General features: G+C 53.1%; 11 protein-coding genes across 18 annotated transcripts; 7 read left to right on the top strand and 4 right to left on the bottom strand.

Moving 5' to 3' along the window:
- The first annotated feature begins 977 nt into the window (after nt 1-977).
- On the top strand, nt 978-3,939 carry LOC135993686 (transforming growth factor beta activator LRRC32-like). The gene is made up of 2 exons (XM_065643692.1): nt 978-1,097; nt 1,948-3,939. Exons 1-2 carry the CDS (start codon nt 978-980, stop codon nt 3,937-3,939), a joined length of 2,112 nt encoding a protein of 703 aa, XP_065499764.1.
- A 9,787-nt stretch (nt 3,940-13,726) lies between these two features.
- On the top strand, nt 13,727-16,729 carry LOC135993569 (protein Wnt-11b-like). Its single transcript, XM_065643515.1, has 5 exons — nt 13,727-13,794; nt 13,921-14,156; nt 14,676-14,953; nt 15,568-15,860; nt 16,555-16,729. The coding sequence occupies exons 1-5, from the start codon at nt 13,727-13,729 to the stop codon at nt 16,727-16,729; spliced, it is 1,050 nt and encodes a 349-aa protein (XP_065499587.1).
- Nucleotides 16,730-23,842: 7,113 nt separating this feature from the next.
- IGBP1 (immunoglobulin binding protein 1) lies at nt 23,843-29,729 on the top strand. Its single transcript, XM_065643299.1, has 6 exons — nt 23,843-24,048; nt 24,578-24,883; nt 26,589-26,784; nt 27,726-27,811; nt 28,851-28,963; nt 29,220-29,729. Exons 1-6 carry the CDS (start codon nt 23,861-23,863, stop codon nt 29,363-29,365), a joined length of 1,035 nt encoding a protein of 344 aa, XP_065499371.1. The 5' UTR covers nt 23,843-23,860; the 3' UTR covers nt 29,366-29,729.
- Nucleotides 29,730-30,706: 977 nt separating this feature from the next.
- LOC135993691 (diacylglycerol O-acyltransferase 2-like) lies at nt 30,707-38,269 on the top strand. Of its 2 annotated transcripts, XM_065643700.1 has the most exons (9): nt 30,707-30,746; nt 32,464-32,592; nt 32,660-32,767; nt 32,989-33,059; nt 33,149-33,353; nt 34,731-34,905; nt 34,983-35,185; nt 35,338-35,452; nt 38,251-38,269. In XM_065643700.1, exons 1-9 carry the CDS (start codon nt 30,707-30,709, stop codon nt 38,267-38,269), a joined length of 1,065 nt encoding a protein of 354 aa, XP_065499772.1. The 2 variants fall into 2 exon arrangements, with proteins under 2 accessions (XP_065499772.1, XP_065499771.1); XM_065643699.1 differs by lacking the exon at nt 38,251-38,269 and having other exon boundaries at nt 35,338-35,492.
- Nucleotides 37,344-38,468, bottom strand: P2RY4 (pyrimidinergic receptor P2Y4). The gene has a single exon (XM_065643701.1). It carries the CDS (start codon nt 38,451-38,453, stop codon nt 37,344-37,346), a length of 1,110 nt encoding a protein of 369 aa, XP_065499773.1. The 5' UTR covers nt 38,454-38,468.
- A 4,625-nt stretch (nt 38,469-43,093) lies between these two features.
- On the bottom strand, nt 43,094-54,476 carry LOC135993346 (phosphatidylinositol 3,4,5-trisphosphate 5-phosphatase 2-like). Its single transcript, XM_065643141.1, has 28 exons — nt 54,327-54,476; nt 53,709-54,138; nt 52,640-52,703; nt 51,163-51,301; nt 50,937-51,087; nt 50,712-50,852; nt 50,485-50,572; nt 50,035-50,121; nt 49,671-49,778; nt 49,454-49,568; nt 49,175-49,281; nt 48,553-48,655; nt 47,991-48,187; nt 47,590-47,707; nt 47,402-47,498; nt 47,092-47,230; nt 46,899-46,998; nt 46,504-46,592; nt 46,237-46,318; nt 46,070-46,159; nt 45,849-45,965; nt 45,661-45,749; nt 45,333-45,420; nt 45,102-45,257; nt 44,887-44,974; nt 44,286-44,811; nt 43,893-44,011; nt 43,094-43,662 (listed from the first exon to the last, which is right to left on the bottom strand). The coding sequence occupies exons 2-28, from the start codon at nt 53,843-53,845 to the stop codon at nt 43,530-43,532; spliced, it is 3,468 nt and encodes a 1,155-aa protein (XP_065499213.1). The 5' UTR covers nt 53,846-54,138; nt 54,327-54,476; the 3' UTR covers nt 43,094-43,529.
- A 5,064-nt stretch (nt 54,477-59,540) lies between these two features.
- ARR3 (arrestin 3) lies at nt 59,541-65,052 on the top strand. The gene is made up of 15 exons (XM_065643277.1): nt 59,541-59,557; nt 60,069-60,099; nt 60,279-60,339; nt 60,722-60,766; nt 61,309-61,508; nt 61,604-61,663; nt 61,920-61,987; nt 62,277-62,412; nt 62,509-62,593; nt 62,712-62,784; nt 63,273-63,410; nt 63,905-63,988; nt 64,281-64,304; nt 64,769-64,821; nt 65,039-65,052. Exons 1-15 carry the CDS (start codon nt 59,541-59,543, stop codon nt 65,050-65,052), a joined length of 1,089 nt encoding a protein of 362 aa, XP_065499349.1.
- Nucleotides 65,053-67,298: 2,246 nt separating this feature from the next.
- Nucleotides 67,299-83,534, top strand: RAB41 (RAB41, member RAS oncogene family). 4 transcript variants are annotated; one of them, XM_065643104.1, is made up of 9 exons: nt 67,370-67,452; nt 68,849-68,907; nt 70,626-70,679; nt 72,792-72,897; nt 75,731-75,836; nt 76,088-76,199; nt 79,322-79,415; nt 81,121-81,187; nt 81,298-83,534. In XM_065643104.1, the coding sequence occupies exons 2-9, from the start codon at nt 68,882-68,884 to the stop codon at nt 81,360-81,362; spliced, it is 630 nt and encodes a 209-aa protein (XP_065499176.1). In that variant the 5' UTR covers nt 67,370-67,452; nt 68,849-68,881; the 3' UTR covers nt 81,363-83,534. The 4 variants fall into 4 exon arrangements, with proteins under 4 accessions (XP_065499174.1, XP_065499178.1, XP_065499176.1 ...); XM_065643103.1 differs by having other exon boundaries at nt 75,728-75,836; XM_065643102.1 differs by lacking the exon at nt 72,792-72,897 and having other exon boundaries at nt 67,299-67,452.
- A 1,844-nt stretch (nt 83,535-85,378) lies between these two features.
- Nucleotides 85,379-88,319, bottom strand: PDZD11 (PDZ domain containing 11). Of its 2 annotated transcripts, XM_065643130.1 has the most exons (6): nt 88,208-88,319; nt 88,002-88,085; nt 87,389-87,445; nt 86,973-87,071; nt 86,729-86,789; nt 85,379-85,939 (listed from the first exon to the last, which is right to left on the bottom strand). In XM_065643130.1, exons 1-6 carry the CDS (start codon nt 88,292-88,294, stop codon nt 85,905-85,907), a joined length of 423 nt encoding a protein of 140 aa, XP_065499202.1. In that variant the 5' UTR covers nt 88,295-88,319; the 3' UTR covers nt 85,379-85,904. The 2 variants fall into 2 exon arrangements, with proteins under 2 accessions (XP_065499202.1, XP_065499203.1); XM_065643131.1 differs by lacking the exon at nt 88,002-88,085.
- On the top strand, nt 87,979-108,002 carry KIF4A (kinesin family member 4A). Of its 3 annotated transcripts, none has more exons than XM_065643129.1 (31): nt 87,979-88,050; nt 88,757-88,890; nt 88,995-89,109; nt 89,652-89,842; nt 90,119-90,211; nt 93,713-93,879; nt 94,098-94,192; nt 94,361-94,480; nt 95,701-95,876; nt 96,224-96,285; nt 96,930-97,065; nt 97,568-97,626; nt 97,835-97,940; nt 98,490-98,555; nt 98,855-99,040; nt 99,309-99,412; nt 99,697-99,841; nt 100,329-100,439; nt 101,181-101,264; nt 101,581-101,694; nt 101,916-102,071; nt 102,457-102,551; nt 102,980-103,109; nt 103,335-103,505; nt 103,877-103,984; nt 104,219-104,296; nt 104,386-104,493; nt 105,160-105,318; nt 106,298-106,417; nt 107,094-107,216; nt 107,781-108,002. In XM_065643129.1, the coding sequence occupies exons 2-31, from the start codon at nt 88,768-88,770 to the stop codon at nt 107,961-107,963; spliced, it is 3,684 nt and encodes a 1,227-aa protein (XP_065499201.1). In that variant the 5' UTR covers nt 87,979-88,050; nt 88,757-88,767; the 3' UTR covers nt 107,964-108,002. The 3 variants fall into 3 exon arrangements, with proteins under 3 accessions (XP_065499201.1, XP_065499200.1, XP_065499199.1); XM_065643128.1 differs by lacking the exon at nt 87,979-88,050 and adding an exon at nt 88,455-88,490 and having other exon boundaries at nt 96,933-97,065; XM_065643127.1 differs by lacking the exon at nt 87,979-88,050 and adding an exon at nt 88,455-88,490.
- Nucleotides 108,003-112,455: 4,453 nt separating this feature from the next.
- TAF9B (TATA-box binding protein associated factor 9b) lies at nt 112,456-115,969 on the bottom strand. The gene is made up of 7 exons (XM_065643386.1): nt 115,883-115,969; nt 115,728-115,809; nt 115,224-115,360; nt 115,018-115,152; nt 114,170-114,251; nt 113,487-113,600; nt 112,456-113,179 (listed from the first exon to the last, which is right to left on the bottom strand). The coding sequence occupies exons 1-7, from the start codon at nt 115,967-115,969 to the stop codon at nt 113,013-113,015; spliced, it is 804 nt and encodes a 267-aa protein (XP_065499458.1). The 3' UTR covers nt 112,456-113,012.
- Between the last annotated feature and the right edge of the window lie 2,763 nt (nt 115,970-118,732).

Genomic DNA, 118,732 nt, shown 5'->3' with positions numbered 1-118,732 from the left:
CTGGAGCAACAGCTCTACAGCTAAAACTACAGCAAAACGCATCCCTGGGCAGCTGTGCAGCAGCCTGGAGCTGCTCATTGGATGGGAAGGGAATTGGCCACAACAAGCCAAAATCCCCAAAAGCGTGTGTTTTGCAGAACACCCCATGAAGCATGTGAGGAGCATGTCCCTGGGCGGTGTGTCCCTTCTAGGTGGCATGGGGACATGGAGATGTCACCACAAAAATATGCCTGTGGATGGGGTGCAGCTCTGGGTGCCCCGAAACCACCTGGAGCTGCTGCAGGGAAAGTCCCTGCAGGTCCCTGCCCTGGGCGAGGAGGTGACCTGGCAGCTGTTCCCCAGGCCTGGCCTGGCCCCCTGGGACACCGGGATGCGGCAGCGAGGAGCCCAGCACGGGCAGCACTGGGGAGGAGGAGGAGGAAGGTGATGCCAGCTCTGCACTTCCCGCTGGGAACGGGTGGCGAAGCCTGGGGATCCGGCGTTTCCCAGGGGAGGGCACGGTCCGGCTGCCACCAGGAGCTCGGTCCCTGGCTGAGGAGCCATCACTGGCTGCTCCTGGTGTCCTTGTCACCAGCTGCTGGCACCAGGCACAGCCTGGCCCTGGCACAGGCAGAGGAAGCTGGAGGAAGAGCCAGTCCAGGCAGGGGAACTCCTCCCAAAACCTCCTGGCGTTCCCAAGTGCCACCTCTGCCTTGGATGTCGGTGCTGGCAGTGGGTCCAGCCCGTCACCTGAGCGCCGGTGCAGCCCTCCCTCCTGCCCATCCCACCCGTTTCTCTTTCCCTTCCTTGTGGCTTTCTGTGCTGTTTTTCCCCCTCTGCAATCTTTATGTCTTTCTTTTCCCACTTCCGTAGCTACAAACACCCACATGCCTTATCTCCTTCCCCCATCCCATCCTGAAACCTATTTATACACAGCCCGGCTCCTGCCCGAGAGCACTGGAGGAGCAGGACGGGGCTGGCAGCACCCGCAGCCCAACATGCTCTTGTTTGAACACCGGCTGGCTGAGAGGGGATGTTTGCTGCTCTGGCTGCTCCCGTCTGTGCTCAGAGCCCAGCCTAACTGGGAGGCAAAGCCCAGGTCCACGCCGTGCCAGCAGGTAAGGCTGGGATGGCCCCAGCATCGCTGGGTCCGAGCATCCCTCTGCGCATCTCCTCCCCGCGGCTCTCGCCTCCTTCCACCCGCCGTCTCTCTAACGTTCCCAGCTTTGATCTGCTCTCCTGTCTCCCGCTAGCCGGTCCCCAGCGCCCAGCTGCTCCCGTGTCCCCGCCGTGCTGGTGGCACCTTCCAGCAGTCCCTGCCATGGGGATGTCGCCTCGAGATGCTTGCTGGGAGGCAGGATGGAGTGCAGGGTCTCACGGGGATTCAGAGAGCGGCCATGCGTGTTAGCAAGGTTGTTGGGAGCCTGGACGTGGGGCGGATGTTTTTTGTGCCCCCCCACCGCCACATTCGTGGCGGTGGGGGGGCACAAAAAACATCCGCCCCACGTCCAGGCTCCTGATTCCAAACAGCTGCAGGAAAACAATTGGAAGTTGGATCCCGCCAGGATGGTGCCCTTCCTCTGCTTAGACAGGACAGGGATGCTCTGGACCAGTCCCTGGGCTGTCCCAGTGCCCTCCCGAAGCTGGGTTTGCCCCACCAGCCTGTCGCATCTCCAGTGCTTACACCACTTTTTTGCCCATTTTGCTTGCTGGGATGTGTGGGAGGACAGGGTGGGGTGGCAGAGGCTGAGCCTTCTCCTTGCTCCACCAGAAACAACTCAGCGGTGTCTTCGAAATCCCACCTTAACCCTGGCGACAAACTCCTTGTCTCTAAGCAGTGGCTTTAGGTGGACTGTTCCCTTCCCAGGCATGTCCACATTGCTCGTGCCCACTGTGGACAGAGCTGGTGCGGGTGGAGCTGTGGTTTGGAGCCCCCTCACGCTGACGGCTTCTCCTCTCTCTCTGCAGAGCCCCACCAAGGTGTCTTGCAAAGGAGTTGGCCTGCGCAACCTTCCAAAGGAGCTTGGCCAAGGAGTTAAGTACCTCGAGCTCTCCGACAACTTCATCCGAAACCTGTCGAGCAGCCACATGCCAGGATTTGGGCAGCTGGAGTACCTGGACCTGCGCTCCAACCAGCTGGAAGCCGTGTCGGACACGACTCTGGCTCAGCTGCCCCAGCTCCGCTCTCTCCTGCTGGGATCGAACCGCCTGGATCGCAATTACCTGGCTAACGGGCGAGCCTTCCGTCTGCTCAGGAACATGGAGGTCCTGGACCTGTCGGCAAATAATCTGGAGAGCCACATGGCAGGCTGGTACGTCAGGAACCTCACCAGGCTGAGGATGCTGGATCTCTCCGGGAATAAGATGACCAAGCTGCCAGCCAGCATCTTCTGGAGCGTGCCAGGGCTGCGCGAGCTCGACCTCAGCAACAACTACGTCATGGAAATCGAGGAGGGAGTTTTCGAGGCTCTGGAAGAGCTGGAGGTGGTGAATTTGGCTTTGAATTCTCTCCACTGCATCTCTGGCTTCAGCCTCAGGCAGCTGCGGGTTTTAAATCTCAGCCACAACGCCCTGGAGCTCTTCGTCTGGGAGGAGGGAGCGGAGCCCTACCTGCTTCGAGTGCTCGACTTGAGCCATAACAGACTCCTCTCTTTCCCAGGGCTCCCCAAAGCCCATTATCTCACCCACTTAAACCTCTCCAACAACCTTATTGCTTCCCTGCTCCCAGGCTCACACCAGCCAGAGGAGTTTGCGCTTCCCTACGAGGAGGTGACGAGGTTTAACAGGACCTTGCCCGGCACGGCGGGTCTGACACGTGTCGCTGACTTGGATCTCAGCAATAACCAGCTGCAGGTGTTCCCGTTGACCTTCTTCCACGGCCTGGGCTCCCTGCACACCCTCAGCCTGGCCAGGAACTGTCTCCAGGAGGTGGCCGGGGAGGCACTGGCCAGTGGCACAGAGCCTGGCCACCACTCGCCCGCACCCCCGGCGCGCGTTGTCCTCTCCGTGCGGTCGCTGGACCTCCACGGCAATGCCATCCGCGTGCTGCCGCCGTGGTTTTTCCACTCTCTGCCTCAGCTGGAAGCGATCGATCTGGGCTCCAACAGCCTCCAGCCTTGCGAGAGCCACGGGAACGATCGGGGGGGGAATTTGGGAGCTGGGGGGTCGCACGTACCAGCCCCAGGAGGCACCTGCACCCCCTTCTACAACGTGCCTCGCTTGAAGCATCTGAGCCTTTGCAAGAACAACATCAGCAGGCTGCAGCCCTACGCCTTCCACCGGACCCCACTGCTCTCCCTGGACCTGTCGGGAAACAGGGACTTGTTGGTGCCAAAGGAAGCCCTGGGGGGGCTGGAGTTGTCCCTGCAGAAACTCTCGCTGAGGGGCAACCAGATGGACGACAGCAAGGCAGAGCTGCCCTGCATGGCCACGCTCAAGGTCTTGGACCTCTCTGGCAACAACCTGAGCCTCTTGCCCGCGGGGCTTTTCTGCTCCCCGCTGGAGAGCCTGGACGTTCGCAATAACAACCTGCTGACGCTGGACAAGCCGGTGGGCGCCAGCTGGTCCCGCAGCCTGCGGGACGTGTCCATCGCTGGAAACCCCTTCGGCTGCTGCTCGCTGGGCTGGCTGGACGCGCTGCGGGCGGCCGGCGTGGGCGTGCGGGACCTGGACCAAGCCCGCTGCTCCTACCGGGACGGGAGCAGGAACTTCTCAGCCAAAATAGCCAGCAGCCCTTGGTGGCTTTGTCCACGTCCCAAGGACACCAGCTCCCTGGCTCTGTTCGTGGTCATGATGAGCCTTTTGATTCTCAGCTCCGCGGTTTGCTGCCTTCTCAAGAAAGGGCAGAAGGTGCCGGGGCGTGGGGGACTCTGCAGCAACAGGGCGAGGGTCTTCCCCCTCCCTCCCAAAACTGAGGAGCCAGCCGAGGTGAAACCAGCAGAGAACATCACCAAAGTGTAGCCCAGCTCTGGGGAGCAGGAACTGTAGCGATGGGTCGGAACTCTAATTGTTTTTTAATAATACTAATAATATTATTGTATTTCAGACCTCCTTCCCTCAGCGCTGTCCTTCGTGTGTTTTGCAAAACCAATAAAGGGAGTGTGGTTGGTGCTGAGCTCTGGGCCGGGCAGAGATGGTCCCTCTCGAGAGGGAAGATGTCCCCAACTCCTTTGTTCCCTGCATGAAATCAAACACGCTGTAAGCAATTTTGGGCAGGTTTTCTGCCCTGCCATCACGCATTCATATCACCCAGGACAAGAAACCAAGGCCTGGGCTGCTGAGATTGACCTGGCCACTCCCTGAACCCATCAAGTGCTGTTTGTGGAAAGAGAATTGTCTCCATTGAGACCACCTGAGGGTTTTACAGCTTTCCCAGCTGTCACTATTTGCCTTTTAAGTAGGTTTAATAGCTGGGTTAAATACCTGCTGCTGCTCCCAGGTCTGAAATGGTGCCTGTTGCTAGCCGGTCAGGGTGGGAGGAGGTTTCTGCAGGATCCTACGTGCTTCTCTCCTGCCAAGATGTCATCTGAGTGATGCTGTGAGGTTGGCAGGGCTTAAAATGGCCTCAAGATAATGAGAATAAGAGAGAAAAACCCAGTCTCCTGCTGTCCCTGGCTCTGTGAGGTGGGTGCAGGACGTTCCAGCCTGGACTCCCGAGTTGGTGGCAGCAGGGACAGCTTGGTCCCCATCACAGGGGTAAGGGCTGCGGTCCTCAGGCTGTTGTCACGGTGGGATCGGTGTGATGCAGGATGGCTGTTGTTGTGGTGTGATGCTCCCTGTCTGTACGCAAACAGCTGTCCTTCTGTCCCAGGTGTGGCATGTCCAGCTCACCAGGACAGCAGCCAGGTGCCCAACAAGCATCTGAAGAGCTTTTCCTTCTTCTTGGTGCCACTTCTCCTTGGTGCCACCTTAGAAGTCCCCAGCTTGCCCAGGCCACGTACTTGGCCACACACCTGTGGGGTTAGAGGCTGTGAGAGCAAAAGGGCTTGGAAGTCACTTAAAATCCCAATTACTTAACTTCTTTTTTTCTTTCTCCTTTCAAGCTTATTGTGGTTTTACTGTGAAGCAAAGGGTATTTTTGCTGTGAAACATACACCTTCCCCACACTGCCCGTGTTGCCGCTGGGGCTGCAGATTTGCCCGGTATCCACCTCCCTGGGGACTCCTCTGATGGCCCCGTGTTTCCATCCCTGCCTCAGTTTCCCTTTGATCTGACACCCTGCTCCAGTGCAGGTCCCCACTAATGTCACCAGCTGGCGTAGCGTGCCAGGAGCTGCTGTGTCCCCGTCACTTCTGCACTTCTCCTCAGCAGGGTCCCCTGTCCCCAGGTGGCACCTGAGCTCCCTGTGGCAGGGATGTGCTGTCCTGTGCGCCCAAGAAGCAGCAGGTGGGTGAGCTCAGCCCGTCCCCGAAGCCGTGGCAGCCTCACCCCCAGCCTGGGCGCTTGGTGACATTACAGGGACACTCCTCGGGGCTGCCTGGCCAGAGCCCGAACTGCTGCCGTTGCCTTCGGTGGGTGTTTCTGGTGCATTTCGTCTGTTCCTCATTTAAACCCCCTCCCAGGCTGTACTTTCCGTGCCCGTCGCCATCAGATCTCCTGCCCTTTGTGCTGCTTCTTCACCGGTTCCCACCAGCATCTTCCTCCCCTTAAGGCTTGCGGAGAGCTGGAGCCTCATAGCCACCGGGGCTGGGGGACTGATGGGGACAGCAGTACCACCGGGTGCTTAGTCTGGGCTTACTGGGTGCTCCGGAGCTGTGTTTATCCAGCGCTGCTGACACAGGTTGCGTCATGTCCCCATGGGCCAGCAGCAGTTGGTGGTTGACCCATGTGGGGACAGCGAGCTGTTGATGCCCCCAAGTTTTCTCCAGGGATTAGAGCATCTGCTAAAGCGTGGACTAAGAAGAAGAGATCCTGGGACTGGTTTTACCCTGCAGGGAAGACCAAAAATGTTGCATTTTCATGTCAAGCTGTAAGGCAGGAGGAGTATAAATTTTGGTCTGAAAAAAAAAAAAAAAGGCAGTCGTGGTTAAAATATTGTGACCGTTTACAAATTTTTCTAGAGAACTAGTTGAGAAATCCAACAAAACTCATTCTTTCCAGTGGAAAGCTTTCACATTTCACTGGATTTGCATTTTCAAAGAAAAATAGATCTTATCAAAAATTTCCAACTAGCCATTCCGCTCACTCATGCAGAAATTACCTTGTCTGCAACTAACTTGAATTAGAGGACTTTTTCTCCTTTTTTGCTTTTTCTCCATGGAGATGAGAGCCAGAGCTGCAGGGTTTCCAGGTCGCTGGCTGGCAGGTATCGCTGCTTGAGCTGCCCCTGCCCAGCAGAGCCGGGAGAGAGCTCCTCATCCTCTGAGCTCGTCGTCCTCTGGGTTTAGCTGGAGCACAGGTCAGCCTAAATCTGCCTAAATCTCCCCAAATCTCCGTTGTAAGCTAGTGCAAGATAATGAGCTTTAGGCTGTTGCAAGGTGCAAAGCAGCCAGAGCAGAACTCAGGTAAGTCCACATCAGTGCACAGACAGCAGCAGAACGGCTGTTTATTTTAGTTTTGTTTATTTTTTTATTTTTATTTTTTGCTGATATTGCTGCAATATGTGTTCCCAAATGCTGTTGATCTCATAAACCACTGTCCTCTTACCCGGCTCCCCGCAGTCAGGTGGTTTTTACGTGCTCCTGGCTAATGCGACACTTGCTCTGCAGCTCCGGGATGGGGCAGGAGGCTGGTGGCAGTGGCTTGTCCCCATGTGTCACCTCTGGGCCACCAGGCCGCCTGTCCCTCCCGTTCTGCCGCTGCTTTCCATTATCTCGCTGCCGCAGCTGCTGTGCGTGACTCAAGAGAACTTGCCGGCAGCTGTTTCCAGCCCGGTGGGTGAGGTCGGGTATGTGATTCGTGACACTTTCTTTGTCTCTGGTGGGGCTCTGGCCAGGCTGGGACCTGCCACCAGCCCCTCCATCACATGGACCTTCACCCAGAGGAGACTCTGGTAGGAGCAGATGAGGAACGCGGCTACCAAGATCTCCCCAGCCTTGCAAAATCCTCTGTTGTCTCCTGCAGCATCGCTTGCCCGGGCTGCTGGGGGGAATGCAGATGCTGACAGATGTTCTGCAGCTGGATGCCCCAGCCCAGCTGTCCCTGGGGACAGGGTGTGCTGCAGAGCCCGCTCTGCTGCCGTGGGACAGTGTCACGGCCGCGGGCAGCCCGGGTCACAGCAGCTCCAGGGGTGTCACCAGCAAGGGGCGTCTCTATGGACGCATGTGGGAGCAGCATCACGGTGCGGGGGTGAAGCCACGGGACCAGGAGAACCCATCCTGCGGCAAGGTCACCAACTCCACCGTGATGTCGGAAAGAGGAAAGAGGACGGTTTCGCTAAAGGAAAGCAGCCGTCTGCAGCAGGACGGTCACCCGGCACCCCGGGTGGCCCTCACCGGTGTCCCCAGCCTGCGGAGGGGACAGGATGCTCGGAGGTGCCAGTCCACAGCAGGGACCCCGTCCACAACCTCTGGGACACGGCTGGAGCACACGACCTGCAACCTCAATGGGACGTCAGCGCCACATGACATCGTGCCACCATCGCCTGTGTCACCGCAACCAGCAGCTGTCACAGCCTCCCAGGCAAAGGGATGTGGCTCCTCAGGTGGTGGGGAAGCACTGAGGTCACCGAGGACTTGCGGGGACAATGAGCACATTGGTGGCAGGGGAACCCCTGGAATGTCCTCGTAGGAAGCTGCCTCGAAGCCACAAGCTGTTGCAAGCTGGGATGGTACGTGGGGTTGTAGCACAGAGGGCGTTGGTCTCTTCTTCCAAATAACAAGTGGCAGGATGAGAGGAAACGGCCTCAAGTTGCGCCAGGGGAGGGTGAGGTTGGATCTGGGGAACAATTTCTTCCCAAAGGGCTGTGGGGCATTGGAACAGGCTGCCCAGGGCAGTGCTGGAGTCACCATCCCTGGAGGGTTGGACAGACGGAGATGAGGTTCTCAGGACAGGGGGCAGTGCCAGGGTTGAGTTAATGGTTGGACTCAATGATCTTGAGAGTCTCTTCCAACCAAAGTGATTTTGGAATTCCATGCAGAGGGGTCCCGTGTGATTACGCAGGCCACAAAACACCCATGGGCATTTGCTTTGGCCCCTGTCTGAGCCCCAGTAGCAGAGGACACAAAACTTTGGCCATCCAGGACAACAATTTGATGTCCCTCCACTAATTACCTTAATCCCAGGAGCAAGTTCTGCGTGCAGGAAAGCCCCGACCCAGCGGCAGGTCTTCTCCTGTGCGCTCCTCCTGGACCATTCCCCTCCTGGCTGTGTCCCCAGGGCAGCCAGCCCCCAGCCGGGGGTCGACATTTCCCAGTGTCCCTCCCGGCTCCTCTCCTGCTCCCCCCGGCCTTTCCCTCCGCTCAGCACCCACAGATGAGTCCCTGGCTGCCCTTTGTCCAGCGGTGGCTCTTGGGGAAGGGGGAAGCCTTTCTCCCGGCTGGGGATCCCCTCCTGCCCTCCTCCTTCCCCAAGAGAGACCCAACGCAGAAGGGGAAGGGGTATTTTTAGCACTTACCCTATGGTTGTTTCAAGGGTTGAGCTAAGAGGAATTGACATTAAATGAAGGATTGCTTTTGCTTTTAAAAGAAACTGGTTTGGTTTGTTTTGTTTTCTCCTAGCACTAAGTCATGGCAAGATTTTCTCTGAAGAAGGATTGGTAAAAATCACCTTTTGTAGGATGCAGCAAGTTGGAACAGGAGGCTGGCATCAGAAATCATAGAAAGAAAGAATCACAGAATGGTTTGGGTTGGAAGGGACCTCAAAGATCGTCTCATTCCAACCCTCTGGCCATGGGCAGGGACACCTTCCACTACACCAGGTTGCTCAATGCCCAACCTGGCCTTGAACCCTTCCAGGGATGGGGACACAGGACACTGTTCCCAGTGCTGGTTTCTGGGGACCTTGCCCAGTGCCCATGGTGACCTCGCATCCCAGATCTCAAGCCCATTTGAGATGCTCCAGCTCCCAGACGAAGGGAAGATGGTGGCCTTTAAAAGCAAAAGCACTGGCCAGAAGGTGGCAATATCCCCCCTCCTTTCTGGGCCTGGCAGAGAAGAGGTAGAATGATGGTAACTGGGAGGTACTGGGGGCCACTGGAGTCCCTGCATCGCTGGAGGCTGGAGGAGGCGGTGACTGGTGGGACATGCCCAGCACACGGGATTGCATTTGCTTGGCAACTCCTGCCTTGCACCTGCTTCATCGAATCGCTGCCCTCCCTCTGCCCACAGAACACATGATGCCCCAAAAAAAGCACCCAGGCACCTCCCCATGCTGACAAAAAGCAGCTTTTCCTGCTCAGAAAATTCCTGATCCCTCCAGAAGCTGCTCAGATTTCCCCGCAATTTCGCCCCTCAGGGGCCAAGGCATTTCCCCGTTCCCCAAGGCTGAAACGGGAACTTACAAAGAATATGGTTTCATAATATTAAAATCCTCTGGGTTAGAGGGAAAGGAGCACTTGGAGAGCACGAGGGAGAAGTGTGTACACAGTATCTGATTGCGGGTCAAGGTGAGAGAAAGATCTGTAGCAGCCATGAATGGCAAGGTGAGATGTCAAATAAATATCAGGGACTTCCAGAGCACAGTGAGGACCGAGAGGACTGAACTGAGTTGGGAAAGGTGAAAGCTGAACTGTGTCACTGTGGTGAGACCAGTCTGATTTCAGTCTCGCCAGGCACAATGAATAATTTCATGGCAAAGGACCCCAGGTCCTGTGACATGTATGAGCAAAATCCATCACGCCAGGGGTTTAACAGGGTCTGTTTCTCACTGCAGAACCCTCACTAGAAGCTGACCGGGTTCGGAGGTGAGGTTCATCCCTGCCATGTGCCACCTGGATCTCACACGGGATGGCGGCTCCAAGCCCCAGGTACCACAACAAAGCAACAGCAGCTTTCTTAAATATCGGGGATGCTGGAGGAGACTTCGGGCTGATGAGGGAGTGGCTGAGTTGGGCTGACAACCCAGGGGCTTGCAGAAAACAATGAAAATTGCCTCCTGTCCTACAGCACTGGTGAGCTCTGGCCCTTGGAAGGTGTGCTGAGGTCATCAAAGCACAGGATCGCTGTGGGCAGAGGGTCTTTGCAGCAGATCGTGTGGGATTCACCATCCCTGGAGGGGTTTGAAAGACGTATAGATGAGGTTCTTGTGGGCATTGTTTAGTGCTAGAGTTAGGTTATGGTTGGACTCAATGATCTTAAGGGTCTCTTCCAACCAAAATGATTCTGTATGTAAGCTGGGTAGTGGTGAGACCCTTCCCCTGGCTCTTTCCATGTGGCGTGATGCAGCTCCAGCCCCTTGCACACACTTGTGTCTCAAGGCTGTCTGTGCATTTTGTCACAGGTACTTCGAGGCCAAGCGCAGTTCTGTGGCAGAGAGCTGTTTCATGAGCATCACCTAATGGCGACATTAAAAAAAAAAAAAAAAAAAAGTAAATTGCATGTGGGAAACAGTCAGTGTTTGAATTATGCCTGGGACCATCAGGAAGCCTAGAGAAGCTCCAGGGGCTCTCGAGGATGGATGAATTCTGCCAAGATGCCTGTGCCCGGCCTCCCCTCAGGCTGTGTCACCCGTTCCACAGCTGGGGATCACAAACGGCTCCAGCAGTGTCCGACGTGCCCTTACGTCTTCCTCCGTGGGGCAATAACCGTGGCTGGAGAGGGCAGCGGCTGGGCAGGACCTGCCCTGGTGTCCCACAGGTGCTGGAGGTCTCTTGCACCTGATGCTTGGTCTGAAGGGATTTGGAGCAGCATGTGCTGCAGGATAGAGGGTGCACATTGCTACCTTAGCCCATTAAAACAGACGGGGTGGTGTTATTTTGATCAGCTTAGTCCTCATTTTAGAGACAAAACCCAGAACATGGGGTTTGGTGTCTACAGAATATAGGCTTGGGTTATCCTTTGTCCTCTCCAACAAGGACTCTGAGGACCTGTTTCTTTGCTACTCCAGCCAAAAAAAAAAGTCATTTATCAGCTGACAAGAGCTTGCTGTAATTTTGGAGCGCTTTGGTGTCAGCCCATGGGCATCAGGGAGAGGAAGGTTAATGGGATCAGAGCCAGCTGGTTCCAGGGACACTGAATACAGCATCTCTTTCTTTTCTCTCTGTGCTTTAATTAGGCCTCGTGTAACTCTGCTCAGGATTTGGATGGACCTCGGCGTGTTCCTACCAGGACCCTTCCTCATGGGCCGTTGCTCCAGCACAAAGCACCTTGTGGCCTTTTCATGCCCAGGGAGCAGTTTGGGAAGGTCAACAATTCAAGCTGCGTGTCCCAGTTTTAGTGCAAGTCAAAGGGAGGTCATGGGGGGCTGCAAACCAACCACCCACTCACGTCCTGCAAAGGGAAAGCCCCTTCCAGTGAAGAGGGAAGCTGCACGGCGAGGGAGAAAGCAGAAGCCAGGTCTGCAACCTGTGACTGTTTCCAAAAGAAGCTGGTGTCAGCTGGGCTTGTCTCTCAAATGTCACCTCCCACTGTGGAAAACATCAGCCCACCTGGTTCCTGAAGGTCCTCACAGCAGCAAGGTTGCACTTTTGGTTTTCTACTTACGGAAGGGAACGATTCAGAAAAAAAGACACCTCGTGACAAGCATGTGCAAGCCACGGAAATGTCACCCCCCACCCGCCCCTGTCCAAGCAGGCACCGTTTCCCCGGCTGTGTCATTTCTGCCGGCTGTAATCTGGTCCCTGCAATGAAACGGGCACTTCTGCAGCTGGAACCCGTGCCCGGTGCTGGCTCAGGGATGTGCACACACCAGTTTGCCCCAGGCATGATCCCCTTGGGGCTGTCCGTGGGACAGCCGGTGGACTTTAGGCTCATTTTCTTGTCCTGGAGAGGCAAATTGCTGTGAAAGCTGGTTGTGCTGTTCTCAGGAGCCTGTACACATCAAGGCACTAGTCCTGGTCCAGAAAGCCCAGCGACAGTCAAGGCAAAGTCCTCCAGCTGTCCCCCGTGTACTTCGGGGTGCTGAAGGCATCAGAAAACCCAATGCCAACTCCAGACTGGGGTTTGCAGTGCTGACGAGCTGAAGACAGCCCCAACAAGCTAAAGACAGCCCCATGCTGAGTCAGATCCTGCTCCCACCACATGTTTTCTAATGGTCCCACTCAGTTTTAGGGCTGTTTCTCAAGTTTGCGTGGGCAGGGCAGCCATTGCATTGCAGCCCAGCACCTTCCCGTGGCGGGGAGAGGTGGCTTTAACCCCATTACTTTGAAATGTTTTCACGGGCTCTATGGTGGGAGTGTTTCCACACGTCCCCTTCTGCTCGCCCTCTTTCTCTGCGGTTACAAAACCCATTAAGCAGCTGCCGATGCCCTGACTGAGGCGACGGGTCAGTAGAAGGGTTTGTCTGTAGGAAAATGGGCTGAAGCTGTGAAGTCGGTGTCTCCGGGCAGGACTTCCCCAAATTCAATCAGCTTCAGCCCCAGCGCAGCCTTTGGCTGGGTCATCTCCAGGCTGGTGAGACCAGTGTCCACACCTTGATTGATTCATATACATGTACATGTGTATATACATCTGGAGTCTTGGTTATTGCAGAGTCCTGGCTGTCCTACAGAGAAAGAGGAGGCCGACGCTGAGCTGAGACTTTTCACTCCTCCTGGGTCAAAATATGGGTTTTTTTCTTAAGCAAAGAAAATAAGAAAAAAGCCAGAAATTAATGTCGACTCCTTCTCTCCCTTACTGATGTCCTCCCTTTCTGATTCCTGCCAGCCAGGCACAGGATGAGCTGTGGATCCGTGTTCGGATCTGACGCCTCTCCTGAAGTTGTTGAAGGTGGAGACCACCCCAGCCCCGCTGTGTGCAGCATCTCTAGGCCTTGTGGGGACGCAGAGGGGTCTGGGGCACCGGAACGCTCAGTGGGGTGACGTGCCAGCCCCCATATCCCCCACCTCCCCATGGCGCAGAGCCACCCTGTCCTGCAGCGGGTCATCTCCCCAGCATTTCCCAGGGGCTGGTTTGGGGATGGGGGCAGCTAATAACAGCTGGACCCCCCCTCTCTACCTCCCTATCCCACCCTCCCCCTCGGCTCTAACCCGCTGTGAATGGCACCGAAACCGCCTTTGTTCCCCTCCCCGGGGGGCAGGACCGCGCTGCCCGCGGCTACAAAAGGGGGAGGCGGCGCCGAGCGGATCCGGTCCGGCCCCGGCCCCATCCCCGGTGTCAGCCCCGGTCCTGACCCGGTCCCAGCCGCGGTGCTGGCTCCCGGTCCCTGCCCCGGCCGCATCCCAGTCCCGTCCCCGGCCCCATCCCCGGTGTCAGCCCCGGTCCCAGCCCCGGTGTCAGCCCCGGCCCCAGCCCCGGTGTCAGCCCCGGCCCCAGCCCCGGTGCTGGCTCCCGGTCCTGGCTCCCGGTCCCTGCCCCGGCGCCATCCCAGTCCCGTCCCCGGTCCCAGCCCCGGCCCCATCCGCGGTCCCAGCCCCAGTCCCGGTCCCATCCCAGGTCCTGACTCCCGGTCCCTGCTCCAGTCCCATCCCCGGTGTCAGCCCCGGTCCCCATTCCATCCCCGGTCCTGGCTTCCAGTCCCTGCCCCGGTCCCACCCCCGGTGTCAGCTGCAGCCCCGGCCTCAGCACCAGCTCCAGCCCGGTCCCAATCCCGATCCCGGTATCGTCCCTGCTCCAGGTCCCAGGCCCGTCCCTGGTCCAGGTCCCATCCCCGATCCTGGTCCCAAGCGGTCCCAGCCCCAATGTCAGTCCCCGTGCTGGTGCCATCCCCGGCCATGGGCCACCCTGCTGCCGCTGCCGTGCTGCTCTGCCAGCTGGGGCTCTCCGCAGCCATCCAGTGGCTGTGAGTACTGCCCCGTGGGGGCTGCACCCCCTCCCTGTGCCCCTCTTTGGGGCTCCCCCTCTCGGACTGGGTCCCCAGAGTGGTGACCGTGGTCCCCTCTCGCTGACACCCATCCTGTCCCCACAGCGGGCTGACGGAGAGCGGCAGCGGGGTGGCCTGGAATGAAAGCCACCACTGCCGGCTGCTCACCGGGCTGGTACCCGACCAGTTCCAGATGTGCCGGAGGAACCTGGAGGTGATGCCCAGCATCGTCCGGGCCGCCCGCCAGACCAAGAGCGTCTGCCAGAAGAGCTTCGCAGACATGAGGTGGAACTGCTCCTCCATCCAACGTGCCCCCGGCTTTGGCCCTGACCTGCTGAAAGGTAAAGGATATTCTCCCCCTTGATGTGTTTGTGCTCCTGTGTCTGACCCAAGGAGCTTAACAGGTAGGCACCGCTTTAACAAAAAAAAAAAGAAGAGAGGAGATAAGAAAGGGTTGCTGGACTAGATGACCTTTGAAGGTCCCTTCCAACCCAAACTATTCTATGACTCTAACATACAGCGCTGCTGTTCAGCTGATGGGTGTCAATTCTGGAGAAACTTGTTGCCATTACACTGCTGTTAATCCTGTGCAACTTGGACCTCCATTTCAAACAAAACCAGCTGCTAGAGGCCCCAAAAAAAAGGGGGAAGAGGTGGGGGCAGAGGCTGTTTACTGAGACCATGATACAGTAGATGGCACGGGTTAAAAATACAGCACAAGAAAAAGGCTGGGCCTTGGTGTTATCCTGTTGCAAGAAAACAAAAACAAAACCAAAAAAACCCTCATTTGCATTGTGAGATCTCTGAGAGGAGGGCTTGGCTGGGCAGGGAGGAAGGACATATCCCCCTCTTCTTCCCAGGAACCCGGGAATCCGCCTTCGCCTACGCCCTGGCCGCCGCCGCCGTGACGCACTCCATCGCCCGAGCCTGCGCCTCGGGAGAGCTCCCGCTCTGCTCCTGCGGCCCCGGCCCCTCCGAGCTCCCCGGCCCGGGCTTCAGGTGGGGCGGCTGCGGGGACAACCTGCGCTACGGCCTCCAGCTTGGTGCCGCTTTTGCTGACAGTCCTTCGAAATCCAGCAAGCAGGGGACGCAAGCGCTCAGGGCCATGAACCTGCACAACAACGCGGTGGGTCGGCAGGTGGGTACGGGGGCGGGGGGGATGTGGGACAGGTGGGGACGCTGCCCACCACGGGTGCTGCAGCCCAGCACAGCTTCCAGCAGCCCGAGGGGCAGAGGTTCCCAGTGTAAGACACCAGGCAGGTTGTGGGGATGCTGTCCTTCAAGTCAGGAGGCAACTACATGGTTAAAACAGAGCTCCATGTGTTTGCAGAGCCATCCCCCACTGCTACCCTCCCCAAACATCCTTGCACCCTTTCCACAACAAAATGTTTTCCACTTCACTTCCAGTACCTCTTCCCACCCCTCCGATGGGAGCAGAGGCCCATCAGCTCCAGCTGGGCTCCCCAGAACGGGAGGTTCCCCAGGTGGGGATGTGGCCATCCCATACCCATCTTGGCCAGAAAAGCCAGCAGCCCCTGGCCAGGGATGTCCCCAAGGGTCAGGTTCTTATCAGCAAAGGATTGAAGCAGGGCTGTGTCCTTGATTGCCCATTATATTCATTTAAAGTTGGCAGTAAGCAGCTGAGCTCTTTCATCTCTTGAAGCTTCCCATAGGTACTTTCGCAAATTAACCGCTAGGGTGGGTACAAGGAGAAAGCAGAAGGAAATTCATCTGTTTTCCTGTCCTCTGCAGGTGCTGAGCGACTCCTTGGACACCAAGTGTAAATGTCACGGCGTTTCGGGCTCCTGCTCAGTGAAGACCTGTTGGAAGGGTCTGCCCAACCTGGAGGAAATCGCCTCTGACCTCAAGTCCAAGTACCTGGCAGCCATCAGGGTGACCCACCGGCTCGTGGGGCCCAGGAAACAGCTGGTGCCCAAAGAGACGGACGTCAGGCCAGTGACGGACACAGATCTGGTTTATCTCATCAGCTCTCCCGACTACTGCACACCGAATATTCGCCTGGGATCTCTGGGGACACAGGACAGGTAAGAAACTGCTGCAAAGACTCAGCCTCCCATTTTATGATTAAGTAAATTTTAGTTTAAACATGTCACTGCACAGGAGCAATTCTGGTTCTTGTGTTTCTTGACATACTAAAGTACTGCTTTGCTTTATTTGTCTAAGTATTTCACATAGTACAATTCTGACAAGATATTACCTTAAAATTGTGGTTATATGCAGTATATGCTCCCTCATTGTTTTCAAACTTGGTTGGTTTTTTTTTTAGTATGGGAGGCAAAGGCAGGCAAAATTGCTATAAGCTATGTATTTAATTTCTATGGAAGGAATAGAAGTAGTTATAAAATGACATAGTCAGTCATTCTTAGTTCAAATATTTTATAGCCTACTACATTTTCAAAGAAGAGTTGTTAATGTGGGGGATTTTTTTCCATACACATTTTAGAATCCTAATCTTAAAACAAACAAACCCCAGAAGTCTTTCCAGACTACTTTAGTATCTCAGCGTCTCGCTGCCTCCTGCCATGGGCATGTCAGCTCTGGGAGGGGGCCGGGGCAGGCGGCTGTGGTTGGCACCACCACCCTGGTGGTGGGTAGAATCATTGAATCGTAGAATCGTTTTGGTCGGAAGAGACCTCCAAGCTGGAATCCAACCATTAGCCTGACTCTGGCATGGACCTGTGTCCATCAGAACCTCGTTGTGCATCCTCCTCTTGACAGGCAATGCAACAAGACCTCCATGGGCAGCGACAGCTGCAACCTGATGTGCTGCGGCCGCGGCTACAACACCTACACGGAGGAGGTGGTGGAGAGATGTCACTGCAAGTACCACTGGTGCTGCTACGTGGTGTGCAAGAAGTGTCGGCGGAAGGTGGAGAGATACGTCTGTAAATAACGCCGAAGGCGCCGGGCGGGCGGGAGGACTCTTGCACTGGGCATGGCTGGAGATCCAACGCCAACTGCAAGAGACGCCGTGAGCTGCGGCAAGACGGGGGCGATGTGGGGAGCCCAGACTCTCGCATTGCCACGGAAAACCTCAAACTGAGAGATGTGGGGAAGCCCAAGGCCCAGACCTCGGCTCCATCGCTCCAGAGCAAGACAAAGGGCCGCCCTCCCACGGCCGCTGGGGAGAGAGCAGCCCTTGGTCTCCAGCTGGGGACAAGCCATTGATCACTCCACACACACAGGCCCTTTTCTCCAGGGGTGAATGGGGACCCTGGGCTGCCATTGTCCCTCTGCAGGAGCTTTCTGACAGTGGCCTGAAAGCCGAGAGTGATGGATGGGATGGGGGGGCAGAGAGTTGCCCGTTGGGAGAAGAAAATTGCTTTGGGTGAGGGGGCCATGGGCGGCTGCTTTAGGAGCAGGTTTCTGCTGTGGGCTCACCCAGCACCACCGAGTGTTCCTCCTCAGGGGCAAATACCGGTCCAGGGCCCTTGGCAGCACCTGAAATAAAGTCCAAGAACTCACCAATCCTCCCCATGATCCGCATGGAGATTGTTGCTGCTCTCACGGTAATGAGCCTTCACCTGTGACGGGTGATGGCAGACAGACAGACAGACGTAGAGACAGCAGCAGTCCCCGCGGCTGCCCAAGATGGGCAGCGCGGCAAAGCTGCACTCATCTTTTAGACCATGAAGGTCTCCAGCCCATTCCTTCCATCCCCCTGACACCAGCCGTGCTGGCACTCTGGCCTGGAGAGCGGACACAGCTCCAGGGCGCTTGGGAAATAAGACCTTTAGCCTCTATACTTAATGTAAGTGGGACTCCAGTGTGCGTTCTTTAAATAAATGTATTATGCTATATCTCTCTGTGATGCGTTTCCTAGGAAAACCTCCCTCCTCCAGCTCCTCAGCCAGCCGCAGAGGAAGAGAAGCTGTAAGGAGAGGCTGAAGCCCAGGTCCATGCCCTCACACGCAGCGAGGGACCAGTTCAGTTTTAATTCTTTCTGTTGCTCCTTGGCCCAGGTTTGCCTTTAATTACAGCCGCTGTAATTACGATCTTCTGCTCAGCTACCGCGCGCGTACGGAGAACCTGCTGGAAGGTTTCCATTGCCCAGTTCTTCAGGTCTCTGAGCAGCAAGCAAGGAATTCCCAGGGTTCAGCAGCGCTGGTGGCTGGAAATGAAGGCAGTCTGGGGTTATTTGCTGATCCTTGTGAATGTGGGCTGGAGCAAGGGGTGGGGAGCCAGGGATTGGGGCTCTCGTGGCCCCCCATGTCACCTCACATGGATTTTGGCCATGGGATAAGAGATTCATGAAGCCTTTGGAGAGAAAGGACAAGTCTAAGCTCCCAGGTGCTGAGGAGAACCCGTAGCACAAGGAGGACAGGTAAAGGGAATGGAAATTAGGGCAATTTCCCGCAGCTCATCCACGACCCAGAGCCCCCGGCAGCTTTGCGTGCGCCTGGGTTTATTTGTGGTTTGCACTAAACGGGCTTGGCGGCGTTCAGCCCTGAGTCTAGCTGTACCGATTACTCATTTCCATATTAATTCAATCATTTTTTAAGAGCCTCTGCTGGGTCACGGAATCAATTCATGAGCTTTTATTGTAAAACGTTCCCTTCACTTAATGTGCTCCAGGTTTCGGTATTAAGAGTGAGTAAGAGCTGAGAGTCCAAGGGGGCTTGAGACAAGCCTGGGAGCTGGAAGTTGGAACGCTCAGGGGTGAAGCGTATTCTCCGTAGTTAACCAAGTGAGTTAACTAGCATTATCAGTCGTTAACGTGCCATTGACTTGATTTGGCTGCTGACATCCAGCCTTCCCAGGGTGACAGTAAAGCCACAGCTGCAAAGCTTCCGTCACAGCTGCCCAAGGCCAAAAAGCTATCTCCAGTTTTGCTTTTAAAATGCAATTCAGGGTTAGTCACCAGCATTCCTCAGAAAAGGGAGTCTTCAGCCGCTAGGTTGCAAAATAGATGCAGTTTCTGTGTCCAGAGCCAGGCTGAGGTGATGCAGGTACTTAATTAGGAAGATTGCTTAAATCCCTTCCCCAGAGCCACCTGGTTGTGCATCCCCAGATCAGAGGGAGGTGAAACCGGGAGGGGCTGTGAACTCCGCAGAGCATTGCAAAACGAGCTGGTGAGAAACAAAAAAACACAAGGGAAGGATCTTGTGGAGTGAGAGATTGAGCCAGGAGGGTGGGAAATGTGATTTGCATTTGGTAACTACAAACACACATCGCCTGGGGTAGAGGAGAGGAGCCACAATGGCTCGGAATGCCCCGGGGAGATGTCGTGATCCCCTCCTAGAGAGGTCCCATTTGAATTTCTGCCTGGGAAAAGGCAGGGTCAAGGGCTGAATATGCAGAGTCTTCTCCTCCTCTGCTCCTTCGATCTTGGCTGCACCAGGAAAGAGCTGGAGAAGGACCGGAGGGGTCGATCGGCAGCGAGGAGCTCGGGCTGTGTCCTGCGGGATATGGGAAAACACCGTAATTAGTGCAAGGGTGCAAAGGGTCAGGCTGGCAGGAAGGAAAACGGTGGGGAGGTGACGGTTAAGTGACAATGCTTTGAGCAGGAGGGGTTGTTAAGCTGGGTTTACCCGGCTTGTGGGATCTGCTGGACTAGAAGAGTCTCCGAAGGAAGCAGAGCCAGAGCAAGGCAGCATCAGACGATGGATCCAGCGGGATTAAAGCCCGCGTGGTGCCCCAGAGGCTGAGGCATCCATCTGCCTGGATGCGTTTTCTCTCTCTGACCCTGCTTGGGCAGGAAAGCCAGCAGGAGGGTCCCAGGGGGAGCCCCCCACCCCACTCCAGGCAGCACAAACACCCTCTGGGGTAAACAATGGCAAAATTTGGACCCTGACATCACCCTGCAGTGGCTCCCAGCACCTCTCAGTGCCACCCTCTGCCAGAGGAATCAGCGCAGGAGGGTTTGTCTCTAACCCTCAGCAGCTCCGCTTCCACCACAAACACCTCCAGCTCTGGTAGGTGGCCCCTCAAGACCTGAATAAACCTAGGCAGCATCCCTGAAACGCAGTGCATCACTAACAACGGTGGCTTTGCAGCCCTTCAGACATCTCTTTGACTTTCCTGTCATTAGCCACTTTTCCCCGATGTCTAGTGGCTTTCAATTTGTCTGTTTCTCTGGAAATGAGACTCCCCCAGAGCTGAGTTCTCCATGGCCATGGTAGAATTCATTCACTTTCTGGTGCTGTGAGCTGACACGGGAGAAGTGGCTCTGAAAATGGCTTGTGCATAGAAAACCACCCTTGTGCATGAAATGTGGGGAGAAGCGGGCAAAGAGTTTGCTCTGAAAAGCCTCCTCATTACTGCTTGAATTTTAGTTTGGGTTTTAAAGGAGTAAGGCTAGTATACATGTGATCATGCCCTGCTGGTTAGACTTGTGTGGACTGTGAATTCTGGAGAAAGGAGAGTGATTTTCATGGATTCTTTTGACTTTGCTGCTAAAGCACTGCGGGGTTTTTTTCTTTTATTTCTTTATTCATTGAGACTGTTTGCTAGGTTGTTTTTTTTTTTTTTTCTTTTGTGTCTTTATTCATTGAGAGATGCTGCATAACTTATTCCAGGAGGATAATCTGAGCAAGGGCAACAAGCTGTCAGTAAGCAAATGGGTGTTTTGGAGGAAGAATATTCAGGAAGATATTTCTGAATATTTCTTCTGGATATTTCTTCCCTACAGCCCTGGACTGCAGCCGTGGGGCAGAACCTCCACTTGCTTTTTGCTTGTGCTTTTCACAAATAAAACTGAGCCAGAATAAGGAGAAAGGAGGGGATGGGGCCGCTGTGCTGGGGCTCAGCTGTTGATCAGCATCCACACTGCTGTGTATATTTGGGGGATGTCTCTTTGACCTTTGGGATGGTTGGTGCCCACACGATCACACCGCAAGACACAAACATGAGTAAACGCTTGTATTTAAGGAAAAACCCTGGCATCTCTGTTCTCCTTTATTTCTAGGGTGTTCAGCAATAGCATGGTGGCCAAAGGATGACAAATGGTAATAGAGATCGTCCTTCTGGGGATCTTCAGCTGAGGGACAAATCAACATAGGTAACAGCCAGAAGACCAGAGGGGGAACTGAGGGAACCTGGGGCATGGCTTGAAGGCCAGTTGTGTAGGAGGTTCTGAGGGGACATAGATGCCCCTTCCGTCCTCCTAGGCTGGCCAGGCTGGCACCCCTTCCACCTCTGAACCCTGGATTTCAGCAAGTTGCTCTGTCAGAGTGGAAAAGCCCCAGATCCTGCAGGTTTGTGGTATCTCCATCACATCTGCGGGGACCGGGAGGAGCAAGGTGGCATTTTTGAGCATCCCGTCCCCCTTCACCAGCCCGTGTTTCTTCCCCTCATCCACATTCAGTGCAAGCAGCATCCCGGAGGCTGCTCACGGTGGACTTTTCAAATCACCTTTCTGCTGGTGCAGAGAAGCTGCCATGGCCACCTTGTTGGGTCACTAAATAGTAACGTCTTCTCTTTGAGCACCCCTGGGGATGCTGCCTCCAGGGCCCCTCAGAAATCGAGTTAAAGCAGGGAAGGAGCTGCAGAACAGTCTGCTCTCCAGAGCAGAAGCTGCTGTGAGCCACCCTGGTGTTGCCATCCACATGGGCTTTTCCAGGAGCATCCTCCCACCAGCCCAGAACTGGGGCCGTACATATTTTTGAGGACTTTCTCAGCTTGCATATGTGTCCATGTGCTTTGTGGTGGAGGAAGGAATTTCCAGACGTGCTGCAGTCTGGCCACTCATGTGCTGCTGGATGACATAGAATCACAGAACAGTTTGGGTTGAAGGGCCCTCCCCAGCTCCCCCCGTGCCCCCGCTGCCATGAGCAGGGACATCTGCACCAGCTCAGGTTGCCCAGAGCCCCGTCCAGCCTGGCCTGGGATGTCTCCAGGGATGGTTCAGCCACCACCTCTCTGGGCAGCCTGTCTCATGCAGAAGCTCTAACACCTTCCAGGAAGACTGGAAGTCTGTGTAACATGCTGGAGCTCCTGGTAAGCACCAGACAGGCCTCTGGAAGTGCACGGCAAGATGTGCTGCACACCTGTGTTAAATGCAACACACCGTGGCGATCTTGGTTTTACTACATGTATAACGGAAAGCGTGTGGACATGTTTCATGTCTGGAAGTGGAAAGGTAAGAAGCCTCCAGAAGCTGAGGCTGATCTCCAGGCATTGACTTTATGCTGAAAACCCACCGCACCGAGACACCTGGGGAGCAGGAGAGACCCATCCCTGGCTTGCCAAAGCTCCGGGAACTCCCCCTTTTCCCGTGTGGTGGGACTAATCACAACTACTATTCCTGCAGTCCCCAGCTTGAAGCTCATTCTGGTGTGGATAGGGGCTCGCTGGGTAATTATGCCTTCCAAAGAATCAGTTATTTTTCCCTCCTAGTGAAAACATTAGCTCTATAATTAGAAGAGGCAGCTCAAAAATCCCATGTCCTGCCAGGAGGACCTCAGGCAGGAGAAGAGCAACATGCCCTTGCCTTTTGTGATGCTGCAGCTGATGAGCAGCCCGTGGGTGACACTGGTCACGACTTCATGCCCCCACACTGTAAATGAAACCCATTCTTGACCAGTTGGGACCACAGATAGAAACAGGGAACTGATTAACTTCTAGCTAGGAGATTCAGGAGCTTCTAACCAGCCAACAGGTTGACCCACTTGGCTCTTGGAGGTAAAGCCTTCTCCATCTCAAAGGAAACCAGGCTTCATACGGTTTCCTACTCTCTTGGATGGGAAAAATTAGCTACTCAAGGCCTGTCGTGTGCTGTCCCTGACGATCTGGGTCAAAACCGTGTCGCCCACCCCTCAGTTCAAAGGGGATGGGCTGAGATCTGCTGTTCCATCATCAGCCTTTTCACATTTACTTGCAGATCAAGCCCAAGAATCTGCCCAGCTCGCTCTGGGAGGTGAAGGCCTCCAAGGAGAACGCCCTAAGGAGATGGTTGTTAAAGATTAAACGGAGATATCTTACGGAAAGGTGAGGAAAGGTGAGCTGTGAACTGCTCAGCGACTCCGGGGAACACAACGGGTCATGCGTCAGAGTTCACTCCAGCAGCTTCTTTTGCTCTGATCCTGAAAAATGCTGCAGAAATGTTGAATCTTAGTGGTTACAGGGGTGACAATGCGACGGGGTAAGATGCTGTGGAATCGCTCTGATGGACGTGAGCAGGTTGTACGTGTTGGTGATGCCAAAGCACCTTCTGCCAGTGGAGATCGCTGGCTCCATTCCACTTCCAGTCGTTTTACTAATTGATTTTCTCACCTCCCGCACCCACAGAACGCCCCTTGATGTACCTCACCCCGCTGTCACCTGCCTTCGCAGCCTGAGCAAAGTGGTGACGCGGAGGGTGAACCCCCCGGGTGTCCTCAGGGCACGGGGAGCTTAAACCCACACTCCTGGTTTTGATGAATAACTTTTAATGGAGCTCTCACCTGAGTATGAAGAAAACAAACAGTAAACTGTAAACTGGCTCATTCTCGGAGGCCGAGTGCTTCTGGGCGGCCCTGAATTATTATCACACCGTATCGGTTTCTCACATCTGGGTCAATTATCTGGGTTTCTAAAAGCCTGGCTTTAATTCCTACTCATTTATGCCCGTTTACATTTCAGAGATATTAGAAGAAGGGACTTGGGAGCTAAATAAAAGAAGAAATTAGAAAGGCTGCTTCTCTTGCTTTTATTATGAAAAGAATAAAGAGAGAGGAAACGGCCCCAAGTTGTGTCAGGGAAGGTTTAGGTTGGATATTGGGAATAATTTCCTCGCAGCGAGCGCTGCTGGGCGTTGGAACAGGCCGCCCAGGGCGGTGCTGGAGTCACCATCCGCGGAGGGGTTGGACGGACATATAGGTGAGGTTCCCAGGGACACGGGGCACTGACAGTGTTGAGTTAACGGTTGGACTTAATGCTCTTAAAGGCCTTTTCCAACCAAACCGACCGCTGCCCCCGCCCGCCCCTACCAAGATGGCGGCCGCCGCGGTCGGCGGCCCCTCCGCCCTCACCAAGATGGCGGGCGGGGCGGGGTCACTCGCGGCCGCCCCGGAAGCGGTTCCTCGGCGGCGCCTTCCGGCCCAGCATGGCGGAGGGGCCCGGGGCGGGCCCGCGGCTGGCGGAGCTGCTGGAGACCGGCCGGCGGCTCTGGGAGGAGCTGGAGAGCGGCACCGAGCCGTCCTCGGGGGCCCCGGCCGTGCAGGAGAAGGTGCGGCAGGGGCTGGAGGCGCTGCGGCAGGCGGAGGCCATGGTGGCGCAGCTGGACCTGTTCAGGTGAGCGGAGGGACGGGCCGGGGCCTGGGCCGGGCAGAGCGGGACCGGGGGGACTCATCTCTCCGCAGGAGAGACCCGGAGGGGCTGGAGCGAGTTGAGAGAAGGGAACGGAGCTGGTGAGGGGCTGGAGCACAAGTGTGATGGAAGCAGCTGAGGGAGCTGGGGGTTCAGCTGGAGAACAGGAGCTGAGAGGAGACCTTCTGATCTCTGACCTGCCTGAAAGGAGCTTGGAGCCAGGGGGGGTCGGGCTCTGCTCCCCAGGAACAAGCGCTAGGACCAGAGGAAACGGCCTCAAGTTGCGCCAGGGGAGGTTGAGGTTGGATGTGGGGAACAATTTCTTCCCCAAAGGGCTGTGGGGCATTAGAACAGGCTGCCCAGGGCAGTGCTGGAGTCACCATCCCTGGAGGGGCTGGACAGACGGAGATGAGGTTCTCAGGGACGGGGGCAGTGCCAGGGGTGGACTTGATGGTCTTGAGGGTCTCTTCCAACCAAAACGATCTATGATTGTGTCTCATCTCTCCCCATGCAGCGAGAACGAGGAGCTGGAGGAAATCTCCTCGGCTGACCTGAAGTTCCTGCCACTGCCTGCCTTGCTGGGGGCCCTGACGCTGAAGCAGGTCGACCTGAGCAAGAGGCTGGAGCACCTGGAGAGCGCTCGGACCCACTTCTGGCGTTTCCTCAAGCTCTGCAGCAGCTATGGGGTGGGCAGCTTCCAGTTGCCCCCCGCCAGCCCCCCGGGAGAGGAGGACATGGGGAGCCCAGCCCCAGGCGGCCCCGCTGCCGCCCAGCCCAGCCTGGTGGCCATGGCGTCCAGCAGACAAGCCAAAATCGAGAGGTAGGATCTCACTTGGCAGTGTTTAAAGGCTTTTTGTAATCAGTGTGAAAGAAGCTGAGAGCCTCAGGCAGCGCGAGATTGTGCAGACGAGGGCTGTCAGGAAAGAACTGCTTCCCTTGGCGATGGAATATTCTGATCGTTAAACATTCACTTTAAGATCTGCATTGCATGTTGCTTTATGGTGTTGGGTTGTGCACCGGCTGGGGAGATGTGTTTGTGTCTTTTAGTGTCTGGTCTTCAAAGAGGAACTGCACAAGAGCTCTTACGATTAGTTCTTTAATCTGCCAACAGTGTAAAGCCGCAGCCACCATTGGACGTTACCTGCCAGTGTGATTATGAGATCGTTAAACGAGAGATGGTGCCTGTTTGTTGTGCAGTTGGAGATTTTGACAATGAAGTTGTTGCCTATTGCAGTAGCACAGAAAGGCCCCAGCTGGGCTGGAGAGCTGTTTAAATTGCACAAATACAAAAGTATGACTTATATTCTAGAGAGTAACCTGAGTTAGATGGGTTTGGGATACAGGAATAGACGGGAGCCATTGTGGTCAGCGCAGCAAAGCCAGTTATGATGTGAGTTTTGGGTTCTTGTGGAGCGGGTGTGGATGGGTTTGGTTTTTAGAACGACTCTTGTGATCTCCTTGTCCTCTTGGCTCCTGCAGGTTTCTAATCCTGGGCTCTCGCTGCTGGTCCTTCAGGTGGCACTGAAGTGAGGGAAGTGGGGGCACAAGGACTTAACCTGTGGGTGTTATATCTGTACTCCCCCGCCCCTCTTAACTAATTGCTAAAAAGGTCAAAAAAAAAAATCCAGGAAGCCCAAATCATATTAAAAGAACAACCTGCACACACAAAACCACCTGAGACACAAATTGGAAAAATGTTTTAATGTGGCTTATAAGCGCCTTCTTGATATCTTTGTGTCATATAGGAACAACTCAAAATAGCTATTGTATTGGTTTTCCTGGTGAAGGAGCCAATGAGTTTAAATCCTGTGTTCTCCAGGAGATTAATGCTGCCAGGCTTGCCTAATTTTACATGAGAGGCTTAATTTTCAAGGATTGCTCAGCTTTTAGGAGAAGAAAAAAATAATTGAAAGGCACCTCTAAATTTAAACTGTTGTCTTGAAGCTGCTTTTAACAGACAAGAGCTACTTAAATTACAACAGTAAACATCAGAACCTCCTTTTTTGTATTCAGTTTTCTTTTTAAACACATGAAATTGTGTTAAACCTCTTACGAAGTGTAGTAAAGATGCTGGTTAACGTCTATGTTTGAGTTGACAGATGATGGGGAAGACGGGAATAAAATATTATGTGTATGCATATATATGTATATAACCGTGCATTTTCAAAGCCTATTTCTAAGCGGATTGGAACTCTTCTGATTGACATAGTTTTTATTGGTCAAATCCTTGTAAGTCTCTGCTTTACTTCTCAGGACTTTTACTCAGTGTTTACCAAGTGGATCCTCCTCGCACAAGGAGATTTGTCCCAGACGTGAGGAGCTTTATGAATATCTGGATTTTCATCCCCTAATGAGCACCACTCAGCAACCGCTCTGTGCAAAGCAATTAAAAGGAGATTGAGGCGGGAGATGGCTCTTTAGCTACATTTGGTTGAATTTCAATAAATAGGAAATGGTTTATTTTAGAAAACGCTGTGTTAGAAAAAGTTCACTTAAATGATCTCGTTTTGTTCTCTTTGAGACAGATACAAGCAGAAGAAGGAGCTGGAGAACAGGTTGGCCTCCATGAGAAGCTTTGTGGAGGGCGGGCAAGCAGACGAGGATCAGATACGGGAATTTTACACCCTACAAATCCGGAAATGGATCAACACCAGCCTTGAGGAAATTGAGAGTATTGACCAAGAAATGGTCATCCTGAGGAGCAGAGGGACCGCGAAGCAGGTACGAGACGTCTCCTGCAACGCTGGTCCTGTGGGTGGTTGGAGCTCAGAGGAACCCAGTACCAGAGTCTCATTAGTTTTAGTCTGTGAGTTGAAACTGGGCTCAGCCACAGTCCAAGCAGGTGGGGTTTGGTTTAATTTGGAACAGGCAGTGGTGTGATTTTTGGGTGAGTCACTGCCTGGTGCTGCTATATGCTCTGGACGGTCATGGCTTGTGAAATGCTGGAGCATTGAGTCTGAGATTGGAACCGCTCTGTGCATAGGGGCTTTTCTCCACCGTGCTGGGTTCTGCCAGACCCTTAACTCTAAGGAACTAAGGACATTTGTAAATTAAAAGATGACCCTTGTCATTTTTTTAAAGCCTGTGCTCTGGTCTACAAAGAGTCCAGATGTTACAGAAATAAATGCCCGTTCTGAACGCGGAAAGCTTCTCATCTCTGGGCAGTTTCTGCGGAGAATAGTGTTTCTGGGCTGTACATTACTCACCTAAAGTGTCTAGAAATAAAAAATCATAATGTGCTGACACAGGCCTTAGCACAGCGTTGTTGGCACAGCTGGTTTGTGCAGTTTGTCGTTGGCACTGCAGAGTTCTGTGGTGCCCTGGGTGATATTTGTGGTCGGGAACGATGGGCTGTACGTGCTGCAGAATGTTCTGCACACTGGGGAAGTAAACTGTATTTCCTGCTTCGATGGGAGCTGGTCTGGTTTCTGCATTGGTCAGAACAGGTATAACAAAGGCACAAAGAGAAGTGATTTGTAGAAGCTCGCAGGTGGAGTTTGATTTAAACTAGATTAAGACCCGAATTGTCGCTCTTGGGATGTCGCTCTGGCAGCAGAGGTGTTTCCCTTCTACAAAACCTTCAATAACTTGCTGGGGGTGGGAAGCAGAGAAGGGGATTCTTACCTCCACCACTCTCTGGTGACTATTGTTTGCATCTTCAGCCTTCAGCACCACCACACGGCACCTCTCGGCAGGCCAGGACTCCGCTGAAACCTTTCATTCTTACCCGGGATGCTGCTCAGGCCAAGTATGTTGTTTTTCTGATTATTTAGACACAGAACGAGGCAGCGCTCTGTTCTCATCTCCTAAAATACTCTTTCAAATGCAGAAGACCAGTCGTTACCTTCAGGCAGGTGTCACATTGAGGTGGCACGTGGTGTGCACCTGGGCAGGGGGTTTGGGGAAAGTCTGATGCATTTTTTTCTGCTTTTTGTAACTTCGTTTGTTCCCAGCCTGCTGCAGTGTCTTGCTTGAGGCTGTTTCTTCTTTTGGGGGGGGCAGAAGAGGAGATGGGATTAAGCAAATCTCGCTGTGTTGGTTTTTAGGCCACGTGCTTGCTGTTTGGTGAGCTGTGGAGAGGCAAGGCTCATCTGCCCCTCTAACCTCCACCTGATAAAACAGAAGTGTTCTTTGCTGTTAAAATAAAGAACCCGGCAGTGAAAAGCACACATGGTCTCTTAATCTGGAACTCTGGAAGATTTCAGTGAATTCAAATAAGTGATCTTAGGGCCTGGGAAGATGTGATACCTGCCAGGGAATCATCAGCCACAATCATACAGGTTTTAACTGTCAGGCTTTTGCTAGGGAATCGAGATTTTAACACCTTGTGGTACTGTGAGATTCTTGCAAGGAATATGGCAGCAAAACCCCCAAAATGAGATAGAAACCGGATCTCATGTCATGCTTTTGCCATTATTTGCCCTGAGCCCTGTGTATATTTATTCAGGCAAGCCGTGCCTGATTCCCGGGGGCCTCCTTGGCAAGCTGTGCCAGCACAGAGCGTTCTGCACGCTGGAGAAGCGATTCAAGGTCTTTGGACTGGAAGAGTCCCCACCTCTCTCAATAACCAGCAGGATGAACTCTTTAAATGCCATTATGGGCAGGTCACACGTCTCTTGCTGATGGCCCAGGCTGTAGAAATGTGTTTGTTCTCAAGCTCTCCTCGATAACGTGCCTTATATTGTACCAGTTGGAGTATGGAGTGGTTCTGTATGTTGACTCTGTTTCTGCTCAGTTGTAGCGATGCAAAGCGCTGCCTTTGTCTGTCTGTCTGTCTGTCCCTGCAGGGTGTTTGGTGCCGGGTACCCTGGCCTGCCCACCATGACCGTGGATGACTGGTATGAGCAGCGCAGACGCCAGGGAGTCGTGTCGGCCCAGAGCGCGCCCCACAGAGCCCCAGGTACCGAGCAGCAGAGCAGAGCTCGGGACCGGGAATTTGGGAAGTCTCTTGAGTGGGAGGGCGAACAGGGATGTGTTCGGGGTGTAAAACACCCGCTGGCTGAGGAAGAGTAAGAGCTGACTTAAGATGTGAGAAGAACTGGATTGCTAGGCTGCTCTTTGGTAATCCCAGCTCTTTGTCTAGGCTGGCTTCTGTTTGAGCCTGTGCCTAGCGATCTTCCTTGGCCTTACTGCCCCTCGCTCCTATTCTCCGGCAGGTATCACTGATGAAGAGCTGCAGAAGCAGCAGCAGGAGAAAAAAGAGGAGGAGGATGACGAGGAAGCTCTTCAAAAAGCTCGGAACTGGGATGACTGGAAGGATACGCACCCCAGAGGCTACGGCAACCGGCAGAACATGGGCTGATGCTCTCGCTGCAGATGGAGCAGGGCCTGGAAATCCTGTCAGAATCGCCTGTGTCCTGGAGATGGAGGAGTAAATCCACTGTACATACACGGAGGCGTCCGGGGCTTTTCTGGGAGGCGCTGGAGACAGAGGAGTAAACAGGCCAGTTTGCTTTGGTTCGCATTAAATGTCAGCCTGGGCGCGCTGGTCACGTACAGCGATAGCACGGCGCTTTCCGAGGGGTCAGGCTGCCTCTGCGCTCCAGTCGGAGGGAGTCCTTGAAAGAAAAGTACACGGATTTGGAAACTGCTCTTTGTATTGTGGGTGAATGTATTTATTTTATTTTTTCCCTCTATATTTTAAGCAAAATAAAATCTCTTGTGCCGCCTCGTTCCTGCTGTGAAAATCCCTTGCTCTTTGTCGTGGGCTCTTCCAGCAACCAGGAGAGCTGAGAATAGGAAATAGGAAAACAGGAAGTAGGAAATCCAGTTAGTCTGCAAGAGATGTTGGACGTTTTAAACACAACAGTCTCCGCTCCTCTTAACTCATGCACACCTGGGGAGCTGTACCCTGCAGTGAACGCTGCCGCACACTTCTTTTCCAGAGTCTGAGTCTCTGCAACCTCCAAAAGCAGATTACGAGGTTTTGTGGGTTCCAGACTTCTCCTGCAAAACATGTTTTTTATGTTAATGACACATGGAGTCCTACATATGTATTTATCCCTTTCCTACGTCTGGCATTAGCCGGCTCTTCTAGCAAGTGCTTCTGGAGAGGTCCATCCTGAGAAATAGCTGTGGATTTTTAATGTTTATTTTGCTGTTCGCCTGAAGCCCCATCTCAGGGCTGTTTCTGCTACTTTTGTGCTGCTCTTGTTTCCTTCTCATTTTTCACCCCCCCCAGTCCTCTCCAGGCAGCAGTGGGTGAGCTGCTGACCCTGGTGTCCCTCCGAGGGGATGGTGCTGGACTGGGACCCGTTCCCGCGCCGCGGGAGCTTCGGGATGACGTTTTCGGGTGGCTCTGGCGGGGAGTCACACCAGCAGAGCATGACAGCGGTTTGTGAAATACCAGACGGTTCCATTCCCGGGGGAAGGCAGCTCCGGCCGAGCCCCCGCGGCGCTGGCAGCGGTAGCATTCCGAGGAGCCGCGGCTGCCCTTCGCACCAGCAGCTCTTCATTGCTCAGCGTCCCTCTTCATCCTCCCCAGCACCACCAGCTCTTCTCGCCCTGCGCGCCGGGGCCGGAGCGGCTCCACTCCCCTCTGCAGCGGCTGGTTTACCTTGGATCAGCTGGTTAAAGCAGCTCCGGGATTTCCAAACTCGCCTTTTAACCTACTGAATCGGGGTCTGGCGTGGAACTCACCACCATGAAAACAATTATTGCAGCCTGTTCCCAAAATCTGAGCGGTAAGATATTTCCCAAGCGTGTTTGAACGGTTTCTGATGCTCTTGCAACGCGTGGAGCTGGTCAGACAATTAGCGTTTTTTGTCATTAGTGCTCAGGGGAAAGGGAGGCATTGGGAGCAATTTGGGGTTAGCAGCACCAGAGGAAAACATACAGTTGCTCAACAGGAACGAAATTTCTGACGATGCGTTCGGTGATGTTACTCCTGCAAGATGCTCCAGACCGCTGCAAATTCCCCTTCGCCTTTCCTCGCTGCCCCAGGCCATGGAGTCAAAATTTCTGTGTTTGAAGCGGCTCCTGTGGCCACGGACGGGGCTGGCAGCGGAGCCCCTGGGGCTTCTCCGTTTTCTGTCTGTGGTCTGGGCATTTGTGGAGTGCTTGTCAGGGAGATAGAAAAAGGAACTGAAAAAAGCAACTGGTAGGCACAGATGTGCCAGGCAGACCTTTGCACCTTCCCCAGAAAAAAAAGGGGCTTTGGAAAGTCGGTAACACCAGGAAAGAGCTGAACCTCCCTCAGCCACCCAAACTGGAGTTTGGTTGTTCTTCTCTGCCCTGGAGTTCTCCAGCCTGGGGACCCATGGGGACAGGTCTGCTCCAGCCTCACCCCCAACATCTCTCTGGCCGACATGCTGATTTGGGGTTGTTCTCCCAGAAAAATAAAGCTCTTGTGGCACAAGAGTTGTCATAGCTGGCTGCGGCGGCCACGCCGGGTGGTCCTGGCTGCACTGGACCTTTGGCCGGGAGTGGTGCAGTGGTGGGACTGGCACCTTGGGCCCATTTCGGGAGGAGGGATGGGGCCGCACGTGGAGTTTGGATCCTGGCGCCCGGCCCGGGGTGGTTAATGGTTCACCAAGGTCGGCTGGAGGGACAGGGGCGGCGAGGGGAGCGGAGCGTCTGCTGCGCTGTCTCTCAGGGGAGATGAGGCTTGGTGGGGACAGCTGTGGGGACGGGCAGCCTTGGCCACCCTGGCTTGGTCTCTGGCCACCGTCCTTGGCACTTGCTGGGGAGCGAATTCTGCCCCCACCTTCCTGCCACGCTGCTGAAAAAGCCCCAATTCTCTGTGAGCCTGACCATGCCACGGAAGGCACAGGGAAGGTGCTGGATGTGCCACCACGTTCGGCTCTGCTGGAGCACCCAGGGTCATGGACATGTTGGGCTGGGGGTGCCCAACCTGCCAGCTGCCCCCACAGAGCAGCCTGGGGTTGGTCATGGCCACCTCCTGGCATGGGCCAGAGCTTTGGGGGACAAGCGTTCCCCATCCCGTACACAGAATCACAGAGTCATTTTGGTTGGAAGAGACCTTCAAGATCATCCAGTCCAACCATAACCCACTCCTGGCACTGCCCCATGTCCCTGAGAACCTCATCTCTGTCTGTCCAGCCCCTCCAGGGATGGTGACTCCAGCACTGCCCTGGGCAGCCTGTTCCAGTGCCCCACAGCCCTTTGGGGAAGAAATTGTTCCCCAGATCCAACCTCAACCTCCCCTGGCGCAACTTGAGGCCGTTTCCTCTGGTCCTAGCGCTTGTTACTTGGGAGAAGAGACCAACAAGACCAACACCCTCCATACTATCACCCCTCCCACCCCATCCCATTCTCTCCCATCCCACCCCTCCTCCCCCAACAGCTTCATCCTTCCCATCCTACTTCCCATCTCAGCCCGGTACCCCAACCGCAGTAGCCGCAGGTACCGCCGGATCAGCCCCCGTGTCCCCCCCGCAGGCAGCCGTGCCAGCGTGCAGAGCGCCCTGCGCACCCTGCTCGCCGCGCCCTGGCCCTCGCAGCGGGACGTGCGCTCCTGGCTCCAGCTCCTCTCCGTGCTGCAGTGGGTGCTCAGCTTCCTGCTGCTGGGTGAGTCTGGGGCTACTGGGGGGTCCCAGCACGGGGGTGCAGACCCGCTCACCCCTGGCTCCCGCAGGACCCGTCAGCCTCCTTCTCCTCATCTACCTGGTGTTCACCAGCTTCTGGCCCATCTCCGCGCTCTACCTGGCCTGGATCATCCTGGACTGGGACACACCGGAGAGAGGTGGGGACGGGCACAGCACCCCCTCCCTCCAGCTCTGCAGCCGGGTGGGGTGCAGGGTCCCCCCATTTTTTCTGGCGTGGCAAACAGGGAGCACCACGTCCCGGCTGCGCCTTCCCTCCTCTCCCCATCATCGTCATCACGGTGGGAAGAGGGACGCGGCGGGTCTGTGGGGGGTGACACTGGGCTGGGTGTCACCTCCTGCCATCCTTCCCGGTTTGCAGGTGGCAGGAGGCTGCCATGCCTGCAGCGCTGGCCCGTCTGGAGGCACTTTCGGGATTATTTCCCGGTGAAGGTACGATGTGGGGAGCCAGGACGGGATGTCCACGCAGGTGGTGGTGGTACCAGTGTTACATCTCCACGATGCCATTTTTGTCCCCGCAGCTGGTGAAGACGCACGACCTGTCCCCCAGCCACAACTACATCATTGGCTCCCACCCCCACGGCATCCTCTGCGTCGGCGCATTCTGCAACTTCATCACTGGCTCCACGGGGTTCAGGGAGATGTTCCCGGGTATCCAGCCCTTCCTCACCACCCTGGCCGGCAATTTCCGCCTGCCCCTCTTCAGGGAGTACCTGATGAGCGGGGGTGAGCAGCCGCGGGCAGCTGCCTGCGCCCTGCCTGCACCCTGCCTGCGCCCTGCCTGTGCCCTGCTGGTGCCCTGCCTGCGCCCTGCCTGTGCCCTGCTGGTGCCCTGCCTGCACCCTGCCTGCGCCCTGCCTGTGCCCTGCTGGTGCCCTGCCTGCACCCTGCCTGCACCCTGCCTGTGCCCTGCCTGCACCCTGCCTACTCCCTGCCAGAACTCCAGCTTCATCCTGCCTGCACCCTGCTGGAACTCCAGCTTCACCCTGCCTGCGCCCTGCCTGCGCCATCCCTGCACCCTGCCTGAACTCCAGCTTCATCTTGCCTGCATCCTGCCTGCACCCTGCCTGAACTCCAGCCTCACTCTGCCTGCACCCTGCCTGTGTCCTGCCTGCACCCTGCATGAACTCCAGCCTCACCTTGCCTGCACCCTGCCTGCACCCTGCCTGCACCCTGCCTGCTCTCTGCCTGCACCCTGCCCGCACCCTGCCTGCACCCTGCCGGAACTCCAGCTTCACCCTGCCTGCACCCTGCCTGCGCCATCCCTGCACCCTGCCGGAACTCCAGCTTCACCCTGCCTGCACCCTGCCTGCGCCATCCCTGCACCCTGCCGGAACTCCAGCTTCATCTTGCCTGCATCCTGCCTGCACCCTGCCTGAACTCCAGCCTCACCCTGCCTGCACCCTGCCTGTGCCCTGCCTGCACCCTGCATGAACTCCAGCCTCACCTTGCCTGCACCCTGCCTGCACCTTGCCTGCACCCTGCCTGAACTCCAGCTTCATCTTGCCTGCACCCTGCCGGCACCCTGAATGAACTCCAGCCTAACCTTGCCTGCACCGTGCCTGCACCCTGCCTGCACCCTGCCTGCTCTCTGCCTGCACCCTGCCTGCACCCTGCCAGAACTCCAGCTTCACCCTGCCTGCACCCTGCCTGCGCCATCCCTGCACCCTGCCTGAACTCCAGCTTCATCTTGCCTGCACCCTGCCTGCACCCTGCCTGCTCTCTGCCTGCACCCTGCCTGCACCCTGCCGGAACTCCAGCTTCACCCTGCCTGCACCCTGCCTGCGCCATCCCTGCACCCTGCCTGAACTCCAGCTTCATCTTGCCTGCACCCTGCCTGCACCCTGCCTGCTCTCTGCCCGCACCCTGCCCGCACCCTGCCTGCACCCTGCCTGCACCCTGCCTGCACCCTGGCAGCCCAGGGCGACCCCACCCTTCCCTGGGAGCTCTTCTGCAGCAGGGGGCGCCCTTGCCCTGTCCCCATCTTGTCCCCTACCCTGTCCCTTGCCCTGTCCCCCGGGACACAGTCCCTTGTGAGGTCTCTCCCAGGGTCCCCGTCCCTGGGCGCTGTCCCACGGCGCCGATGCTCTGTCCCCACCACAGGCCTGTGCCCGGTGACACGTCGCGCCATCGGGTACCTGCTGTCCCAGAACGGCACGGGTAACGCAGTGGCCATCGTCATCGGTGGCGCGGCCGAGTCCCTCTCCTGCCGTCCTGGCGTCACCACGCTCATCCTGAAGAACCGCAAGGGCTTCGTCCGCATGGCCCTGCAGTACGGGTGGGTCTCAGGTGACACCACCGTGGGGGTCCGGGAGTCCCAGCACCCTGTCACTGTCCCCCACCTCCCCTCCACAGGGCCAACCTCGTCCCTTCCTTCTCCTTCGGGGAGAACGACCTGTTCCGCCAGGTCGTCTTCGAGGAGGGCAGCTGGATGAGGAGCATCCAGCTGCGCTTCCAGAAGATGCTGGGCTTCGCTCCCTGCGTGTTCTATGGCCGGGGTGTCACCTCCGTCCACTCCCGGGGCTTCCTCCCCTACGCCAGACCCATCACCACCGTGGGTGAGTGCCGTGGGTGACCCCCAGAAGGCGGAGGGGCGGAGGAGGAGGACACCCAATGATGGGTGGTGTTGGAAGGCAACGCTCGGCCCGTGTCTCCAATGAGCCGGGTGGGTCCCCACACCATCATCCTGACCTTCCTCCCTTCCCGGCAGTGGGGGAGCCAGTGACAGTCCCCAAGATCGAGGACCCCAGCCGGGAGACGGTGGACATGTACCACGAGATGTACGTCCGCTCTCTGCTCAAGCTCTTCAACGAGAACAAGACCAAGTACGGGATGACGGAGACGGACGAGCTGCGCATCCTCTGAGCGCGGCCGGCGCCGCTGGCCAGGGCCTGGCTCACAATGGCGCTGGCTCTTGCGGGTGGGGATTTCAGCCGGCCCAGCACAGAGGACACACGGGGGACGGTCCCCGCTCTGGCCCCTGCTCCTCCGGCCGAAAATCCTGAGTGGGAGGTGGGAGGAGAGGAGGAAGTGAGGGGAGGGGGAGATTGGGAAAGAGTCACCCTCAGAAGGGCTTTGGAGGGGCTGTGGGTGACACAGCTGTCCCCTGAGGACGTGGGGCTGATGTGGGGGGGCTGGTGTGGTGCGAGGCTGGGGGCCAGCAATGGGCATGGTCCCCCCCAAGATAACCAGGACACCGTGAGCTGAGGGAGGGGGTGTCATGGGAGGAGGGAACAAGATGGGCTCTTTGGGGTGACATCCCAATGGCGAGTGGGACCAGGCTGGGGAGACATCCCCCCTGGGGTGGAGGGGGGACACTCCTGGACTTGGGGACCTCAGCTGTGGACCACACGGCCTTGGGCAAGGAGCAGCTGCTGCTCTGGCCCCAGATGAGCCTTTTCCACCACCTCTGTACCCAATACAGATTTCCAACCGCTGCTGCCTGTGTGTGCTGGGGGGCAGGATTTCAGCACCGCCACTGTACCCCCATGCAGGGGGACGTGTCACCCTCCCGTGTCCCCTCCCTTGGCAGTCCCATTTCCGGGGCTGGGACCTTTACACCGTTCAGGTGCAACTGAGCAGCTCCTGGGTCCACCTGGGCCCCATCAGATATGATGGGGTGTGAGGGGCAGCAGCTGCTCTTACTGGGTTAACTGGGTGGAGGAGGCACGTCCCCTTCTCTCTCTGCTTTCAGCTCAGTGGTGAGTGGCTCTCGGGGTCCCGCTGTGGGATGGGGATGTGGGGTGAGATGTGATGTCCCTGGGGACCTCTGTTCATGCAGGTGAGCTGGGTAGCTCCTGGTGGGATGTGGTTGGTGCCACCTGGTTGTGACTGGGGTGACACCTCAATGATGAGGAGTGTGCTGGGAGGACTGGCGGTGGGGCAGCCCTGTCCCATCCCCGGTGTTGGGGAGTCGTCAGCACTGACGGCAATCTCTGGTCTGTTCCTCGCTGTGCAGGAACTTGCTCAAACAAAAGGGCAAGGTAAATATTTGGAAAGCAAACACCCAGAAAGGCAGATTTCCCAGGACACTTCCGTCACCACGAGTGTCACCATACCGGTCCCTTGCTCTGAACCTGCCCCAGCACCGGTGGCTCTTCTCTGCTCTCAAACGTGTTTTGGGGTTTGTGTGGGTGTCATGTCGCTCTTTCTTCTGCTATGGGGAGAAACAGGTCTGGGCACAGAGAAAGGAGAAGGGGCTTTATTGGGGGGTGACGGGCAGCAAGTGCCCTGTGCCATGTCACTCCCTGCCTCTCCCAAGGCCAGCAGTGTGACAGGGACATCTCCGAGAGCCTTCGCCAGGCTTGGTCTGGTCCCGCACATCGTGGTTGAGCAGATGGGAAGGGCTGCACGTGCCAGGGAGGAATCAGTGTCCTTTCTCTTTAGTGACCTGCCAGCCTCCCTGTGTCCCCAGAAATGCCCTAGGATGGGACACCAGCCTGTGTTCCCAAAACAGCTTTCTCAGCATCCTCCCTGTTCCCACAAGGTGCCTGTGGTTGTCCTGCCCCGGTGGCACCAGCGCCCTACTCCCATGGCATCTCAGGGCTGGGACCAACCTCATGGCCACTGGCCCTGTGGCCTCTGCCCCCACAGAGTCTGGGCAGGGGCACATCAGCTTTGGGGACCTGGGGGTGCCAGGGTACCCACACAGAGCCCAGCGGGGCTGTGACTCATGGAGCCCAGGGGCAAGGTTACTGTGACCCCTCCGTTGGCCCCTCAGCACCCGTCTCTGCTCCGTGCTGTCCCTGTCCCTCTGGTGTCACTGGCAGCATGGCTGCCACCCGTGACGTTGTCCGTGGAGGACACCAGGGCCAGGTTGTACGCGGGCACAGGCTGGAGGCGCCTTGCTGGGCCCCGGCGCAGCCGCCCCCGGTATTTGTCCCCAACCATGAAGTACAAGATGGGGTCGAGGCAGCTGTTGATGCTGGCCAGGGGCCGAGTGATCTTGTAGGTGAAGTTGATGACGTTGAGGGTCTGGCAGTTGGCTTGGAAGTAGCGGGAGGTGTAGTACATGGTCCGGGTGATGTGGAAGGGCACGAAGCAGATGGCAAAGACGGTGAGCACGATGATGATCATCTTGATGGAGCGCTTCTTGTAGGAGGGCATGCGGGGACTGGGGCTGGAGAAGCTGGACTTGCCGAGCCTCTTGGCCATCAGGCAGTAGCACAGGACGATCACCAGGAAGGGGACACCGAAGAGGAGGGCCATGACAGAGGAGCTGTAGTGCACGTAATGGTCGAAATCCTCAGGCTTGGTGGTGTCGTGGCACAGGGTGCTGTTGCCCTTGGAGCTGGTGGTGACAAAGATGAGGTTGGGGATGAGGCAGATGGTGACGACGAGCCAGGCAACCACGCAAATGATGCGGGCATGCTTGGTCTTCACCCACTTCAGGGAGCGGATGGGGTGGCAGATGCCCAAGTAGCGGTGAACGCTGATACATGTGAGGAAGAGGATGCTGCTGTAGAGGTTGGCATAGAAGAGGAAGCGCACGACCTTGCAGAGCAATTTCCCAAAGGGCCAGTTGTTGCGGTCGGCGTAATAGTAGACCAGGGTGGGGAGGGAGAGGACGTAGAGCGTGTCGGAGACAGCCAGGTTGAACATGTAGGTGGTGGTGGCGTTCCAGGGCCTCATCCTGGAGATGAACATCCACAGGGCCCAGGAGTTGAGGGGCAGCCCCACCACAAAGACGATGCCATAGGAGACGGGCAGCAGGATGTACTTGAACTCCTCGTTGAAGACGCACTTTGCCTCTGGCACCACCGTGATGTTTCCCCCCGGTGTCGGTGTCCATGGGGCAACCGGGAAGGTCCTCACTGAAGTGGCCATGTTCTCTGAGCCAGATCTAGGGGAGCGGTTAATAAAAGTGCATTAGTTGCTGATCCCGACCATTGTCAGGCACAAAGCGTGGAAAGGAGCCAAAGATGCCGGATTTCCCTGCTCCCTCCAGGAGCTTCGGCCACTTTGATGGTTCCTCTGGTTTTTCTCAGCTCGCGGGGGAGCCGAGGGAGGCTTGACAAATCCTCCCCTTTGCAGCCCCTGCAGTGACACCCATCCATCATCCCTTGGAGCTGCTCGCAGTGACACCAGCGCCGCGGGGAGCCGGGAAGCGTGCCGGGGACAGAGGGACCGCGCCGGCCCCGCCGGCCAGCAGCCCCACGGCGCGGCGAACAATGAGACCCTTATGAGGAACAGGAGCCCCCAGCCGGTGCCAGCTCAGCCTAATTGGCACCATCCTGACAATGCTGCTGGTCCCAGAGGGGCTCCTTGACAGAAGAAAGGCAGGAGGAGAAGAAAGGCTTGTCTGGGGGAGTATTATGGCCGGGAGAAATCCTCAGGGGGTTGTAAAAGGAGCCTTTGGGAGAGAGCATCCCTGGGCGGCGAGGGGCCTCCAGCTGCTGGGTATTCTCCATAGGAGAGGGATGAGCTCAGCCCTGCGGAGAGGAGCTGCGCTGGAGCCAAGTCCCAGCCCAGGACAGTGCAAGGCGGGACGGGTCCCCTCACACAGAATCAGGACAAAGGATCCGTGTCCTCCTGGCAAATCGGTCCCCAGGGCTGAGGCGTACGGAGGAGCTGTCAAAGGGCTGCGTTTGACCCTCGGGATGTCGGCAGTTCAGAGCCTGTGGGGAGAGGGACCTTCTGCCACCATCACGGTGTCCAGCAAAGGACCAGTGGAGCTGCCCAGCCGTGGTCCCTCCACACCCACCACCATTCCTGGCAAAGCAATTTTGGAGCTTTTGCTGGTGGGGACAGATGCTCAGATGAGTAACCTGGGAGCAGGAGTGCCCACCGTGCTGTAGGCAGAGACAAGGGTGTAGCCCAACCCATATCTGATGGAGGGAGCGCTGGTCTGTCTCCAGTTTCTGTTGGTCCAGAGCTCACCCAGGAGGTGATGGCACCAGGAAGACTCGGGGTTTGGGGAGATGATGCTGGTGTTGGTGGTACAAGGCAGAAGGCTGCGTCCTCTCAGGGTCCTTCATCCCTTGGCTCCCTCATCATCCCCCTCGCTTTCACCCCAGAGATGTGTGTCCTGGTGGCATCTCGTGACAAGCTCCCTTGGCAGGAACATCTCGCAGGGTGTATCCTGGTTCAGCCAAGCTGCATCCATCCCTGCAGAGCCTCGAGAGACATCCCTGGGTTTACAGAGATGATCATAAATGACACAGCAGGCAGATGGGCAGGCAGGACCGGTCCCTCGGTGTCACGCACACCCGCGTGCTCTCTGTTTGAGTTGTGGGCTGAGTCGCAGCTTCGGGCTCACATCAAACTCCCGGCAGGTTCCTCCCCGCTGCAGCGGGTGCGGGCAGCTGCCTGGCTTTATTACCGGGAGGAGTTCAGAGAGCAAGAGGCAGGTCCTGATCAAACATTAACAGTGGGAAGAATTTGCTGTTTTCACAGAATCGGGAGGGAAAACCAGCCAGTAGGGAACCCTGAGCCTCAGGGTGCTGGTGCCAGCAGCGGTGCTGTGCTTGTTGTGCTGGTCCCAGCCCAGCGGCTGCGTGTCCCCAAGCCAAGACGCTGCTGAGGACATGAGGCACCAGGAGATTTGTTTTCCTCTCCTAACCTCCAAGTGCAAGTGAGCATGAAGCCTTGAGCCCGACCAGACCGGAGGTGCCACAAGGTTCAGTGACCAAAGCCAATGCCCACGGCACAGGCCAACAAACAACTAAGATATGAAGAAGCCAACACATAAAAAATAATAATCTGGTGTAAGATATGCATAAAGAAAAAAGAGCCTGAGCAGCTGCATGGTGCTGGGCTGCTTGGAGGAGAGCGCAGGTACCCGGGTCTGCCAGCGGATAAAGCCTGAGCAGGGTCATTGCTCAGCAGTGGGATTTAATAATTCCTAAGCAAGCTTCCTTCGAGGATAACCACCGAAAATTAAAAACGCAAAAGAAGATGACATTTGGCAAGCTTTATCTCAGCAGGTTTCCTGCTTCCTTATCTTAATCACGGTCAAAATCAGTGTTTTAAAGCACTGATTCACATCAGTCCACGCCGAGGACACGTCACCACCAGGCTCATTCCTGCTCCTCACTGACGTCGCCACCGAGGCTCTCCCTGGCCATGGGCTTTCCAAGGGGGGACTGACTGCAGCCCTGGTGGGGTCTGAGTTGAGTGCTCGGGCTCGTTGCTGGAGCAGGAGAGGGAAGGACATGGAGCTGAGGAGGTGACGTTCACTCCTGCCCAGCCTGTTTTGGGGATGCACGAGGGCTGCGATGCTGGGGAATCCTTTGCCCGTGGCAAGAACATCCCCCTGCCCTGGGGATTTACCAGAGTGTTGGAAAAGCATCGATGATAGGAATGAGTGGGGCAGCAAAGGCAAACTCTGCCCTGGAGCCAAAGTCCTGCCCGCTGGCAGGACGGGATGGAGGTCGGGGATCGTGGTGTAGCGGGCAGGAGTTTCAGAGAGGGGACTAGAGCGGATTTTGGAGGTGAGTGAGTGGCCACCGAGGGACACAGCACTGGGTGAGCCCAGGACTGGCTGCTGCTGGAGCAGAGGAAAAACAGGGCTTTTCTTCTCGCCTAAGCTCTGGGAAATTGCAAAACAAGGGGAAATTATGCAAAACATCCTGCAGAAGGACCCTTGTCCTTAATCGCCACGTGGTTCGTGCAGCCAAAGCCCCTGCACAAGGGGAGCGTGACCTAATTTCTTTTTCAATCCTTCCCTTTGACTGCGAGAGCAGTCAAAGCATGAGCTGCCCAGGCGCCGGTGCCTCCTCCCCAGGGACACCCTCGCTCCCCACCGTGTACCCCACCTTGAGGTGACCCCCTTTCTCAGTGGGGCGGGAGATGAGGGGTTGGGGGGCTGTCCCTGTCCCCCCAGCTCGCTGGGGAAGGGCAGGACCCTGATATGCAGCACCCAAGGGGCAGCTTCACCCTGCGAGGAGGCAGCAATTTGTGGGCATGGAGAGGAAGGTGAAGGTGAGGAGGTGGCTGCAGCAGGAAGGATGAAGGCTCTCAGTGATGGAGGCAGTAGCGTGTTGGGGAGGAGGATGCACAGAGGGATTTAGGGATGAGGAGAACAAGCTGACCCCCACCCCACACCTATCTAGCCCTGGGGGCCCCATCTCCATCCCTTGGGGGGCCAAAGCTGCTTCCCATAGGGCCCCCCAAATCCCGGCTGGGTTTGCGTAGCCATGGCGAGACCATCTCCCCCAGGCATGGGCTCACCTGTGGTCCTGGGCTGGGGGGGCTCTCAGGAGCGGGGCCCCCCTGGGGTGCACCTGTCCCCCGTGGGGCCGGGGGCCATGCCGGGGGCTGGGGAGGGGACTGTCCTTGGCCGTGCTGCGCTGTCAGTGCCCGTGCCGCGCTCCCGCCGCCGGGAGCAAAGTGCCCCGGAGAGGCAGGGCTGGAGGCGGGCGGAGGCGGGGGCGGGAGCCCGCAGTGCCCCCTGCCCGCGTCCCTGCCCGCGTCCCTGCCCGCTGCACACCCGTCCTCTCCATTGCCCTCGCAGGCTTCGGGCCAGCTACGGCCCCCCCAGACACGAGAAGGTGGCACCTCACCCATGGGATCGCAGCCCTTTGTCCACAGAGGCCAAGGACCCTTGGCCGTGGGGACTGTGACCCTTCATTCGTGGGGACCATAGTCCCTTGTTTATGGGGACCACGGTCCCTCAAGCACAGGGGCCACAGCCCCTCGTCTGTGGGGCCCGCAGCCTCTGCCCACGGGGCTCACGGCCCCTCGCCCCCCTGGGCATCCTCCCTGCCCTGCTGGGGACACAGGGGTCCGGTGGTGTCCCCACCCTGGGGTGCTGCCCTGCTGGCACTCCCGTCTCGCGGGGCGATCCTGGGGACAAAGGTGGCCACTGCCACCTTGAGGCCAGCCTGGGCATAGTGTCCCCAAAACCTGGGCCACGTCGGTGTGGCAGCAGCCAGGACGATGCTCGTCAGGGTGTCCCCGTGGTTTGAGGGGACTGTGTGTCCCCTGCACCTCGTCCATGGGATTTAACTCCTCAGGTGGGCAAAGGATGGGTGCTGTACGAACATGCCAGTGTTGTGACAAATGGGGCAAACGGGTGCACCCCAAGATGTGGAGGACCATGGCCAAAAGCTTGTGGGGAACACAGACAGGAGGTGGGAGGCAGGAGCAGCCCGGGGATGCTCAGGCACAGAGGGGGAGCGTGGGGGTCCCCGGGTGTGCAGGGCTGAGTGGGCAGAGCTCGTGGGTTTGGGGTGACCCATGGCACCGCCAGAACCGGCCGAAAGCAAAGCCAGCCCAGCCCCGTGCGAAAGCCACAGGGGACACCAGGCAAGGGCAGCCAGGAGGGCCGGGGTTTGCAGGCTCCCCGAATAAATGAGGGGAAGGTGGGGGGCGATGCTCCTGGAGCAGCTGAGAAACTGGGAGCTGGTGCTGCCCCTACCCGGCTCACCTGGCGTGGCTTGGGCACCCTCCCTCCTCAGCCCTGTGCAGAACCAGACCTCGCACACCCCCGCTGGTGTCCCTGAGGCTTTATTCTGGATGGGGACAGCAAGGGGATCTCATAAGGCAGCGGCACCGCAGCCTCAGGAGCGGCTGCTGTAGGAGAAAGTCCTGTGGGAACGGTGTCCAGCCAGGGCTGAGCCTGGTGAGGAGGGAGCGGCCACCGAGGCCGAAGGCACGAGGGTGTGCAGGGCTGGGCTGGCCACAGGTGCCGCTGTGCCCTTGTAGGCTGAGCCTTGAGGTCCAAAGCACCCAGTGGTCCCCACTTCCCAACTGGCCTCAACATCTCCTGTGTTCCCCGTCCCTCCTTGCTGGTGAGGCTCAGCATGGTCCGTCGCTTTGGGGAGGGAGGACGGAGACAGAGTGTGTCTGTCCCGATGACTGTAGGAGCGTCCTGAGACTTTCCAACTGAGAAACACCAGTTGCTTACTGGTGAGGCCAGACACGTTGGGAGCAGAGTGCAGGTGGGTGCCGGGGTCCGGGTTAGGTGCTGGGTCTCAGGTTGGGTCTCGGTGGCACGCTCACCGCTGGGCCCTCACCGAGGCTGCTGGGGACGAGCCGGGAATGGGTCGGGCTGAGCGTCGCCGTGTCCAGCACATCCCGCTCTGTGATGTCTGTGTGCGTGGAGTGAGGGGGAGCAAGTTCTGGGGGAACCACCGAGAGGGAGCGGGGAGCCCATGCAGCCCTGGGGCATCCACAGAGATGTGAGGACTTGATGTCCTCCTGCCCTGCCGCATCCCCATCCCACTTCTCCTCGTTGGGGTGCAGGGCTCTGCCAGGGAACCGGGGCCATGGGAGCTGGCCCATGTGGTGCCCTGTTTTCCGAGTTCCGGGGCCTGTGGGTACCTGAACGTCTCCAGGTGGTCCCAGCCGCGCTCCTGCTGCCCTTCCACATCCTGCCGCGAGCCAAGGTGACCCAGGCACCTGCCAACACCGTGGGACCACTCACCCCTGTCGCAGGGCCACTGGAGAAAGAAGAGTAAGGACACACATGACAGCAGTGTCACAGCAGGATCATGATGTCCCCATCTTCACATCCTCACCCCGCATGAGTGGGGCACATTGCTGCTCCTCTACCTTCCACCATGTCCCATGGTGGCTCCATCAGGCAGAGCACTGCCACGGGGATGGGACCTGGCATCTGCTGGTGGCCTCATGGCCAAAAGCAGGTCCCCTCCCCTCCCTGAGCTTCCCAGCCCCTCCCTGAGCTCCAGAGCCCCATGGGGACCACAGCGGTACCTCTCTGGGTTGGCCATGCTGGTGAGCATCCCGCGTGCACCTCGGCACCTCCCGGCGCAGCCGCGGCGGTGGCTCCAGAGCGCTGTGGGTCTGGCGCAGAAGGGTCTTCCGGCTGTCCCCCCCGTGTTTGGGGGCCGCTCGGTCCAGCTGGCTCAGGCAGGTGGCCATGTGCAGTGCCGTCAGCGAGCAGTCGCCCAGTGCTGCCGTGTCCCTCGCCAGGATGGCCGATTTGGGTCTGTTCAGCTGGCCCGTGCTGGGGCGGCTGAGCGGGCACCCACGGGACGGGGACGGGCCCCCCGGCACACAGCGGGGCCGACTACCCCCCTGCTCTCCCTCTGCGGGCGAGGGGACCCGCGCCCCAAGGGGGCTCCGGTGCCGCTGGCCCCCAGCTGGGCTCTCTGGCTGCTGGTCGTGGGCTTCACTGGCAGCAGGGGCCAGGGCCCAGGTGCTGGGGACGCCCTCGAAGATGAAGTAAGCGGGGTTGGTGTAGCCGGCAGCCGGCTCCGGGAGGCTGCGGGGTCGGCTCCTGCGAAGCACAGGTGGAGTGGGCTCAGCATCACCCCCTGGCTGGTTTGGGGGGGGCTGAGCCTGGCTGGGGTACCTGGGGTGCTTCGGGGGGGGCGTGGGGCATGGCGGGGTGTCTGCCGCTGGCTCAGCATCCTCCTCCTCTTCCTCAAAGCTGATCCACTCTGCAATGGCACCAAAGTTTGGTCTCTCCCCGCCGGTCACTGCATACCCCATGCTGTGCCTGGAGGTGTCCCTGAGCCCCCCCCGACCCAGGGCGATGGGAGGGGGCCAGGGCACGGCCGCCGTTACCGTAGAGCCTCTCGCGGGTGCTGCGCCTGTCGGTGGGGACCCGCACCTTCACCCAGCCGCGGATGGAGCCCGTCTCCTCGCCGCGGTGGGACAGGAAGGTCTCGAACTGCTGGGCCATGCTGCTGATCAGGGATCTCATGGCGATGCAGCACTCACCTGCGGGCACGGCACACGCCGGTGTTGGCACCCCCTGAATGCAGCAGCACCCCAGAGCCGCCGTCCCCCACGCACCGTAGGACTCGCAGCTCTCCACACCCTTGACGCTGAGGAGCAGGTGCTGGTCCCCCAGGTACTCCAGGTCAGGCAGGATGGGGTTCAGCTGCATGTGGAAAGAGGGGTTCTTGGGGGGGCTGCTGAAGGGTAGAGTGGCACAGGGGGTGACAGTGACAGCCCCCAACACCCCTTGGGGCTCAGGGTGCAGAGACAGTGGGAGGGATAGGGATAAGAGGGAGGAAGACGCTTGAGGGGTGAGGAGGATGCTTGTGGGATGGGGACAAGGAGGGAGGAGGGTGCTCCAGGGCTGGTGGGGGCAGCATCTGCCCCCCACCCCAGTGCATACCGCAGGGAGATGCTTCGCAGACCAGCCCAGCTTGAGGAATCCAGGGATGTCGCAGCTCTGGGACGTGTTCTCCCCACTCCGCTGGACCTCTGCTGGGGGAGAGCGGGGGTCACAGCTCCAGCCGGGGCTGGCTCGCCCCCGCAGCACCCCCAGCACCCCGAAATCCCGGCGCCGGGGGGACGCCTCACCCTCCAGGCAGTAGGAGTGGAACTCAATGTAGCACTTGCTGCGGCTGGTGGTTTTGACGATCACCTCGATGCTCTCCCACTCAATGCAGGCCAGGGGCTCAGGGCTGGAGCTGGGAGCTGCAGGCAGGTACCGGGGGGTCGGCGTGTGCCAGCCGAGCACCCGCAGTCAGGGCTCCCCCAAAACCAGGCATGGGGGATGACAGACGCCCCCAGCCCCTTACCCTTCTTGGGCACAAACTGTGATGTCACTCCCACCTCGAAGGTGGCGAAAACGGGTGAGTGGTCACTCGTCACGATGTCATCAGTGCAGCCTGGACGGTGGGAGGGGGCAGCTGGGTGACAGTCCCTGAGCCCCAGGGTCCCACCCCTGCCCCGGGGTCTCACTCACCGTAGGAGTTACAGACCACGTACGTCTCCGGGTGCGACTTCCACAGGATGCGGTCGCACCACGAGGGGACATTGATCCTCACCTAAAAATGGGGAAAACAGCTGGCTCCAGTGTCTCCTTGAGTCTGGCTCCCTCCTCAAGCCCAGAGAAGCAACCCAGCACCCCAAAAAGTGAGCTACCTCCCACCAAGCCCCCCTGGCACCATCCGAGCCTGCTGTCCCCGTCCCCCAGCGATGTACTGCAGCTCGGGGGGCTCTGGGAACTCACCCCCGTGGGCTTGAACTTCTGCCACATGTAGGTGTCGCGGGAACCCCGCTCGTACCGGTACGTGGGTGGGAAGGAGATGTCACCCTCACCTGGGAACCAAGACATGGAGGTGGCACAGTGTCCCTGCCTGTCCCCACAGCTGCAGCCAGCCAGGGAGAGACCTCATGGGGTGTCACTGTCCCCATCCAGGGCTCACACTGATGGCTGGCACCCCTGGCCACCTCAGAGCATCTCTCAGGGGGTGCACATCAAGGTCCCCCAGGCTTTGGGCACCCGTGCAGAGCTGTGCTGGGACCGGGCACCTCCCTGAGCTGGCAGTGGCACAGGGAGAGGACTGCGGGACCCTGGTGCCACTAGCTTGGTGGCGGGAGCAGAGTCCTTGTCCCCACACTCACGGAATCGCAGGAACACCTTGTTCTTCTCGCGCTCGAGGTTGAGCTGGTCGACAGCCAGGAGGGCGTCAAACTCCTTCTTGGTTACATGGGCGAGGATGTCCTGTGCCGGGGGAGGACGGCATGGTCACCCTGGCTCCTCGCACCCCTGCAGTGTCACCAGCGTGTCACCATCCCCAGCTCTGTGGGATCCCACCTGCACATCCATGTCCAGGCGGTAATTGAGGTCCCCGAACCAGAAGAGGTGGGTGAAACGCAGGGTGAGGTCAAAGGCGCTGAGCCGCTTGTCACCCAGGACCAGGGAGCGCAGGATGTCACTGTAGTTCTGGTTACGCCTGTGTGGGTGGGACAGCAGCACTGTGTGAACCTCCCCAGGGACACCCCATCCTCATCCTGCCCCAGCCAGGTGGGGACAGGGACAGCCCACAGCTGCCCAGGGCTCCTCCAGCGCCCTGGGACACACAGCTGTGCCCAGGCAGCCCCGTCCCCCCCAGCCCCTCCATCACCTGTGAGTCTTCTCACTGCCCGAGGCCAGGTGGCAGTTGACGAAGCCAAAGGAGGTCCCGTTGAAAAGGAAGGAGACACCCACAGCTCCCTTGTTCCCTGCAGGGATGTGCTGGGCACTGAGCTCTGGGGGGGTCCCTGGGATGTCCCCTCGCTCTGGGACACGCTCCCACCCCATCCTCAGCCCTACCCAGCGTGTTGGCGATGCCGGTTTTCACACTGGAGGTGTGGATGTGGCTGATGCGCCGCTCGTGCTCGGGCTTCACCAGCACCACCATCTTGATGCTCCAGAGACATTGCAGAGCCACCTGTTGGGGGGAACAGGGGGCTGAGCCTGTCTGCTCCCCCCGCGTCGCCCCACGGCCGAGAAGCAGCAAGGTGAGGCAAACCACCCCTGAGAGGGGGCTCCTGGGGGGACAATCCCTGCATGGGGTCCATGGGGCACAGGAGGTTCCCTGGGCTGAATTTGGGGTGGGAAAGGACCCTGGGTTTGGGGGTGAGAGCCCTGGGGTGGTGGCTTCTTGAGACTGCTGTGGGTGGGGTTTAGCTTTAGGCACAGCTAGGGGGGTCCAGGCTTCACCCCGGGGTTACCACACGGTAGTCGATGGCCATCAGGGTCTTGAGCGATGCGCGGAGGAACTCGACCCACTCGCGGTCGCCCAGGGAGTTCTCCTGGGTGCCGATGACATAGATGTCGTGGGGGATGCAGGCGGTGGTCTCGTCCTGCGTGCGCCCCAAGCCCCTCGAGGTCAGCCAGGAGGCTAGGGAGCGGGGCGGCGGGGTGCTGCCTGCGAGCCGGGGACAGCGGGTCACCGCGGGGGACAGATCCTCGAACCCCTCTCCAACCCCAGACTGTACACATCTCCAGGAGAAGCATCATGCCAGCCCCATGCGCATCCCAGACTGGTGCTGGGATTTACTGCCACCACCCAGACCCTCCCAGTACGGCAGCTCCTCCGATTTCTCCCAAGACACTGGGCAAGTAGATCATGATGGGACAGACAAACCAAAAAGCAGCCAGGTTGGGGTCTTCTCCAGCCTCCTCCTCCTCCCACCAGCTTGGACCTCAGGCTTCCTCACCTCCCAAAACCCACCCAGGTTCACAAGTCGTGATGACCTCCCAGGATAATATGATATTCTCCTGGCTCCTTACCCATGTTCCACGTCCCGACATACACGGAGATGAGGTCGGGCTCGTCCAGGTTGGAGTGCTGGATCTTCATCAGCTGCAGCAGCTGGCAGAAGGCCTCTCGCTTCTGTGGGAGGATACGGGTGTCTTGGGGAGCCAGGAGACGCAGCGCCCCAGAAGGTGCCAGTGGTGGGGTCAGGGGGATGTCACCCCAGGCATAGGACATGGTTTGCAGGGGCGGTCTCAACCCTGAGAATACCCTTTTGCTGTGTCCCTATGTAACTATCTGAAAGGAGGTTGTAGCATGGAGGGTGTTGGTCTCTTCTCCCAAGAAACAAGCAATAGGACAAGAGAAAATGGCCTCAAGTTGCGCCAGGGGAGGTTGAGGTTGGATCTGGGGAACAATTTCTTCCCCAAAGGGCTGTGGGGCATTGGAACAGGCTGCCCAGGGCAGTGCTGGAGTCACCATCCCTGGAGGGGCTGGACAGACGGACATGAGGTTCTCAGGGACATGGGGTAGTGCCAGGGGTGGGCTATGGTTAGACTTGATGATCTTGAGGGTCTCTTCCAACCAAAATGATTCTGTGGTTCTATGACAGATCTGTGTCCCCCGGAACCTCCGGTGAGCGCAGCCGGTGCCGCTTACCCGCGCGTTGGGGAAGACGAAGTCTCTGCTCAGGCTCCTCTGTGGCTCCCGGTCGTACACCAGCCTCACCTTGCTCTGCACACTCTGGTACTTGATCAGCTGCAGGACTGAACGCCAGGTGTCAGGGGGACAACGGTGACATCCCCCTCCCACGTGAGGTGGGACTGGGGGTGCGACTGGCTGTGCAGCCCACCACCCTGGCATCAGGCCTGCGCCAGGGAACCCCACAGCCCCACAGCACCCCGGCGGTGGTTGGGGCGGGGGTCAGCAGCCCCGTACTTTTGTTCTGTGGGATGGTCTCCTCCGGGGACCCGCTGCCCTTCTTGGTGACGGTCACTGTGCCCGACTCCACGTCCACTGTCAGGGCTGCCCGCTGTGACTTGCCCGCCTTCACCTGCGGATGGGGACGTGGTTTGTGGGCTGGGGACACGGTTCGCGGGTTGGCCCCGCACCTGCCCTGCCCCAGCAGCGATGCCAGGGCCCCCCATGCCCTCACCTCGAAGGTCTGCACAGCCAGGGGTTTGGTGGCCAGAGCGGGGGCTGTCACCACACTGGGCAGCGCCAGGTTGTGCCTCGACACTGTCTCCTGCAGCGACTTCAGCACCTGCCGGGGAGATGGGCACCAGTCTGGGGCCACTGGGTTAACTGGGAGAACCCTGTGCCAGCCTGTCCTGCCCCAAGGGGCACCCCAGGGCTGTGCCACCCCCAGCAGCTTGGTTTTGGAGGGGTTATTGGGGTGAGGGGTTTGCTGGAGCAGATCAAGGTTCCCCAGCCCGGGGCACCATGAGCAGTGGCCATGTCCCCCCCCTGCACCCCACCCGGTGTCCCCAGCCCAGCATCACAGGGAGACAGGCAGGCACCTTCTTCTCCAGTGAAGAGAGAAGATGGTTGACTGTGGATATCTTGTTAAGGAGCAGCTCAAGGTCTGGATCGCTGGTCAGGAGACCCTGAGGGGAAGAACAGACATTTTTGGAGCAGCACCATGGCACTGGACAAGTAGATTGCTCCCCACTGGTCTGGGTTGCACTCCAAGAGGTGGGGGTCCCTGGAGTCTGGCAAGAGAAACAGCTTCCCCACACCACCGAATCCAGGAGTGGGTGCAGAAATTAGTCCCTGCTTGTCCCCACGTCCCCTCTGCCAGCTGCGGGGACACCAGCACATGCAGCACCCCGGGACAGCCAGCAGCACCGCGGGGCATGCAGCACCTATGGGTGCCGACCCGCACCAAACCCCCCCTGACCGCCTCCCCCGCAGACCAGCTGCACCCAGGCATGTGTGACAGCACCCAGGGCTGGCTGGAGGGGACTCACCTGCTCGCTGGCCAGGCTGCGAGGGGACGCAGGGGGGTCGAACACCCTGGCCAGTGTCTCCAGACCTGCCAGCGTGCAGTCGATCTCGCTGCAGAGGAGAGAAGCCGGTGAGAGCCAGCATGCGGTGTCCTGAGCCTCGAGCGGAACGCTCAGCCACCACCAAGGGGACAGGGACGAGGCAGGTGGCCCCAGGGGCTGTGTCCCCCACACCTCCCCGGGCCACTTGCCTGTGCAGCGCCCGGCAGGCGGTGACGAGCGCGGTGCTGAGGTGGCGGAGCTGTGGGTGGCCGTGGCGCAGAGCCTCCAGGTCCAGCTGCAGGTGGTGGCTCAGGTACTCGGCCATGAAGCCCATGAAGTCGCTGGCTGGGCTGCAAGGTGAGGTGGGCACCACAGTGGCAAGGGAGGGGTGGCTGTGCCCACCCCATTGTCCCTGTCACGCTGGGGTGCATTACCTGCTGTGGATCTGCTCCTGCAGCCTCTGGTGCAGCTGCTGCGAGATGTGGGTCCGGCCAGCGATGGGAGTGCTGAGCCACCCGCCCGTCCCGGCTCCCCCGGCCGGCACCGTGCTCGCCGTGTGCCCCCTGCCTTGGCCATCCTCCCCGTCTGCAGGCAGGGGACAGCCGGCTCAGTGGGACCCCCTTCCCGCTCGCGGTCCCCACTGTCCCCTCCCCAGCTCACCCGAGTCCTCGTTGGCCGCCTGCCTGGTGCGGTGCACGGGGTGGAGCAGGGGTGTCACCAGCCCGTTGTTGGGGTGCTGGTAGGCGCCGATCAGGTCGGGGAGAGTGCGGAAGCACTTGGCTTGGATGCCCTGGATGGTCTGCGGAGGCAAAGATGGGGGAAGCACAGTCAGGTTTGCAGATGACACCAAGGTGGGTGGGAGTGTTAACCTGATGAAAAGCAGGAAGGTTCTACAGAGGGATCTGGACGGGCTGGATCATTGGTCTGAGGCCAGTTGTATGAGGTTTAACAAGGTCAAGTGCCACGTCCTGCACCCATGAACACTACAGGCTCAGTGGCTGGAAAGTGCCCAGCGGAAAAGGACCTGGGGGTGTTGGTGACAGCGGCTGAACATGAGCCAGCGTGTGCCCACGTGGCCAAAAGGCCACCAGCATCCTGGCTTGTATCAGGAACGTTGTGGCCAGCAGGACCAGGGCAGTGACTGTCCCCATGGACTGGGCACCTTGAATCCTGGGGTCAGTTTTGGGCCCCTCACACCAAGAAAGCCCTTGAGGTGCTGGAGAGAGTTGAGAGAAGGGAACGGAGCTGGTGAGGGGCTGGAGCACAAGTGTGATGGGAGCGGCTGAGGGAGCTGGGGGTTCAGCTGGAGAACAGGAGCTGAGGGGAGACCTTCTGATCTCTGACCTGCCTGAAAGGAGCTTGGAGCCAGGTTGGGTCAGGCTCTGCTCCCCAGGAACAAGCGCCAGGACCAGAGGAAACGGCCTCAAGTTGCGCCAGGGGAGGCTGAGGTTGGATCTTGGGAACAATTTCTTCCCCCAAGGGCTGTGGGGCATTGGAACAGGCTGCCCAGGGCAGTGCTGGAGTCACCATCCCTGGAGGGGCTGGACAGACGGAGATGAGGTTCTCAGGGACAGGGGGCAGTGCCAGGGCTGGGGTAACGGTTAGACTTGATGATCTTGAGGGTCTCATCCAACCAAAGTAATTCTGTGATTCTATGACTCTTGGGATGCTCTTTTTAGGGGCCAGAAGGGGCGGCTGCAGAGAGATGGGTACCAGGAGAAACCATGTAGTGACACCAGAGGGTAAGCGAGGCCAGGCCGGCAACCGGGACAGACGTCACGAGGACAGACATTGCAGGTATTGAGGCCATGTGGCCAGGCTGGGTCAGGGGACATGGCAGGGAGGGGACAAGCATTTGGCAGTGCCAGCCAGAGTGGTGGGGAGGCACCGTCCCCGGCCACCCCGTGCCACAGGGGTGGCTGCAAAGTACTCGCATCCTGCCGTGCTGGCAGCTCATGCAAAAAGCAAACCGCACCGCTTGCAGTGCCGGGGAGGGCAGACGCTGCAGGGGACGGTGGGGGGAGGTGAACGCCGCGGTCCCTTTGCACCTGCATCCTGCCCACGTCCCAGCTCGCAGCCAGCAGCACTACCAGGGCAGGGAGTGCACTCCAGCAGCACCCGGCCCCTGAGCACCCACCTGGACAGAGAGCAGCCCCTCATCATCGGGAAGGATGCGGTAGGTGTGGACGTGCCGCTGGAACCTGGGAGAGAGCAGACAAGGGTCCCCCACGGCTCCCCACCACGACAGCATGGGCACGTGGCAGCGTTGGGGGGTGCCTGGCACCCAAACACCCCGTCCCCTCTGCCGAGAGAGGAACTGAGCTCTCAATTCTGGAAATAAATCATCACCCTCAGCTCTGCATCTGCACCCGTTTGCAGGGGAGGATGTAGGGCGTCCCCCTGGCTCCAAACAGCAGGCAGGGCCACCGCAAGGCCAGGCCTCGCCAGCACCATGTGTTTGCAATTTGTCCCCGCACGCCATGCCAGCCGAAGGAACAGGAGTGGCATCCTTCCAAAGCCACCGAGATGCCACCCCCTGCACTCCCTGCTGCAGGAAGGGGTGCAGGCAGCAAGGAAAGGGGTGCAGGCAGCAAAGAAGAGGTGCAGGCAGACAAGAAAGGGGTGCAGGCAGCAAGGAAAGGGGTGCAGGCAGACAAGGAAGAGGTGCAGGCAGCAGGAAGGGGTGCAGGCAGCCCCAGCAGCAGCGCTCTCGGGGGCTGTAAACTGAAGGCGAGGGCCTCCATGGGTGGCAGGGCATGTGACCCCCCATGTCCCGGCAAGGGAGATGTTAACAGCGGGCGTCAGGGTCCGGATGCGGCCGCGCTGGGGTTGGAGGAGTGGGAGGAGACGTTTGTTCTCGCAGAAGGAGGGTGATGCGAATCAGCCTCTCCCACGCGTGGGGCCAGGCCAGTGGGCAGCTCCAAAGGGCTTGGGGTGCCCTGGATTGTGGGTTCTCCCTTCAGTGACCCCAGTGCTGGGCAGAGCTGCTGGACTGGGCTTCTGCCTCCTCCCAAAGACACGGGGTTCTCCCTTGGTCTGACTTGGGTGATTGTATTGAAAACCCCCATGCCAAAGAAAAAAACCCCACGCACCCCACCAGCATCCCTGCAGAAGGCTTTTCCACGAGGTTTTGGAACCTGGAGCAGGGAGAGGGACAGAGGGACAAGAGAGAGGAGTGGCGAGCAGAAGCCAGGCAGGTGACTCACAGGAGGCAGAGGGCATATGCCCCCGACACAGACTCGCTGTCCCGCACCAAGAAGCAGCCATCCTGCCCGGCCTTGGCCAGCAGTTCCTCCGCCACCACCCGGCTGATGTCCCGGTGGTACCAGCTTGCTGCCGCCATCCTCTGAAACCGCGGGACTCCGGCTGTGCTCTGTCCCAGTCCCAGCTCCACGTCGGGGCTCAGTAGGGGATACTGGTCATGGGCTGGCCCCTGGGGTGGGCTGGGGAAGGTGGTGTGGGGAGACCAGCCCCCCAGTACCCAAGCAAGCTGGCGGCTGGAGGTCCCAGTGGATGACAAGCAGCCGCCGAGGTGATGCTCATGGGGACGGGGTGACCCACGGCCAGGAGCAGGATCGAAGGGGCAGCTGGGGGAAGCTGGGGGTCCAGACGCTCCTCATTGTGGGGGGCTCCAGCCTGTGGGGCGCATGGTGGGCAGAGACAGGGAGATCAGCGAAGGGACCTTTCCCGCGGGGGAGTCACCCAGCCCCGGGGCCACCATCCCGCCCCGGGGCCACCATCCCGCCCCGGTGCCCGGCACGGACTGGCCATGCCGGCATCCCGGCGGACACACGGGGCGTCCAGGCCTCGCCCCACGCACTCACCGTCCCTTGCAGACATGATTTGGGGCTCCTGCGGCTCTTGGGGGTGCTGCGGGCGCTGAGCTGAGCTTTCAGCCCTGCCCGCACCCGCTGCCCGTCGGGGCGGCACCCACCGACCTGCCCGGACCCAGCGGGCGGGCTCACCCGCTCGCTCTTCCTCCCGCCGCGCTCTTCCTCCTTCCCCGCGGCCCCGCCGCCCGGACCAGCCTCCTCGCTGCTCCTCCTCCTCCTCCAGCCCCGCTGCCGTGCGAGGCCCGGCACGGCGGGGTGCAGGGGGAGCGCTCCTGGAGCGGGGGCTCTGCCGCCACCCGCGGCTCCTCGTCCCGGGGGCAACGGAGCGGGGGGAGCCCCGTCCCTCGGGCGGGACCCCGGGAGAGGAGCTCGGCAACGAGCCCCTGGAATATGTCGGAGGTGGTGGGCAGCTTGCAGCAAATGAGCTGCCTGCTCCCGGGGAGCTGGCTGCCCGCCACGGGGCTTTGCGGTTTGATGCGCACGGAGAAAAGATGCTGTAGAGCGAGCCGGGTACCCGGCATCACATCCGTGTCACCCCACCGGTGGGTGTCCTGCCTCCGGGCGAGGAGGGAATCAGGGTTCAGGGGCTCCCGGGAAGCGGTCAGGGAAGGAAAAGAAGCTTTTGGATATTAGGGAAAAAATTTTCACAGAAAGGGTTGTGAAGCAGTGGAACAGGCTGCCCAGGGCAGTGGTGGAGTCACCATTCCTGGAGAGGTTTAAAAGCAATATAAATGAGGTTCTTAGGGACATACTTTAGTGTTAGAGTTAGGTCATGATTGGACTTGATGATCCTGAGGGTCTTTTCCAACTGGAACAACTCTATGATTCTGTTTTCCCGGCTGCAAACAGCACCGGGGTTCCTGCAGCTCCTGGGCGCAGCCCCAGAAGTTTTGCTCCTCGTGGCTGCAGCGAGCGGCCCTGCACGTGCCGGCGGGCAAGCGGCTGGCTCGAGCTGCGCCAGGGTGATTAGCACCAATTAATTACAGATGAGCAGCTGCCACCGTCTGCTTCTGGGCTGCTCAGGAGTGCCAGGGCTGCTCTGGGGAGAGACAGAACAGTGGGTTCCTGCCAGAGGAGGATGAGGATGAAGATGAGGATAGTGATGAGGATGGGGATGGGGATGAGGATGAGGACGGAGTGCCATGCAAAGCTGCTCTCCTGGCTGTTTGCCACCCTCGGCATCACGAGCTGTGCCCTGCAGCCATGAGCCCAATGCAAAGGGACCAACCCCACCAGCAGCCCAGACAAGTCAAAAGCCCCTGCCGAGGCTTCCCCTGGGCTCCCAGCCTCGAGAGGAACATGTGGCTGGGGCCACCAAGAAGTCGGGCAGCCCCCTTGGTTTTGGGCTGGTGGCTCCGGGCCACACAGCAGAAGTTGCATCTCTGACCACGGGAACACACAGCAATGTGTGTTCTCTGGAAACCCTCCCATTACTTAACAACACAGCAATAATTCCCCGGAGCCGCGAAGGTGCCTGGCTTCAGATTAATGCTGTCTGCACTGCTTAATGCGGATCAGGGGAGGAAGACCAGGAGCTTTGAGGGGCTTTGAGCAATCAGTGGCGCTGGCTGCAGGTGTTTACGTAATGCGGCTGTGGTGCCGGGACGGTGCCAGATGCACCAGCACTGGGGAGCTCGGCCAGCACCTGGGACGCTCGTAATTTGGAAGGCACTGGGGCTTCACTGGTGCCAGCGTGCTGGGTGGCTCTGGATCCAGCCGGGCTCCCTTCGGAGGGCAGGCCCTGCGGACAAAGCACATGGACCAGGAGGGATGGGTGGGATGAGGCAGCTCAGAGGAGCCTTTGGCCATTTATTAAACAGGAAAAAGGAAGAAGTCCTCTCACATTTCCCTATTATTTTTACCACCAGCTAGCTTCCTCCCCCGGCACTTGGTTCTGAGCACGGTGTGAGTGCAGGAAGGAATGTGGTCTGTCCGTCTTGCCATCGTTTTCGGGGGAGAAATATCTGCTCCCCAACCTGGGCATGGTCTCTCTGGCTGAATCTGCCCAGTCAGGATCAAACTGAGCTCAAGCCTCCCACAGTAAACTCAGCTCCCCATTCTCGTTGCGGTCACAGAGCCTATGAGCACAACCCTTGTGAACAGAACTGGACTCAAGGGCTTTATTAAGTGCCTAACGAAGAACCACAAACAGAAGGTTGGGGATTAGGTGCTCTAGGAACGGCTCTGGGGGCAGCCAGCGGGCAGCCAGGTGGGGCTGCCTCTTCCTCCTCTTCTTCCTCCTCCTCTTCCACCTGCCAGCGGGAAGGTCGCAGTTCACGTGGCCCCTTGACCTTGACAGAAATAGCGCCTGTTAATCTGCAAACTAAGCAGCTCCCCTGTGTGCAATTAAAGAGATCACAAGTCCTGGGCAACGTGTGCGGACAGCGAAAGCCCCGGGCAGTGGGGCTGGCGTGTTGTGGTGGCTCCCAGTGGCCCACGGGGCTGAGGGCACAGGTGGGCTGTGTTTGGGAGGGGTTGATACCCAGGTGATAAAGGTGGTTTTGCTGATCCAGGGTGCTGGAGGAGGCTGCTGGCAGCTTGGGGGTAGAGGCACAGCAGTGAGAGGAATGCTGTGACTTGGTGTGCTGAGCCTGAACCAAGTGTGTGGTGCTCAAAGTGAAGGGTCTGGCCAGGCAAGCGAGGGCTTGGGAGATGCTGGAGGTGAGGAAGATGAGTGGGGCCTTGCTGGAGCAGCGTGCAGGCTGTCCCCAGGCTGACCTGGGCTCTGTCCCCCATCCCTGGGACCAGCATCCATCCCGCAACATCCACAGATGGACGGCAACAGCGAGCGCTTCTCTCCTGACCGTACAGCAAATCCACTCTGCGCTTCCAGCAGTTTTCTGTTTGCAGCAGCAAACCTTGAATTAACGATGCACTAATCGGGTCAGGCAAGGCCAGGCTGTGATGTTATGAAATGATGTGGGGCTGAGCAGATCACCCAGTGGTGCTGAGGGACAGTGGTGGGTCCATATCCCACCACCAAGGGGTGGCCGTCCCTTCACTGCTGCACTGGGGGGAGCAAAGCCCCACACCCCATCATCTTGTACATCAGCATCCTCGTGGCAAGGGTGTCCCATGTGCCCCGGGCCACCACAGGTCACCCCTAGGTGACCAGCCAGACGTTGGCCATGCAAGAAGCTGCCTGCACCTCCTGTCCATCTGTTCCCCATCCAGCAAAGTGCGTAACAGAGGGATAAAACCTGTCCGGTCCCTCCCATCCCTCTGCCACCTCCATCCACCCTCGTTGCACTTGCTGTAGGAGCAGTTGTAGAGAGTCCCCATGGGAATCTGTGCCCCTGCCCGTGTCCCAGCGCACCAGGAGCAGAGCTTCCACCTCAATTACCATCACCTTCCTCCTAAGCCCGCTTTGCCAATCTTCCCTAAGCTGCTTTCTCAGGGCTCCGGCAGCAGCCGTATTTATAGCTCACTCTTACTCATGAAGCGTCTCTCCAATTAATAAACTAATAGGATTCATCCCCAAAGTCCCTCTCCCACGAAGCACACACACACACACCCCAGGATCAGATGCCAGGGGAGGGACTGCCCGGGGGGGATATAAGAAGCAGCAAGACTGGGAGCAGCCCCGTAGTGACTGGGTTGCACTGGAACGTGCTGGAAGAAGAAGAGGAGAGCATCTGTCTGTTCGTCTGTCCATCTGACAGGTGAGTGCTGCCTGGGCCCTGCCAGCACTTTGGGGCACGGGCTCTGCTGGTTTGTAAAATGCTTTGAGGCAGGGATGTTGTTGCCGGATGGTGGCTGAAAGGAGGGTGTTTTGGGGCTGAAGGGGGAAAAATGTGGCCAAAAGTATTTCAGCGTGGCCAAGCCCCAGGGCATGGGTGGAGGCGTCAGCATAGTAGAGCTAAGGCAAGTCAGGAGGGGTCTGAGCTCCCTGCTCTGGGGTTTGGGAGATGGGCAGGAGTTCAGCTCTTCTCTCCTCCACTTTTCATCACCTCGTCCCGAGTGCTCGGGCTCTGCAGAGGGCTCAGCCCACGGCACCGCTCTGCTCCCGCTCCCTTCGCATCTTCTCTTGCTGCTGCCCAAGAAACCCAGCAGGTGAGGATGCCCCAGCTTCATATCCCACAGCACTGGAGGGCATCAAAGATCCTGTGTTCGGGACTAACCCCTTGTTTTCCTCTGGGAAAGAGGATCATCTCCCATGCCCGATATCAACTCCTTTTTCCTTTCCAGCTTCTCTTCTCCCAAGTAACAAGGGATAGGACAAGAGAAAACGGCTTCAAATTGTGCCAGGGGAGGTTGAGGTTGGATCTGGGGAACAATTTCTTCCCCAAAGGGCTGTGGGGCATTGGAACAGACTGCCCAGGGCAGTGCTGGAGTCACCATCCCTGGAGGGGTTGGACAGATGTGGAGATGAGGTTCTCAGGGACATGGGGCAGTGCCAGGGCTGGGGTAATGGTTGGGCTCAATGATCTTCAGGGTCTCTCCCGACTGAAATGATTGTGTGATTCTATGACTTTATGATTCTGTGATTCTATCTCTGTGGTTGCATAAAGAGGCAACTCTGCCCACACAACCCTGGGGCTTAAAATCCTACCTGGGTTTAAGCTTTGCTAATGTCTGAGCTGCCTAACTTTAAGAAGCTGAGCTCATCCCATCTAATCTCCCGACGAGTCAGCTGGTGATCAGTGTGATATTTACATTTTAATTCGGGCCGCCAGGCTCGATCAAGCCAAAGGTGGGCAGCACAGGGCTGGGCACTGGCTCTGGGGCTGCCGGACAGGGATGGGGACGGAGGGACCATCAGTCAGGGCCGCGCACCCCAAAACCACCCTGCCCATGGGGAGGCTGAGCTGCCATTGACCGTTCTGCCTGTGGTTTCCTCGCTCTCCCCTGAGTGACGGAACAAAATGAGCCTGTTCCTTCCCTTAAGCCATGACAGCCAATTTCCTGCAGACAAGAAAAATTCATAAAACTGAAACTCCATAAGCCTTTTTGTTCATTTCCTTGCGTTTCCCAACCTTGAACTCACTCTCTTTGGAATCACCCCTGTGCTTCCTATTTTTTGAAGCCTGCCCTGCCTGGGGCATAGCTCTCCGTTTTTCTCTTCCACTTCCTCTTCTCTGCCTTTTTGGTGATGGATTCTGTCCCGTTGGCTGGCGATGGCCGGCACTGCCCCTTCCCCACCACCTCATCGCTTCCCCTCCGTCTCTCCCCGCAGATCCCCACCTGCGTGGCTGCTGAATTAAAATGGCAGACGGAGCAAAGTAAGTGTGTTTATATATATAAGTATATATATATACATATAAATATTTTTTTTAAAATTGGGATGGAGCAAGGGTACTGCAGAGCAGGAGAAGGCGGAGATAATGAGACCCCTGTTTTCCCCCACTCGCTGTCCCCATGGGCCAGAACGTAAGATGGAATGAGCCATCGTGGAGCCACCAAAGCAGCTTCTCTTTTCTCCTGCGTGTCCGTGCTTTCTCACTTGCCTTTAAGACACCCCTTCCTCGACGGGCACACGCTGAGCTCAGGAGCAGGACATCCCCCGGGGCAGCCAGTTTGGCTCTGAATTTGCAGGACACTCAGCTCCCTAAGGCCAGGACATCCCGTGCACGCTCTGGTGCAGCTCTTGGAGATGCACCACGCTTGCAGGGACGCCCTCCCCTCCTTGCCCCGGGGAGATGAATGTCCCCCCATCCCTCCCTGCCCCACATTGTGCCTCATCCAGCCTCATCCCGGGCATGCCCAACCCGTCTGTCTGTGCTTCCTCCGCAGGGTGTTCAAGAAGACCAGCCCCAACAGCAAGGTGAGTCCACGGACACAGAGATGGGACCTCTATAAACCCTCAGATGCGATGCCTGGAGCTGACGTGCTAATGACAGGGTTAACGAGCCCCACGACACCACCCAGGGCTTGAACGTTTTGGCCAATTCAATGGCAAACTCTAACCCGTTCCCTTCTCTTCTTTGGCTGTGCTGCCTCCAGCTGTCCATCTACCTGGGGAAGAGAGACTTTGTGGATCACGTGGAGACAGTGGATGCCGTAGGTGAGTGGGGCTGTGCCCACTGTGCAGGGGGTCGCAGGGGCAGCGAGCGGTCGGGGCGGACCGGTGCCTGTGCCGGTGGCTGCCGCCTCTGCTTCCCGCTGGAGCAGGAGGAGCAAGGGCAGCTCTGGAGGAGCAAACATCCTGTTTTCCTGCAAATACCCTAAAGGAAAATGGTGGGGAAATGGATAAAGTCCCTTTGCAAAACAAGCCAGCCGTGCTGCTGGTGGAGATGCTGGGGAAGCATTGCTGCTGCCCTGACCAGCAGCTCCCCTCAATCACCTTCCCAGCTGATGAGCAGATTATTTGAGCTTAAAAAGCACTGTATTTTTGCAAAGATCTTCCTGGTGGCTGAGCTCACCGGCCCTTCTCTGTTTAATTGCAGATGGAGTCTGCCTGATCGACCCAGAGTACCTAAAGGACAGAAAAGGTATTGTATTAAGACACAAAACCCCACGTTCTAAGGGGAAGGGATGGAAACCGGTACAAAGCTGCCAAGTAACCTGGGACAGCACTCAAGTTAAAACTCCAATGGGTTGTGTACAGCTTGTCATCCATCAGAGCCATGGCACTGACCTGGAGGGGAAGGTGGCCTCCTTCTCATCTCTTCTGCCTGGGGCACCAGCTCTGAAGCTGCGTGTGCCTTGCAGAAAGACACAACAACACCCTCAGACACACGGTGTGAATTTTGGGGTTGTCCTATGCAGGGACAGGAGTTGGACTCAATGATCCTTGTGAGATCAACTCAGGATATTCTATGATTTTGTTGATCTTGTTAACTATGTTAACTATGATCTTGTTAACTTTATACTTAGCGTTTGAGGTCCAGGTCCTGATAACAGAGTCATACTTCTCCTAAAGAGTTATTAATTTTTCTTTTCTTTCTCTTTATTCAACACCTTTCCTGCCGTGCCTTCCCTTTATGTCACCCTTCCCCTAACCCCGCTCCACTCCGTCTCCATCCGGATTCAGTTTACGTGACGCTGACTTGTGCGTTCCGCTACGGCCGAGATGACCTTGACGTGATCGGGTTGACCTTCAGGAAGGACCTTTATGTCCTGACCACCCAGATCTTCCCACCAGTGCCGGACCAAGTACCCAAAACCCTCACTCCTTTGCAGGAGAAGCTGCTGAAGAAGCTCGGGGAGAATGCCTACCCCTTCACCTTCGAGGTACTGGGGGTTCAGCCCTTCCTGACCACACACCTCCATGGGGTGCACCAGGGCTCATCTCTCTTAATTTGCTTTTTTCTGTCTTTTCTGCCCAGATTGCCCCCAACCTGCCCTGCTCGGTCACCCTCCAGCCAGGACCAGACGATGTTGGGAAGGTGAGCTGCTGTCCCCAACCCGTGTCCCCCAGACCCATTTCACCTGGCAAGCAGTTAAGTTGTGGGGTGACAAAACTGAGAGCTGCTTCTCTTTCATGGGGACGTGGTCCATGGGGTGAGGGTTGGGGAGGAAGGATGGTTGGGTTTGGGACCAGGATCTTCATGGATGTGGTGGAGGAAGGAGGGGAATGAATCTAAACCTTCAGCAGCTCTGAGTCTCTCCTGTCTAGTGACCGTAAGTGTGTGTCCCCCCCAGGCCTGCGGCGTGGACTTCGAGGTCAAAGGATTTTGTGCTGAAAATCTGGAGGAGAAAATTCACAAGAGGTATTTGCAGGGGATCCCTTTCCCACCCCATGGCCCTAAAACCAAACCACCGGATTGTTTTGGGGTGCGCAGCTTAGGGGTCAGGCCGAGGACCTGCCGTCAGCCCGTGCCACTGAAGGAGGGACAGTTGTCCCCGTGGCAGCTTCCACCACATCCTAAGAGCAGGCTGCAGCTTGCATCCTTTGGCTAGAGACACAGTGATGTCCCCAAAGACAGCCAGCATGTCCCCCTTGAAGTGTCGACACGTCCCTGCCGGGGGGGCCGGGGATGACAGCTTCTCGCCCTGCAGGAACTCGGTGCGCCTCGTCATCCGCAAGATCCAGTTTGCCCCCATGAAGACAGGGCCAGCTCCAAAGTCGGAGACCACCCGGCAGTTCATGATGTCCGACAAGCCCCTGCACCTCGAAGCCTCCCTGGATAAGGAGGTTGGTACCGGGGGGGCTGTCCCCTGGCTCATGCCACCACATGCGTCCCCAGGAACAGGGACACCCGGTCATTAACTGAACCTCTTCCTGCCACAGATCTACTACCACGGAGAACCCATCAACGTGAACATCAACATCAACAACACCACCAACAAGATTGTGAAAAAAATTAAGATTTCAGGTGAGAGGGGGCACGAGGGGCACATCTTGGCGCCCATCGCATCCCGGCCTCCCCGTCGGAGATGGGGCCTCGTGTCTCTGCTGCGTCACCAGCGCTGCTCCCTCTTGTCTCTCCTCAGTTGATCAGATCACAGACGTGGTCCTCTATTCCCTGGATAAATACACGAAGACTGTGTGCACCGAGGAGATAAAGTAAGTAAAAAGGGGCTGGGGGTGGCGCAGCATCGCGGCCGGAGAAAGGAGGAGGAGGGGAGATTGGTGGGGAGAGGGGGTGGGGAAGATGGTTGCAGCAAAAAAAGGGTTAGAAGAGCAGATGCAGAGGAAGCAGAGGGAGGGCTGGGGACAACGTGCCCCCCAGCACAAGCCGCTGTCTGCTGGGGATGTCCCTAGGGAAGGTGCACAGCTGCCTCTCGGCTGCTTCTCCTCCTCGCTTTGCATCTCTGGGGCCAGCCACAGCCTCTGCGTCCCTGAGAACCAGGAGGGCAGCAGGGAGAAAAAAAAGAAGTGGTTGTATAAGGGAACGAAAGGAGGAAATGGGCCCAGGCAGCGGCGAGAGAAGGACAGGGCGGGGGGGTCTGGCTCTGTCCAGGTGCCTGAGGCGACGCTGAGCATCCCCGGTGGGTGCTGAGCACCCACCATGCTGGGGCTGGCTCTGAGCTCTCCTCTCCCACCCCTTCCAGCGAGAATGTGGCGGCCAACTCCACCTTCTCCAAAACATACTCCGTCACCCCCACGCTCTCGGCCAACCGTGAGAAGCGAGGCCTCGCTCTGGACGGCAAGCTCAAGCATGAGGACACCAACCTGGCCTCCACCACCATGTGAGAGCCGGGTGGGCTCCCCCCACTCCCCACCACATCCTCCCCCATCTCCAATGGCTTCCTGCTGCTGGGATGCTCTGGGCTCCCACCAAGGGTCCCCCCCAACTCTTACGCCTGAGCCCTCCCCATCTAGCTGGAAAATGCAGGGATTTTATGCCACGGCCACAGACCCACCTCTCCATCTCCTCCCAGACCCAACCATCGCCCAAAGTCCCCATATCCCTCTGCAGAGCTGCACTGGGTCTCGTCTTGGGAGTAAATCTCAGCTCAGGTGGATCAAGCGGCCTCCAGAAAGTGGTCTGCGGTTGTGGCCAAGTGACCTGCCCTCCCCTCACTTCTACTGCCATGTTGTGTTGTCCTCTCCTGCTAAATCCCAGTGCACCCCACAAAAAAATTGGCATGGGAACAGCCCCGGGAGCTGCCGCGGGGGGTGGCTGGGGTCTGTGGTGGCCCATGGCCAGCACCTCACTGCTCTGCTCTGCCTTCCTCCACAGCCTGAGACCCGGCATGGACAAGGAGGTGCTGGGCATCCTGGTGTCCTACAAAGTGAAGGTCAACCTGATGGTGTCCCGAGGAGGGTGAGGCTCTGCGGGCATGGGGCACAGGGACCGTCCCCTTGGGCTGTGCTGTGGGACCTTGTACGATGAAGGGACTGGCGCTGTGTAGCCCCTTGTCCCTGCCCCACTGCCCTGGGCCGTGGGGCAGCCGGGTGCTGGGCAGCTCCCAGACTCCCACAGCTCCATCCCTATCACCACTGCCCTTCACCTCGACTATAAGTCTTCTTCTACCTTATTATAATATAAAGCAAAGTCTAACTCCTCCCCTCCTCTGCCCCGACTGATTTCTGTCCCTCCTCTCCCGCTGCCGCAGCATCCTGGGGGATCTCACTTCCAGGTAAGGGGGAGCTGCCTGTGGGGCTGAGCACTGGGTGGGTTTATTGAAATAAGGCTTATTGAAACAGGGGTTATAGAAACAGGATTTATTGAAAAGGAGGCTGAGGGGAGACCTTCTCACTCTCTACAACTACCCGAAAGGAGGCTGTAGCATGGAGGGTGTGACTCTCTTATCCCAAGTAACAAGCCACAGGACCAGAGGAAACGGCCTCAAGTTGTGCCAGGGGAAGTTGAGGTTGGATCTTGGGAACAATTTCTTCCCCAAAGGGCTGTCGGGCATTGGAACAGGCTGCCCAGGGCAGTGCTGGAGTCACCATCCCTGGAGGGGTTGAACAGACACAGAGATGAGCTTCTCAGGGACATGGGTTAGTGTCAGAGTTGAGCTAATGGTTGGACTCAATGATCTTGAGGGTCTCATCCAACCAAAATGTTCTATGATCCTATTCTAAGTGCTTTTCCTTCCAGCGACGTTGGTGTTGAGCTGCCCGTCATCCTGATGCACCCGAAGCCTGCAGATGGTAAGTAGTGCCCGGGATGCTGCCAGCACGTGGGGGACGAAAAGGCCGCCCCCGTGCAGAAGGACCTGCTAAAAGTGACGCTGATGCAGCCACCACTGTGCCAAGGGCCCTGCTCTGCCCCAGCAGCCCCATTAGCTGAAATGTCATTTCTGTATTAACCTGCATGTGTATCTCTCAATCCTCGCCTCCCTGTGCTGTGCTTGGATACGGACAACAGACAAGCCAAGGTAAAGTGATGTTTCCTTATACATTAAGCCAGTATTTCCCCCAACACTTAAACTATCTGTATCCATCGCAGATGGATGTGATAGATTCATCACAGATGGCTGCGATGCCCCATTCCCATTTGAAATTACATCCTCGGGTTAAATCATCCAAGTCCTGAGCCCCTGCATCCCAGCAGACAGCGTGACACCCTGCGTGGTGGCACAAACCGTGAGGATTCAAATCCTGGGCTTGGCACGTGCTCTGCAGATTCTCAGGGTTTATTTTACACCTCCCCTCGCTGCAAACACAGCAGCCACTCCTGCTGTGCACCCAGACCTCGCCTTGTCCCAGTCACAAGTGCCATCACCCCTGTGGCTTTGGTCCCTCAGCTGCTGGAAGCGCCACCAGTCACAGCCCCGCGCCCCCGCACGCTCCCTGTTGCCAGAACCTCTTCTCCTCCCACCACGTGAGTTAATTCCAGCTGCGGCCCCAGCTGGGGTTGCTGCCCTCCAGCCAGCACTTGCTTGCAAAGCCCCAAAAAAGCTGTTTTTGTGGCTGGTTACACCCTGCAATGGGAGGCGAGTGCTGGGATTTGAAGCCTGGAAACTCAGGCTGCAACTGCGGGGCTTTCACTCCAAAGCCGAGCAGTTTCCTGGCTCAGTGAGGATATTTAAACTTCCCGAGGAGGAAATCTCTTGGCCTGTCCCCACCATCGCTCCCTGGGGATTTTGCCAAGTCGTTTCACATTCGCCAGCTTTTGGAATCGGTTTTGCTGACTCTTTTTTTTCCATTTGCTTCCCCCGCTTTTCATTATGTGGCTCTCCCTTGATGTCATCCGCCGCTTGCCTTTCGCAAGGAGGTAACTAATCTCTTTTTCTCTACTTTAATTTCTTTTCCTTCCCTTTTTTTCCCTTGACAATACAAAATATTGTCTTAAAAAAAAAGCCAAAAGTTGCAGGCGAGAGCTCAGCTCCCCCGATCATGCCCGCAGCCAAGCCAGCAATCTGTCCTGGGTTGTATGTGCTCTGGGCAGGCCGTGGCTCACACTGACCTGTTCCCTGCGGGGTGACAGGCAGGATTTGTGCACTGTCCCCAGCTGATACCAAAAAAATCAGCAAAAAGAGTCTTTAACACTGTTTTGAAAGTGTTAAAAAGCAGGCACTTTTATTACAGCGTGCTGGACGCTCAGAGGATCACTCCTCTAATAGAGCATGCGCGTGATTTGCACTTCTTGGTATTTATTACATACACCTACTGCTTAGTTAATGCATTATTTCCATAACCCCTCCCTTTGCCAGCAGTCCATCTTTGGTATTCCAGAGTCTTTATCAGGGGTCCCTAACGTCCCCGGTGTCTTTGCAGCCTGAGGCCCCCTCAGCGTCCGCTTCTTGACCTGATTTCTTGAGCACACGCATTGTCATTTTGTGCTGCTACTCAGCAAAAGTCACGCAGCTTTTTCTTCATTTGGTGGAACATTCCGCTTTCCCAGCCTGCAAGCCAAGGTCATCCCGCTTGGCCTCATGTCCAGTCTCTACGGGGCTGTTGTTTCTCTGTTAGGTTTCTGTTACGTTAGGCCTAAGGGTTTCTAAAAGATTTTTGTTCTTCTCATCACAGCGAGGAGGACATCGTCATCGAGGAATTCGCTCGCCAAAAACTCAAGGGGGAGAAGGACGACGAAGAGGAGAAGGAGGAGGCTGACAAGGAGTGAAGTCAAGCTGCTGCCTGCCCGCAGGGCCACCCGCCGCTCCCCGCGCCCCGCTCCGGGCCGTAGCTGCCCCGTGTTCCCTCGGTCCCCCCTCCACCCCGGGCTCCCTGCGCCGGCTCCAGGCCCCGGTTGCGGCGGCGGGAGCTGGTTCATCCCCGCCCGGTCCCTCGGCCGGTGCTCCCGGCTCCTCGCACCCACGGGGGGCAGCGTTCGTCGTTCGTTTGCGTTACGCAATACTCTGTGTCATCGTTATCAATAAACCCGCCCCTGAGGCCCGGTGCAGGCTCCGCGTGCTGCTGCCGGGGAGCCCGGCCCTCCCGGGGCCGGGGGAGAGCTCGAAGCGGGCGGCCGGTGCCTCTGGGGACCCCGGCGGGAGGACGAGGCGCTGGGGAGGGCGAGGCGCTGGGGAAGCCGGCGGCGGCCCCTCCCGTTCGGATCCCCGCTCCAGGCCGCGTCCCCCGCTCCAGGCCGCACCGGCACCGCCCCGTCGCCATGGCAACCGCCCGTCCCTCCCGGGGGGCGGGGCGGAGTGACGCGGCCGTGACGTCGGCGGAAGTGACGCGCGGGGCGGCGGTGCCGGTGCGCGCTCGGTGTCTCGTTCTCCTCAGTCACGGCTCCGGCTCGGCCTCCCCGCGCCGCCATGTCCGCCCCCGGCAGCGGCGGCGAGTTCGGGAACCCGCTGCGGAAGTTCAAGCTCGTTTTCCTGGGCGAGCAGAGCGGTGAGCGGGGCGGTGGGGGGGCGCGGACAGGCCGCAGCGGGCGGGGGAGCCGATCGGGGCGGGGCGGGCGATGAGGAGCAGCCACGGGCCTCCCGCGGCGGGGGGGTGAGCAGCCGCTCGGGTCCGGCGGCGGGACCGTGAAGGGCCTTTCACTGCGTGAAGCGGGGACGAGCCGCCCGGGGCCCCCGCCGGGGGCGTCGGCCAGAGGTGCCCGCCCCGGGGAGGGGCGGCCCCGCCGCGCTCCGGCCTGAGGCCTCCGGCGGGCCTGCCCAGCGCACGGGCCCTCGGTTCCGCCGCTCCGGTGGGCCTGGGGCCGGCCCGCAGTGCGCCCGCAGCCGCCCCGGGGCTCTGGGGCCGCCGCTCCGCCCCGTGTCCGCGGCCCCGGCGAGAGAACAAAAAAATAAACGGCAAACGGAGCTGTCGGTGCAGCGCGGCCCTGGCCTCCCTTACATCTGCATTTTGTCATTTTGCCTGGACGGTGCCTCCCTTTTGTACCCCTTTCCTCAGAATCCACGATGACTTGTGTGTTTTTCTCGGAATTCTGGTGTTCTGGGCTGTGTTACTCTCCCGAGGTCTCTCACTGCTGACCTCTTCTTCGGCCCCAGGGCTGTCGGTCTTGGGGGAATTTCCAGAAGTTGTCTGATTCCCCTGCCTTGCCAAGGCACGGTTGGCATCGCTGCTGACAGGCATTTGTCCAACCTGGTTTTAACCCTCCCTCTCCAATGTCCACAATTTCACCACTTTTCTAGGCAGCGTATTCGTTTTCCATCCATGTCCTTGGAATTTTTCTTGGCTTCCTCAGCTTCCTGAGAGAGAATCCGAGATCTGATCTTTGCTTCCTGTTTCTTGTCAGTTCTGTACTTCGTCTCTTGATAATATTTTTCAACATGCATTTAAAGTTTTTAAGGAAGCCACCAAAGTTTACTCTGTATCTAAAATCTTGTCATGAAGAAATGATGTCAGTTTTGGATGCTGCTTTTCTATCCAGCCAGAGGCAGCTAAACAGTGTCCAGCCCATCACCCTGGTCTTGTTTTGACATTTGTACCTAGAAGTCTGCAATGTGGTGATTACCTCAGTAGCAAAATATGAGTAACAAAGCAGATTTATTGCTTGCTTAAAGCAAACAAATAATACTTTGTCATATGCATCACAACATAATTTGAGGACAAAGTTTTCATCACAATTCATTTTCGATCTACTGAGATTGATTTGGCTTAACATACTTCACGCATTTTGTGAATGAATTTCTTAGCTGGTCATTTCGCAGGAGGATGTAGCTGGAAAATATCCTTAGGCTGGCAACTTCATTCTGATGATCAATGGTACCACCCAGAGCAGTGGTTATTTTTTTTTTTTCTACTGCTGCTTGAAAGTGATTTTTCTCTTCTTTTGTAGTTGGGAAGACCTCTCTGATCACCAGGTTTATGTATGACAGTTTTGACAATACTTACCAGGTATGTGGTAGTCTTTTTTTTGTGTGTATATATAGAGAGAGAGAGAGATGGGAAAATCTGTTCCCCGCTATTAAAATGTAAGCCTGTGAGAACTGTTTGGGGCAAGCATATTTCCCCATGAGATGTCAGTTCAGTATCATAGATTATATCATATCAAAATCAAGATTGTAACATGCCTTGAGATGGAGATGAGACTTCACAATGAAGCCCAAGCATCTAGTACAATGTCAGGAACTACAGTGTACAAAAAAGCAAGGTTTAGATCCTCTGTGGATATGTGAGAAGCCTTGAGAAGAACAGGGAGAAACAGGGGTTTCTGGGGTTGGCTGAAGAGCAGATGATGCTCAGGGTGCCTGATGGTGGGTGTGGAAGTCTCAGGAAACAGGAAAACAAGATGTCAACATGCTTATGGTAGTTCGTGGTCTCTGGCACCTGAGTCCAAAGTGCAGAGATAGATCTGCAAGTAGTCCCCGTGGTATCTTCTCTCTGGTTTTTTTATTATTAATTTATTTTTTATATCTTTTTAAACTATAAGGTTATAGATAGAAAAAGCCAGGGAAATCTTGGCAGGGCAAGAGCCGGGTAGGGATGAAGAGGCTGCAGCTGAAAAGCTAGAGATGTGTAAGAGGCCTGAAGATTTCAGGAGAGTTAGTTGCATCAAAAGCACTTAGCAGTATTTCAAGGGAATACCAGATCTCTTTAAGGAAGATAAGACTCTGGTGTTCTCCTTTAATTCAGGCCAGAAAGAGTTACTGGTTTAGAATGGAATAATTTTAAGCTGGAAAAGGAAAAGACGACTTTTTTTTTGAGGACAAGTATTTCACTAGAACTGGATCCTCTTGTGCTTTCTGGTGTGTCTTCTCCGGAGTTTTTTAAGGTGCTCTCCTGGATTTCTCTCCTTATTGTAGTTGTTATAACCTGTGTCCTGGCTGCAGAAAACAGGACTTCCAGAAATAAGTACTTCTGACAGGAGCTGATGGTTGTGGTCTCGTGTTAAATGGTTCACGTTGTGATGAAGACCTTCCAGAACATGTGATGCTGCCTGTGTTTAAGTCTGGAGATAATCTAAAATGTTCAAATCTGTTACATCAGCAGCCTGTCTCCTGCTTCCCAGGTTATGATGGACTAGGACACCTGCTTGATTTAAGTGTCTGGGAGCGCATCTAATTTAGTAAACGAATTTAAATGTCTTTGTACCAGAATTGCTGTACAGCAGTGGAGATATGGATGGAAGGAGAGTTACAGAAAGAACTGCCTGGGCAATGGAGCTTTTGAATGTCACTGGAAAGGAAGCACATTCTGAAATGGAAACCCCCAAATAAACATTGCTTCGTAGCTTTCAGCATTGTTGCCTGCAATTTATATATGTAATTTACTCCACCTTTTGGTTATTTCTAATATGGTAATTCATACCAGCCTGAACTGCAGTAGCCCGGGAGGAGATGCCAGTTTGGATATGATCTGTGTTAAGATGCATGAGTGAGGCTAAAATCCAGACGCGGTGGTTCTTGTGCAGTTGAGGAGTGTTGGAAGGATGATGTGAAATGAAGATGGTGCAGAGATCCTGATCGCTTTGTTATTGTCAGCTATATTGAAGGCGCGTGACTTCAAGAGCTTAATTATAAGTTTGCGAACATTTCTGAGAGTTTGTATGGCAAGATGTGATTTGCAGATGCTGGAAGGCAAGCTGCGGTTACTAATGCTTTTCTTCTTTTCAGGCGACCATTGGAATTGATTTCCTGTCAAAAACAATGTATCTCGAAGATCGCACGGTAAGTGAGGCGTCTGCGCGATGGCGTGGGAGCAGCAGTTGCTGTGTGCGCTGTTTCGCCTGGTCGTTCCTCTGATGGCTGCTGAAATCCCCCTGCAGCCTTCAGAGGAACGACCTTTGTCGAATCAAATCGCTGACCCGTTCCCCTGTTTCTGGTACTTGTTAATATCTGATACCTCTAGAATGAAGTAAAAATCTTTCATGCAAAACGGGGGCAAGCTGATGTCCATCCCAGGGAATGGGCTGGCTGCTCCATGTACCTTGGGTGGAATTTACTCCCAGGATTTGCAGCTCTGGCCCTGGGGTTGTCAGTGTGAAGGGTCTGAGCAGACCCCAGGCAGTTCCAAGTCTTGGAGTCACTCACGATTCCCAGCAGTGGCACAGTTCCTTCTCCTTTGGTAACACACTTCTGACATACTGTTAATAAAGCAGTTTTGGATTTAGCTTGCATGAGATTCCTTTTGCATAAAGAGATCCCTCACATCCCTCTCCTGTCTTTCAGTATTTGTCTTTTCATTAGTTCTGTTTTGCTAGTACTTGCCTTTTTACCAGTTCTACTGCTGGTTGAGAAGCGTGGAACTGTTGTGGGGAGGAAGGGGCTGGTGGCGCGATGGAAATCCTGTGCGTGGCTTTGGGTCTGGCGCTTCTGAAGAAGTCTCAGCCCAGTGTGTGTGATGAGTTGCCTGAGTGCTTCTCTCCCATCTTACCAGCGATTCACTATTAGGAACAGACCTTGCTTAGTCTTTGTTTGGGAGAAACTACTTGGATAACATTTTTCTAGTGGTGCTGGCAGTGGCAGAAGAAGAAAAAGATCTTGGGAGTGCTGCTTGATGCCTGTGAAGGCAGGTTGGAATGCCTGTGTGCTGCTTTCAGCAGCACAGTCTTGGTTTATTGTGGTTGTGTGGGTCACGATGTCGTTCACCTGCTGGCATACTATCCAGAAAATACCATTTTCTTTCCAATGTTGGATACACTGTTAGCTTTCCTGATTATGTAAGTGGCCCACAGAGCCCATAAACCTGTTTAAATAACAGAGAGGTGTTGAATGTAGATAAGAGGAGGGAGAAATACAAGCATGTAAGCTAGGAGAATTCAGACCTTGAGGTTAATTTCTCAGATATGGCCACAGCTGTATTTTGCAATAGGCTTTGACTGCTGTGCCTTAAATGAAGAATGCTAAGCCTCTAACTGCGGCCTATACTTTAGCATATTGGATATGTCCTTACACCAAATAATATATCCTGAAATTATACATGTGTCAGATCACTTGGCTCTAAATATGGCCTGGGTAGCATGTGCTAGCTGGGAAAAGGGACGAATCTACGTGGAGTTGGGTTCTTCAAAACCATCTCCTGCAGCCTCCCACCGAGGGCAGCTGGAAGTGCCGTTACCGGTGCACTGGGAGCTGTGGCACTAAGTCAGCTGGGGCCACAAGAAGCCCCATCCTCACTCCCAACTGCCAGGCTGACAGTTCCGCGTTACAGCTACAATCTCATTCTTGGAAGACCGAGTAGGATTTTCTTTACCGTGTCTCGACATCTTCCCAGACTTGTTGGATTTAAGCCCAAGATAAGACAATCTAGAGGGCGTTTGCTGTCCTGTCCTGTACCCGTTTCAGTCCTGGAGGTCAGGCTGTGCGGTGGGTTCAGCAGTAGCGGGGTGACGGCGTCCGGATGGTTCCAAGTGTCCACATTTAGTGAGATGTAGGCTGCAGTTCGCTGGTGTGGCTGTTAGAGCCAGTCCCGACGTGGCAGGATGCACGGAGGTACGTGTGCTTGTTTCCCTCGTTAGCAGATGGTGTGAGAAGGTATTTTGGGGGTATCTTGGTGTTCTGATGAAATGGAAGAATGTGCTCATGTGTGCGAGTTATTAATGGGCTCATGGAGGGAGGGAGGTTTCTCGGATGTGTGACGCTGAGCTCGCTGTGAGAATGCAGTTAGAAGTGTGACTGGCTCTTTTCACATTTCTGTTCCATTTTAACTCTCCTTTTGTTACGTTATTTTTGCCTTGCAATTTTTTCTTTTTTATTTTTATTTCACTTGAGTTTTTGGTTTTGTTTTCCATTTCCCTGCTCTTCCCCTTTCCTCTTCCCCTACACTTTTCCGTTTCCCAGATCAGGCTGCAGCTGTGGGACACAGCCGGCCAGGAGAGGTTCCGCAGCCTCATTCCCAGCTACATCCGTGACTCTGCTGTTGCTGTCATTGTCTTTGACGTTACAAGTAGGTATTAGCCCGAGCCTCTGCAGGGACCTTTTATCGTGCATCTTTTATGCATTGGAAGTGGTGGTGTTATCTGAAAGGATCTAAGATATTCCAATGGCCCCAGAACTGTACATATTTCATGGGCTGACTGGAAGTCGCAGAGCATCTTCCCCCACAACCAAGGTAACTCCATCCCATAATACAGAAACTGGGGAACTGGAAAACTCTTGTCTGCTCAAAGCTCGAACTGTGGAAGTGATACACAGAGGACTGGCAGGTAGGTGAACAGGGATTGTGACTTTTCCTGTGTCTGTGCTGATTGGAATGAAAGGTGATTGGTAGCATTTGGAAAACTTTTTCTGGTTTGGGGGTTTTTCTTTTAAACCTCAAAATAATTTTTTTTTTCCCCTCTGGAGAACTACAGAGGTAATACAAGTAACAACTTCAGATGTCAAAGCAAAGGAACACTGTCAGAGCAGGTAAAACAGTACAGTACATTTAAATAAAAGCTATATAGCGATTTATGAGGATTCAAGACTCCCATTTTGTTGAAGAGAGCTGGCGATTCATATGAGCAACTAGAGAGCTTTTAAAAGAGAAGAGTTGTAACTACCACAATTTCTAAAGAATAAACGAGCTTAGAGGGAAGTTCTCTATAACTCTTGGCATGAATGTTTTAGTAGAAGATATAAAGATATTAATGCAATTATTTCGTAACTCCTTGTTATTGATTCCCCTTGACCTGGCTTTTTTGGTTAAGGGAAAGTATTGACGTAAATACCTTGACAGGATTTACACCAGTGAGCCGACCCCATGTGGACGAAGTCTAAGTAAAGAACGTAGCACAGATGGAAAACCTCTGGCCCACCTTTATTCTATCACAAAATCTAGATGATAGCGAAGCTTTACAGATCAGGGCTTTGTTTCACTTTGTTAACAGAAGTGATTAACGAATTATACCAGACTATGATTTATCTCACGTATTGAAGGCAAATAATTACGTGGGCTTTATTCCAATCCAGGCAGGTGGAAGAATTTTGCCATGGTCTAGGCTGTTCCTAACAGCTTCCAGACGTGTCAAAAATAATCCTGCCTTGGTAATAGTCTGATCTTTTAAGATAACTTCATTTTTTCTTGTTGCTGGTCTTTGTTCTGTTCCTAGCAACCGAAAGGCTTTTAGTTTTCTGGTGTTCTTGAAGGAACATGCTCAGGTACTTCGAGGGCATGATGATGGTGAGCACTAGTGGGATTAGGAAAACACAGAGCTATATATTTGCATTGTCTTAAGTGGTAACTGTATTTGGGAAACTCAGATAGTCTCCTGTAAGTTAATTCTGGTTATCGTGGTGTAAAATGGGGACAGAACAGTTAAGTACCAGCCAAGATGGTCTTAATTAGTAGAGAGAAAGTGTTAGCTAGCATGTGGGAAGCTGAGAAGAAAAAGAGAAATTGCTATTTATATTTTCTCTGCCCCTCCAAACCGGGTGCACGTGAATGTCTGGGGAGCTGTGTGGCAGCTTGCTCTGCAGTCTGGAAGCAAGAGGCAGAAGCTGCCGTTGCCGATCTGCTCTGCCAGCACCGGTGCAATATTGGCCAAGTGCTGGGAGTTGAGTTTCCTGGGGTAGTGAAGAGCCCTGGCTTGCTACTGTAGCCAAGGCTGCTTTCAAAATGAAGCATGACCTAATTGTTTTAACTGTGAGCCCTAATCTTCCTTAAAGCCCAAGGCATCAGATCTACGCACCCTGATGTAGAGACAATGTTGTTTTGAATCTGCTTCTAGCAAGATGCTTTGCAGACATATGCTCTGTCCAGATTCTATTTCTCTTCTAAACAAGCCAATTATTGGTCCTTCTGAACCCATTTTCTCCCTCGTAGCCCTGCAAGCTGCCTTATTAACTGCTGTTCTGTGCATGAACAGCTGCTCTCCCTCATTGCTGCCCACCTGGCGTTGTGAGCACACCTAACTGATTCCTGTCATTAAACTGGGAACCAGTCTCTGCCCTCCTGTGAAACCCATGCCTGTTGAGAATGCCAAGAGCAATCTTGTTTTCTGGCAGCATAACGCTACTCGTAGAGCTCGCTGTGCGGGGTAATGACTTGGAAGGAAATGGTATCACTCCCAGTCGTGAAGAGCTTTTGTTTAGCACTCACCATGGCAGTCAGGCATGTTTTGACCATTGCTGTTACAAACAGACGGGTCCCAGACCTTAGAGCTGTGTTTGGGCACCGTTCTGGAGATCGAACTGTACTGCTCATAGCGCTGGTGCTTTTTTCTGACCCTTGTGCTTATCTGAAAGGGAGAACCCGATGCCCCTTGTGCCACGTGAAGCCTATGGTGCGTAACATGTGCTTTTGTTTCTGCTGGCGCTTCAGTTATTGATTGCCTTAATCCTGCATGAAAATGCCCGTTGCTGGGTGATTGGTGCTGGAGAATGGATGCTGTTCCACTGCGTGGTGTCTGGGCCGAGGGAGTTGTGTGTCTGTCATGTGGGAATTGCCCAAAAGCCTTTGATCCGAGATATTCTGGGGTAGGAGTCCTGTGGAGACCCACACGTAGAGCAGCTTGGAGCCGTTAGCTACCGTATCAGCATGAGGTAGTAACCACAACCTGGAGCTCTTGGGGAACAGCAGAATCTCTAGACAAGCAAAGTTGGTAATTAAAGCACATTATCTACAAACAAAGTCAGAAAATCCGACTTCGGTGGTGTTCGGATATTTGGGGTGAGATTTCAAGGTCAGCCGCAGCTTCTCAGACTGAGCGTTAATTCTAGCGATGGCCTTTTCTCTAAAGGACAGTTTCCTCCTTTCTTTTCTCCCTCGCTCTCTGCTCTCCCTGGCCTGGTACCAGCAGGTTCGGCTGCAGCTTTGGGACACAGCCGGCCAGGAGCGGTTCCGCAGCCTCATTCCCAGCTACATCCGCGACTCCACCATTGCTGTGGTAGTCTATGACATTACAAGTGAGTGATGCTTTGGTGTCTCGTTATTTGAAATACTACGTGTAAGCAGAACGAATATGTTAACAGCCAGAAGTTCTGCAAAAAGATGATTAACTTGAGAAACTGTTTTTCTGTCTGAGCGGAAAACAATTTATGGGTCATTTATATGTGGTGTGGGGAGATGTGGAGAAGCACCTGAGTACAGGCAGAGTATTCTCCCCCTCTGAAAATAAGTTTTATCCTTAGCACTCCCATTTTCTTCTTTCCTACAGACTTGAATTCTTTCCAGCAAACCTCCAAGTGGATTGATGACGTTCGGACAGAGAGAGGCAGTGACGTTATCATCATGTTGGTGGGGAACAAAACTGACCTGGCGGACAAGAGGTAGTGGAGGGAGCGGGCGGCCTCGCTGCCCTGACCGGGAACTGGCCAACTAGGCTGTCTTAAAACAACTGTTGATTTGAAACAAAGCATAACAAGCTTGTCAGGAAATTCAGATTTCTGGTTTCACAATGTCAAGTTATTCCATTTTGCTATTCTACAAATAGATTTTGTTAAAGCAAACCACCCAGAAAAAAACCCTTTTACTTAAATCAGATATCTCTATACCATGTTTCTCAATAGTTTATTTTGTCTGATTTTTCTTTTTTGTGCTGAGATAAAGCCAAAAATGTTGTGCAGAAGCAAGGAAATCTGACTGTTTTCAATAAGCCTATTTACATGACTTTCTGCATGTGCAACTGGAAGTTCATGGTAAAGTTTCTTCTTGTTCCAAGATGCAGACTGAGCTTTTACAGTGTCAGTCTACAAGGTTTTCCTCTGAGCCTAAATTTCATGTCATACAAAACACAAACTGTGGTATTGTGGATATGTGAGAGGAAACTAGATCAGCAATAGCAGACTTCCCCAAGAGATGTAAAAAGTTAATTAGACTCTTAAAATCACGTGGCCTTAATGTTTTGGGACATGTCATAAAGCATTTCGCTATTAAAACTCTTATTCCTACAATGCCACTTCAGCCAATATAACCAATGTAATAGCTTCTTAGAAGACCACAGCCTTGTGCTTTTGCATTTCTGTTTCAAATTCTTGATTGTTGATTTAGCAAAAATTTTGTTTAATGTTGTCAGGGATTTTCATTCTCTAGGAAGACATAAGAAACAGGGTAGATAAGGAAATATTTTAATGGTTAGTGTCAGTAGTAGTTGGCAAAGGGAAGATGGAGTCAGCCACTATTCCTTACAATCCAAATATTTTAACATCTTCACATATGCCAGGTACTCTAAAATGTGTGCTTCTTATGGCACAGGGCCTACGAAGAATTGAAATGATGGGGAATTTTTATCTGATATAAAAAAAAAAGCATCTCAAAAAAACCCCAAACTGGGAAACACCTGATCTCACAGCAAAATGGGGTCTTATAAAATCAAACCCTTATCCTTTGGCCGAGATATGTCTGATGAAAAGATAACAGCTTGAAAAAACTGACAGGTGCACCATAAACGTTTTCTCAGAAAAATTTGCAGTGATATCTGAACTGTTTGCTCTGGTTCTTGGGGTGATGGGCCTAACGGGGATTAGACTGTTCCACTGCTGGATGCTCTCATGTCTTAAATCCTAAACCTTGCTTTGCTCGCTCCTGCAGCATACATATTGCTTCACAATGTCTTGCAATGTGGTTTTCTCTTGTGGTTTTGGTGTTGTCCAAATGCTGGTGTGAGCCAGCAACCAGCATCCCCAGCTGCACAGACTGGGCTCAGGAGAGGCTTTTCACCCTTTCTCCCTGCCAAAGTCTCGCTGTTGATTTTTAGTTTGCCGTGCCTAGCAGGAAAAGCAGAGACAGTTCTAATCCCAGCAGGTGGTTTGAGGATAAAGTTAAGCTCCAGCTGGGCACAGCGTGGGCTTCGTACTGGTGGTTCTTACAGAAACGTGTTTGGTGTTCACCATATAGAGCACTTGAGTCCTGACAACCACTGCAAGTGAGAGTAGCCAAATGGGAGGCCATTCTGAGCATCCTGTGCCTTGCACTTTAGAAATATTGGTAAAACTTAGTTCTCAGAGCTTCAGAAATATGATAAAAATGTTTATTGCTGATTTGGATTAATAATTCCAGGTGGCAAGACCTCAGATTGGTCTTGTCCCTGAAATCAGCTTACAAAAGCAACCAAGCAAAGTCCGAGCTGTTGTACTTGAGCCAGCTCTGGATCTTGACTATTTAGTATCTCTTACGCCCTCCTGGGAGCTCGAAATAACTGCAGCTCCCTAATTGAATAACCTGCCGTTTAGATTGGAGGCTTTCAAATTTCTATCCAAACCCAGTTTCCTGTGGAACTGGAAAACCCAGTGGGGTAATTTCTGCCTTGGATTATTTCCTGATAGTATGTGAGTGGAGTGCTTGTGCAGGACAGCTGGCCCAGCACTGCCCTAACAATTAAAAATACCACCAAATAGTTTGAAGCGTAGCTACAGTTGAAGTTCACATAGCACTAGAAATTCTTATTTTAGAAGTTTAATGTAAGTGGCAGTAGTCCTGGTCTAGGCTAGAATTCGGAATTCTGGTGTATATCCGGGTATCAGTAAAAGAAGCTGCCTTGCCTGTCCTTTAAAAGAAAGCGAGATTTATGTGAGGCTGGAATACTGGGCCTTTTAATGCCGAACAAAGCCACAGAATCAGTCTGAGCTGGGTCACATTTTTCAGAGTAGAATACAGTGTCCTGGAAACAATTAATCCTATGGTAGAAGCCAAGCGGTGGTGCAAGTTCTGAGGCCAAAAAGCTGGACTAAAAATAGCACTTTCTTATTTGGTGCAGCCTGTTAAGTTTTTCTTTCCTGTTAACGTTGCTTCAGTTTGTGGCTGGGTTTTGGTTTGGGCTTTTGTTGCTGTTGGTTTTGGTTTGGGTTTTTTGTTGTTATTGTTTTATTGGGTTTGTTATTTTGTTTTCGTGCAGTTTTCATTATTTTTGGACTGCTTTGGTTTGGTTTTTCTTTTCTGTGATTTGTTCTCATTGCTGTAGACAGGTTTCTGTAGAGGAGGGTGAGAGAAAAGCCCGAGAACTAAGATGTATATTGAAACCAGTGCTAAAGCAGGATAGAATGTGAAACAGATATGTCCAGGGTATTGATCAAAGATGCATTTGCAGGTGCTTGCTCCAAGCAGCAGCCTGGCGCTTGCTGCTGGAGCCTTTCCGAAATCTGCCTGTAACCTCATGGAATTCCCTTGGGGAAACTGCTTTTTGTATCAGGTGCAGCGTCCGGAGGTTCGTCTGTTATTAACAGTCGTAAGCCCAGGCGTTCCCTGGGTGCCTTACCTGAGGTTGTTCCATTTGTACCTGAAGGATTTGGGGGTCTTAAAGCCTGAGAGCTCCAGAGGTCTCCTCGGGTGGATGGTGCGCTCTTGTGAGGGGCAGTGAAGCAACTCTGCGTGAAGAGCAGCTGAGTCCCAGACATCTGTAACTCTTCCTGTCCTTCCTTTCTGTCTTTCTGCTTCTGTTTGCATCTTTGTCCAGGCAAATTACTACAGAAGAAGGTGAACAGAGAGCCAAAGAGCTGAATGTGATGTTTATTGAGACCAGCGCAAAGACTGGGTACAATGTGAAACAGGTGGGTTGATGTTCAGCTCTGTAGACTGGAAATCTCTCCTTTGCCGCTCTGTATGTGGGAGGATTAAGCTGCTGCTTGGGGTTCCTGTTCCATCAGATATTTGCTTCTATTGGTTGTTGTTGACCCCTGAAATGCTTCTTGCTGCTTTATCTAGTGGAAGCCCCTTTCCCATCAAGTCAGGGGTTCGCTGTTGAAGCCAAGCAAACTTGCCTTGAAAAAAAGGCAAATCTAAACCAGGATGTGCTGAGGGACAGGAATGCCACTGTTTTGTGCAGGCAAACGTAATTTTGTGTGCTCCCTTTGCTTTTGTTAGCAGTTAATACATGGTTTTCTAAAACCAGTGTTGAGATCAGTCAGGATAATTGCATATGCTAAGGCACTGGAGTAGAAGCTCCTGCTTCTTTTTGAAGCCACAGCAGAAAACCATAGAATAGCTGAGGTTGGAGGCGATGTCTGGAGATCACCTCGTCCAAGCCTCGTGCTCAGAGCGGCGTGCCCAGAACTGCCTCCAGTTTGGTTTTGAATGTCTCAGAGGACAGAGACTCCATCACTCCAGGCAACCTATCACAGTGTTTGACTATCCCTACAGTAAAAAAAAAAGCTTTAAACTTTTTTCTTATGTTTAAACAGGATTTCTTGTATCACAGTTTGTGCCCGTTGCCTCTTGCTCCAAGCTTGTCATCCCGGTCCCTGCTAGTTCAGGAATTGTTCTGAAGTGGGACAGAAGTCGGGGAGAGAGGCAGCCCCAGCTCCAGGGCTCTGCAGGGAGCATCTGCACTGCTGGGAAACAGAATTTAACAGTTTGGTGCTCACCAGCTGATTGGGAGAACCTCACAATGGGATTAGGAGACTTTGGTTTTAGTTTTTCTTTTGGCTATTCTGGATTGAATCCACTTTAACCTTTGGTTCTTACTGTTGTGTTATTTGCCTAGCGGGTGTTTGCAGTGAGAACAACTGTGACTAACGGGGTTCTAACTGCGGCACCTTGCTCGTACCTCAGTGCCTTGATTTTTCCAAGTACCACAATTTGGAGGGGTTGGATGAGAAGCCCCTGCTGAGCTACTGTGAGGAAAGTCATCATGAGCTCGTGATTCCTCTGGTTCTTTCTGCAGCACTTGTCACCAGGCAGCCTAGTGGTGTCTGTATTGTGTTCGCTGCTGCATTAAAGTCAGCAGGAGGAGACCAAAGTATTCACTTGAAAAATCATGCAAAACCATTTTGTGTTTTTTATGGGGATATGATAGTCCTTCCCAGCTCTAGCAGATCCTTAATAGCTTAAACGCAGCTCACTTGGGGCTGGTTTGCAGCAGGACTGAACTGAAAGGATGGGCTGGAAAACCTGGTATTCCAGAAACTTGTTAAACCTTCAGTCTCTTGCGAGGCTGTTCTCAGAGATCCTGAGTTGTGCCCTGTAATGTTGCTGTGCACAAAACCAGCCGAGGCTGGAAATGGTAGAAATTAATTCCATGCTGTGTTCAAGTGGAAACAAATAAAACTGGCTTGAATAACTTCCTTAATAAAACCTGTTAGATTTCTTAGGTAAAATTCTTGTGGCATTTGTTGATTATTCCTTTGTTTGCTGAAGTTCCCACACAACAAGTTTGTACGATTTGGACTCTAAAATCTGCCATAAAGCAATGGTTTTTAACGTGCCTTTTCTTTTTTTCCTGACAAGCCTTCAGCTTTACCTCTTGCTGTTTTCCAGCTTTTCCGTCGTGTGGCTGCTGCCTTACCTGGGATGGACAGCACACCAGAGAAGAGCAAAGAAGACAGTATCCTTGCTTTCTCATCAGGAACTTTCCTGTCACTATCACAATGATCTCATTAGGTTGGGCTTGCAGACTTTTTGGCTCCTAGTTTTTCCTTAACTTGCCTCCTGCAGTGATCGACATCAAACTAGAGAAACCTCCCGAGCAGCCAGTAACGGAGAGCGGGTGCTCCTGCTAACAGGCCCGTTCTGTAGCAGCACATTCCCCGACCGGCCAGTCTCACAGAAGAACATCACCGCTCATTTGGCTAAGCAACCCTACTTTGGGGGCTGAAAAACCAATCTACTAAGCGAGTGAACTCGCTGTTTACTGGTGGGGAGCAGCCCCGGCCACCCCTCTTACTGCATGGTATGAGCCCCGAGTGCAGAATGAGTGTCCTGTCTTTTTATTTTGATTTATTTTTATGTTGTTGCACTTTGGCACTCTGGTGCCCTTTACACTCTCTCTCTTCCTCTCCTTCTCCTCCTCTTCCCCACCTCGAGCCTGGCTGCTCAGATGTATCTTGTGAATGCCATGGAAAAGCCACCAAGTTAGGGAAGACAAAAAATAAAGCTTGGGGATGGGCTTTCCGCCTTCCACACTGCCTTGCATCGTAACTCCTTCCCCGTCCCCTCCAGCCCTGTCTCTGTCCCACATCCCCACTTCCTCCGGCGAAAGGCTGCTCCTTTTAAACCGGTCAGTTTGACGTGGCCTTGCCTTTTTGGACAATACAGGTTATCTGTTTCTAGGCTTTTGCTTCCTGCAGGGCACACACAATCTTAGCTCCTCCATTTCTCCTTTCTGTGGATGATCTTGGCTAACTCTTGCTCATGACTTCTGAGTTGTTTTGCCCCTCGTGTTACACGCAGCACTGGAAACCCCCAGACTCTGATAGCTTTGGCCTTGTTGCTCCTGCTTGTGTAGCAGAGACATCCCACAGGCTGCTCTCCTCGGTTGGAATCTCTTCCCGTCCAGAGGACGCTGGTGCTCGGTGAGTGTTGGCTGTGGGATGTGGGGAAGGAAGAGGGTCCAGAAGCTTTGCAGAGTGGGGAGAGAAGATCCTCAGGGTGGGTTGTAGAGGCCTGGGCCCTGTCTGTCAACAGCAGAAGCGAACGGTTGCCTGGAATCCATCACGACAGGGACAATACCTGCCCTGGGAGTCATGGATGCTGGGCAGGAGCTTTCCTGGGCTCTGCTCTCATTGTCATGTAGACTGGGAGCTGCTTCACACGGAGCTGCAGCAGACAGAAGGCCAGGGTTAGCTGTGCTGCTCTCGCATGTAGGTTGTTGCATGCAGAAATTGTACAGAGCTGCTTCTGCCTTTGTCATGGGCCTCTGGAGGGGTGGGGAGGCCAGTAGCCGTTTCCCTTTTGGAACAGAGCTAAGCTGTAACATTGCCAAAGCTGAGATGAGCGGTGGCAGGGATTTATTGTCAGACCCACGCAGAGGAATGCAGGAGTGTGTGCTGCTGAAGTGACCTTTGGTGTCACTGCTCAGCTTGGAGGTTGGGAAATAACCTCCTCTTCCCCCTGCCCCTCATTTCTAATGACATTAACAGAGCTTTTCAGAGACTGGTACTGGGTTTTTTTTGTCTGTCTCTCCTAACCAGAAGTCGGTAGGTTTATCTGTTGACAGAGAGGAGAACAAAACAGTTCTGTTCTTTTCATCACCTGGCCTGTGTCATGCTGACGGGGGATGTGAGCGGGCAGGAGAGCCACCGCAGTAGGACAGGTGGGGACAGCGTTTGGTGGCTGGTGACACTTCCCGAGCAGGACGCCTGTTGGTCACTGACACAACGTGCGCACTTTGAAGCCGAGGGAGGGGAGGGGGCAGCCCAGGAGCGGGAGCTGAGGGTCCCAGTGTTGGCTTACTGGTGGCAAGTTGGTGACTGCCCTGTCCCTCTCCTTGGGCTGAGCTGGGCTGCAGGAGGAAGCTGGGATGTCGTTCCCCATTTCACTCTGGAGTGTCCCCCCCTTTACCCCCCGGCACCGGCGGGAAGCTCAGCCCCTTCCTTTGTACATAACCCTGTCGTGTGGGAATTGCTGATGTTTGTCGGTGTGTCCGTGTCTGCTGTAGAACAGGTTTTTGCCGTCCCCTTCTCACAGGCAGGTGTGCACTGCTCTGCTGTCGTGTTGTTCCCAGTCACGGGCCTGGGGGGAGGGATTGGGGAGACCCTAAGTACCGAGGGGAGTTAACTAGTGAAAGAAAATAGTTCACTTCCCGCTGTCTTCTCTATGGATGTGTATAATATTGAGTGTGTGTCTGGCCCTGCTGTCTCCTAGCTGTTCCCCTGTAAGCGTGACTATTACTCTGAGTACGGACTGTCTGACCACAGCCGTGTATCACACTAAATAAAGTTATTTCACCAACACCTTTGCTGTCCTGCTGCCGGCGGGGAACTGGGGCTGCTGCCACTTATTTTACTCCCAGGTTTAACAAGTCTGTCCTGCCTTAGGGCATGGTGGAAGAAGGATGAGCTTACTGGGGGTAAGCCTGGCTTTGGGAGGGGAACGAGGTGAGAAGGGTGAGCGCAGCAGTTCGGAGGACTGAAGTGCAGGGAGGGATGCTATGTGATGCAGCTCAGGCTCATCCAGTGGTTTATGATAAGGTGGGGTGGGAGCTTTTAATCTCTGGGTTTATAGCCTTTTCTCTCATGACGTGACTGCACGGATCCTACCACAGCGCTGAGTGGGGCCGGGAGCACATGGGGTGTCTGCAGGTGTCTCAGGGCGCGGAGCTGCTCGGTGGGTGTCTCAGGTGTGACCTGCTGTGCCTTGACACAACCCTGTGTGTTCTGCGGCTGTTCCTGGTGCTCCAGAAGGTCAAGTTCCCTGCAGTACCTCTGCCAGTCTGCTTCCCTGCCCAGGGAGTTGCTCCCTGACAAACTAAAGCTGCTCCCGTGCTGGTGACTCTTGGCCTCTATTCTGAGAGGCGCTAAAAAAATGCAGTGTTGCTGGACCTGTTTTCCCAGCAGGAATCGGTAACTGTCCCTGTTTGTCCCTCCAGTTTTGGAGGATGAAATGGACTGTGGTGGCCAGTACAAACCTTATTACTGCTTCGTTAATTAAGATACCTAAGATAGGAATGTGTCTTGGGAAGGAATCCACTCTTTCCTGTTAACCCACAGCCAGTCGCAGGGTCAGTGTGATGGCTGTGAAGGCACCGAGCTAATTACCTCTGAGTAATTGCAGGGAGGAAGCTGCCCTGGGCAGGGGAGACCTTCCTGGAGCTCCTGAAGCGGGGTTAGGACTGAACACTGAGGCTGTATCTGCAGTTGGGTTGTGTGCCAAACGCCTCATGTATGTTCAGTCACCATTTTCCACTTGCAGAGCACAGGGTTGGCTTTGGGACCGGGGCTGCCCTCCGAACCTTCACGCTGGCTCGGCTGAGCGCAACGGGGAGAAGGGAAAGTCTCTTTTCTAGTGTGTTGTATTTTATTCTGCTTCAGCCTGGCTCAGATTTCTGCCCAGCAGTTGTGCAATCTGGCTGGCGGCACTGAAGCTGCATTAGGGCTGTCTCAAGTGAGTTGCATTGGTGCCACCACAGACCAAATCCTCCGTTGCAGCGCTGAGACATTGCTCCAGCCTAATCGAGGGCTGACCTCCATCCCAGGAAGTGGAAAAAGACCCTTAAAACAGAGCTACACCTCGCAGAGACCCCCACTTTCCTCCTCCAGGCTGCCAGGGCAACCGGAGCCGACCCATCCCGGGTGTCTGCCCAGCCTTTCCTGTGGTAGCGCTGAGGGTGCTGACAAACCCTCCATGGAAACTTCCTGAGTGGGAATGAGATGAATTCTGGTTGCTGTACTCACTTTATTATTTCAGTTATTACAGATAAGTGGAAAACACAGCACAGGCCAGAGCAAGGGCTGTCCTGATGCCGTTTACAATGTGAAGCATCCAGATTTGCTGGTTAAGTGGCACGTTTTCAACTGTGCTCTCCCAGTGCAGGGTACAGCAAGTTTCCTCCCCTCTCTTGGAGAACAGAGAAGTTTAACCCTAAGTCAGAGGGAGTTCTGAGGGGAGCACATGCCGGGGATAGGGCTGTGCCAAGCGAGGGAAGCGGGTTGAGTGAGTGAAACCTTTAACACAAGCACCACACCTGAGGGAACCTGGCCAAGTGCCCATGACGGTTCAGAAACCGCTCCAAGCGTCTCGGTCCTGTACCGTGGGGGTTTTTAAGCAGCAAAGATACAAACTAGTGCAGCTAAAGATGTGAGTTTGAGTGGATTTTACTCCTGTTCCTTGAGTCCCGAGCAAACCCAGCAGTGTAGAGCAGAGGTAGTAGGACAGCGGAGAAGGAATTTCATGTCACCAGAGAGTGAACAGTTTGATCTCTTGGAGGACAAAGGCTCTGCTCAAACATGCTCAGACCCTCTTGGCTTTATATCCCAACAACAACCAGCACAACACTCCTTTACATTAAGTCCTACTATAGAAGAGAAGCACTGATCTTGTTGGAGAAGCTGCCTTTGGGTACCCGCTTCCACATCAGCACCATCAGCTTGTTCCACCACCCACTTCCAGCAGTAGAGACTAAAGCCCCATCCAGTGTCCAGCTAAAGAAGATGCTCTTGGCATCCCGAGTTCATCCAAGATGACGCCTGTGCAGCCAACAGGACACAGTTGTACCTTCAGTGACAGCTGAAACTTGATGTGTCACGTCACGTGTTGAGGAAAAGTAGTGGAGAGGTTTTTTTTGAGAGGATGGCTACTCTGGAGCCCCAGCGGGCAGCTGCCGACTAGTGAACGGTCCTTTCCTTCTGTCTCTGGTAATCTGGAGGGGAGAGAGAGAAGGCACGGCTGAAAGGGCAGGCACTGATGGCAAGGGGGAAATCAGCCCAAATGCTACAGGAAAACACACATCTTGCATATACCTCACCAAGTAGAAGCAGTGTGTGCTACCCCCTGCGCAGCAGCTGGCTTTAAAATAGCACATTCACACCCCAGCCATCAATTTGGGTTATTTCTGGGCATTTAGAACAATTGTTTAAAGTCCTCTCTTCCCCTGCTCCATATTTTTCTTCTTTCTTTGCTTAAGGGTCAGTTTCCATTTTATGAGGAATCCTTGTTTGGCTTGACTTCACCTGTTTTCCCCCCCCTTGTATCTATGAACTTTATGGGTGCAGAAACCCACAGTTAATAAAGTTTTATCCCCTCACAACATCCGTAGGGAGGGATAAAAACCACAAGCAGTGTCCGCCATCTGCATGGGTCCACTAGTGACAAAGCTAACTCCTGTGTTATTCAAGGATAAGCAGCATCTTTTACAACTCTAACAATTCCACCCAACAATCATCCCAGCTTTTAGCACTGTGTTGCTAAGCCCTTCTCTACATTTTTCTACATGGACAGCTGAAGCCAGTCCTTGCTTGTTTGACTTAGTAGCTGTCCTGGTCCCCAAATCAAAGACCAAAGTCCTTTCTGATCTGCAGGCTGCGAGCTTAATGCCATCTACGGCCTCAGAGTCACAACTGCTAAGCTCAGGTGGAATCACAGGGATGCCACCTACTTTCCGAGGAGAAACGCTGCTCAGTGCGTGGCCTCGGAGCCAGCAGACACTTACTGTAGGGGAAGTAACGCACACGCATAGTGATTTCACGGGCTGTCTTCAGGATCTCCACAGCCTGAAAGCAGAAGGAGTTGCTCAGTGACCAGGCTGCACTGCAGGACAGCAAAGGGGACGGCGTCGGTGACGTGGTGCCACCAGCCAAGCTGGTGCAGGCTGAGAGGCCGGTGGGAGATGGTGTCCGCACGGACAGGACCCCGTCCTATCCCTACGCCAGCGGCTGGGCCGCAGGAGCACTCACCTTGCTGTGCTCGATGTCCTGAAAATCCACATCATTCACTGAGAGAACCTGGTCCCCTTCCTGCAGCCCAGCTCTGTGCGCATCCGAGTCAGGGATCACCTGTGAAGGGAAGAGCAGTGACAGCGACAGTGGCTCTCCTCCCGCAGAGCCCACTCCCCATGCTGCCCATCCAGTGCACCCACACGGGACTGGGGAGGACAGGGACTGGGGAACTGCAGCGCAGCAGCAACACTCCGTGGGCTGGGGAGAGATCAGGAAATGGTGCAGGACCGCCCAACTGCTGCTTGGTGTGTGGCAAATTACAGCTGTGAGTTTAGAGATGTATACAAGGCATATGACAGTCTTCCTGTGCAGCCAGCTGGCTCAGCAACACCCAAGGGAACACGGGGAGGGGAGTGGCAGAAGGACAGACGCACCTTAGAGATGAAGATCCCCAGCTGCGAGGCTTTTCCTCCCCGGATGTTGAAGCCCAGCTGTGAGAGAAACCAGCAGTGAAATGCAGTCGCCTCCTCTGGCCCAGGACCCTTCCCAGCAGGAACGCATCTCTTCCAGAGGTAGCAAAGGCACCGGTGCTACAGCACCAGCCCCTCTCGAACCTCCACAGCAATCCCACCCTCAACACCCGAGGGGCTCCCTGTCCCTTATCGGCTCCACACCACAACATCTTGTACTTCTCTACCATGCCCACAAAGTTTCATTCTCCCTCCACGGCCTGGCCCTTCCCAGCTGCTGAGGAGCATCATCCATCTCCATCCCGGTGTCCCTGGATGTGGGCAGCGCCAGGCACCGCCCGACCTCCAGCACTTTATATTTTGCTGCCAGGACACCACCCGTTCGGGATTAGAATCCCACAGCTCCACCGGGCTGATTTTCTGCCAGGAAAGGCGTTGGAAGGACACGGGAACCAGCACAGCGAGCGAAGGCCCGGGCAGGACCCGCCGCTCCCCTGGGGCTGCGCAGCGCCCGGGCCCCGGGAGCGGCGGGACCCGCCGGGCCGGAGCGGGGGGCCGGGGTTCAGCGGGGTCTCACCTGCGCCCCGGGCGGCTTCTTCAGGACGATGGTGCGGGGCAGGAACTGGGTGAGCTCGTTGTTGTAGTCGGGGTGATAAACCCTCTGCAAGGCAACGCGCCGGCGGCCTCAGCGGCGGGGCCGGGCCGCGAAGCCTCCGCCTGCCCCCCAGCCCAGCCCGGCCGCCGCCTCCTCCTCCTCCCGCGTCCCCAGCCGCGTCCCCTCACCTCGTGCGGCGGCACCCAGGCGGGCGGGCTCTCGTAGGGCGGCAGGAAAACCACCGGGAAGTCGTCGTAGGGCAGGCGGCCCTCCATGGCTGCCGCGCCGCCTCCCCTCAGCGCCCCGCCCCCGACGCACGCCCCGCCCCCGACGCACGGCCCCCGCCCCCGACGCACAGCCACGCCCCTGACGCACAGCCACGCCATTGGCGGGTTGCGGCGCGCGGCCCCGCTTTTAAATGTTGGCGGTTGCTGCGGCGCCGCCATCGCCAACGGGCGGCGGCGGCTCCAGGTGCGTCACGGGCCGGGCCGCGGCTGGGCTGGTGGCCGCTGCATTTCCCCCTTTCTCCCCTGGGCTTCTCTTGGTGGTGTCGCGGGGAGCGCGGAGGGCCTGGCCCGGGGCTGGGCGCGGCCTGCAGGGTCGGGCCTGAGGCTGCTCCGGCCTAGGCCGCGGGGTGCAGGCCCGGGGGCCGCAGCGCTGGGCCCCGCCGGGGCGGTACCTCCCGGCACCCCTGGGTGCTGCTCCTGCGAGGCCTCAGGCGGTTCCGCTCTCCGCAGGGCGGCTGAAGATGGTGAGGGATGATGAGAAGTGGATCCCGGTGCGGGTGGCCCTGCGCTGCCGGCCCCTGGTGCCCAAGGAGACCAGTGAAGGGTGCCAGGTGTGCCTGTCCTTCGTGCCGGGGGAGCCGCAGGTGAGACAGCCCTTGTGCCCGGGGGTCGGCCCTTGTCCCTTGTCCCCTCTCCCTACCCCGGGGTGCTGGGGTGGCTCAGCCAGCTGTTCTCATCTCCTTCACAGGTAGTTGTAGGTAATGATAAGTCCTTCACATATGACTACGTGTTTGACCCATCTGTTGAACAAGAGGAAGTTTTCAACACAGCTGTCGCTCCTCTCATACGGGGCATCTTCAAAGGTTTGTTGTAACTGGGGTTCAACTCTGTTTTAAAGTACTGGGGATTTTGGTGGGCTCAGCTGTGTGGAAGAAGGTGCTGTTGAATTCTCCATTCTAACTCATTTCTTCTTTGGTATTCTTGAGAAATAGTCTTGTGCTATCTAGACACTGACTGTGGTAAGAAGCCAAGATGACTTGTATGTGTTCACTGGGTCGTTTTGGTTCCTGAAGCAATTTATGTAAGGCGAGGGAATCTTATCAAGAATAATACAATGAATTGATAAGCATTCTATATCAGGAGCTGTTACCAATGCTGCAGTGGATCTGGGATGACAGAGAATTACAGAGTGTTTCTGTCACTGGCTCTAGTAAAGCAACGGTGCAGTCTTTAAAAAAAGCTGGAATAATAATTATATCAGTGCTTTAAGGAGCTTTTAATTGGCTTTTTTCCCTTGATGATGTTAATGTTTTTGGAAGGATACTGTTACTAGAATGCAGCTTTGTTTGTCAAAGCTGCTTCTGGTTCCCACGTGACCATGCTTCAGCGTCCTTTGTTCCCCCAGGGTATAATGCGACTGTCTTGGCCTATGGACAGACAGGATCTGGGAAAACATATTCCATGGGAGGTACCTACACGGCCAATCAAGAGCATGAACCTGGCGTGGGGGTCATCCCTCGGGTAATCAAGCTGCTGTTTAAGGAGAAGGAGCAAAGGCAGGACTGGGAATTCGTCCTCAAAGTTTCTTATCTAGAGGTAAAAGTTGTTTTGATTTTCAAACTCTTGTAAAGTTAAGAATTGCAGATAAAGTGAGTTTTAATGAGGCTGCCTCCTTCAAGTAAGATGTATTTATCAAATCAAAACCTAAGACTACACAAGGTTACATCAGGAACTAGATTCTGAGCCCTGGGTGTATTTCTCTAAAGGTAAAATGAATAGAATGTCGCGCAAAATTAGCCATGACTTCAGCATAACTGTACGTCTCCCTCTTGCGAGGCTGCTGACTTTAAGCTGCTGCTCTGATGCTTTCAGATCTACAATGAGGATATTCTGGACCTGCTGTGCCCATCAAGAGAACGATCTTGTCAAATCAGTATACGGGAAGATCCCAAAGAAGGCATAAAGGTCTGTTGCCATGTTACATGTGGGGACAGGAGGGAGTGACGTGGCTCAGGAGAAATGTTTTGGTGAAACGAGTTGTCCCGTCTCACCAGGTGGGATGAGGGATGAGTTAACTCTGAACGCGATGTGTGCCCTGTCTCACCAGGTGAGATCAGGTGTGAGTTAACTCTGGGTATTTGTGTGGTAACGCAAACTGAATGACAGTCACTCCAGACGTCCAGTTCAATTATGAATTTACTAAAAGCACTTGATGGAATACAGATTGCAGTGATTAGTGACTTGGCAAGTGGGAGCTGCCAGGCCTCATCAGACTCCTCGGTTGCAATGAGCTGAGTTTATCTTGCAGCTTGACAGAGGTCTGAAATTTATGTTCAAGCTGTACAGCACAGGCCTGGGCTCTTTTTGCCTTTTTTTTTTTTTTTAAAAATTTTGTTCTTGCTATTGTACATTTTACATGCAATTCCAATTAGCTGAGCAATAGGTATTCCTTTTACGTTCCTCAGCCCCATTTACCTTTTGCAATTTCTTACAGATGTCAATAAACAGCATATTAAACATCAATCCATTATTTTCATTTTTCTAGTTCCAAATCATATTCTAGCAGCTTTTAAATGCAACCCAAGTTCACATCCATCACAGCATTTAGTTTTAACAAGTTAACATACAGTACTGTACTTCACCTCATTTTCCAAAGTTCTGCAAAACAACATTAATTGCAATACAGCACTATAACCCAGAATCCCACATTCAGGCCATAGTCAAACACAATATAATTTTAAACTTTCTTGTATCAGAGGATTCCCCCCACAAATTTACTATAATGTGTAAGGCTGCATCTTAAGGGGGAAGCAAGGTGGTACTTCATTAGCAGAACTGGTTCCCATTTTGTAATTATCTCCCCAAACAAAATTCTTTTGGTACCAAATATAAATATACAAGCTAAAATACTGAGCTCAGATCTGTAAACCAAATAGCAAGTTCAAATATGCGAATGGGTCACAATTATGCTTATTCAAGACAATATCTCGACTTTTAGCATTGCACCTTTGAGCTGCTTACTGCTCAGCCAGGTAGAGGCACCACTGGGTCTCCCTGACAAAACAGGTCAGTGTGCGCTGGAGCCCCATCGGCACCCGCCCCCCCCGCTGTTCTTTAGTGGGCTGGGCAAGGCTTTTATTAGTGTCTCATCTGAGGTGCTACAACTGTTACCCCAAAACAGGATTCTTTATCTGCCGTACATACAAAAAAGCCAAATTTAGTACATCAAGATGAGACAGGGCCTATCACAGAGTTGCACAAGTCTGGATGCTGGAATAAAGCTAGTAGGCTAGAAAGAAAAGTAACGGCTATCAAACACAAAATCTTATCACCACATTCGCACAGGAAAGAGCTAAATTGCTCATGGTCTTCTGTATAATCACAAAATGTATGTTTTGGGTCCATGGATTCTCTTGATTTAACAGTCTGTGAACTTACTATACCATATAACAGGCAAAGACTTAATGAAACTGTAATACGTTTAAACAGATACCTGCAAAGAAAACAGGTTAATAATGAAAAGCATCTCATGAGCTGTTCTGCAAGTTTTCTGTGATTCATTTGTTATCAGCTGATTCTCCCTCTACTTGTTGCTGCTTAGAATGCTCTGCTGCCAACTCTGTCTGCAATGATTTAATCACTTATTGCTCAGTTTGTTTCTCTTTCTGGGCAGCTATCGGTGCAGCTGCCCAAAACAGCAAAGATCTCAAACCTGTTTTCTTTTGCCAAGTCCCATATTCACTCAGTTACAATCTCTGGGGACGACTGACGTCCCAACGCCCACCTAAGACCCTCAGGAGTCGGGCAAGCCTTATAATAGTTTAGTAAACTCAACAATGGGGAGCAGTCTAGGTCTGGCTTAACCCGGGATGCCATGACCCACTGTCAGAGAACATGACACAGACCAGTTCTCCGTTATCAGCCAGGCTTCTGTCCCCTTGGAGACCTCTAAAACTGCTTCTCACAGAAAACCCCAATCCTGGTACCAAAAAGCTGTCCTGTCCCACCAGGTGGGATGAGTTAACTCTGAATGTGACGCATGCCCTGTGTCACCAAGTGAGATCAGGTGTGAGTTAACTCTGGGTATTTCTGTGCAGTAACACAAAGTGAATGACAGACAATCACTCGAGAGGTCCAATTCAATTATGAATTATAAAAGCACTTGGTGGAATACAAATTACAGCGATTAGTGACTTGGCAAAAGTGTCTTGTTATATCACAAAACTTAACAAGACTTTAGCAGCAGAACTTACAATGATGTTACCTTTATATGGTCAAGAAGAAGGAAAAGAGAGAGAGAGGAGAAAAAATGAAGTAGATATATTAGACTAAGATGTCAGAGAGAGAAAGATATCACTGCTCCACAGGTCGTGACATCCTCTGGAAGAGGGGGACATGTTGAAGATTTCGGTACATGCCACCACCTCATGTCACGCGTGAGGTCGTTTTATAACCCAGTTCATTTACATGTGAGATAGGAGAGGGCAGTTTGTCTCCTCCCTCTGGTCGCTCATCATGTTAATTAGGAAGACTCTTCTGGAAATGTGTCTGGGGTCTTCGAACTAGGGGAAAGTTCCCAGTACTGACCAGAAGTGAGTTGTTTTGCCTGTCAGGGGTAGCTGTTGGTTTGTGGTTTCTTCTGGTAGTTGATTGTCCAACAGGTGGTTCATCTCTATCATCACTTAGGCCATGAGGCCTTCACAGCAACACTGTTAATTGCCTCTCTTAAAAATCTATGTTTCATTTCACGAAACCTTGGGAAAGAAAAGACGTGTCTGCCTCCACAGCCATCTATCTTTTCCACCCAAAGTATCAAAAACTTGATGTTTAAGGCATAACATCATTCTTTGTTTGAACTGGGGTGGATGGAGCACTTCAAGGTTGTCACATGAGTGTCTCCCTTCTTGCACGCTGCTTTATATAAATGGAGCAACTGATGGACCTAAAGTTATTGGTGATCCTTAAGTTTATTCGAAAGGTAGCACCAATAGGGTCAGACATTCATGACAAAGCCACTTGCAAGTCCTATTCTGACTATTTTTGAAGGCTGATTTGGGTGAATATCAGAATGTTGTACTTTAGGTCCTCACCAAATTTCAAACTCTGTTACAATTGTTCTTTTTTGGCAGATGTAGTAGTGTGCAACAAAGGGATCCGAGGGGAAACTATTCAAGTGCTCAAGTTCTTTTCTTAGCAGTTTTGTACAGATGTGTGTTTATACTCTAGTACAGAAACCCTTGTGCTGCTCCTTGCTTTTTCTACTTGTTTTGTAGTTCAACTTCCATCCCTCAGTTCTGCTGCTTTCACGCAGTTCCAGTTTGCAGGGATGGGTTCTGTGTTGTGATACACACGGCATGGGTGTGCGGGACGCCTGTAGCTGTGGTCTGTTAATAGTTTTGTTCCGTGTAATCTTGTGCTGCTCACTGGGAAAGGAGAGGATAAATGCTGCTTTCTTCCTGGCTGCAGATTGTAGGGCTAACGGAAAGAAATGTCACCTGTGCCCAAGATACTGTGTCCTGCCTAGAGCAAGGGAACAACTCCAGAACGGTGGCCGCCACGGCAATGAACTCCCAGTCCTCTCGCTCCCATGCCATCTTCACCATTTGCATCGATCAGAAAAAGAAAAATGACAAGTAAGTGTGATCATGCAGCTGTTGGGAATCAGACTTACTCAAAATTTCGTAGTCCTGTCATTCTCTCCTGGTCTTGGATGAACTCCTACTCTTGAGGCAGTTCATTTCTTTGGCTGTCTCTGATAAGACATATATCTTTCAGCTGGGTAACCACTGGACCGCTCCTTCCCTAACTGCATGTTTACTCGAGAGAGTAAAATAAACTATTTCTGCCACAGGAACACCAGTTTTCACTGCAAGCTACACTTGGTTGATCTTGCTGGCTCTGAGAGACAAAAGAAGACCAAAGCTGAGGGAGACCGGCTAAAAGAAGGTCTGTAGGAAAAGGGCTGGTATAGCTTGCGTTTTTTACCATTTTTGAGTTAATAAATTGAGTCAAGCAGTTCTTTAACCTTTATAATATACTTTCTTTAGCCTTAAATTTTTGTAAAAAGGACATAAAATGACCAGTTCCTGCTCGCTGTCATCTGTTTGCATGCAGGCATCAACATAAACAGAGGGCTTCTCTGCCTGGGGAATGTAATTAGCGCTCTTGGTGACGAAAACAAAAAGGGTGGCTTTGTCCCCTACAGAGACTCAAAGCTAACGAGACTGCTGCAAGGTAAGAGACAGGCGGCAATCAAGCCTAAATCTACAGATGTGCTTTAATTAACAAAGCAGCAAAGAAACCAACAGCTGTACAACTGCAGTTCAAAGTGTTGATGGAGGGATTACTGCTACTGGTTTAGCTTCTCACTGCAGCGAGACCTTTCCTTTACTCTTTATTTTTAGGTTACAAATGCACTGAGGCTCAATGATGAGTCCTGCTCTTTTGCAGTTCCTAGGTGATGGGAGGAAATGAGACAAATTCAGTGCATGTTTTGAGGGAGGGAGAAGGAATATGAGAAGTCTGGAAACAGAGATCTGTTATTATACCCTGATTATAGCTGCTTGCTGGAGGTTGTCACAACCAGAATGAAGCTCAGGCTGTCTGTGCCTTCACTGTGCACGTCACATTTATGTTTTGTTTTCTTAGTGTGAATATCTAGTCTTTGTGTTACTTAATTTTCAATAGTTGTAGTAGTCCTTGAATACATTTTCTTTAAATTAGCCTTTAGTGTGGATATAGCTATAGTAATGCAATTTACTGGGATTTTTTTGGTAGTTAAATAACTCAGTTGAAAAAGTTAGGATCTTTGGTATTTTCCATATCTGAAAATATCTAATAAAAAGAAACTGGCTTATGCAGAGCTGGATGTGGGGCCCTTTCTTTTTCTGATCAAAAGTTTTATGTAGCCAATATGCGTTAGTGTACAACCAAAGGCTAAAATTCCATGGAGCTTGATGGTCTGAACAAACAGGTTCTTAGCCAGTAATTCTTTAAATTTGAAGACTCTGAATTCTGATGTCTGGATATTCATGGAGGTCTTGAGTTGTTATAGTGTGGGAGAAGGGAGGGGAAAATCGAAAAGAACTATGCCAGAAATTGCGCACAGAAATTACAGTAATTGCAGACATTACTCAGCAGGACAAGATTACTGGGGATTATGAAGTGAAATCATCGATGCTTAGAGCTGAGATGTGACTTTGGAACTTCAGCTTTCAAAAAAAGCTCTTAAGTACTGACTGGGGCAGAGAGCAAAGTAGGTGACAATGCCACACACAGGTAGCTATTTTCTAGGTGTACTTGTGTGTTATTGTCACCTGCTTTCTGTATCTACAGCGAAATGTTTTCTAGCTGTAGTGTGGATATGCACTCATGTGGTTTTAGATACCTTAATGATGATATTTTTCTGGTCATTCTTGCTCTCTCAAAGTGCTGTGCCTTGTTTGCCTTCTCAGATTCTCTGGGTGGTAACAGCCACACTCTCATGATTGCCTGCGTGAGCCCAGCAGATTCCAACCTAGAAGAAACCCTGAATACTTTACGTTATGCTGACAGAGCAAGAAAAATTAAAAATAAACCAATTGTCAACCTTGATCCACAGGCGGCCGAGCTGCATCATCTGAAGCAGCAGGTACTGAGTGCTTTCTTCAGGGGAGAGGAGCAGATCTGTCCTCTGTTCAAGTAGCTTAGGAAGGCAAGCGATGAGTTTCTCTCATGTGAGGGGTAATAGCAGAGCCTTGGTTCAGCAAAGCGGGAGACCTGCCCTTCGGCTCCCTTCAGCTCTCTGATCTGAGCATTCCTCAGGGAGCTCTTCGGTTTTTTTAGGAGTGAATTACAGGAAATACTGTAGCAACGTGGTTCCTTTCCCCAGGCAATGGTAAAAGAACAGTTGTGGAGCAGGTGACTAATATTAAGGATTTTAATAGTGTTCCAGTTAGTATGTGGGAGAGATTTACTAGTAATTGTTTGTCTTTCTAGGTTCAACAGCTACAGGTGTTACTGCTGCAGGCCCATGGAGGGACCCTCCCCGTGTCCATCAAGTAAGATTTGTAGATTAATTCTCAACGGTCTGGTGGCAATCACGCACCAGCACAGGCTCTAGATCTCCTTTGCTCCCGGACAGTGCTGGAGAGTGAGGGTAGAACAAACTGGTTGCTTTCTAATAGAATCAAGACTTTTTTTTCTCTTTTTGTTCTTTTTTTTGTCATGCTTACTGAAATTCCATGCAAAAATCTGTTGTAGGAAATATGAGAGGAACTAGGCAATGTCTCCTAATTCTCAGACCCATCCATCCCTCTATTTTTCCTCACCCCCCACCTCTAAATGTAGGGCACCTGTCTCCATTGTTTTTAAAAGCACAAAATGCAGAGAAGAGTTGGATTCTGTAGGTTTTGTGTTCTGAGGTTGTTTCAAAACCCAAGTACATGCAGTTTACAGTCTTGCCACTGCTTAAACAGCACTACTGTTTCAAAAAAGGGTGTTTTCTTCTCTTGCAAATATCTAGTTTTGCTATGCTGCATTACTTAAATTTTTGAATTCAGATTAGGCTTCCTCCAGTTATTTCTGTTCATGTGCTACAACCTGTATCTATTGTAAGTTATTTAGGAAACTTGAAGGTAATTTCAGTGCTGTTACAAACCTCTAGTGGTCACGTTCACTAGCAAACTGGTCCTTAATATTTCAGTAGTATGGTGCCTTCAGAGAACCTCCAGTCCCTGATGGAGAAGAACCAGTCGCTAATGGAGGAGAATCAAAAGCTGAGCCGAGGGCTGAGCGAGGCTGCTGGGCAGACAGCGCAGATGCTGGAGAGGATCATTCTGGTAAGGTTCAGGTACCCAGGAAGAGCTTTCAGTCGCACGGCTTCCCCCTTTTAGCTGAAGATTAATCCACAGGAGCTCCTGTACAAATGGTGTGTTAGGAATCTCTCTCTTTAATGTTCCTTTCACATTTATTTCAAATCTCCAGCTATTAGTCAGAACCAAAAGTCCTCCAGAGCCTCTTGGAGCCTGTAGATCTGGTGATTCCAATGGGGAAAAGTAGGCCTGAATCTTGCAGCTTTTCTGTTGCTTTAGCATTTTAAATACCAACACTTGCACTTGTGCTCGCTCTCTTCTCTCTTTCTCACCCCACTCTGCTTTGTTTTGATTCATTGCTGTGAAAAAGTGTTAAGTCTAAACAAACTGCTGGCGATGATCATGCGAGTTCTTTTCAGTACACTGATTTGCCAGAGTGACAACATATCTTCCGCATAAATAAATTAGCTGTTTCATGGCTTCTTGTCTTGCTTTTCCTACAATTCAGTATAATTCTGACTTCTCTTAGACAGAACAAGAAAATGAGAAGATGAATGCCAGGCTAGAACAACTTCAGCAACATGCTGTGTAAGTCTCTTTCCACGCCCTGCTCATGCTGAGGAAATGTCTTTCAGCATTAAATGTTTTTGTTGGAATAAACTGGATACAGTCAATTTGTGTTTGTTCATCCAGAGCTCATTTGTATGTGCAGTGGGGAAAGTTGTTCCTTATTGGCATGTGTGACACAAATGTGCCATCTAACACTCAGGGACTTATTCCCGTGTCTGTGTTGCAGGTGCAAGCTTGATCTGCAGAAGCTGGTGGAGACTGTGGAAGATGAGGAACTAAAAGAGAATGTTGAGGTGATTCGCAATCTGCAGCAAGTGTTGGCTCAGTTGCAGGTAAGACTGAATCCAGAGAGAGGAGAGTGTATTCCAAGCGAGTTTACTGTTGAAACCCAGGGTTCTTCTGCCAATCTGCTGAAGCTTTGCTTAAGGAGCCTAGGAATTACACACATTAAATGACTTTTGATATCCGCATCAAAACCAGCTGCCCTGCTGGGCTTTTAATGCTGCAGAAAGGTCACTTGTGCTTGAGTGGCTGCACATGGTGGGGGAAAAGGAGGAGTCTCCATAAAATAATCTGATAGTGAGAGATGAGCATGGATTTACAGTTCAAAAGCTGGAGTTAGAGTTATAAACTTGGTAGTTTTAATGAGCAACCGAAATTGCAGAGACCTGAAATTGTTCAATAGAAGGTGCCAAATCTTTGTCTAATTGAGGAACTTCTCTGTTCTCCCTCATCAGATGTTTCCCCTGTTCCCAGACTCCTTACTTTTGTGAGGAGGTGGCTGCCAGTGCTGGAGTTCAGGGATGACTAGAAAGAAAGCCCTGTCCAACTACTTCATTTTCCACTTTTTGCCAAAATTTTATTCTCTTTGTCCTATATAGAGTGAAAATGCTGCTACAGTGGAAGCTGCTGCAGAGATAGGAAACTCCGAACAGGATGCTGCAGCTGTAAGTCAGAGAAGTCCAGCTGTGCAGAGCATGTTTTTATCCCCTCATCACTCTTTTATCTGCATCCTTTGCTAGTTTTCTAATCCAAATCTTTGCTAAACAGCATGTGTCCCTTTTCTATGTGCTGCCTTTCTACACCCTTATTTGTTCAATGTGTTCAGGATCAACAACCTGTTCTCATTTCTGAATATCTAACTTTTGATGTAAAAAATGTATTTGAAGCGTTCTGCAAGAACTGTGCTCACGGATTGAAAGAGATTTTGAGCGGCCTCTCCTGCTCATCGCTGTGTCTCCTCCAGGACGCAGAAATGGGCCAGGACACCAAGAGAACCTCAGATGACTTCACCACTCAACACGCTCTCCGTCAAGCACAGATGTCCAAAGAGCTGCTTGAACTGAATAAAGCCCTCACTCTGAAAGAGGCGCTTGCCAAAAAAATGGCACAGAACGATAATCAGCTGGAGCCCATTCAGTCCCAATACCAGGTAAACTCTTCTGAAATAGTTCTGGTAAGAACATGTTCGGTTTATTTTCCCCAATTAACGCAGCCACTCCTTGCTGAGGAGGGAAGGGTTCTGACTAAGATTTCAGTGTATGGAGGACTAGCCCTTTTGACACTCTGCTTTTAAACAGGGTGGTTTACAGCCTCTTGGGAAGGAATGTGGTTTCTCAAGGCCTCCCGTCTTAAAGCTTTGCCTTGGGATGGAATTTCAGGGGTTTTATTTGGAGGCTTACTACTATTTTCCTTTCTAGACTAATATCAAGGATCTGGAATTGGAGGTCAGCAATTTGCAAAAAGAAAAGGAGGAGCTGGTCTTTGCTCTGTATGTGGCAAAGAAGGACGTCAACCAAGCCAAGTAAGAGTGACTGTGCAAACTGGTGCTGATAGCACTGAAAACTGTTAGTGCACCTGCAAAAATTCATTGTCTTGCACTTACTTCAACTATTTGTAAAAGCTCTTATTTTGATGCAAATGCATCCCTTTAATATGCCATGCGAGTTGTATGAATTGCATGATGGCTTTAATCGGTGGGAAAGACGAGAATACACAACTGCTTCATTTTCCATAAGGTGTCTCTAAAGCTGGAGAGCACTTGTTTGAGAATAATGGTAATTAGGCAGGTGTGTGGTTTCTTTACAGACTGAGTGAACGGCGTCGGAAAAGACTTCAGGAGTTGGAAGGGCAAATTAGTGAGCTGAAGAAAAAGCTGAACGAGCAATCAAAGCTCTTAAAGCTGAAGGAATCTACAGAACGCACTGTCTCCAAACTGAACCAGGAGATCAGGGTAACTAACCCCAGCATGCGGTTCTCAGGCTTGCTCCTGTGCAGACAAAGCGGCTTCCAGACAGAAAGCGTTTGCTTTCTGATTTATTAGACCTAGAACACCAGTTTTTGGCAAGATTCCTTCAGCTATGTGGCCACAATTGCTGGTGTAATGCGATAGTCAGGTGACTACCAAGACTTGGAGGAATAAAAGAAGCCCAAAGTGTCTTCTGGCTATTCTGATAACGTATTGCCTCACTTAAATCACTTTGCTTTGATTTCCATGTGTATACTGTGCATGTGTTTGTCTTCCATTTATGCCTTAAAAAATGAATTTCTGGGTTTTAGCACTTTGCAAGTGTCCTTAGGCACCTCCTCTGAGCAGGCACATGCTGTAATATTTCCCATCTGCCTCTCCCCACTCCTGACAGACACACTAGGGGAATGTAGGTTGAAAGAGCCCAGAATGCAAGTACTGGACAATTCTTCCAGCCAGTTCTAATTTTCAGGAAATGAAAAACCAGAGGGTACAGCTGATGCGTCAAATGAAAGAAGATGCTGAGAAATTCAGGCAATGGAAACAGCAGAAGGACAAGGAAGTGATCCAGCTGAAAGAACGGGTGAGCCCCCAACCTGCACCTCCCTCCAAAGAGTGCAACAAACCATTGAAGCCTTTGCTGCAAGGCTTTGTTTAACTTGCGAGCATCTGAAAAACATCTGGGCAATGCTTTGAAGATAACATTAGTTCATATGGCTGCCACCTTTCAGCAGTTGTTGTAAATTCACTCGCTTGCTTGTGTCTGGCAGTCTTAAAGCTGTCAACACAGTCATCACGATTCAGCCCTAAAGCAGAAGGCAAATATATTTAATATTTGTAAGTATTTCAAGTTGTAGGATTTGGCCACAGAATGGGAGGTATTGAAGCTTTCAAAGGAATGTTGAATCTGCAGGTAAACAGTGAGAATTGTTAAGGAAATCCAGCTGTCTTGTAGCATTCAAGTATAATAGACAGCAAACATCTGTACCTCTGGAGTCCTGGTCTCCCAGAAATTCTTCTGGAGGAACTTTTCTTCCCAATGCCTTGGGACACGAAGTCTTAGACTTCTGGCTTTCAGTCTCTTAACAGCCTTCAGAGTCTTTAAACCTTTTTGATGGCAAGTGTGGAGCCCCTTCTAGTCCCTTTAAGCCTAACAGCCATTTGTCTCAAGGTTTGTAATGAGCAGTGAAATTAGTGCCATGAAACATCTACATTGCAAAACAGCAAATGTAATTATTCTGTTCCAAGGAGCCTGAAACTGGCAATAGGTATTAATGTGTTTTGTGATTTTTTTTTCCCATTTGTCTTAACTATTTCCCTGCAGGATCGCAAGAGACAGTATGAGCTCCTCAAGCTAGAACGCGATTTCCAGAAGCAGGCCAACGTACTTCGACGCAAAACAGAAGAGGTGAGGAGCCAATATCCACCAGAAACTCCCAAACCATTCCTAGAGGTCTGCAAAGTACAGTTGGAGGTTGTAATAGGATATGCAGAAGCTTCTTAAAAGTGGTTTAGAGATCTGGAAATAGGTGTTTTTCTCCCTGTAGAAAAATCCTGTGCTTCTGGCTTGTAGGCTCTGAGGGATTCTGGTTAAATCTGCACCCTAAAGGGTAAACTTCCCTTTGTCTCGATGTCTGGCTTGCACTGTGCGTACCTCCTGGTTTCAGCTGTTGCACATTAAGTGAAGTGGCTACTGTTCAGCTTTTGTGTGAAATATTTTACAGGCAGCAGCCGCCAACAAGCGCCTGAAGGATGCTCTGCAGAAACAACGGGAGGCTGCAGAGAAACGGAAGGAAACTCAAAACCGGGGAATGGAAGGAGTTGCTGCACGAGTGAAAGTAGGTGATACACGTCGTGCATTCCAACAATGAGCAAATTGAGTTTTAACTCAGCGCTGCTGGGGTCGATGGCTGGAGAGCAGAGGGGAGGAACATGGAGTTACATATTAAAGGAGGCAACGTGATTATTGAATTTGTCTATGAAGGCATTTCAGAAGGTGTGGTCCTGAAGTTGAGACTGCAGCAAACTCCTCTACTGTTATTTTTCTTTTTCCATCCAGAGCTGGCTTGCAAACGAAGTAGAGGTTCTCGTTAGCACTGAGGAGGCTCGACGGCACCTTGCAGACCTGCTGGAGGACAGAAAGATCTTGGCACAGGAGCTCCATCAGCTTAAAGAGAAGAAAGAGGCTGGAGAAAACCCACCTCCAAAGCTGCGGGTAAGAGAGGGAAATACCATTTTCCCCGTCCCACAGCTCTGGCTGTTCAAGTACTGTCGCTTGGTCACTCCTCTCTGACCTTTGCCCTCAGAAGGTGGGATGGAGATGATTCCTCTCTGGAAGAAAAGGGCTCGTGTTGTTACTGTCCCCTGGCATCTCAGGGAAACAGATTTGCTGACGTAACTTGTTAATTAATGCAACACATCTGATGAATGTGAGTGGGTCACAGCCCTTATCAAAGACTTGATGCTTTCGGGAAGGAAAAATGGAATTTAAGCTACAGAGAGATGGCTCCTCTTTACTGAAATGTCTGTAAATGGAAGCCCAGTCTTGCGTGCACTTCTTCACCTATTCCTCATTTCTGTCCGCTGCTCTAATCCTTCAGAGACGCACCTACTGCCTCACAGATTTGCAGACATCAGAGATGGACCTTTCCATATCAAAGCAGATAGAAAGCCTGGAAACTGAGATGGGGCTCAGGTAAGGCAGCATGGCAAAGCTGATTTGCGGGGCCTTGCCTTCGTTTTCTTGCCCATCTCTACCTACAGCTCTTCTGTGAAAGTCAAATAAATTACTGACAGTGAAAAAATATGAAATAAGACCACGTGGTTTCTCCTGGTTTGATTTTTTTTCCAAAATGTGGGGATACGAGAGCACTACTTGGTTGCTAAAATTGCTTTGTGCTTAAATGTTTGTGAGCATCTCTGTGTGAGGGAAACACTGTACTTTTAATTGGAAGTGGGGAGGGGAGGAGAAACCCCCTGGTGTAGCCTTGCACACTCCAGCTGCTGCCCTAAGCACTCAAAATTTTGACTGGAACTGTTTTGTCTAATGTTCTGGTGACAGCCCAGACACTAGCCCAGGTTTTCTCCTGCGTCATAACCTCAAATACACGCGTTCTTCCAAAGGAGCGCCCAGATAGCGGATCTGCAGCAGAAACTCTTGGATGCCGACAGTGGAGATCGAGTTAAACAGCGTTGGGACAGCATTGCAACAATTCTAGAGGCTAAATGTGCTTTGAAGTATCTCCTTGGAGAGGTAAATTCTGAATTTTCCTATTTTATCACTAAAAACGAAGGTTCTAAGTGCTTAGCCAGGAATGAAAAGAAATGACTTAGAGGCTGGTAGCGGAGATGAATTCAAGCGAAGCGCCGTTGTGCTGGGTGAGGTTGATTTCGCCTTCACTGAAGAGTGGTTGCCCCAACAGACTCGTGAAAGATGGAACTCGCTGACCCAAGCGCTTGTCTTGCTCTTGTCTTCCAGCTGGTCTCCTCCAAAGTGCAGGCGAGCAAGTTGGAGAGCAGCCTTGAGCAGAGCAAAGCCAACTGCTCGGACATGCAGAAGATGGTGACTGAAGAGAGAAACCACACGGCGGAGATGGAGGCCGAGTTCCAAAATCAGCTTTTGCTGCAGGAACAACAACACCAGGAGAAGGTAAAACAGGAGGAATGGAAATCTTGAGAGCTCCTGTGTCATGACTCTGATTCCCAGATCTGCTCAGAGATAAATGCAAAGTGTTGTGCTGAAACCAGCCTGCAGCTGGTCGAGGTTTGTTGAACTCTTGCAGGACAGCTGACAAAAACCCAAGGAATCTCCCCATTTATCTTCTGTCCTACGCGAGTTGTTTTATTCGATAACTTTACGCAATGCTTTAAGTGAGGGCGTCATACTCGAGTACAAGATAACTTTTAAAGTAGATCAGGGCAGAATCATGCTGAAAATGGCAGAAATAATCTTTCTGAAATTGCCAAGGCCTTTGAGCTGCCAGGAATTCACGCCTGTTTGCTACATTAATTTGCTTTTAGGTTCTGTACCTGCTCAGCCAACTGCAGCAAAAAGAAACAGCAGAGAAGCAATTGGAAGATTCACTGAATGAGCAAGAGAAAAAGCTGCAAGAGCGGCTCAAGTTCCAGGTGGAGTGTTGGGATGTGGCTTGGGAGGGGATGTGGCCATCGAGGCTACCTGTCACTTGGAGCAGTAGCTTTAGAGTGGGGAAGGTGCAGAAGGATGGAGTGTTTCCATTTGTAGCTAAAATTGCTCAATTCACTTGGTTCCAGGGGATAATTGTTACAAGAGTTCGAATAAGCCTGGGGTTTTTTTTAATGTATCTTTTTGTATATCTTCTTCCATTAAATAAATGTAAACAGGAGGAAGAGCTGGAGAAAATGAGGGAGATCTGTGAGAAGAACCAAGAGCTTCTGCAGGAAAACGAAACTCTTAAACAGGTAGAGATCTGTGCAGACATAAGTCATAAGAGCTTCATGGCAGCTGGGTTAATGAATTTTGCAAAATTAAGTTTTGTCCCTCTTAACAGAAACTGCTGCTTATCCAAGTTGCCAGTGGACAGAAGATCCGTCAGGCTCAGCAAACGTCATCTGAGTCCCCAGATTCTTCTTTGGACTATATTCCACCCAAAGTAAAGGTGCTGCATCCCACTTTTCATGCTTGTATTGTACCTAGGTTCTTTCCAAAAGTCAGTCTTGGCCAGTAATAATCTTGATTTCTTCCTCTCAAGTTGCTTTTTATAAGGTGTCTTGTTCCATTTATTGAAGCGGGCCAGGTCTCTGCTTCAGACAGCCCTGATGGTTTCTGTTTTCAGAATACTGCTGAAACTACCTTGTGTTAGTTTTTTGATTTAAAAAAAAAAAAAGAGGTAAAAAAACCTCAACTTGTTTCCATCTGATTCTGTATCCTCCTTAGTGACCCAGGTGGCTTCTCTGTAGCATTTCCAGTCTCTGAATGATGGAGCAAAGCATCTGTCACAGAAAATGTAATCACTGCCTTGCAAATGGGACAAATCTTAGTGCTGGGAGGAATAAATGATCTGAAACTATTTTACCAAGACTGTGACACCAATCTATTAATTTTCCAAGGCTTTGTCAACTTTTTTTTAAACTCTAGCAGTTTAAATTGATTGTATTTTGAATCCCTGACAACTTGATCTTTTGTTTTTTCCCTAACCCTCCATCCTCCTTGGCTGCCTGAGGGGAATGGGGCTGTGGTGGGAGGGTCCCTGAAGTGCCTTCGTAAAACATAAACTCGCTGTTTGTTCTTCTGGGGCCTCAACCCTTGTGATTTCTGCGTGTAGCCGAAGACTGGCCGGCGAACGACAGCTAAACCGCGTGGACCGTCCCCAGAAATGGTTGTGGAAGAGCTGTTCTCTGACTCGGACTCTGGAGAGGAGGCAGACGATGCCGAGTGGGTTCCAGTAAAACCAGGCAAAGCAGCAAAGAAAGTCGTGATGGGGGTAAGATCCGGTTACCTGTGGCTGGTTCTTCCCTGGGAGTCACTTGCCCGTGTCCTTACGGATCTGGTGTGTGTACAGAGAAACTGTGAGACTGTAGCATCTCCACCATTGTTCTGAAAAGCCTTAATATGTTATTTATGTTGGTTCTTGGGGTAAATTATGACACATTTCATGGTCGAGTCACTGAAAATGTCAGCAGTTACCACAGGAAAGCTTATGAATTTGAAGGTGGAGCTATAGTTCTTTTCACTGGAGCTTTCCAACCTGATAAATTCTGAATGACGGTACTAGGGGTGGTTTGGGTTTTGGGGAGTTCTTTTTGGCCGTGTTGCAGGAAGGAGCGTTTGCGGTTCTTCTGTGTTCATTTACGCAGCCCAGTAGAACCTGAGTGCAAATTCTGGCTCAGTTCAGAACTGAGTTCAGAACCACAGAATCACTTTGGTTGGAAAAGCCCCTCAAGATCATCGAGTCCGCCCGTTCTCCCAGCCCTGGCACTGCCCCGTGTCCCTGAGAACCTCATCTCCGTCTGTTCAACCCCTCCAGGGATGGTGACTCCACCACTGCCCTGGGCAGCCTGTTCCAGTGCCTGACATTTGCCATGAAGGAGCTAAAAACTGGGTCACCTGCGTCCGGATGGGGGTTCTGGCTGGCTGACTCGGGTTTACCTCCTTCTGCCTAAATGTTGAGCTGGTCTAAGTGCCGCTGGAATCCTTCTGGATGGCTTCAAGTCAGGACTGAGTAAGAGAAGATGCTTATCCTGGGGATACTGAAGCAAGAGTTGGTTCTGTAGCTCCAAAGATCTTGTTTTTATTTGTGGGACGCAGGACTGACAATGAGACAATGAAAGGTCCTTGGCAGCTTGGGGCCAGTCCCATCCTTTCAGTCGCTGCCAGCTGTGGAGATCTAGACTCGCTCTATAAAACACTGAAGCTCTTTCTGCACAGAACTCTCTTTTTCTATTTTTTTTTTCCTCTCTTAGTGCTCCTGCAAGGGCCGCTGTGGGAACAGGCGGTGCGGCTGCAGGAGGCAGAAGTTGGGCTGCAGCGACGACTGCAGCTGTGACTTGGCCAAGTGCAGGAACAGGGACCCCGGCGTGCGGGTGAGCGGGGCGGGGGGGCCCGATAGCCAAACCGTCAGCGGGTTTGAGCAAAACTGGCTGAACGGGTCAGCACTTACGCTGTTAGTGGTTTGTCAACACCACATACACCTTCCTGAAACGTCTAAACATCACTGGAATTCAGTGATTAGCAGCGGGAACTGAGTATGGAGTTTTCCAGTGCAGTACCAGCAATATAGAAATTTGCACAATGTCCCAAATCCCAAATTTACCCACTTGTCAGCCCTGAGTCTGAGACAAACAATTTAAGTCTTTCTTATGCACTTAGTAAATAAAAATTGTGTCTTTAGCTTTAAATGGCACAAAAACTTAACTGATTTTTAGGGGGTTTTGTTGTTGTTTGGTTTTGTTTTAAGAACAGAAGGGTGATTTAGGGAGGGGATTGTAGCATCAGGAAGGTTCATGAGCAACTGATGTTCATAAGAACTCTTGCTGGAGGTGTCTGCCTTTCTCTTGGAGATTTGAAGCAGAGACCGCCCAGAGTAATGCTTTAATTACTATTTTATGAAACCAGCTGCCTGACAGAGGCATCCAGCATCCTGTACTAGGAATTACTTTGCAAACTGATGGCTTGGGGACCCCTAATATTCCTTTAGCTGTGGGTGGGAAAGGAAGGGATGGATATTGTAGAAATGCCTCAAAACTTTGCTGCCCCCAGGATGCTTCACCAGGCGAGGACCAAACGAAGGAGTCGGAAGGTTCCTTCAAACTTGAAGACCTCAGTGAAGTGACTGCAGGAGGGACCTTCTTTCAGCCTGTGAACATCACCTCGACCTCAGAGGTACCTGACGCTGGAATAAATGAACAGTGGTTCCGAATGTGCGCACGCCTTGTTTAGGGCTAGTGACGGATCTTAAGGAAGAAAAAAACCCCCGAATGATAGAGTGCTGCCAGGAAATTCCGAACAGACTACAGCTGTCAAGCCAGCTTGTATTTAAGCTTTGAGTTTGCTGAATTCTGAAGTTTTTGTACTAAAACTTTGCACATGGGTTTCACACGTTTTCCTGCTGCACCTCCCAGCAATCAGAGACTGGTAATCGAGGGGCTGGCAGGACAAAATCATGTCTGTCTACGTCCAAAGTGACTGTTCTTAAGCCATTGGGTGCTCTGACTTGGCAGCTGTAATTTCACCTCAGCTAAATGATTTCACTCATCCCACATGTGCCCTCTGCATGCTATTCCAGACGCCGTCTCGTGAGTTTGTCCTTAGAGTTTTATCCTGAGTAAAGAAACGAAGCAATTCTTGACGTTGGCCTGGCAACCTGTGTACATGCCGCCCCCGAGCTCCAGGACGAGCTGCTGCTTCAGGGCGGCTCCAAAATCATCCTCTGTGTTTTTCCGCCAGGTGCTGAAGGACATCACGGACCAAGAGGTGTTCCTGAGGAAGCCCAGCGCGGCTGCCACCCTGCTCGTGAGGGACGGGGAGTCCCAGGAGAACCAAGTACCGCTCGGCAAGAGAAAGAAGAGGATGCTGAGCAGCAACACCAGCTTCTTCTCGGGCTGCACCCCCATCAAGGAGTTCAAGTGACGAGCCCAGGGGCTGTTCTCGGGCGGTGCATTAGATAGACCCTCGCTAGCACTATGTGAATATTGTAGTGATTTTAATTTGGTTTTGTAGCTTTAATAAAGTAAGTAGTAAAACCCTGCTGACTTCTAATTGGCCATGATTGCGTACACGGTGCGATCTCTACAATTAAAATTGATCTCCGAGCTCTTCCAGCGGCTGCTGCTGCTTTTCTTGCCCCTCCTTGTCATGAGGTGCTAATGTTTGAGTCGCAGCATGAAGAAAACTGGAGGCTTGCTTCTCAAAATGTGTTGGTTTGGGGGCTTTCTTTTTGTTTGTTGTTTTTGTTGGGGTTTTTTTGTTGTTTGGTTTGTGTTTTGTTTTATTTTTCTGGTCTGTTTGTGTTTGGCCTTTTTTTGTATGTGTTTTAGTGGTTGGTTTGTGTTTTATTTTTTTTTTTCCCAATGGCAATAGTGATAACTCAGGCTGACACTGGGCATGCCAATGGATGCTGCCTTAGCCCTGTACCTTCCCAGAGCTCTGTATTTCATGCAATATTAATAATTATGTGCCTTCTGATGCAAGCCGAGCCAGCTTTTCTGCACAGGATCTGGTCAGACATGTCCTTAATAACCATCAAAGGGTAACTGCATGGTTTCTCCTCGATCAAATTAGTACCAACACGCATGAGCAGTGCAACTTCCCTTTGATTCCGAGCCTGTTCCCTTTCCGAGGGCGCACGCTCCGGTTTGCAGCAGGTTCATGCCGTGCCCGTGGGGCTCTCGCCGGTGCGAGCAGCTCGGAGGTACCGACACGTCTCACCTCTGCAAACTGCAGATCAAGACAAGAACCCGTGTGGTCCCACACTGACTGCAGCTGCCTTTTCTGCTTTCCAAGCATGTAAAAAGTCACTGGTAGCTGTAAAATGTTTATTTCCGAGTGAGTTAAACAAGCTGGTGAGTCGTGAGGACGTCACCCGGCATGAGGGCATCGGCCTCATCCCACAGACCCTCCCGTCCTTCGGGGACCTGGAAACGGGGGGTCGGGATTATTTGGGATCTGCAGAACAAAGATGTGGCACAAAAGGGACCAGATCGTATGGGTTAAACAAACTGGTCGTACTGGTCGGTGGGATGGTGGAATTACCCAGCCGGGGCTGGGAGCTGCGTGTGCGGGGAGGGGGCACCTGGGGACAAGGGAGGGTGGGGAGAATATACATTTATTCATACATTATATTAAACTATGACATATACAAAATGCGCTGGTTTGACTAAAAATGGGTTCATTTTCTTCATGCAGGTACAAACCTTTCCCTTTCCCAGCCAGCACACTCGTTATTTGGACTTAGTTTGAGAACAAGAGGTAACAGCCCAGCACAGAGTTAATGTGTTTAATTGCTCTGGCCTGAGCGCCCAGGACAGCTGAGCTCTGCCCACAGGTGTGGGCATGGGGGGCAGAGCTTGACTGACACCCCCACTGACCAATGAGAGTGTTCCAGCTCATTAGCATCACACTAATTATTTAAGAGTGGGATGTTTAGCTCGGCCTTTCGCCATTTTGCAGAGGCCTCTGGGCTTTTCTGCCTTTTCCCCTCTCCTCTCTCTGGGATGGGCTGAGTGACCAGGTGTGGTTTGCTGGGACTGGCTGCTCAGCGTGGACAGAGTTCGTTTGGAATTGCCTCAAGTATCTTTTATTTCTATTTTTTAGATATATATTTACTACTAGTGTATTAGTATTTTGTTATTTTATTAAACCGTGTTTGTGTCAAGCCAAGTTTCTCCTCCTCTGTGGATTGTTCCCTGGGAGTAGTGAGGGAGCGGCTGCGTGGCCGCTGCGCCAGCTCGGCTCAAACCGCGGCGGAAAAGTGTAAGCGGTGTTGTGAGAGGCGTGGATGTGTACCAGTATTTTTAATAAAATATCTTCTAGATATTATAGAATTGTATGTAATATATAATATATTCTATATTATATTATATAGATGATATATATTATGATATGATATATATTATAAAATACATTCTAAATTATAGATTATATAATATACAATAATGCATAATATATTACATATAATACATATTAATATATTCTATATATTCTATAACTATGTAATATGTCGTATATTCTATGGTATATTGAATATACGATATATTACAAAATACATTCTGAATTATAGATTATATAATATAAAATAATGCATAATATATTACATATAATACATATCATATTATATATACTTATACAATAATATTATAATTATACTATGTATTATATTATGTATTATATGCATAAGAAGTTATATATGTTTTACATACATAAAATCTGCCTTATACTGCGTGTACAGAGAATGTTTCAATACAGAATCACAGCCATGTAGGTTGGAAAAAACCAACCAATCAAAACCAAACCTGAAGTTCAAGTCCAACCGTGTTTTTCTTCCTTTTTATCTGTGTGTGTGTGCATATATGAAAAAATATGTGGGCTTTATATTTAGCTATATACGAACATAGTGTTGTATATTCGCTATTACATTATATGCTTTATGTTCAAGTATATATTGAATATAATTTTAATCTGTGTATATATTTTTATATATAGCTGTTAAACACCCACTCACCACCCCAAACCCCCCAGGACGGGGTGTCTGAGGTTATGTTTGAATAAATTTTTTAAAAATATATTAAAAAAATATATATATATGTATCTAAAGCATACGTTTCTATGTGTTTTAGATATACTATATATGGAGTAACCATGCGATATAATATATATTATTATGTTACACATTACATAGTAATATGTATTGTGTGCTCTATATTATATATATAAAAATGTTCTCTGAAGTGTGTGTGGAGAGTGTGTGTGTATATATATATGTATGTATATAAAAGAACAGCTGTCTGTGAAGTGAGTGTGTGTGGTGATTTACTAGCGTTTAATTAGAGAGCCAATCTAAGAGAACTGTTGTCTGTATCATCTGTATTTCCACAGCTACAGGCAGAGGTGTCCGGTCCAGCCGCCCCGGCCGCGCTCTGTGCCCTCGGACACCGTGCACGCCAGAGCGCGGGCGGGACGGACGGCGTCTGAGCCGGGACAGACGGACGCGAACAGAGACAGCTGGGGGAGTGGGGCTTTGGAGCTGCAATAGATGATGGACTCCTCAATAGTAAAATCTTAATATTAAAATAATAAAAAGATTAATAAATATAAAAATACTAAAACTATAAATATATGTGTAAAGAGATACATCAATATATATTTACATACATATAATGCAATGTAATGTAATATATAATATATGAAATATAATATACTATATTATATAATATATCATATATAATATAATATCAAATGTTAACAATATGCAGCATGTTATATTACATGACATTGTGGCATGTATTAAAAAAAAAACCCAACCCTATATGATGTTTTGTTGTAGCTTATGTTTTCTCACGTGTTATTATGTATTATTTTATATAGGAAAATGAAATGGTGTCCGAGCGTGTGTGCTTTTATACAGTGTCCATATATGTGTGTATATGAAACAGGTGACAGAGTGTGTGTAAAAACTAAAGCGACCTGTGTATGCATGGCTACATACAGCTGCAGTAAGAGGTTTTAAAGGTGGGGGGGGTGTGAGTGGATATCTTATCGTTTTATTCATACATATAGATATATTTGCATAGTATATATGTAAGAGTAGTGTCTGTGAGAGTGTGGATGTGTATAATAAAAAAAAAAAAAAAACATCTTCTGTGTTATGATGTATACATTGTCCAATGTTGTAGGCTGTGTATGTTCTCCACCTATAGAAAGGGTGTCTGAGACTGCACAGTGTAAACATATGTAGCTATATAAAAGAATGTGTCCACGTGAACGTATTTGTGTAATACAAGTGTATATACAATATATATTATATAAAAAGGGTGGCTGAGTGTGTTTATGTGCATGCATAATTAACTACTCTATGTCCTTTATATGTTCACACTATAATCTATATATGCAGTTTGTGTATCTATGTCTAATCTATATCTATCTTATCTATCTATATACATAAAACAGAATAGCTGCTTGAGAGACTTTGAGAGTGTTTAATACAATTATCTATATATGTGTGTGTGTGTACATCCATATATATATATATATGTATATAAAAACACCTGCCGCGTATATACACAAGTGTTTTTGTGCGCTCGTGTTTTTGATTCACCCTCAATATCCCCTCCCCGCAGTGACAAAGTTTGTTCAGCGTTTCCTCAGCAAAGGCCCCGGGGGAACACGGAGCAGCCCTGCAAAAAAATCTTGTGTGTCAAAAGTTGCTTTATCCACCTACTTGTCACCTCTAAGGGCTGGGGTAGGAAACATCGGGTTTGCATTTGTAAAGGAGCCAGAATTGGTGCCAGAGCCCCACAGGCAGGAGAAAAGAGCCCTTAGGAAAAGCCCTACCAGCTCCACCATTTACTGAGGAGAAGGGTACAAAAACACACCACTTCATTGTTTAATATACAAAAACCACACGGAATTTATTGAGGCTCCTGCTGTACACGTTTTCCCCCTCGCCAGCTGCGGTTCATCCCGCCCCCAAGCACCAGCTTAACCAAGTGACGAGTGAGACATGCAGCGATTTGGAAATAAAGAACAAATCATGGCTGGGATTTTACCTCCTCTCTCACATATATTTTGGGGGAAAAAAAGGCTGATATTCCCCAACCCCACTTCAATCAGGACTCTTTCTGGTGGTGTTTGAAATAAATCTCTGTGTCACACCACCAAGTGTTTTCTAAAAATCATTTTTACTCAGCGCGGGGCAGAACTGGCTCCCGAGAGACGGACACGTCTGGAGAAACAGGGCAGGAGAGCGAAGGTTCTGCTGTCACAGCTACCGAGGGTCAACAGACGTCACGAGCCACAGGAAAAGATCAGTCGCTTTTTCATCTTCCCACAGGCAACGATCTCTCCCTCCCTGCACACCCAGCTGTGAATTAACAGAGTATTTACACGCTTTTCCCAAAGAAATCTTGGCAAAACCCCGTCAGCCTCAACACCGGTGGCTGGGGACGGGATGGGACGGTCTCGTCACAAATTGTCGTAGTCGTCGTCGTCTTCGTGCTTCCTCTTCAGGGGGTTTGATTCGTTAGATGGATTCTGTGATGAAACCATATTTGTGGTAATAAGAATGTTCTTTGGTCCAATTAACGAAGGATTAATTAGAACATTCTGAACTGTTGGAGTAGTTGGTGTGGCTGTGAAAAAGACAAAAAAAAAAAAAAAAAGGAGCTTGAAAAAACAAGAATTGATTTTTCCCAGAGTGAAAGAACTTCCCAGGCAATAAAGCAGCGTGTTACTGGAACATTCCGGGCTGGAAACCCCAAAACCCTGGAAAATGCCACGTGGAGAGACAGGAAAATGCTGGCTGGGGAAATCTGCCCAAAGTGGCACGTTCCAGAGCCACATTCTTACTATAAATTTAATTTCCTTTCTGCTAAAAACAAAACCAAAAAGTGGTTTTCACCCAAGAATCCGTTTTTTTTTCCCCGCTGGAATTTTTACCTGACTTGACAGCCGCCTGGGACGAGGGGATCTGCACCGTGAACCTCTGTCCCGCCAGCGACACTGGAGTCCCCACCTTCGCTGACACGGACACCGTCTGTGCTGCCGGCGTGCCTGCAATTCAACGCCGCTCCGTCAAAACATCAACAGGCTCGCCAAAATACACTTCACAAAAAGAATAAAACTACTTGCTCGCCTAAATTTGGTTTCAGAGCAGAACTTGTTATTTTCAAAGCAGAGGAGCACACGGTGCTGGACACACACAGTCGGATTTTCCGGCACGTTTACCTGTACAATTCCAGGCTACAAACACACACTAATATGCTCGTGCACGTGCTCAGCTGCAAATTTAGTGAACCTTTTAAAAATGGATTATACTTGGTGCTATTTGTAGTTCAGTGCAGCGCTGAGGCAAAAACCTCAACCTTATGTGAGTTACTTGAATTGTCTCTTCATGCATAGAAATTATCACAAATACGGGAATATAAATACAGTGTCAGTAATGTACATATGCATCAATATTTTTAAAATGAATCTAATTTTCCTGCTGCTGTTTGCTAAGGTGTTAAACAATACAAGGCCCAGGTGGCGCCTACACGCCCTCAGCAGTTGAAACGTGTTTTAAATCGTTCCTCAGTGTTTTTTCCCTTCAAAAAATGAAGGTGGGGAACCCCGTTTCCTACCTAAGGTGGGGGTGCTGGGCCGGCTGCTCACGGCGCCCACACTGAGCCGCGGGACGGTGATTCTCCCCGCAGAGGAGGAGACCTGGTGAAAGAGAACATTCTGTTCAGCATCCCCTTAGAAGTCAACAGTTCTTAAAATAAAAAAAATAAAGTTTCTTCCTGCAAAACCCCGGAGAGCCCGTTTTGGAGCAGCAACACAGGGTTTATGTGCCAGCACCGAAGTCCTCGAGTGATTTCGTGGTGTGAATATCACCGGTGCGAGGCAGAGAGCACCCAGAGGCGACACAGCGAACAGCACTCGGGGCAATCAGGGTTTTACAGTGGCTACCAGAAAGAATAAAACATTTTAATCAACAACTATTAGTCCACTCTACACTCGGTAGCAAGGCATGTCCCATGGAATCTGGAATTGTGGAATTTAAATGGAATTTAAATGGAATTAAAAACCTGAAACCTCAATTTTTAAGATTCTTTCTTTGAAACGGGCAAAATAAAATCCCACACACCAAGACACGCAGTATTTTCCAGCAAGTGAGGTAAATCTTTTCTTTTCCCTCTACAGCAGAAACAACTGAGGTCTAAGTGCAAAATACCCTTCGGTATCTCTACTTTTGCCTTTTACAATCTGACATTCAACTTGACAATTTTGCTTTAACACTAAAAAATTCACAGATGCATTTTATGATTCGCTTAGCACTGGAAACAAAAGAGCAATAAGAACAGTCGCAAATTCCTACAGACAACGGTCGTGGTTTCAAATGCTCCTTGACACACACAGGTCCCTTCGGAGATGCGGGAAACTCTAATTCCTGACAGAAACCGCGGGCAGCGGGTGACTCTCTCCTCACCTTCTTCTGCAGGGACTTGAGCCGGTAGTTCGGGGCTGTCAGGCAGTACCTGTCGGGCGGCAGCCGGGGCCCGGAATACGGTTTGATCAACGGCAGCGGCGTCTGGTTCTTCTGCCTCGCGATATCTAACAGGAACTGCAGGGACACGGTTACACTCCCACCTGTGTTTCGTCGCTCTCTGTGGTTATCGTGGCGGTTTTACTCACGTCTCTGGGCGGTGGGGATGTGAACGACTGGTCTGTCCGGCACTGGATCGCCAGCCTCACGTCATCTGCGTCCACATTGGATTTCTTTGCATGGCTCGAGTAAATTTTTGCATCTTCCAGTATCGTGGTCACGTACCCTTGGAAAAGCAGAACCTTTAGAATCGTTTTGGTTGGAAAAGAGCTTTGAGATCGAGTCCAACCGCTCCCGCACCCCCGAGAACCTCATCTCTATGTACCGTAACCCCGTCCCGGGATGCTGAGTCCCGCACTGCCCTGGGCAGCCTGTTCCAGTGCCCAACAGCCCTTCCCGGGGAGAAATTGTTCCCAATATTTCCATTAAGGCTGGACTAACAGAAAGACATTTTCCCCTCCCGTCCCACCCGCCTGTCACCGAAAGCGCCGCTTCCTCAGGAGTTGATTTTTAAGGCTGACAGGGACCCCCCGCAGGGACCCGGGGCCGCGTTTCCCTGCGCAGGGCCCGGCAGCGCCCCCGGCCCCGCTCACTGTAGGTGAACTCCAGCATCTGGTTGATGACGCGCGGCTCGTACTCCGTGATGCCCATGTCCTTCAGGATCTGCGCCATCACCTGCAGGCCGGAGAGGCACCGCTGAGCTGGGCCGCGCTCCCCCGGCCCCCCCGGCCGCCCCGGCCCGCGGTACCTGCGCGTCTTTGGGAGCGCTCTTGGGAGACGCCATCTTCGCCGGCTCCATCGCTTCCGCCTCGTCCGGGAGGCCGCTTCCGGTCATGTGACCGGGGAGCCGCCAGGGGGCGGGAGTTGCCATGGAAACGCGGCCTCGCCGGGGGTTGCCATGGAGACCCGGCCTGGGCGCGGCGGGGGGAGGCCGGAGGGGGAGAAGCCGCGTCCTGGCGGCAGCTTGTGTAGCGGAGACGTTGTTGTTGTTCCGCCTTCCTGTGGCAAAGCAAATAAGCCCTCGAGGGCTTTAACAGCCACAAACGGGGGTGCCAGTGTCCCCCTGCCTGGGGTGGGGAGGCCCAGGCCTCACAGTGAGCCCCTGAGCCCCCTCCCAACTGGGCTTTGATCCTGCTTTTTATTATTCAAAAACTAGATTTCTGCAACGCAGAAATTCCTATTTATGAAAATATTTGTGGAGACAAAGTGATATGCGAAGATACAGCCCGAGCCTGAAGACTCAGGGCACTGTCCCCTGTCCCCACAGGGACAGTCCCACACAGCCCACGGAAGGACGTGTCACTTCACTAACAAGGGTGACGGCCACTTTTTACAGTGTCAGCATTCCTAGGATTCAATAAAAACATGAGTATTGGCAGCAGGACTTTATAAGTTTGTTTTCATGCCAGTCAAAGGATCTCTGTGTACTTTTCCAGCCAAGTCTCATCAAAAGGCTTTCTCTCAGTTTCTGGGGCAAAACAAATTGTTTTCCTGTGATTTTGTCCAAGAGGGGGATGAGCAGCACATGAGGAGCAGCTGCAATAGCATCGTAATTTGCCGCAATGCCCAAACGAGGCGTGGGCTGGAGGAAGGAGCAATGTCCCCACCAGACCAGCCGATGGAAACGGGGAGAGACGCCATGTCCCCCCAGAGCAAGGAGACACAGACACCCGCCATCCCTCTGATTCATGCCTGTGAGGTGTCACAAAACGTCCCAGCAGCAGCGAGACTCTCTCTCTGCTTCTCATCCCCCATCAAGAAGGATGTTTCACACCAGGGAGCCAGACGCTCAGCCTGTCTCGATTTACGTACCCAAAAACTGGAAAACGAGCATCCAACACGTGCCAGCGCTGGAGGGGCGGACGGCCAGAAAGACTCTGCTGCGGCTCTTTGGCTGGGAGCGCTGGAGCGTTGTCGGCCAAGTCATTTGACTTTCATGAGTCAGAGTATGTTACACAAAAACATCCTGCGAGGAGAGAGCGGAGGATGAATTCCAGACACTGACCTTAGACAACAAACAAAACCCACTTTTTTCCCCTTGTTTTAGGGAAGAGGGGGAGGGCAGCTCGTCCACCCTGGACTGGGTGCGAGCTGTGGATCAGGAAGAACCTTGGCATCGCCGGGCTGTCTGCCATCACTGCCATTTATTCCCGGTGCAGTAAAAAAGAAACCTACTTTGTACTGCTGAAGGGCTCTGGATTTAACCCCAAAAAAGCAGGCAAAGCCCCTTCTGCTCCCCAGATCTGTCTGCTCTGTGACTCCCCTTCCCCACCAGCCCTGCTGTGCAGCAGGGACTCTCTGGGCTGAGCAACATGACCAAGAGCTGCTGGTACTCACAACATTTCTGCATTTCCCCGCTCCTCTGTGGCGCAGCCCCACAGATGAAGGAGCAGCCGCCCTCCCTCTCTGCTCAGACACTGGGGTTCCTTTTGGTGCTGGAAAACAGGAAACTGGGTCACAGCGCGGCCAGGCCGAGCGCTGACTCCTCCATCTGCTGTCACCAAACCGGGGACGTTCATCAAAAGGCAACTGTGTCCCAGCTGGGAGTGATCTCAGAGAAACGGGGCCGACAGCCGGGGCTCTGCTGCACACAGGGAGCAGCGTTTAACTCACCAACACAGCATTAAGCACTGGGAATTTCTTCTTAGATGGGTTTTGTAGAGGTGTTTAAGGTGCAGCAAACTAAAGCTTTGGCACACAGACCGCTTTTCTTTTTTTTGAGGTGTTTAGGTGCCTAAAGCTCTTGGAAAAAAATCCAACACTTCCACGTCTTGGAAAACGCAGAAGTCTCCCTGACGCTACAACCAGGGATCTGTCGGCACAATGTCGTGACTGTGTTCAGCGCTGACCTTTCCAGCCCAAATCCGCCACTGTTTGGCTCTACAAAATACTGGCTTTTGTCTAATCCTTCAGACAAGGAAAACTGCATTTTGAAGACTGATCCAACTAAAGGCTTTCCCATCCTATCTTACTAATGTCATTAAAGCTCTGCCAGGAGAAATTTCTCACTCGGTGGCATGTGCCAGGTGGGAGCTCAAGTGGGAGCTCCAGTGGGAAATGCCCTAAGTAAACAGGGAATGATGGAAAATTAGATAACTGGCCCAAATGGGCTAATTACATCTCCAGCATCAAAAGGATACTGGAGATGCTCCCTACCTGGGAACCACAGGTGCTTTTTGTGGGGTAAGGAGGAAAGCAGAGTAGGGGTACATAAATTAAATTAAATTTAGTGCAGCGTGTAGGTGGAAGAAGATGGATGACGGCAGAATGGGCAGCACAAGAAACAGGCGCAAAAAGTCAAGCGTCTCCAGCCTACTTCCTCAGAAATTTTCCCTTGTGCCAGGGAACTCTGGCACCCAGTTATGAAAATAATTTTAATTTTTTAGCTGATCATGTAGGAATTGTTGTGTAGATGCTTGGTGCTTGGACACTCACCTCGGAACGCCTTTCTCTTCCTGCCAGCCAGGTTTCTGTCGAAGGGGACATAGCCGGCCCTGCCCTCCTGCAGCACTTCAGACTCATCCCGTGCTCCTCTTCTACCCTGGGGTTCCATAAATGCATCTTTTACAACCGCATTTCGCACAGATACGGGAAAGTC

Source organism: Caloenas nicobarica, chromosome 12 (assembly GCF_036013445.1).
Source record: "Caloenas nicobarica isolate bCalNic1 chromosome 12, bCalNic1.hap1, whole genome shotgun sequence".
NCBI lineage: Eukaryota > Metazoa > Chordata > Aves > Columbiformes > Columbidae > Caloenas > Caloenas nicobarica.
The sequence above is the reverse complement of the archived record's forward strand: the minus strand, read 5'-3'. Positions and strand labels throughout refer to the sequence as shown.

What these genes read in the sequence shown, in the direction of transcription:
- LOC135993569 (XM_065643515.1), top strand. Translation starts at nt 13,727, where the DNA reads ATGGGCCACCCTGCTGCCGCTGCCGTGCTGCTCTGCCAGCTGGGGCTC. An exon ending in TCCGCAGCCATCCAGTGGCT is followed by an intron (nt 13,795 to 13,920) that starts GTGAGTACTGCC and finishes CTGTCCCCACAG; the next exon opens with CGGGCTGACGGAGAGCGGCA. An exon ending in TGGCCCTGACCTGCTGAAAG is followed by an intron (nt 14,157 to 14,675) that starts GTAAAGGATATT and finishes TCTTCTTCCCAG; the next exon opens with GAACCCGGGAATCCGCCTTC.
- LOC135993346 (XM_065643141.1), bottom strand. Translation starts at nt 53,845, where the DNA reads ATGGCGGCAGCAAGCTGGTACCACCGGGACATCAGCCGGGTGGTGGCG. An exon ending in CCACTCCTACTGCCTGGAGG is followed by an intron (nt 45,750 to 45,848) that starts GTGAGGCGTCCC and finishes CTCCCCCAGCAG; the next exon opens with AGGTCCAGCGGAGTGGGGAG. An exon ending in GGAGAGCTGCGAGTCCTACG is followed by an intron (nt 45,258 to 45,332) that starts GTGCGTGGGGGA and finishes CCGTGCCCGCAG; the next exon opens with GTGAGTGCTGCATCGCCATG.
- ARR3 (XM_065643277.1), top strand. An exon ending in CCTACCCCTTCACCTTCGAG is followed by an intron (nt 61,509 to 61,603) that starts GTACTGGGGGTT and finishes TTTTCTGCCCAG; the next exon opens with ATTGCCCCCAACCTGCCCTG. An exon ending in GAAAAAAATTAAGATTTCAG is followed by an intron (nt 62,594 to 62,711) that starts GTGAGAGGGGGC and finishes GTCTCTCCTCAG; the next exon opens with TTGATCAGATCACAGACGTG.
- TAF9B (XM_065643386.1), bottom strand. Translation starts at nt 115,969, where the DNA reads ATGACCGGAAGCGGCCTCCCGGACGAGGCGGAAGCGATGGAGCCGGCG. An exon ending in GCGCTCCCAAAGACGCGCAG is followed by an intron (nt 115,810 to 115,882) that starts GTACCGCGGGCC and finishes TCCGGCCTGCAG; the next exon opens with GTGATGGCGCAGATCCTGAA. An exon ending in TCAAGTCCCTGCAGAAGAAG is followed by an intron (nt 114,252 to 115,017) that starts GTGAGGAGAGAG and finishes CTCTTTCACCAG; the next exon opens with GTCTCCTCCTCTGCGGGGAG.
- IGBP1 (XM_065643299.1), top strand. Translation starts at nt 23,861, where the DNA reads ATGGCGGAGGGGCCCGGGGCGGGCCCGCGGCTGGCGGAGCTGCTGGAG. An exon ending in AGACAAGCCAAAATCGAGAG is followed by an intron (nt 24,884 to 26,588) that starts GTAGGATCTCAC and finishes TCTTTGAGACAG; the next exon opens with ATACAAGCAGAAGAAGGAGC. An exon ending in CGCGCCCCACAGAGCCCCAG is followed by an intron (nt 28,964 to 29,219) that starts GTACCGAGCAGC and finishes ATTCTCCGGCAG; the next exon opens with GTATCACTGATGAAGAGCTG.
- P2RY4 (XM_065643701.1), bottom strand. Translation starts at nt 38,453, where the DNA reads ATGGCCACTTCAGTGAGGACCTTCCCGGTTGCCCCATGGACACCGACA.
- LOC135993691 (XM_065643699.1), top strand. Translation starts at nt 30,707, where the DNA reads ATGAAAACAATTATTGCAGCCTGTTCCCAAAATCTGAGCG. An exon ending in CTGTTCCCAAAATCTGAGCG is followed by an intron (nt 30,747 to 32,463) that starts GTAAGATATTTC and finishes TCCCCCCCGCAG; the next exon opens with GCAGCCGTGCCAGCGTGCAG. An exon ending in GGGATTATTTCCCGGTGAAG is followed by an intron (nt 33,060 to 33,148) that starts GTACGATGTGGG and finishes TTGTCCCCGCAG; the next exon opens with CTGGTGAAGACGCACGACCT.
- PDZD11 (XM_065643130.1), bottom strand. Translation starts at nt 88,294, where the DNA reads ATGGAGGGCCGCCTGCCCTACGACGACTTCCCGGTGGTTTTCCTGCCG. An exon ending in AGGACATCGAGCACAGCAAG is followed by an intron (nt 86,790 to 86,972) that starts GTGAGTGCTCCT and finishes TTCTGCTTTCAG; the next exon opens with GCTGTGGAGATCCTGAAGAC. An exon ending in TGTGCGTTACTTCCCCTACA is followed by an intron (nt 85,940 to 86,728) that starts GTAAGTGTCTGC and finishes TCTCCCCTCCAG; the next exon opens with ATTACCAGAGACAGAAGGAA.
- RAB41 (XM_065643102.1), top strand. Translation starts at nt 67,374, where the DNA reads ATGTCCGCCCCCGGCAGCGGCGGCGAGTTCGGGAACCCGCTGCGGAAG. An exon ending in GGTAGTCTATGACATTACAA is followed by an intron (nt 75,837 to 76,087) that starts GTGAGTGATGCT and finishes TCTTTCCTACAG; the next exon opens with ACTTGAATTCTTTCCAGCAA. An exon ending in AGAGAAGAGCAAAGAAGACA is followed by an intron (nt 81,188 to 81,297) that starts GTATCCTTGCTT and finishes TGCCTCCTGCAG; the next exon opens with TGATCGACATCAAACTAGAG.
- LOC135993686 (XM_065643692.1), top strand. Translation starts at nt 978, where the DNA reads ATGCTCTTGTTTGAACACCGGCTGGCTGAGAGGGGATGTTTGCTGCTC. An exon ending in GGTCCACGCCGTGCCAGCAG is followed by an intron (nt 1,098 to 1,947) that starts GTAAGGCTGGGA and finishes CTCTCTCTGCAG; the next exon opens with AGCCCCACCAAGGTGTCTTG.
- KIF4A (XM_065643129.1), top strand. Translation starts at nt 88,768, where the DNA reads ATGGTGAGGGATGATGAGAAGTGGATCCCGGTGCGGGTGGCCCTGCGC. An exon ending in TCGTGCCGGGGGAGCCGCAG is followed by an intron (nt 88,891 to 88,994) that starts GTGAGACAGCCC and finishes TCTCCTTCACAG; the next exon opens with GTAGTTGTAGGTAATGATAA. An exon ending in TTCGACGCAAAACAGAAGAG is followed by an intron (nt 101,265 to 101,580) that starts GTGAGGAGCCAA and finishes AATATTTTACAG; the next exon opens with GCAGCAGCCGCCAACAAGCG.